Source organism: Scyliorhinus torazame, chromosome 13 (genome assembly GCF_047496885.1).
Source record: "Scyliorhinus torazame isolate Kashiwa2021f chromosome 13, sScyTor2.1, whole genome shotgun sequence".
NCBI lineage: Eukaryota > Metazoa > Chordata > Chondrichthyes > Carcharhiniformes > Scyliorhinidae > Scyliorhinus > Scyliorhinus torazame.
In genome coordinates, this window is record NC_092719.1 from 122,818,783 (window position 1) to 122,962,961 (window position 144,179).

Here is a 144,179-nt window from a genome sequence, read left to right on the forward strand (position 1 = left end):
CAGCATCCGACTTGCCTTTTCCCCATACTCATAAATTGCCCCCTGGGCCTTCCTCCACTGCGCCTCCGCCTTCCTGGTGGTCAACAGGTCGAATTCGGCCTGGAGGCTACACCTCTTCCTCAACAGTCCCTCCTCTGGTACCTCTGCATACCTCCTGTCTACCCTCACTATCTCCCCCACCAGCCTCTCCCTCTCCCTCTGCTCTCTCCTCTGGTTGTGGGTCCTAATGGAGATCAGCTCTCCCCTAATCACTGCCTTCAGCGCCTCCCATACCATCCCCACTCGGACCTCCCCGTTATCGTTGGCCTCCAGGTATCTCTCTATGCTTCCTCGGACCCACTCATTCACTTCCTCGTCCGCCAACAGCCGCACCTCCAAGCGCCACAGCGGGCGCTGGTCCCTCGCCTCCCCCAGCTCTAGCTCTACCCAATGCGGGGCGTGATCCGAAATGGCTATCGCCGAGTACTCGGTATCCTCTACTCTCGCTATCAGCGCCCTGCTCATAATAAAGAAGTCAATCCAGGAGTAAGCCTTATGAACATGCGAGAAGTCTGAAAATTCCCTAGCCCCCGGCCTTGCAAATCTCCAAGGGTCCACCCCTCCCATCTGGTCCATAAACCCCCTCAACACCTTAGCTGCCGCCGGCTTCCTACCCGTCCTAGACCTGGAGCGTTCCAGTGCCGGATCCAACACCGTGTTAAAGTCCCCCGCCATTATCAGGCCCCCCATTTCCAAGTCCGGGATCCGACCCAACATGCGCCGCATAAAACCAGCACCACCCTCTCCCCTTGCAGCTTACCACTTACCATTACGTGCCTGACGCCATAGTCTATCACAATGCTCGATGCCTCGAACGACACCCTCTTTCCCACCAAGGTCGCCACCACCCGATTTTTGACATCCAACCCTGAGTGAAACACCTGACCTACCCACCCCTTCCTCAATCTTACCTGGTCTGTCACCTTCAGATGTGTCTCCTGGAGCATGACCACATCTGCCTTCAGCCCCTTCAGGTGCACGAACACCCAGGCCCGCTTGACCGGCCCGTTCAGCCCCCTTACATTCCAGGTTATCAGCCGGATCGGGGTGCTACCCGCCCCCTCCCCCGCCGACTAGCCATAACTCCTCCTTGGCTAGCTACGCGCCCACACCCCACGCCCGGCCCGTTCCCCACGGCGGCAGACCCCCATCCCAACCCCCTTTACTCGCTCCAGCTCCCCCTTGACCATAGCAGCAGCAGCCCGGTTCCACCCCACTCAACCCCCCCACCCCCCACCCCACCCCCAGCTAGGATCCCTCCTAGATGCTTTACTCCCCCCATTGCACTCCCGCAAGTCAGCTGACTCCTGCTGACCCCAGCTGCTCCCGCCTCTCCTTCGACTCCTCCCATTGTGGGACATACCCTCCTCCTCCATTACCCATCCAGAGGCTCTCCGCCTCCCCCTTCCATCCCAAGCGCGGGAAATACCCTCGCTTCCCCGCCCCGGCCCCGCCCCCTGCAGCCTTCAGTGCGGGAAAAAGCCCGCGCTTTCCACCTGCCCGTCCCCGCCACTTCTGTCGCCACTCCTTTTACAGGCCCAGTCCCCTCACCCCCGACTCGGGCCTCACCCTCCCCGCGGGGCCCCATCCCCCCGACCGGCCATCCACTCCTACTCCATTTACTTACCCCCCTCCAAGAGCTCACCCAACAGACCCAACCAAAACAGTGCCCAACCCACCCTAACTACCCTCATCGAACCAAACAGAAATAAGAGCAAAGAACCCCCCCTCAAAGTGTAACACCCCAACAGCAATCCCCGATCCACCCATCCCGACCCTCAGTTTGTGTCCAGTTTCTCGGCCTGAACAAAGGCCCACGCCTCCTCCGGAGACTCCAAATAATGGTGCCGGTCCTTGTAGGTGACCCACAGTTGCGCCGGCTGCAGCATGCCAAACTTCACCTCCTTTCTGTGCAGCACCGCCTTCGCCCGATTGTACCCGGCCCTCTTCTTCGCCACTTCCGCACTCCAGTCCTGGTATATTCGAACTTCCGCGTTCTCCCACCTGCTGCTCCTCTCTCTCTTGAGTCACCTGAGCACGCACTCCTGATCAGCGAACCGATGAAACCACATCAGCACCGCCCGCTCGTTAGCCTTGGGCCTCCTCGCAAGCACTCTATGGGCCCCTTCCAGCTCCAGGGGCCCCTGGAATGACCCCGCTCCCATCAGCGAGTTTAGCATGGTTACCACATATGCCCCCACTTCCGGCCCCTCCAGCCCCTCCGCGAGGCCCAGAATCCGCAAGTTCTTCCGCCTCGACCGACTCTCCATCTCCTCGAACCGGTCCTGCCATTTCATGTGGAGCGCCTCATGCGCCTCCACCTTTACCGCAAGGCCTAAGATCTCGTCCTCTTGTTGGAGACCTTTTGTCAGACCTTGCGGATCGCCACCCCCTGGGCCGCCTGGGTCTCCAGCAGCTTGTCGATAGAAGCCTTCATCGGCTCCAGCAGGTCCGCTTTAATCTCCCTGAAGCAGCACTGGATAACCTCCTGCTGCTCCTGTGCCCACTGCATCCACGTTGCCTGTTCCCCGCCAGCCGCCATTTTGCTCTTCTTCCCTCGCACCTTCTTTGGGTTCACCACCACTTTTTTAGTCGCCCCGATCCTGGTCCAAGCCATACAATGTTGGGGAACTATTGCAATCTCCGTCCCACACCGGGAAACGTCCAAAAAGTGCCGTTGGGGGCCCTGAAAAGAGCCCAAAAGTCCATTTTTAGCGGGAGCTGCCGAATGTGCAACTTAGCTCTGCATAGCCGCAACCGGAAGTCGCCTGGAGAGAGGATTGACAAACTAATAGAAGACAGATAATTGGGATGAGAGGTACATTTTCAGGATGGCAACCTGCAAATAGTGGGGTGCCACAGAAAGCAGTGCTGGGACCACAACTATTTATAACATATATTAATGACTTGGATCAGGGACGTGAATGTACTTTTAGCAAGTTTGCGGATGATACAAAAATAGGTGGGAAGGCAAATGGTGAGGATGACACAAGGGGGGGGATTCTCCGACCCCCCCCGCTGGGTCGGAGATTCCCCGGGGGGAGGCGCGAATCCCGCCCTGCCGCCCCGACGCTGGCTGCCCTATTCTCCGGCGCTGTTTTTCGGGGGCCGGCAGGATTCCCGCCATGCTGGTCGGGGGCCCTGGACAGCACCCCCCCCCCCCCGCTATTCTCCAGGCCCCGAGTGGCCATCCAGTTTTGGCCAGTCCCGCCAGCGTGAATTACTCACTTCATGCACGGCGGGACCTGGCAGGTAAGTGTGCGGGGGCGGTCCTGGGGGGTGCGCGGGGGGATCCGACCCCAAGGTGGTCCCCACGGTGGCCTGGCCCGCAATTGGACCCTACCGATCCTGCGAACGGGCTGTTTCCGTGGGGGCCTTCTTTCCTCCGCGCCGGGCCCCTGTAGGGCTCCGCCATATTACCCGGGGGCCGCCGCGGAGAAGAGAACCCCTGCGCATGCACAGAAATATGCCAGCCGGTCTGCGCATACACGGAAATAAGCCGTCCGGTCCACGCATGCGCGAGATCACGCCAGCCATTCCACGCATGCGCGAACTCGGGCCGACCCTTCGCCGCCAGTTGGAGTGGCACCAACGACTCCAGCACCAACCTAGTTTGCAGAATCCCTAACTTTTGGGGGCTGTTGACGTCGGAGCGGTTGGCACCAGTTTTCCTGCCGGCGTGGGGACTTAGTCCCTAGAAGGGAGAATCCCGCCCAAAGAGTTGATAGAGGGATATAGATAGTTTGGGTGAGTGGGCAAAACATTGGCAGATGGAATATAATGTAGGAAAATGTGAACTTATGCACTTTGTTTGGAAGATTAAAGGAGATGAATATTATTTAATAGCGAAGGACTGTAGAAAGTTGCAGCTCAGAGGGATTTGTGAGTCCTGGTGCCTGTATCACAAAAATTGAAAATGCAAATTCAGCAAAGGAAATGGAGTATAAAAAGAGGGAAGTCTTGCCAAAATTTAACAAGGCAATAGTTAGACCACACCTGAAATACTGTGAATTGTTTTGGTCCCCGTATCTAAGGAAAGACATACTGGCATTGGAGGCAGTCCAGAGAAGGTTCAATAGGTTGATCCTGGGTGTGGAGGGATTTTCTTATGAGCAGAGGTTTAACAGGTTGGGATTGTGCTAATTGGAATTTTGAAGTATGAGAGGTGACCTTACTGAGACATGTAAGATTCTCAGGGGGCTTGATAGCGTAAATGCTGAGAGGTTGCTTCCCCTGGTGGGAGAGTCTAGGATCAGAGGGCATAATCTCAGAGTAAGGGGTCACCCATTGAAAACAGTGATTAGGAGGAACTTCTTCTCTCAGAAGGTCGTGAATCTGTGGAATTCTTTACGGCAGAGGGCTGTAGAGGCTAGGCCATGAAGCATGTTCAAGGCTGAGATGGAGAGATTTTTAATTAGTAAGGGAATCAAGGGTTATGGGGATAAGGTGGGAAAGTGGCGTTGAGGATTATCACATCAGATCAGCCAAATGGCCTACTTTTGCTCCCATGTCCTCTGGTCTTATGGTGCCTTCACTGGTTGATCATATGTCTCAGTCTCTTGGCTGCCACGGTCAGTCAAGATTGCAATGTTGAGATACCAATGTCTCGGGCTGGGACATTATTTGCTGTCCCATTGGATGTGCTGTTGTTCAGATAAGGCATTAAGCCAAGACCCTATCAACTCTCTTAGGTGGATATGAAAGATCCCATGACACTATTTCGACAGGACAGGGGAGGTATCCCCAGTGATCTGCCCAATGTTCATCCCTCAATCAACATCGCTCAATCAGCTGATCTGGGCATGATCGCTTTGCAGTGATATGAGAGCTTGCAGTGCACAGGTTGACTGCCTCAATTCCTACAATAGTGAATGCGCCTCAAAAGTACTTGATTATCTGAGAAGAGCTTTACGGTGTCCTGAGGTGGTAAAAGGCGCTATTGAAATGCAAGCCTTCCTTTCTTTTCATTTGTGTGTGTGCCTGAATGTTAGTATCCCACTGCACAGTGTAATTGCACATTTCAATCTACTTGCCTGATGTATTAAGATGACAGACATCGGCTGGACCTTATATCACCATAATAAGACTGCAGGCTGTCCAAGTAAATTGGCCTAATTTCATCTGTTGTCATGTGAGAGTACCTTTAAGAAATGGGTGTTTATAAATAGGTGTGTATATAAATATCTGTAGTGAGAGTACCTTTAAGAAATGGGTGTTTACTACTGCAGTAATGTCAGACAGTGGGTGGAGCTGGGCTGTCTGTCAGCTTTTTACTTTCATTTTAGGCTGTTTGCTGCAGGGTGTGTTTTAGTTTTGTTTTCAGTGTTGGAGCTGAAGCCAGACAGAGCAGGTGTACAGTTGATCTCTCTGCCATGAAAAGACAATCTCTTGATCATTTGGTGATTTCAGAAATATAAATGTTTTCAGTAGTGACTTTAACCTGATGTGCTTCTGTTAAAGGTTTTGTTTTTACGTCGTATGGATGTTAAAAGGAAAGCTTAAAGGATTACTTAGCATTGTAGTCTTTGGGGGTTGTATTTGAATTGATTGTTGCTAAGATGTTCACTGTATGTTTTAAAAAGGTTAACTTGAGTTCATAGAATAAACATTATTTTGCTTTAAAAAATACTTTTCCATTTCTGCTGTACAACAACAGTAGAATGGGCCGTGCGCTCCCCATACCACAATCTAGTAAAAGTTGTGGGTCAGGTGAACTCCAAGATACACTTTGGGGTTCTCTAAACCCTGGCCCATAACAAATTTGGGGCTCGTCTGGGATAAAAAGTCTATCTATTGGATTGGCTTAGTGAATTTTAAGACAGTGAGGGGTGAGCATATTGTGATTGCTTTTCAGGTGTGGTATTCTAGTTTAAGTAGGGAGTGTGTTGTGGACAATGGCTCTTTCAGGGGCTTTGAAGTTTTTGGGAGTGGAGATGGTCACACGCAGTACCTTATGGGCAGAGGCTAAAAACAGACTGGTAGATTTGGCAAAAACATTGCATGTTAACATTACCTGACAAAATGTGAAAAGATGAGGTAATTATGGTGGTGGCTAAGCATTTAAAGTTGCCTGAGATACAGTTTGACTCATTGGAAATGGCAAAAATTCAGATACAAATTAAACAAATGGAATATGAGAAAGAATTAAAGCAGCTTGAATACGAAAGAGAGAGAGGAAAAAGAAAGAGAAAGAGAGAGAGAGGAAAAAGAGAGAGAAGAAAGGAAAACAGAAAGAATAGCTCTAGCAGAACAAAAAGAAAGAGAAAACGGAGATACAGATCCAAGAAAAAGATAAAAAGAGAGAGTTTGAACTTCAGAAAATGGCCATGAAACATGACAGTCAGTTGAAATTGGTAGACGTAAAGGAAAACGTACAGTTGGTTGATAGTGATGAGGATAGAGAGAAGAGCATCATAGTCGAAGGCTTGGTGGGGATCTATTTAAATATGTTCAAGCATTGCCAAGGTTTGATGAGAAGGAGATAGACGCCTTTTTCATTTCATTTGAGAAGGTGGCTAAACAAATGAAATGGCCACAGGACATGTGGGTATTACTGATTCAAACAAAGCTGGTCGATAGAGTTTGTGAAGTGTTTGCATCACTACCGGAGGAGGTATCTGGGACATATGAGGAGGTGAAAAAAATCCAACTGAGGTGCACATGAACTAATGCTTGAAGCTCCCAGACAAAGGTTTAGAAATTTAAAGAAAGAATTTCATCAAACTTACATGGAGTTTGAAAGGCTCAAACAAAGTAATTTTGATAGGTGGATAAGGGCTTTAAAAATAGACCAAACGTATGAAGCTCTCAGAGAAATTATACTTTTGGAGGAGTTTAAATATTCAATTCTTGACGTAGTGAGAACTCATGTGGAAGAGCAGAGGGTAAAAACTGCGAGATTAGCAGCAGAAATGGCAGATGATTATGAATTAGTTCATAAATCAAAGCTTGGTTTCTGACATCAGTTTCAGCCTGTGAGGGATAGAAACTGGGGACATGAGAAATACTCAAGTGGTAAAGGTAAAGGTGATCTGATGGGAGATAATAAGGAGAGTGTACCTCAGATTAAAAAAGAAATCCAGGAGGGTGGAAGAGACATGAAAAGTTTCAAATGTTTTCACTGTAATAAACTAGGCCATGTAAAGTCACAGTGTTGGTGGTTGAAGAAAAGCACTGGGAAGGCTGATGTGGTAAAACAGGATAAGACAGTGGGGTTTGTTAAAGTGGTAAAGGAAAGCCCAAGTGAAGCGAAGGAGGTACAAAAGATTGTACAGCCTGATCAAGAGGTGATTGATAAGAATATACCAGATCTCTTTAAAGAATTTGCTTGTGTGGGTAAAGTTTACTCATGTGTATCAGGAGGAGCAGGTAAAGAAGTCACAATTTTAAGAGATACGGGAGCTAGTCAATCTTTAATGGTAGGAGATGAGGAGTTATGTAGTTTGGGAAGAATGTTGCCAGAAAAAGTGGTAATATGTGGAATTCAGGGTGAGAGGAGTAGTGTTCCATTATATAAGGGAAGGTTGGAAAGTCCAGTGAAGAGTGGTGAAGTGGTAGTAGGAGTAATAGAGAAACTATCTTGTCCCGGAATACAGTTTATCTTGGGTAATGATATAGCTGGATCGCAGGTGGGAGTGATGCCCACTGTCGTTGATAAGTCAGTGGAAAATCAGACAACTGAAGTGTTGAAAGACAATTTTCCTGGGATTTGTGTCGTAATAAGGTCGCAAAGTCACAGGTTAAGACAAGAGGAGAAATCAAAGAGTGAAGATGAAGTAGAAGTGCAATTATCAGAAACGATTTTTGATCAGATGGTTGAAAAAGAACAAGAACAGGTGGAGGATGAGGTGGATATTTTTAGTTCAGTAATAGTGGCGGAGTTACAACAGACAGATATAGAAATAAAACGGATGTATCAGTAAGCATTTACAGAAGAGGAATCTGAGTGTATACCAGAGTGTTATTACCGTAAAAGTGATGTCTTGATGAGAAAATGGAGACTTCTACATTTGCAGGCGGATGAAAAGTGGGCAGAAGTTCATCAAGTAGTGTTGCCAGTAGGGTATAGAAAGGAGGTGTTGCGAGTTGCACATGAGGTACCAGTGGGAGGTCATTTGGGAATAAGGGAAACTCAAGCTAAAATACAAAAACATTTTTATTGGCCTGGACTACATAAAGATGTAGTTAAATTTTGTCGATCATGTCACACATGTCAAGTTTTAGGGAAAGCTCAAGCCGTGATAAAACCAGCGCCCTTAATACCCATTCCAGCATTTGAGGAACTTTTTACAAGGATCCTAATCGATTGTGTAGGACCGCTTCCTAAAATGAAAAGTGGGAATCAATATCTTTTGACTATAATGGATGTGTCTACTAGGTTTCCAGAGGCCATTCCAGTATGTAATATTGCAGCTAAAAAGATTGTGGAGGAGTTACTTAAATTCTTTACTAGATATGGACTACCCACAGAAATACAATCGGATCAAGGATCGAATTTTATCTCAAGGTTATTCAAAGAAGTTATGGATAGCTTAGGAATAAAACAATTTAAATCAACTGCATACAATCCAGAATCGCAGGGAGCGTAAGAAAGGTGGCATCAGACATTAAAGACAATGTTGAGGGCTTATTGTCAAGATTATCCAGAGGATTGGGATAAAGGAATTCCATTCATACTGTTTGCAATTAGGGATGCACCTAATGAGTCAACCAAATTTAGTCCTTTTGAACTAATTTTTGGTCATGAGGTAAGAGGACCACTTAAATTGATTAAGGAAAAATTGGTGAGTGAGAAATCGGAAATTACTTCATTGGATTACGTGTCAAATTTTAGGGAATGATTAAATAGAGCAGCTGAATGGCTAGACAACATTTGAAAGTTGCACAAAATGTGATGAAACGGGTAGCGGACAAGAAATCCAAAGTTCGTAGTTTTGCCAGTGGAGATAAAGTTTTAGTGCTGTTACCAGTGGTAAATGAACCATTAAAAGCTAGGTTTTGTGGACCTTATCAGATTGAAAGGAAATTAAGTGAGGTGAATTATTTGGTCAAAACGCCGGATAGAAGACTCACCGAGTGTGTCATGTGAATATGCTTAAAAGGCACTTTGAAAGGGATGGAGATAAAAAGGAGGAGATTTTAATGATTCTAACTCAAAGTGACGAGCCAAATCCAGATGATTGTGTTTGACATACCTCAAATTAAATTGGAAAATGAGGATGTTCTTTAAAATTGGGATAAATTGTTGAGTTACCTTCCAGAGGAAAAACGGACTGGCCTGAAATAGTTATTGATATCACATGGGCATATTTGTGGAGATAAATTGGGAAGTACTAAAATGTCTATACATGATGTAGACGTGGAAATGCTGTTCCAATCAAACAACATCCATACAGACTTAACCCTTTAAAATTGGCACAGGTTAGCAAAGAGATTGAGAGCATGCTTAGAAATGGCATAATTGAAGTGATTTGCAGCCAATGGAGCTCACCCATAGTGATGGTACCTAAACCAGATGGTATCCAACGGTTGTGTGTGGACTATAGAAAGGTTAATGCAGTTACAAGAATGGACTCTTATCCTATCCCACGTTTGGAGGATTGCATGGGGAAAGTGGGACAGTCCGCTTTTATTTCCAAACTGGATTTATTTAAAGGTTACTGGCAGGTACCTTTATCCGAAAGGGCAAAGGAGATTTCAGCTTTTGTGACTCCAGATGGTATATGCGAATTCAAAGTTATGCCATTTGGCATGAAAAAGGCCCCAGCCACATTTCAACGGTTAACTAACAAATTTCTTTCAGGATTACCCAATTCTGCGGGATACATCAACGATCTGGTAATTTTCAGCCAGACATGGAAAGAACATGTAAAACATCTGATGGAGTTATTTGATCGATTTCAGGAGGTGGGTTTGGTGATAAACCTAGCCAAAAGTGAAGTTGGAAAAGCCCAAGTCACTTTCCTTGGCCATACAATCGGACAGGGTCGAATGGTCACACGGGATGTGAAATGAACAGTTATTGAGGAGTTTTCAATACCCTCAAGATGAAGGGAAATAATGCGATTTGTTGGCATGAGTGGATTTGATCGAACATTTGTGCAAAATGTTTGTAGCGTGGTGGCTCCACTGATGGACGTGCTCAAGAAGCGTAACAAATTTCAGTGGACAGTGGACTTTCAACAGGCATTTGACTGCCTGAAAGCTGTGATAACTAATGCTCCTATGTTAGAGAATTGCAAAGGATTCTGTGGTCTGATTGAACTAAAGTATCTGACTTTAAAGAGAAATGCCGAGGCGTAGAGAAATGGATGGATCGTGCAAGGACCTTCTTGTTCAAAGAGACTGTCAATCGAGAAGGATTTCAGTTGGAGGAAGAAGAAAAGAAAATGGACTATATTATTGTACCTGTTTGCTTGTGTTGTTTTTTTTTAAACAAAAAATTATATTTACTGTGTGCATTTCTTAAAGAATAGTGAAACGGTGAAAAATGAAACCATCTTGAAGTTGATGGTTTTTTTTTTTTGGGGGGAGGTGTCATGTGAGAGTACCTTTAAGAAATGGGTGTTTATAAATGGGTGTGGATATAAATATATGTAGTGAGAGTACCTTTAAGAAATGGGTGTTTACTACTGCAGTGATGTCAGACAGTGGGTGGAGCTGGGTTTTGTTTTTACATCGTATGGATGTTAAAAGGAAAGCTTAAAGGATTACTTAGTTTTGTAGTCTTTGGGGGTTGTATTTGAATTGATGGTTGCTAAGATGTTCACTGTATGTTTTAAAAAGGATAACTTGAGTTCACAGAATAAACATTGTTTTGCTTTAAAAAATACTTTTCCATTTCTGCTGTACCACACCTGTAGAGTGGGTCGTGTGCTCCCCATACCACAATCTATTAAAAGTTGTGGGTCAGATGAACTTCATGATACACTTTGGGGTTCTCTAAACCCTGGCCCATAACACTGTCCCTCATATTTTGTAATCCATTGTACCACAGAGGGCCATTTTTCTCCCTTGACCGTTGCAATTTTTTCACAAGGTTACAAGGCATCTCTATGTAACTTGCCAAGTTTAGTGCCACCAACACTGCCACTTGACACTGCTGTGGTGATATGCCTGTGAATAATATTGCATACACTAAGCAATGCAACCTCCCGTCAGCAGGTGGCGACAGACATTCATGTGACATCCGGCTATCGTGAGAAGGTTGTAAGGCATACACCAGGACAGTCACACATCGAGTAGTTCCAGAAGAGTTTATGGAACTCAATCAGTAACTTAGTCTGTACAGCATTCTGATTATTACCTTACCACGTGTTAACTAATAAATCAACATTCTAAGTGAACCATCAGCTGTTCTGTATGAATCATTGCAAGGACAAGACAACAGAACACAACAACTGCCATCCAACACTGCCAGCTGACACTGCCACCTAACACTGCCACCTAACACTGCCACCTAACACTGCCACCTAACATTGCCACCTAACACTACCAGCTAACACTGCCAGCTAACACTACCAGCTAACACTGCCAGCTAACATTGCCACCTAACACTGCCACCTAACACTGCCACCTAACACTGCCACCTAACATTGCCACCTAACACTACCAGCTAACACTGCCAGCTAACACTACCAGCTAACACTGCCACCTAACATTGCCACCTAACACTGCCACCTAACACTGCCACCTAACATTGCCACCTAACACTACCAGCTAACACTGCCAGCTAACACTACCAGCTAACACTGCCAGCTAACACTGCCACCTAACACTGCCACCTAACACTGCCAGCTAACACTGCCACCTAACACTGCCACCTAACATTGCCACCTAACACTACCAGCTAACACTGCCAGCTAACACTACCAGCTAACACTGCCAGCTAACATTGCCAGCTAACACTGCCACCTAACACTGCCAGCTAACACTGCCAGCTAACACTGCCAGCTAACACTGCCAGCTAACACTGCCACCTAACACTGCCAGCTAACACTGCCACCTAACACTGCCAGCGAACACTACCAGCTAACACAGCCACCTAACACTGCCACCTAACACTGCCACCTAACATGGCCAGCTAACATGGCCAGCTAACACTGCCACCTAACACTGGCACCTAACACTGCCAGCTAACACTGCCACCTAACACTGCCAGCTAACACTGCCACCTAACACTGCCACCTAACACTGCCACCTAACACTGCCAGCTAACACAGCCACCTAACACTGCCACCTAACATGGCCAGCTAACATGGCCAACTAACACTGCCACCTAACATGGCCAGCTAACACTGCCACCTAACACTGCCAGCGAACACTGCCAGCTAACACTGCCACCTAACATGGCCAGCTAACACTGCCAGCTAACACAACCACCTAACACTGCCACCTAACATGGCCAGCTAACATGGCCAGCTAACACTGCCACCTAACATGGCCAGCTAACACTGCCACCTAACACTGCCAGCGAACACTGCCAGCTAACACTGCCACCTAACACTGCCAGCTAACACAGCCACCTAACACTGCCACCTAACATGGCCAGCTAACATGGCCAGCTAACACTGCCACCTAACACTGCCACCTAACACTGCCACCTAACACTGCCAGCGAACACTACCAGCTAACACAGCCACCTAACACTGCCACCTAACATGGCCAGCTAACATGGCCAGCTAACACTGCCACCTAACACTGCCACCTAACTCTGCCAGCGAACACTACCAGCTAACACTGCCACCTAACACTGCCACCTAACACTGCCACCTAACATGGCCAGCTAACATGGCCAGCTAACACTGCCACCTAACACTGCCACCTAACACTGCCACCTAACATGGCCAGCTAAAATTGCCACCTAACACTGGCACCTAACACTGCCAGCTAACACTGCCACCTAACACTGCCAGCTAACGCTGCCAGTTAACAATGCCACCTAACACTGCCAGCTAACACTGCCAGTTAACAATGCCAGCTAACACTGCCAGTTAACAATGCCAGCTCACATCTTCTGAGCATCTGGGGAAAAAAACATTCTCCGTTGCTGAGTCTAAGTGCTGACACCAACGTCAGAAACATCGGCCCAAATCCGCACCGATTCCGCTACCGGTCAGGGACTAGCACCGGCGCCACGTGGAACACCAGCAGAACACATGAGAAATGGTGCGGGAATCGCCGGGTCCGTGATGGACACTCGCAGGGCTGACAAGCTGCAGCCGTGCTTTAACTATACACCCTCCACAGACACACTGATCACGGCCGAAAATATGGGGCAGGTTGCACTGGTGCGTCCATACAGCTGATGGGTCGGTTGGGTCCAGAGGGTACCCGGGGGGTGCCCCGGAGGGGTCACCTATACGGCCCAGGGCACCAGGTTTAAAGTGGGCTGTCAGCTGTATGCACCGCCGCATGGCTGCCCTGGCGGCTGCGGTAATGGTATTGTGTACCCCTCCACCCCGACTCCACAGCCGAAGTCTTAGCCACCCTCCACTACTCCCCCAGCCCTGGCAGAAGCCCCTCAGCCAGCGGCACAGCTGGCGGTGAAGTATGGTGGTGCTGGGCACTGTCCGTACGCCCTCACTCTTTCTCAGCACCCACCATGCCAGGTTCACGATTGTTGAGAGCACATGTGGATCGCGGCATCGGGCCCATCGAAGACGGCGCATCGCTGGTGGGCCCACTAATGAGATGCGAACGGGGTTTCAACTACACGCGCCGTGCGTCACATTGACTCTATTTTCGAGGAGGCGGAGCATCGTGATTCGGCATCCAACCTGTGGTTGCCGTGATTTTGGCATCGGGAGCTATTCTCCGCCCGATTGCACGCCCCAATTTAGGCGTCGGCCAATGGAGAATCCCGCCCACAGAATGATTATCTAGCAATTTATCTACCTATGGGCCATTGTGTGGCTTCACCCACAGGGGATATGTTGGGGCATGTACGGGCTCCGTCCATGGCTCCACCCCCTTTACAGGAAGTATAAGAGCTGCTGACCTGCGGGGCCGCCTTCAGTGTTGTACCGGTCACGGGCAGGCTCAGTTCCAAGCTGATTAAAACCACGGTTTACTTCTCCACGTGTCTTCGAGTGAATTGATGGCCGCATCAATTTAATCAGCTTAAAATACTACCATGGAATCAGCCCTCAAATCTGACAGACTAGAACTTGATCCACAGGCCGCGGAGGCAAAATAAATGTTTTCACATTGGCTTTGAGGCTTCAAGGTCTATCTCGCCGCGTCGTCTACGCCATCCGTCACTGATGAACAGAAGCTGAGCCTCCTCCACGCACGGGTGAGCCATCGCATTTCTGTCCAGCTCGACGAAGCCGCTTCCTATACAGAGGCCCTCGCACTACTCGAACGCCTCTACGTGCGGCCTGTGAACGAGGTCTACACGCGACACGTCTTCACCACTCGCTGCCAGCTCCCCGGGGAGTCGCTAGATGATTACCTACGCAACCTCAAAGCCCTCGCGCGCAACCGTAACTACCAGGCCGTTCCAGCCACTCAGCACATGGAGGTCGCCATCCGAGACGTTTACGTGGCGGGAGTCCGATTGAACTATGTGAGACAGCACCTGCTCGAGAAAGGGGCCTAGGACCTGGACGACACGGTAAAACTGGCTACCTCTCTGGAGGCCGCTTTTCAGAGCCTTACTGCGTTCCCGGCCGATCACGCGACCCCCTCGTGGGCCCCCGACCCGAGACTACCCCAGGCCTGTGTCGCGCGGCCGCCCGCCCATCATGGGGGGCTACCCTACTACTTTTGCGGTCAGTTCCAACACCCCCGACTGCACTGCCCGGCCCGCAACACGAACTGCAGCAGCTGCGGGCGAAAAGGACATTTCGCCAAGGTCTGCCTGGCCAGGTCTAAGAACTCGAACTCACAGACCCGATCCACAGACTCACAGGCCCGCAGACCCCGCAAGGTGGCAGCGTGTCTGCCGCCTCCGCCTCCGCATAACATGTGCGACTCATGGGGGCCGCCATCTTGGCCATCCTCCCCCACGCGGCCGGCCACGTGCGATCCATGGGGGCCGCCATCTTTGACGCCATCTTCCTCACCGCCCGCCACGCTCGACCAACAGGGGCCGCCATCTGCTACGCCGCTCAACGCGTACGACCTACACGGACAGCCATCGCGGGGCCGCCCCAGTACCTCCGATCACGCCGCCGGCTACCCATACCTCAGCGCGGTCACCCTGGACCAGTCGCGACCTAAGCACCTCCGGAGCTCCATGATGGCCGTCCGGGTTAACGGGTACGAGACACCTTGCCTTTTCGACTCCGGGAGCACAGAGGGCTTCATTCACCCGGACATGGTAAGACGCTGCTCGCCCCCAATATTCCCGACGCAACAAACCATATCCCTTGCCTCTAGGTCGCACTTGGTGCAAATCCAAGGGTGCACTACTGCAACCCTAGCGATACAGGGCGCTGAGTACGCTAATTTTCAACTCTATGTGCTCCCAGGAATCTGCGCTCCTCTCCTTTTGGGACTCGACTTCCAGTGCAACCTCAGGAGCCTAACTCTTAAGTTCGGGGGGCCCCTGCCCCCGCTCACCATATGCAGCCACACGACCCTAAACATCGACCCTAAACATCGGAAACCTCACCGCCGATTGCAAGCCAGTAGCCACCAGAAGTAGGCGGTATAGCATGCAGGACTGGACGTTCATTCGGTCCGAGGTCCAGCGTCTCTTGCGGGAGGCAGTCATCAAGGCCAGAAATAGCCCCTGGAGAGCCCAGGTGGTGGTCGTCAAGACCGGGGAAAAATTCCGGATGGTGGTTGATTAGAGCCAGACCATTAACCGGTTTACGCAACTCGATGCGTACCACCTTCCCCGGATTGCAGACATGGTAAATCAGATCGCGCAATACCGCGTGTTCTCCACGGTGGATCTGAAGTCTGCATACCACCAGCTCCCAATCCGCCCGGAGGACCGCCACTACACGGCGTTTGAGGCAGACGGCCACCTTTTCCATTTCCTCCGGGTCCCCTTTGGCGTCATGAACGGGGTTTCGGTGTTCCAACGAGCGATGGACTGAATGGTGGACCAGTACGGGCTGCGGGCCACGTTTCCGTACTTGGACAATGTCACCATCTGCGGCCATGATCAGCAGGACCACGACGCCAACCTCCACCGATTTCTCCAAACCGCCCAAAAACTCAACCTCACCTACAACAAGGAGAAATGCGTTTTCCGCACAACCAGGCTAGCCATCCTCGGCTACGTCGTGGAAAATGGGGTCCTAGGGCCCGACCCTGACTGTATGCGCCCCCGCCTCCAACTCCCTCTCCCTCACTGTCCCAAGGCCCTGACGAGGTGCCTTGGACTTTTCTCCTATTACGCCCAGTGGGTCCCCCAGTATGCGGACAAAGCCCGCCCACTATTTAAGGCCACCCTCTTTCCACTGGCAGCCGAGGCTCGCCAGGCCTTTAACTGCATCAAGGCGGACATCGCCAAAGCTGCGATGCGCGCGGTGGACGTGTCCGTCCCCTTCCAGGTGGAGAGCGATGCCTGAGGTCGCTTTCGCTGTCACCCTCAACCAAGCAGGCAGACCGGTAGCGTTTTTTTCAGGCACACTCACCACTTCCGAAATTCGACACTCCTCGGTCGAAAAAGAAGCCCAAGCCATCGTGGAAGCCGTGCGGCACTGGAGGCACTACCTCGCTGGTAGGAGGTTTACCATCGTCACCAACCAACGATCGGTTGCTTTCATGTTTGACAATACGCAGCGGGGCAAGATCAAGAATGATAAGATCTTGAGGTGGAGAATCGAACACTCCACCTATAACTACGATATAGTATATCGTCCTGGGAAGCTCAACGAGCCCCCAGATGCCCTGTCCCGCGGCACATGCGCCAGCGTGCAAGATGACCGACTACGGGCTATCCACAATGACCTCTGCCACCCAGGGGTCACCCGGCTCGCCCATTACATCAAGGCCCGCAACCTGCCCTACTCCACCGAGGTCAGAGCTATAACCTGAGACTGCCAAATCTGTGCGGAGTGTAAACCGCACTTCTATCGACTGGATAAGGCCCACCTGGTAAAGGCAACCCGGCCCTTTGAACGCCTCAGTATCGATTTCAAAGGGCCCCTCCCCTCCAATAACCGCAACATGTACTTACTTAACATCATAGATGAGTTCTCCCGCTTCCCGTTTGCCATCCCCTGCCCTGATATGACCACCCCCACTGTCATTAAAGCCCTGCATAGTGTCTTCACCCTGTTTGGCTTCCCCAGTTATGTCCACAGTGACAGGGGCTCGTCGTTCATGAGCGATGAACTGCGTCTGTACCTGCTCAGTAAGGGCATCGCCTCGAGCAGGACTACTAGTTATAACCCCAGGGGAAACGGGCAGGTGGAGAGGGAGAACGCGAAGGTCTGGATGGCCATCCTACTGACCCTGCGGTCCAGGAATCCAGTTTCTCACTGGCAGGAGGTCCTCCCCAATGCGCTCCACTCTATTAGATCCCTCCTTTGCACGGCCACAAACCAGACTCCTCATGACCGTTTGTTTGTTTTCCCTAGGGGAGCTACCTCAGGGGCCTCGCTTCCACCCTGGCTGATGACACCGGGTCCAGTCTTCCTCCGAAAACATGTTCGGAGCCATAAGACCGACCCCCTGGTAGAGAGGGTCCAGCTCTTGCACTCCAACCCACACTATACGTACGTCGAACACCCCGATGGCCAGCAAGATACCGTCTCCCTCCGGGACCTGGCGCCCGCAGGCTCCAACACCACTCCCTCTACTGCATCCCCCACACTATGTCCCGTCCAACCTCCCATGTTCAGCGCCCCCACCCCTATATGGTTCCCGCACTCCCTCCAACCTGCCGCACCGGTCCACAAGAATGAAGCTCCGGAAGAGCCGCTCTCGGAGTCCAAGCCTGTGCCTGCTCCGGACCCACTTCCACAGCCACCCGAAGCGGCTGCAACACCAGTGCTTCGGCGGTCACAACGTACAATCCGGGCACCGGACCGACTGAATCTATGAGCCCGTCACCCCTGCCGGACTTCATTTTTAAACAGGGGATGAATGTGGTGAATGTATAATTACTGATAATTCACCAGTGTACTGTGTTATGTTATTAACCCTGTGGGCTCTACCTATGGGCCATTGTGTGGCTTCACCCACAGGGGATATGTTGGGGCATATACGGGCTCCGCCTATGGCTCCACCCCCTTTACAGGAAGTATAAGAGCTGCTGACCTGCGGGGCCGCCTTCAGTGTTGTACCGGTCACAGGCAGGCTCAGTTCTAAGCTGATTAAAACCACGGTTTACTTCTCCACGTGACTTCGAGTGAATTGATGGGCGCATCAGGGTAGCTGGGGTTACTGGCTGGCGGGGATAGGGTGGGGGAGTGGACCTGGGTAGGATGCTCTTTCAGAGGGTCGGTGCAGACATGATAGACCGAATGACCTCCTTCTGCACTGTCAGGATTCAATGGATTCTATCGCAATTCAGTGCTTCTGGAGAGAGTTTCTCACCTGAGTTCTGCTGCTAGCTCTGTGTGCACCAATGGTCCTTCAGGTCTAACAGAACAATGCATTGAATCAATCAGATTTTGTTCGAATAGGGAATAAGGCTAGTCAAATGCAATTGAGGTAATGTGTACATTTGAATATCACTGAGGAGCCTGCACCATAGGCACATCCCTTAACGTGTGCAAAAGTGGGATTGGAGTAAGCACAGTTCAGAGGTTGAAAATGGTCAGAATGAAACACAAAATTGTTCTGCTTTTAATTTTTACTTGGGTTTTCAGAAGGGTTAAATAACTACAAAAGTCTGCATTTAAACAAGTAATTTGGAGCTGCACCAACACAGACACACATCCATTAATTTACACAAACGTTATATTTTTCACATGTAGAAGAAAAGAAAACTCAAAACATCAGATAACATTTCCCTTCTGTACTTGAACCCTCAATAACAAGCTTCTGGATAGACTCAGCTCACCTCCTGGATCCTACACTTGCAGTTCTTCATGCTAACATGTGCTCCTGGACAGTGTTGCAGGACTCAAAATACTGAAGTCAATGTCATGGGGCAATTTGAACTTAGCCCGTCTGTGGGGAACATGCTGGGCCCCAGTGCAACATCGGTTTTACACGGTCCAGTTTTATTAACCCTTGAAGATAGAGGAGGCGTAATATTGGGAGGGTGTAAAATTGGTGTTCTATTTGATTCCATAGGTTCCTCTCTCTGCTATCTTGATTAAAATTATTCCCCCCACCCCCAGCAACGTCCCCAGCTACAAATCGCCTGTTAACCTGGGAATATTCAAAAATGAGGCATTAATTCATGTACTGTGATGGGTTTGTGCTTTGGTTAAGCTGGATGGTCCATCCATGTTTCCAGAAATACACACTGGTCGTGAACATGTGGCACAAGTTGAACTGTTGAACATTTTACAGTCAACAAAATAATGCAAGGAAATATTTGAAACTGAGACCACCCAACATCTCAATGGGACAAGGTTACTTCAGCAAACATTATCAGGGGTGGAATTTTCCACATTTTTTTCCGAGAGCCAGGCTCTGACTGAAACCCGGCGTTTAGCTCTCCAGCTGCACTGCCGAGTTTTTAGTCCAGGTTATGAGCTTTTCTGAAAAATTAAATTCGGGGCCGTTGTTCATGCCATCACTGTGGCAGGGTGGCGCCACAGGCATGGGGCCACCCTTTGAAAAGGTGGTCCCTTTAATAAGGACGCGGGGGTCCAAATTGAGTTAACATAAAAACAAAGTTTTATTTATAAATCGTATACGTACCCTCCCCGGTAGATTCCTAATGGGTACTTCTCTGGTCGGTTCCTTATCAACCTTATTAACACTGGATATTTGAGATACCCCTCTCCTAGCGGGGAGCTGGTACTCCACAAGGAACACGGGGAAGACAAGCATCCCCACCCCGTAAGCCCCATGCGGGATATTAGAGACCCGATCATAGAATCCCCACAGTACAAAAGGAGGCCATTTGGCCCATTGAGTCTGCACTAACCCTCTGAGTACCCTACCTAGGCCTCCTGCCCTATCCCCGAAACCCCACCTAACCTGCACATCTTCGGACACTAATGGGGAATTTTATCATGGCCTATCCACCTAACCTGCACATCTTTAGACCGTGGGAGGAATCTGGAGCACCCAGAGGAAATCCACGCAGACACAGGGGAACAGAAAGAAAACCTTCCCAGCAACCCCCCCCCCCCCCCCCCCAACATACACTGGGGAACCTCCCCACAAGCATGGAGCCCCCACCACCACCATCGGGGCTCTCTCTCAACCCCCCCACAACCTCAATCACCATGAGCATTGGGGTTCACACCCTCATCCCCCACCACAAGCATCATCAGGGGGCTCCTCTCCTCCAACAAACATAACACTAACTCTGCCCCAATGGGGCTCTCCAGTAGATTCGCCTCTGCACAACCCCATTGCACAGGTTGGCAATGCCAGGTTCCACTACCAACCTGTGCCGGAGCAGTGCCACCCTGTGCCGGAGCAGTGCCAACATGCGCCAAGGGCAGTGCCAGCCTGCAGCCCGGGCATATCTCTCTCCCCTCCTGGGGCTATACGTACGTTTTCGTCCCAATGGCAGGGAGAGGTCCCCTCAACTGATTCACGTTTTTCAGAACCTGTGCCCAGTAAGTATATTGAAATGTATTTAAATGAGGGGCCGCACGGTGGCGCAGTGGGTTAGCCCTGCTGCCTCATGGCGCCAAGGTCCCAGGTTCGATCCCGGCTCTGGGTCACTGTCCGTGGAGTTTGCACATTCTCCCTGTGGGTTTCGCTCCCATGCCATCTCACAAAGATGTGCAGGCTAGGTGGATTGGCCATGCTAAATTGCCCCTTAATTGGAAAAAATGATTTGGGTACTCTAAAATTATTATTTTTAAAATATATTTAAAAATGTATTTAAATGAGGTTGTCGCCCTTTCTGGGTGTGATCCTCATTGCAGCACTGGCAAGGGGTGTGGAAAATGTGGTATCGCTGGAGAGAATCACGTTTTATGATACTTGCAGTATTTTCCGTCCATGTTGCCGATCTGACTGAAGACTAACACAGGTTGAAAATTGGCCCCCTAGAAATCTATTGAGCCTTGTCTTGGACATATCAGTGACTGAATCTCCACTGTCCTCAGGGGATAGAGAACTTCAAAGTTTCACCACCCTCTGAGTGAAAATGTTTCTCCTCATCTCGGTCCTAAATAGCCTCCCTCTTATTCTGTGTTTCCTTGTTCTCGGAGACTGCACCCACCCACCCATCCCCCCCCCCATCCACATGCCCTCCCCCCTGGGGAATTATTCTTCTCGCATCTACTCTGTCGAGTCCCTGTGAGAAGTTTGTATGTTGCAGTGAATCGCCTCTCGTTCTTCTAAACTCTCGAGAATACAGTACGTCTCCTCAATCTCTCCTCATGAGGAGATAATGATTCCTTTATGTGGCATGTTCCATGATTGCTGGGACTCATACCTATATCTTGCCCACATGGCCACAGAGAGTGCCAAGAGGCTATTTAACTCAGCTATGTTGTCCATCTATTTCATCTTCACCTTGACATTCACCCATCGACAGGGGTTACAGGATAGGGAATTTGAAATGTGACTCGTCTAGTCAACTTTGTTCTCTACGGCCTTGGCGCACTGAGGCTAACAGCAGCGTCCTTCCTCCTCCCTAATGCCAAGGCAGGCTAGCTCATCCCTGACCAGATAATCAAACTGTACGGCTGGCCTGCTCATTGCCATCTCAAACTGGGGCAGGAGAAGATCCCTTTGGAAATTCTCAGGCTGTCGTTTGACATAAGAATGCTTGGTTAATTTAAACTGCAAACTACAATGGCCTGAATGTGTTCAATCCAAGTACAGATACTTCATCAGAAATAATGAAAAAGAGTTTCACCTGTACTCAGTAATACACAGCTCCAAAAATTTAATTCCAACAGCAGTTTAGTTTGGGCCACAAAATCTCCCACAGGAATGCCAATACAGAGGACTCCAGGTTAATTTTTCCACCAGCCTATTTCATTTTCTTTTCCTTAATTCACAGGATGTGGGCATTGCTGGCCAGGTCAACATTTATTGTCCATCCCTATTTGCCCTTGAGAAGGTGGTGGCAAGGTGCCTTCTTTAACCGCTGCAGTCCATGAGGGAAAGGTAGACCCACAGTGCTGTTAGGGAGGGAGTTCCAGGATTATGACCCAGTGGCGATATTATTTTATACATACTCTATACCAATATAGAAAGAAATATGGGAGAACCTCTTCTCAATATGGGATCGAGGGCTTGTGCAAAGCATTTTGAGAAATTACTTTCTCTTCACCCAGTAAAGAAAACTCCTGGTCTTAGATTGACAGGTTCCACTGTTTGCAGTTATATTTTACAGCCTGATGTTCTGGGGTCATTTAATTTTAAAAAGGTATCCATGAGTATAATCTGGTGTCCAACACTTTACATTTATATACTGCTTTTCCATTGTAAGTGGTAAAGGAGGAGCTTTCATCCACTGCCCCGAGAGCAATCCGTGTAACAGGATTTCTGGGCATCAGCACACTCACTCACTCACTCACACACACACACTGCATGTTTAAGCCATACAAACATGTCTTCAATGTTTTCTGTCATCTACCCAGCAGTTAACTACTGCTAGGTATCGTCATCTCTGCATGTATAAACCTACATCTACAACTATAAAATATAGAAGTATTTCTTATGGAGCTGTTGCGGTGGGAGGTGTTTTACAAAAAAGGTGATTGAGCACTTTATACAAAACACGGGCCAGTTCTACGGATTACAAAGCGTTTCAGTCAGAGGGGCATTACAATATAATGAACGAATAACACAAGCATCATCGCGGTCTTACAGAACAATCTGGAAGGGTTTTTAAAGAATGCCCACTCTGTGGAACTACTTAGCACATAGAAATTGGTTTTCTGTCATAGTTAGATCGACATCCTATGCTCTAGCTGACTAAACTTCCTTAGCTTTAATGTGTACTGCGTATGAAAAGCACAACATGATCCTTGTTCCAATGAAAGGCCTTCACATTTTCTTGATGCTTTTGCAACAGGATGTGCACAGCAGCTTGGCCTGTTCCAGCTCAAAGGACTTCCCCAGCAGTGGCTGCTCACACTCCACGCAGCAGAAATGTTTCTTGTGCCATGTCAGTCCCTTGCTTTCTATGTAGTCTTCTGAGAAAATTAACTGAAATGAAAATAAATCACGTTCAACACTGGATTTTATTCCCTCAAAGCAGCTCTCATTCATTTTCCCGTCAGCCCCACTCCAGGGACTGGAGTGCGAATCTAAGCTCGGTGCAGTACATTCAATAATAAAAGACTCCATCAGCGCTCTGCTGATGTGCTGGGTTACAAATCCAAGGACTTGAGTTCATGATCTTCTGACTCGGAGTCATATGTAATGCTGACTCAGTGAAACACCTCCCTCCGCGATTACTTCAAAGTACATAAAATCAAAAACTGTCCCCATAAACATAGCTACTACCTCATCCCGTTCCACATAGGTGTGATGCAGGATATCTCTTTAACCTTGGATGCAACCTCTGCTCATATAGGGGAGTATATACCCCTCTACGGTGTATTTTGGAGGTGGGGGGGACTTGCTGTGAGTTAACCCCTGCCCTTGATGCTGACCCTCAACACCCCATCCCCCTCCAACCCCCACCCAGCCATATCCTTCCCTCCATTACTTACCAGTGGCCTTGGTTGCTTAGCAATCCCGGGCCTCCGGTAAGTGTTATTCCAGCAGCAGCCCTTGCCTCCCCAGTGATGCTACCATTCAAAAGAGCTGCCGGCCTATAACTGGCCAACAGATCTCAGTAGGTGGGATTTCTGTCCTCGGAGTCCATTTTCCTGAGGAAAACCCACCGCTGGCCGCTTAAAGTGCCTGAGAGGCATTTAATACTGGCCTTGCCAGAGGAGGCAATAGGGATTTCTCACTGGTCCTCCCGTCAGCTGATGAGACCTCCAAAGCCTCCCTGAAATCTCCCTCACAGTACATGCTCCCCACATTGTATGCTGAACCCTTGGCTTTAAGAAGCCTTTCTACGCTAATGCCACTGCAGTGCTTCAGCGCACATCCTCCGAGAAGATCCCAATTTTCCAGGCAGTCACCATGGGTGGGATTTTCTGGCACTTCCCACCAGTGGGGTCTTCTGGTCCCACAGAAGGCGACCCCCACCACTGCAGGTTTTCTGGCAGCATTGAGTGTGAGCTGTGAAAAACACCACAGACACAGATCTCACTGGCGACTAATGGGGAAAGGTCTAGAGGAGAGGAATGAAGCTCACAAGAGGTTGCACCTACTCTGTTAGGACTGATCCAAAATGGTGTCCCTTGTAGCGCACAAAGAATCACGAGAGACGAATAGAGATGAAGTCGATGAGGCTTTATTAAGCGTGACTTGTTCCCCGCAGTTCAGTAGCAGACTGGCCAGCGGGGGAGAACTCCTGGTTCTTATACTCCGCCTTCAGGGCGGAGCTAGAGGTCAACAGCCAACCAGGACCCGGGATCTGTCAGCCAATGACATCACGGCTTCACAGTCCCACATGACCCCTAATGCATACTACCACATCCCTATAGCAGTGACACAAGTCCACTTGTGCAGTTTAATTTGAAGCTAGACATCCAAATGAGGTAACATGTTATGTGACCCAATCTTTTCTTGGGTTGGGCGAATAGGATAGTGATGCGAATACAGGTTGCAACATGCTATATATAGGCTTACATGGTACTCAATTTTATTTTTGGGTTACTGGGTTATGGGGATAGGGTAGAGGTGTGGGCTTAAGTGGGGTGCTCTTTCCAAGGGCCGGTGCAGACTCGATGGGCGGAATGGCCTCCTTCTGCACTGTAAATTCTATGATAAACACTGACAGGCCCAATAACCCACCTCATCACAGGCAATACAGCGGGACTTTTCACTGTCACAGTAATGGCGACCACATAGGAGTTTCCCACTCTTCCAGAAGTAGATGAGGTCCACCAGGGGCTCACTGCACCTGGTGCACAAAAAGCACGCTGGGTGCCAAAGTCGGTCATAGCCAGCTCGCTCTCCATACACCACAGGGCTCTCAGTGCTGACCGCTTGCTTGCAAAGCTCGCAATGCTGAAACAAGAGAGAGAGAGAAACTCAGATCTTGAATCGTGTGGGCAAAAAAATACCGCAAATAAACATTTCTATCAACTTGACTTTCGCAACCAGGTGAGGAGCTCCCCTCCTCCCAAACCTACTGAAACGACGCCTGGAAATTAATAAGACCTGATATCAATGAGGAAAATGGAATGACGTGCGAGTTCTTTCAGGTGATGCTGGAACATGCATCTGAAGCAGATATGCAGTGGACATCCAAAAGGATGTGCTACAGCTGACAACAGCAGTTCACTTGTCACATACACATTTTAGTTTTCACCCAAAGCACTATTCACCGTAATCATAGCGGGTCCCAGCCCACCTGAACAAGCACAGAATCAGTCCAGAAGTCACAATACCCTATGCACAGAATGGTCATTTGCGAATTAAAAATGAATTTCAGATGCATTGATCTGTATGCATGCCGGTGTTTATGTAGTTACATTGTGTACTATGTATTGCCCAATTTGTATTTTCTTTTCATTTTATTTTATTTTCATGTACTTAATGATCTGTTGAGCTGCTCGCAGAAAAATACTTTTCACTGTACCTCGCTACACATGACAATAAACCAAACCAAACCAGCCATTCAAACCTCAAGAACCTAAAGGGTGGCGCAGCGGCATAGTGGTTAGCACTGCTGCCTCACAGCTCCAGGGCCCGGGTTCAATTCCAGCTTTGGGTGACTGTCTATGTGGAGTTTGCATGTTCTCCTTGTGACTGCGTGAGTTTTCTCCGGGTGCTCCAGTTGCCTGCCGCAGTCCAAAGATGTACAGGGTAGGTGGATTGGCCATGCTAAATTGTCACGAGATGGGGTTACGGGCATAGGGAGGGGAAATTCTGCCGAGGTACGGTGCTCTTTCAGAGGGTTGCTGCAGACGTGATGGCCCCCTTCTGCACTGAAGGGATTGTATGATTCTATGAATTGTGAATACTGGGACAAGGCTCAAAAATTCAAATAATAGGAAATACGTTCCACTGTGATTTTTGTCTAACATAGAGCTACTCCTGCGTGTCCAGGCTGTCCTTGCTGTGGAATCAACTATTTACTTTGCAGAGTGAATTCCATAGCACCCGCAGAAACAACTAGACAACTGCACACTACCAAATGTGAACTTCCCTGTTGGTTGTGAATGCTCTATACATGTCATGATCAATATGTCTACACTACACTGCTGGGCAAACTGAGCCAAGTCCTCAGGGCGGCATGGTAGCACAGTGGTTAGCATTGTTGCTTCACAGTGCCAGAGACCTGGGTTCAATTCCTGGCTTGGGTCACTGTCTTTGCGGAGTCTGCATGTTTTCCCCATATCTGCGTGGATTTCCTCCGGGTGCTCTGATTTCCTCCCACAATCCAAAGATGTACAGGTTAGGTGGATTGGCCATGCTAAATTTCCCTCAGTGTTCATAAAGAAGTCAGATGGGGTTACAGGATTATGGGGATAGGGTGGAGGTGTGGGCTTAAGTAGGCACACAAGGGCCTGTGCAGACCTGATGGGCCGAACGGCCATTTCTGCATTATAAATTCTATGATTCCATGAAATGGCAGTCGTTTGGACATTTCCAGCTACAATGCATCAGGGAAGTTCACTGTAATGATATGTATAATGCCAGTACAGTAAAGGGTTAATATCTGAATCTATGTGTAAATCAAACACGAGAGGGTGTTACTAATTCACTGTGTATAAGACAGCATCTCTAGGAATTCTGGGAGAAGCTGAAGAGAACATGAAGAGAGCAGAATGAAAGTTGAATAGAGAATTATAGCACGAGGTCAAGTCATAGTGTAGTTTAGTAGTTAGAATATTGAATACTGTAGTACAGATTCAGTATCATTAGTTTATTATCTGTAACTCAGTAGAGTATGTGAACTTCATTTTAGTTTAGTAGTGTAAAATAAATGAGTTTTGATTCAATCTTCTTATTTGTATATTCTTTGTCAACACTACATATCTGGCTATCTTGGAGGAAAATTCAAGGAATATATCATGCTACCAGTAGTGGAAATATAACATATGCCACCTTCACAAATAAATGAGTTGAGACTTTATTCCGTTGATTTACAACTGAAGATATGAAACTTGGGCTGATTAGCAGTCACACCCACCAAAGTGAAAATGGTGCCTGGTTCGTCACAATCCAGACAGATAAAACAAAGTCTGCAAACAATGTTTTCTTTTGCTCAACTGCGCAAGACTAGGTAATTACTCAGGAGTTAAAAATGCCTGGACTTCCTTCCACCACTTCTGGTGTAATCATCATCAATTGAAATTGGAAACACTTCTGTGGCTAAAACTGTACTTTGTGAGTTATATTGACTTTCAGGTGCCTTCGAGCTGCCTATTTGTCGGTTTCCATGCTGCTTGCTGCCGGGATTCAAAGGGCCACTGATCCGAGATAGAAAGAGGGAGGAAGAGAGGGGGTGGAGGAGGGGGGCAGGCGAGGAGGAAAAAAGGGGGGAGCTGAATAGTGGAGAGTCGAATGAACAGATTAATTTCTCTTTGTTATTGAGCACAGGGAAAATTCCAGGCTCTTCTACTCATAGTGCGAGGAGACCGTCAACCCTTGCTGCAGGCTCAGACAGGTTTACTGACTCATTGAGAGGAAGGAAAAGACTAAACAAAATGGCCGAAAGAAAATAGAAGCAACTGGGCCTTCGGACTGGTTACTTGGTGCTGTTGTGTTGACAAGCTTTGGAAACAACGGCTCCAACCCAGAAACAAAAATCTTTGGACTGAAAGGTTGTGACAGGGGCAAGAGGGTGGGGTGGGGGGGGGGGGGGGGGGGGGTAGTGGAGAAAAAACAAAATCCCACAATCTCTTCAACTGCCAACATTATGTAAATAACGTGCAGCAAATACAACCCTTTTGTGAGAAAGCTGTTTCTACTCAAATGTAAATATTACTTCCAAGGCGTTATTCCTCATCTACATTCCATATCATTCATCTACATTTCCTTTGCTACCCCTCAGATGCTATCGTTGATGGACGGGTTCAATCCCTCAGTGTCTAATTTGTGCTCAAAGCTGTGTTAATGCTTAAAGTAGCAATAAACCTGTCAGGAAATGGCAAAGATCTTTGACTCAAGTCTTGTAAATGCATTTTCACCACCCCCACCCCACCCCCTTGCCTGCAAAGAAAAATACTTTTGGCATTATCGAGATCATTAATCTATCAAGACAGCTCGTTTCAATTTTCTATCTGCCCTCTCTTGCACAGGTCGTACTGTTTAAAAGAACATTCATGTCAGAAATTGGCACCAGTTGGCACCTACTGAACAAGATCAGAGAGACAGAGACATCAAATGCTCTTATGATGTGACAATAATATTTACTTCTCAACTAATGTACTGGCGCAAGCATCCAAAACCAGACGGTTTTCAGCGAGAAGATCTTCAGATGAAAATCAAGTGTCAGCATTTACTCCACCAGCAGGACATGGGGGCGGCACGGTGGCACAGTGGTTAGCACTGCTACCTCACGGCGCCAGGGAGCCGGGTTCAGTTCCAGCATTCGGTGACTGTCGATATGTAGTTTGCGCATTCTCTGTGTGGTGTTCCCCCTGGTGCTCTGGTTTCCTCCCACAGTCCAAAAATATGCAGGTTAGGTGAATTGGCCATGCTAAAATGGCCCTTAGTGTCCAAAAGGTTGGGTGGGTTTTCTGGGTTACAGGGCTAGGGAGGGTGCTCTTTCAGAGGGTTGGTGCAATGAGACTCAATGGGCTGGAGGGCCTCCTTCTGCACATAGTGATTCTATGATGACCAAAGAGGAGCCAATTTTACCCGCCTTAAAAATGCCTGGGCCTGACGTCTTGCCTAATCAACAGCCTTCTTGGACACTTAATAGAAACCAGCAGCACGCCACGTGATTAAAGTACAGGGATCCCATCGCACCCATGGCCCTGCACTCTACCCTGGAACACCTAGATAACAAAGACACCTATGTCAGACTCCTATTTATCGACTACACCTCAGCCTTCAACACCATCATTCCTACGAAACTCATCTCCAAACTCCGTGGCGTTGGCCTCGGCTCCTCCCTCTGCGACTGGATCCTGAACTTTCTAACCCACAGGCCACAATCAGTAAAGATAGGCAACAGCACCTTCTCCACAATCATCCTCAACACCGGTGCCCCACAAGGCTGTGTCCTCAGCCCACTACTATACTCCTTATACACCTATGACTGTGTGGCCAAATTCCCCTCCAACTCGATTTTCAAATTTGCCGATGACACCACCGTAGTGGGTCAGATTTCAAACAATGGTGAGACAGAGTACAGGAATGAGACAGAGAATCTGGTGAACTGGTGCGACGATAATAATCTCTCCCTCAATGTCAACAAAACAAAGGAGATTGTCATTGGCTTCAGGAAGCATAGTGGAGAACATGCCCCTGTCTACCAAAGATACCAAAGTTTGAGATCACGTACCAACCGACTCAAGAACAGCTTCTTCCTTACTGCCATCAGACTTTTGAATGGACCTACCTCGTATTAAGTTGATCTTTTCTCTACACCTTGCTATAACTGTTACATTATATTCTGCAGTCTATCCTTCCTTCCCTATGTACGGTATGCATTGTTTGTACAGCATGCAAGAAACAATACTTTTCACTGTATACTAATACATGTGACAATAATAAATGAAATCAAATCAAATCACTCTCCATTGCTGTGATGGTGCAGGGAGAACATTGAACAGATTCCCAGTCATGATACTTACAGCATCATGGGCTATCTTAGTGTCCTTCAACAGCAATTGCACAGACAGCATCATGGAGGACCATTGAGCCCATGTCTCTTTACTTGACCAATCCTAAACTAACCCTGCTGTACTACTCCCTCCCTATTGCCAGTGTCTTCCCCTAATTCCAATGTTTACCCATGATAACCAAAATCTGCGATTGTAACTAAGAAGCACAAGAAAACATTATGGTTTGCAGTTCATTAAAATGTTGACCGACAAGATCTTAAAAAGAATTATTGACCATAGGTCTTCCCTACTCTGGGGTCATTAACGCATCGGCTCATATAAAATTAATTACTTTGAAACTCAATAAATTGTTACACTGGCTAATTAATTTTTACAGAGCAGGATCCCATAAACAGCAACATGAAAAATGACCGGTTAATTTTTAAAAATTATCTTTATTAGTCTCATAAGTAGGCTGACATTAACACCTCAATGAAGTTACTGTGAAAATTCCCTAGTCGCCACACTTCGGTGCCTGTTCGGGAGAAATCAGAATATCCAATTCACCTAAAAGCACATCTTTGAGACTTGTGGGAAGAAACCGGAGCACGTGGAGGAAACCCACGCAGACACAGGGAGAACGTGCAGACTCTGCCCAGACAGTGACCCAAGCCAGGAATCGATCCTGGGACCCTGGCGCTGTAAAGCAACAGTGCTAACCACTGTACTACTGTGCGACCGTGCTTTTTTAAAATTAAATTTAGCGTACCCAATTAATTATTTCCAATTAAGGGGCAATTTAGCGTGGCCAATCCTGAGTTTGAGTTGTGGGGCCGAAACCCACGGAGACACGGGGAGAATGTGCAAACTCCACACGGACAGTGACCCAGGGCCGGGATCGAAACTGGGACCTCGGCGCCGTGAGGAAGTTGTGCTGACCACTGCGCCATCGTGCTGCCCCGCTACCGTGCTTTTGATGGTGTTGGATGCAGGACGAATGCTGTCTTGTACACCAAACAAATTACTGTGGTGGCTAGCCCCTTCAAGGTGCGATCTTCTGACCCGCCTCGTCCAATTGGTAACTAGTGCGTGGGATCGCCCAAGCAAAGCACGGGATTTTGGTCAGTTAGATGCCAGAGGCATGACTGGAAGCACTGAATCTGCATCACCATGTAAGTAGTTGCTGTGTTAGTAACGTTTATAGCTCATTCATAGCAGTTAGGAGTCAAGTTACGACAAATACCTTTCGTCAAATAACAGCACGGAGTCTTCAGCATCCACAGGAACCTTGGGAACCACGGGAGCATCGGTTGGATAGCTCAACAATGACGTGCCTCTGACATTGCAATGCTCCTTCAGTTACCGCATTCGTGGTATCAGATTACAGGTCGGATTCCCCGGCCTCCCAGATGCTTGTTTCCTGGCGGCGGGAGGCAGCGCGTCGTTTGCTGGTCACGGGATTCTCTGCTCCCGCCGCTGTATATGGGAGTTTCCATTGAAACCACCCCACTCAACCGGGAAACCTCACCGGGCGGGGGTGCGGGTTGTACCAGTGAATCCTGCCGCCAGCGAACGGCCAGAGAATTCCAGCTTCAAGTGCCAGAGGGAGGCTTGAGCCAGCAGGAATAATAGATTTGAATTTATAGAGTGCACATATGCTCCTTGGGGTGGGGAGTCGCATCACAACTATAAAGGCAACAAACAGCACAATATAAAAAATGGAAACTTCTTAAAAGGAAACAATTGCAGGTTGGCCGTTATAGTCAGCTTTTTATGTCAGATGCGTTCAGCTAGCCAGCGACCAAGGATTGTACATTAAAGTAATTTACACTCTGTTTATTCCACTGACAAATATCCTGGTGTCTGTACGAATCCGACCAGCAAAAGGATGCTGCCTTCTATCCGTTTGCAGCAGTCTTCTGAGACATATCACAAAAAGTCATCTTCTCCTGCTCTGCACTGTGCAACTACTGTCAATCTGTTGAGATCTGGGATATGTCATCCAGCTCGTAATTTGAACCCAGGTTTTAATCAGGATTTCAGCTTCTGTGAACTCTGCTTATTCCGACCCACACTTTCACACATGAGCACAATTTACAACGCAAGGAGGCCACTAACCAGATTAGAATCGAAAAGGAAACTGCCTGTGGAGCAGGGGAACCTCCAAATATTAAAGAAAGTTCAAAGTATCAGTTGCAAATAACAATTGGGCGGGATTCTCTGGTTCAGAGATAAAATGCCCCCGCCAGCGGAGGAGCGGGACATTTTCACGTTGCCGCTAGGAGCGCCGGGGTGGCGCGATTCCATCCATGCAAGTGAGCCCACGTGCATCCAGCCCGGGTCCCGATTCCCCAGGCGTGTGATTCGCTGGGGTCGGGAATCCTATTGTGAGTCTGACAAGCTGGAGCAGCTTTTAAGGGCTCCACTCACCCCAGACTCTCGTTCCAGCCAGGAATGTGGCTGCAAGAAGGTCCTCACCATGCTCACTTGATGCGGACATCCACAGGATGTTGGACGTCGTTGAGTAGAGGAGGGACCCCCCCCCTCTTCCCCAGGGTGGGATGGAAACGACAGCCAGTTGTTATGAATGAATCCTGGGATGAGGTGCCAGATGGGGTGATTGCTGGCAGCCTCGCCCAGAGGATTGGCATGCAGTGAAGGACAAAGATGAACAACCTCCTTCGAGCAGCTCGGGTTAGTATCCACTGTGTGACCCCAGCATAACTCCCATCCCTGACCCTAACATCTGCCGCCAAACCTTTATATGCCAGTATCACTCCGCCTATCAGCATGTCCCTCAGAATCCACCCTCAAGAAACCCCCATTCATGCCCTCTGGCCAGGCACCTTGCTACATATGCAACCAACTAGAACCCCCCCCCGCCCCCCCCCCCTTCATCTCCCACAGCCCTGTCTTTCCCAAGAGCTGACCCCAAGTCCTTGTCTTCCAGGATCACCATCAGATGAGGCCAGGCTGTCGGGGATCACACCCCATTTCCAGACCCCCAGGACACCCCAGAGCAGACCTCCGGGGAAGATACCGACTTAACGGCACTGCTTCCACCAGCACCATCCACCAGCGCAGAGACTATCAGCTCGGTGGGAAATGTTAGCGACCAGGCTCCTGGGTCACCCTCCAGTGAGCACCACACACATGCTGCAGCATATCAGATGGAAGCAGGGACTTCTGAGGGAGCAGAGGTCAGAGGGCTTCCCGATCCCAGGGAACAGCTTCCTCCAAGGCTGATGTAACACCTCTGGAAAAGATGATCCCATCACTGGTGCAGATGCAGATTCAGAGCTGAATTTACAGGAGGGAGTGTCAGCAACATCCCAGCACCTGCAAGTACAACTGGAGGAGTCCAGCCACCTTCAGGCACAGGAGATGGTGCTGATAATGCGTGGCAGCCAGGCCAACACTGAAAGGGTGGCGTCCACAGTGGAAGAGCTAGGGCAAGAAGTCAGAGCCATGTGTCAGGATGCCCAAGTCTTGGGTCACATTGTGTTGTCCATGGCTGAGAAGCAGAACAGGAGGACCCAGCTAGAGGGAGATATGTCCCAAATGAACATTGTTGCTGCACTCCAGAACTTGGCCCACTCACAAAGGCTGAGGACATTGAGAGCATTAGCTGGGCGCTAACTGACCTTAACCAGTAACAGGGGATATGGCACTGTCACAGAGGGACATGACGAGACAATGAGGGACATAGCTGACTCGCTGAAGGACATGTCCCAGTTACAGAGCACCATGGATAAGGGCATCATCATTATGGTTCAGACGAGAGAGAATCTCCAGGACTGGCAGTGCCAGATGCCGTTCAGGCCTCTGGAGTTCACTCCAGCTGCCTCTCAATCCCATGAGGTGGCCAGGGGGCCAGCGATCACCCGGAGGGAGGAGGAAGCAATAGGGCAAGGAAGCATTGAAACACTGCAGCCCTTCTGAATCCCCCATCCTGACACTGACACATCTGCTGATAGGGTTATGTTATTCTCCAAGTCTGAATAAAGATTGTAGACTTCCAGTTAACACAAATACTTTATTCAGTGAGTTCGTTCTGTTTCCAGAGCTTAACTAGATATAATACAGTCAAGAGGTATGACCAGTGAAGCTAAGGTAAACTGCCTATGCTGAGCTGTCTCTGTCTGCTGCTGCTCACTCGCCTCGTGCTTCTGAAAGACGTGGATCCTCCCTTGAGCTGGACCCTTTATACCCGTCTCTGATGCTGCCCTCTAGTGATGCTGTAGCTGTTACATCTGTGCTGTAGTGCCTGGTGTATGTACAGATGTATGTACAGATGTACAGATCACTACAAGGGTTAGCTTATAATGAGGCTGTTACTCTCAGAGGAGTTGTGTTCCAGAAAGGGTTCCAGCAGCCACTGATAAATATGTCCTTTGTGTGGGGTTAGCTCTGTTAAACCTCTGCTTCTGTTGCTGTGGAGCTGTGCATCTGAGAAGTGCAATTAGGAGTCCCAAAATCTGGTTGTCCAGTGATTGAGCATGGCCACGTTCATCCTCCTAATTATAGCACAGATGCATAAAGATTTCCAGATGGGTAGGGTAAATGAATATCTACATGATCAGGAGACCTCAGAGCATTTCCAGGACACTGGCAGCAGTCAACAGTTTGAACAGTCAGGAGCCTGGAAGTATAGACTAAAGGGTGAGTTGCTCGTCTTTTACAACAGCAATGGGAGGTTCAGCCACAGCACCCCGATTCAGAGGAGGATACCCCATAGAATCTATAGAGTTCCTGCAGTGCAAAAGGAAGCCATTCAGGCCATTGACTTTGCATCAACCCTCTGAAGGAGCACCCTACCTTGGCCCATTCCCCCGCCTTATCCCTGTAACCCCACCTAAATCCCTGTACACCCTTGGACACTAAGGGGAATTTTTTTTTAACATGGCCAATCCACCTAACATGCACATCTTTGATCTCTGGGAGGAAACAAAATCATCCGAAGGAAATCCATGTAGACATGGGGAGAAGGTACAAATTCCACACAGTCACACAAGGCTGGAGTTGAATCCCATGTGGGACCCTGGCGCTGTGAGGCAGCAGTGCTAACCACTGCACCACCGTCCCACCCGGTCCCCACTAGTCCCAGAGCTCCAGATATATATCCCCAGCAAGCCCGAAGACAATGAAAAAGGTACTTACCTCCTTGCATCCCCCTCAAAGGCCATGGTGCCACAACCCTCTTTGTAAATACTTGCACCAAATCCCACCTGCGTGACTCCTGGCTGCGTGGGGGAACATCAGAGGGGGTGGAGATTCCAACCTGTTAATCGCATTCAAATCCAATGAGATGTATGCATGATCCTGCCTGCACGGGGTCCGTTATGACCGGTGGGGCGGGACAAGAGATTAGTGATGGGTCTACCGCCCAGCGCCGTTCACAGCAGGATTCTCCGAGCCTCCGCGCTGAAATCACGCTCGGTGCGGGGGCGGAGAATGGCGCGTCAGACCCGCGATCGGGTCTGATGCCGGGACGTGAACCTCCGGCGACCGGAGAATCGGCAGCAGTCATGCACGCGCGGTCGACGCGTGCCAGTCGGGTTGAAAGAAGCCCCTGCGGCGATTCTCCGTGGTCGACCGGCTGAATTTCCTCCGGCGTGGTTCACGTATGGTTCCACCCGGCGGGAGCTGGGCGTCGCGGCTGCGGTGGCCGTCCTGGTGGGGGGCGGGGGGATCAGTCTCCGGGGGGGGGCAGCCTCCACGATGGCCAGGCCCGCGATCGGGGGCCACCGATCGGGGGGGGGCCTACCTTCTTCCGCGCCGGCCCGCTGCGTGGGTCTGCCATGTCGCGCGAGCACTGCGTGGAAGCGGCCACCGTGCGGACCCACGGCCGGCAGTGCAGGGTCACGTATCGGCAGCCGGTGCTGCGTGGAGCATTCCGGCGCCCTGCTGGCCCCCTCTGGGCCCCGGAACCGCTGGGCTAAAAGGCCCATTGATGCCAGCGTGAAACACTCCGGTGTTTATGCCGGCGTCAACACTTAGCTGCCGTTTTGAAGAATCCCGGCCCCCGTTTTGGGGCCAACGTGGGATTCTCCGCCTGATCGGGATTCCCGATCTTAAGGGCGGGAAGCGGAGAATTCCGCCCAATATATTTGAGTTCCAAGTCGAGGATTCAAAATGTTAGTTTGCAACTTCTGCAAATAGCTTGTCTTTCTGGGGCGCTCTGGTGAGTGACTTTCCCCATCCTGCATGGTAAGATAATGCATGAATTGCCGATCTGTTGTAGAGCCACTGCAATGGTAAAACTTAGAAACTGAAAGATGCACACGATTATTTCACTGCTACATGAATGCAAAGGTATTAAATGACCTTATTTCCAGCAACAAGAAAATTAAATGTTCAAAACACTTTTTGGTGAACTTTATATTTGATTTCATGAGCGAAAGTTAGCAATCCAAAAACATGTTGGTATTTCCTTGGGGAGTTATATATTTGCCACTTGATCTTTGAAATTATTGTACATTTTAAAAAATCAGTTCACTTCCAATCCTGCTAATTAATCTTATCATTCGGGAATGCAGTTAAGACCCTGGTAACCATACTTTTGTAATTAGTGCTACAGGGGAGGGCAAGGGTCAGAGTTCACATTCTGTGACTTTACCAGAAAGCGCTTGAGATTAATCAGGCACCCTACTGCAGCTGGACATTCTCAGATTCTAACATATTCCATTCATCATTATGAGTGCTTTCAAGTGGTTGCTTCAAATTACTACTATATTCCCTCTAACTACAATTCCCAGTGAATAATGCACATTTGGCACAGGTTACCTGCCATTTTAGCCATGCTTGCTGTCCCAGGAGGGAAAGAACCCACATAGTAGTGAATTGACTAAAACAGTTACAAAGAACAAGATTGCACTGCATGCTTATTGGTGCTTTTCGCCATTCCCACATCCCCGAATTTTAACACTGCAGCTGAGAGGAATTGTGACTGAGTCAGCAGCTCTCTCATTTCAAGAGGTCACCGCAAAGAAAATTTGGTGAAAGATCTCTGACCCCAGGCGGCTGCTTACCAGACAATACACCGGAAGGCATGTGTGAAACAAGTGACAACCTCTTTCTCTTCGACACCGTTAGGTGTCTAACGTCGCTTTGGTTCCCCATCATCTAATCACATGGGAAAGGCTCTGTAGTCGTCGGGGGTTAAGTTTTACCAGCAGCACGTGCTTTCTCTGAAATAAGAAGCTCATTGTTCCTTGACGTGTACACTCGCTTTAGAGGCCGGTGAGCAGGCTGTCCCCCTGCGCCAGGCCTTTCTACGATGTGAAACTAGGACACATCTGCACACTCAAGGCTGCTTGGTTGAAGTTTAGGAGCTGACGATCCCTCATGCAGGAAACGTTAACAACAAGTATAGCTAAAAGTTTTGATGGGTGGAGATGTCAAGGGTTCGGGAACTGAGGTGGGTGAATGAAGTTGAGATACAGATCTGTCATTGATTGGTGGAAGGGAGCAGGGTGGCTGAATGGCCTGCTGCTGTTTCTTTGTTCAAGAAAGAGGGGGGCCAAAGGTACAGTTGAAACGAGCATTGCTGAATGTCAGACTTTTATTTCAATGTGATATTTCATCTCAAGTTACATAATCATTAAAACATTTGAATCTGGGTCTCAGTGTTCCGTCTTTCACAAGCCTTAGAATTGGGTAGCACTATCTGGGCTGGCAAAGCCAGGCATGGCGGGCACTCCTTGTAAGTTGCAGCTTGTTAGAAAGCATTACACTGGCACAGTTGGAAATCAACAGTGTGAGGATGTTGGAAAAGAGACATTTCTTCTATTTATGTCTTCTGGAAATCGCTCCTTTTCACAATTCCCTCAGAACATACCAAGGGCTGGATTCTCCCTTCCACCAGCCAATGTTTCTCAGCGGCTGTGCCAATCACTGGTGTTGGGACTCTCTACTCCTGCCGCTTGTCAATGGGATTTCCCATTGAAGCCACCCACCCCACGCTGCCGGTAAAACCGTGGGCTGGGGTGCACTGCCGGTAGGAACAGGGAATCCCAATGGCTGGAGAATTCCAGCCCAAATCAAAAAGTTTTCAAACAAATGTGAAAATAAAACCTTAGTTCTCTGCACAAAGGCGCTTCAGAACAGACGTGGTCCAAAGATTTAAATCTTCCTTTGGACTTGAGTCAGATCGACATGTAAAAACCTCAAAGGTCATCTGATTGGTATCAAAAGTGAAAGGGACAGATTGATCAATACCATAGATAAATGAAGTCTGGCTTGTAAAGATCTACAAGATCATACAGATCATGGTCCATTTTCCTTCTCGCTATCTCCTGAAGAACACATTCACTTGTTAGTGTACACTCTGTTGATACTCCATCCCATTTCTATTTGCCCACCCTTTGAGTGTTCGTCTCCCCCAGTGAGCTTTGGCAGGCTATTTTGTCACATTGGGACATTACAGCTGGCTCTATTCCAAAGAAATAATTCCATTAGTGTATAAAGCACGTAATGAAGGTAATTACAATGTTTCTTTGGATGCCCATTTGACACACAGTTTGGCACAGTTTGGCTGTGATTTCCCCCTGTGGTGTAGTGACTGTCCAACATTACTGCCTCAGATGACAAGTGGCCATTTAAGAAAAGTGCAACACCCATGCACCAGTATCCCAGTATCTTCAAGAGACGATGGTGGAGTAACAACAGAACAATTTGCAAAAAGCGGCCAGTTCAGATGCCGTGCGGCAAGCTTCATGCCCGCAGCAAAGTTGAGGGTTGTTGCACCTCAGTATTGTCAAATTCAAGGAATATTTCAATCAATTGACCACCACTTAACTCTTTTAAAATACATTTGTTCGGACGGTGGTGCTTACCAAAAGAAATTCAGACTTTATAATATGTTTTGTCAGCAATAAAGAGTATACATGTACTGTTGCCAAATCAAAAGTGGACAAGAATACTGAAAGAAAATAGAACAAAATCGAATCAGTATGGTAACCCATCCTCAAAACTGCACTATAACTGCAAAGTTCACTGTTCTTGATCTTTAGAACGTTTCTGTTTAAGGAAGAAAGCAATGTTCTGCCTGTAGTATCAATATTCATGATTGTCAATGCATCATGCTGTGCTTGAGTGAAACTTCGTACTTCTTCAATGATTAAATGTGGATCAGCCAAATAACACTGTTTTTTCACTCACTGGGCCCAGACCTCTATCGGGGGTGAAAAAGAGATAAGCTCAAAAAAGATGGCCAACTCAGTTATCCTTTGATGCTCGTAGTAAATTCTCAACATCATGATTTTTACAGATAGTGGTGGGGAGGAGCAAAGAGAGAAAAAAAGAGAAGAGACAGGGAGGGGGAGAGAGAGAGAGAAACACATTTTGAAGGCTTCCAGAGAGTACAAACCTTAAGAGTCAAGTAGTTGCGCTGAACTGTGCAACCATTCAAAAACAGCACCAGGAATACATTTCCTGATGTGCACCTTGGAATAATTGGTTTCACATGGGCCAAAAGAAGCTAATTTTTTTGGGGAAAAAATTAAGATGTGAACGAAAGTCAAATGGATCTACAAGTGCTTGTTTCTTTCATATTTTGCTAAGTGGCCGTACTTTTAAAACCAAACTACACTAATTACTCACATATTCATTTTTTGGCTGGGCTTCTGCCAGTGTTCCATTGGTTGAGGCAGGGTCGTCCTGAGGTTTCCCCTTTGCCACCTTGCCATTGGTAAATTGTGCCGTGGCTTCGGCTTTCTGCTTCTGGTTGGCTTCGTCTTTGGCGCTGCCTACCTGGCCAGGCAGCGCCACCTCTCCGACTCCCAGCGAGTCACTCTTGTATTTCCTGACCAACTCCTCCATGCTCTTCACCTCGCTCTCTGACAAAGCGTGGCATTGAAAGGGATCTTGGTCGTAGACTGGCAGCTGCCTCATGAGTTGTCGGCGGCGATAATAAGCTCCTTCTGTGCCAGAAATGGGCTGCATTTCCTTTGGAATGAATTCCATGTAATGAATAGCCTGATAGGGAGAGGGAGAAAAGTAAGTTTTATGATGTATAATAACAAGCATGCGGATTTAATTCCTGTTACGTTAAATCCAGAATTTAATTACGACATGCGTGGGAATAAAACAGTCACTTCCGATGCATATACAAAGCTCTTTACGTTTTCCAAAACATTTTCTTTAATATTGTAAAGTTTTACTATAAATGGTAATAAAGATTGCATTGCCAATCGTAGTGCCTACATATTACTCATTCTGAAGCATTAATGGAATTCTACAAATATTGTGCTGTGCAGAACATTTTTCTGCTGATTACACTGTCTATTCCTATTAAATGAAAAATCAGTATCTATTAATGTGTTGTTATTTATTTATCAAGCCAGATTTATTTTTCAAAAAGTCACACTGATTACATTTTTACCAGTGTCCTATTGAAGACAGTTCTGGAATACTTTACATGCAATTAAAAGCTCAAATACAAGAAAAAAGATTTTAAAAGATCGTTCATATTATCCCCATTTTAACCAGACGTTTTCTTGGCAGTATGAGCAACACCAGACTTATTACACATGGGCTGCATACGATTTCAAGGAGTTGGAGTAGAGTAACTGGACAGGAATTTACTGGTATAACATCAAGAAATATCTTTCTTGGCTGCTGTCCAGGCAAGTCGAATTACTAAATAAATAATTGGAGCAGAATTCCCAATGCTGCATTGACACTTGAGCTTCCTTGGGGAAAGGGGGAGGAGATTAAGGCAGCAGCTCCTACTTTGAATCCGGCATTCCACAGGTAGCAGATACTTTTCTCAAATTGCTGGAGTGCATCTCATGCTTATCGATGCTCTAGTGCTGGACTGTGAGGGTATAATGACGCGGAGGAGGCTGACGGCAAACATAAGATAGATTTATTTACAAATATTACAATAGTCTGCATAACACAGCATCTCACTCCCAATGCAATCGTAGATGGGAGGACTCATCTCACCGGGCCCTGATCAGGGCCTGCTTTTAACGCTGACTCATAACGAGCCCCAGGTGGTAGGCCTTTATCCCTTACCTGGGGAGCCTATAATCCACAAGTCCCACATGGAGATCAACAATGGTTTCCCCATGGTCCTCGTGGGGGCTATGACAGTTGGTATTGTAACACACTCAGTGATGGATTGCAGGCTGAGCATTAAATCCATAGTGATCCTCGCGACAGGATCCCCATGTTAGCGGGGATGCTCTGAGGTCAGGAATGGTAAGTAACCTTCGCATTGCTTGACTGTGTACTCATCAGCAGAATACTGCTTCCCGTGTGTGGGGGAAGAGCTGAAATCATATCGGTACAGTGGCCCCCAGTCCTGACATCCCACCTCATCAGGTGCCCGTGAGGCAAAAAGCACTGAAAGAGTCTGACTGCATTGAAGCTGACCTGGAACTGTCAATCCATGAAGGCTTTCATTGCCTACATAACAGATGACTTGAATCACGCAAACCTTTTTGGAGCTCTACCAATGCTTTCAGAAGGTTTTGACAAAAAAGACAAATGGCGCAACCTCTGTACTGACACCAATATCAGCAATAAGGATCTGGTGTGTGATCCGACAGTACTTCCTCCAAGGATCATCTTCCCGCGTAAACAAGGCTCTATGGCCTACAGGATCTGCACTCTCCATACAAGAACATCACATCACCTCCAAAATGGAATTTCAAGGATAGCCCAGCATGCGGCTGTGGTCACCTGGATCAGACTGTCCGCCATATGGCGAATGAATATAACCAACAAATATTTGGTGGAGGATTCAAGGATGGTCACCCATCAACATACACTGCTGTGACATGGCTGTGCAACTTGGACTCAGACTCGTAAAACTGCAAGCCATCAAACCGAGGAAGATGAAGACAGAAAAAACACACAAGACCCAATCTTTTCTCCAGCACTGCCAAATGGCTGGCTGAAGGAAAGCAATGATTACACTTTGGAAAGCCTGCAGAATATGTCGGGCGACAGCACAAAGATAAGGAGGGAATTACCTGAGCCAACTTGATGGCTCAGTAAGTGGCTCTGACTGAAACGAGTAAGGAAGCTTGCGACCAATGTACCTGATTGTACAGGAATACCAATCAGCTCCAACCAAACCTTTTCCAGCAAGATCCATTAGATAGCCAACGTCAGCTGAATATCCAGAGGCATTTATTCCTCCCTGCACCAGCAGGAACGGGAATGGACTTCTGAAAACTTCTGAAAATGGTGACATGATAACACAGTGGTTAGCACTGTTGCTTCATAGCGCCAGGGTCCCAGATTCGATTCCCGTTTGGGTCACTGTCTGTGCGGAGTCAGAACGTTCTACACGTGTGTGCGTGGGTTTCCTCCGGGTGCTCCGGTTTTCCCCCACAAGTCCCGAAAGACGTGCATGTTAGGTGAATTGGACATTCTGAATTCTCCCTCTGTGTACCTGAACAGGCGCCGGAGTGTGGCGACTAGGGGCTTTTCACAGTAGCTTCATTGCAGTGTTAATGTAAGCCTCCTTGTGACAATAAAGATTATATATTAAAAAAATTTAAAAACATCATCGCATGAAATAAAGCTAGAATCTCGAGGTCTGAAATCATCTAGTCTTATACGAATACATTCATAAACTATTCCCCAAATAAGGACACTTCCTTGCATCATGCTCGCAAAAGTCAAGAAAGATAGAAACTTGTAAACAAGGGTGTATTTTCTGACCGACCAATTAACAGTCGAGATATAGAGTTGCCGAAACGGGTCAAAAGATTACATCCTCATTACTGCCAAGTAAAGATACGCTAATGACCAGGAATGTCCCAAAGCATGTTTGATTTCTCACCTGCTCTTTTCTGATACCTTTCACTGAAGCAACAGAATAAGTATGGTGTAATGCCAACTTTCTGCATAAAAGTAAGGGAATTTGGACATGAATGACTTGCGCTCAATTTTACACTCATCAGCATACTTTGACTTTTACATTAATTCCTTAAAACTTCTGTCAAAATTCCCATTGCTGCTCATTAAATGAGCTCTGTACTGACCGCACCACCCCCCCACCCCCTCCCCAATGCAAAGAAGTGCAGTTCCATGCACATTTCCTGAATGAATGCATGTTTTGAGCGGGTAGTAAATAGACACACAGGATTATGGGTGCAAAAATGCCAAAGTTGCATTTCTGGGATTTTGTGGCAATCTTATTCAACAATCTTTTTGTAATCTTCTCATTGAGACCCAACGGGCGGGACTTTCCGTTTCTGAGACTAAGTGTTGATGCCGGGGCAGAATTTGTGGAACTTCACGACAGCAACACTGGCTCCGCACCTGGACCGATTCAGCAACTGTGGAGGGGCTAGCACTGGCCCCCCCCGTGGAACGCAATCGATTCTAATGAAAAGTAGTGCAGGATTCACTGGATCCGTGATTGACACTCGGGAGGCTGACAAGCTGCAACCACACATCCACATTACACTCCCGACACACACTCATCCCAGCCAGAAATATGGCACTGGTTGTGCTGGAGCGCGCCCATACAGCTGGTGGGTCAGCTGGTGCCTGTGGGAGTGGGGAGGGGGGGGGGTGGCCTGGCGGGACACCTATACAACCTGTAGCCCTAAGTTCACAATGGGCAGTCAACGACGTGCACAGCTGCATAGCTGCAGTGTCGGCTGCAGCAATGATGTTCTGTACCCACCCACCCCAACCCCACCATCTCCTGATCCGCTACTCCCCCCGGCCGCGGCAGAAGTCCCCCGGCCAGCGGCACAACTGTCAGCAAACTATGGCGATGTTGGACACTTTCCGTACCCCCTCTCTCTCCTTCAGCAGCCACGACACCGGTTTTACGATTTTTGTGGGCAGCACGGTAGCATTGTGGATAGCACAATTGCTTCACAGCTCCAGCGTCCCAGGTTCGATTCCCGGCTTGGGTCACTGTCTGTGCGGAGTCTGAACATCCTCCCCATGTGTGCGTGGGTTTCCTCCAGGTGCTCCGGTTTCCTCCCACAGTCCAAAGATGTGCAGGTTAGGTGGATTGGCCATGATAAATTGCCCTTCGTGTCCAAAATTGCCCTTAGTGTTGGGTGGGGTTACTGGGTTATGGGGATAGGGTGGAGGTGTTGACCTTGGGTGGGGTGCTCGTTCCAAGAGCCGGTACAGACTCGATGGGCCGAATGACCTCCTTCTGCACTGTAAATTCTATGATCTATGATCTAAAGGCACAAGTGAACCACGGCGTCAGGAACTCAACCCATCAGAGGCGGAACATCGCAGAGGCCCCGGAGAATACCGGGTCGGGCTCGCTAATGACATGCAAACGGTGTTTAATGTATGTGCGTTCTGGACCACATTGACGCCACTGTCGGGATGACTGAGAATTGTGATTTGCCGTCAAATCGGCTCCCGCTGCAGTTTTGGCATCAGAATCTATTCTCCGCCCAATCGCTTTTCCCGATTTCGGCGTCAGCCAAAGGAGAATCCTGCCCAACATATGTTGCTCTATCTTTATTGGATGAAATTGATTTGCATTTCAAATTCCACAATTCATATTTCTTCTAGCTGCGACTTTCACTGAAAACGTGTGGTGTGAAGAGCCAAGGTGGTGTCTTAATCTGCAATGCCAGTTCAGCAGGTGTGCAGCTCAAGATATCACCTTGGTAAAAGAGTTGAAACCTGAGCTGGGAGCAGCCGTTCATCGGCGCATTAAATAGCGAAGTGCCACCAGAATGCCAGGCTGCACTCATCAAAGAGGCTGAACATCTTGGTGTTGAACATTTCAATGACTGCCCTGGTGCAACAACAAACAGCTCAAGTTGGAGTAAAGACAATGGTCACAATTCAGCGGCCAAATGTCAAAGTCCCCTTTTGGATATGTTTAGGCGTTGGAGCCGCCGAAAACACCCCGGCGACATTTTGTCTTTTTTTTTACCTGGGGAGGGGGCGCGGGGGGAGTGGGGTTCTCCCTGCTGAGGCTACACTTTAGTTGATTTTCTGCTGGAGAGCTAAATGCGCGAGCAGGAATGGTTGTTCAATGATCGGGGGCACCATTTTGACCTGCTTTTTCACCCCCTCTTTCAGGCCCGCCGACTTTATCGACTGCCTCCCTTCACCCCAACCTTCCTGAGGCCCCTGGAATGCCCCCCCCAACCCCACCTCCCTCTAATGGGCAACCCCCTCCACCCCCCCAGGTCTGTCCCCAGGCAGTGCCAACCTGGCACCTGGGCACCCTGGCACTGCCAGCCTGGCACCCAGGCAGTGCCCATGGCACCCTCCCAGGTGGCACTTTCACGACCATGACCATTAGGCTCATTTAAATATTCAGATCTGGATCTCACCCCAATTGGACAAGTTCCATATCTGCACATTTAAATGAGCCTTATGGCCATGGTTCTTGATCTTGCCTATTGGGGGTGAGATCCAGATCTCACCAGGTGGAATGAGTCGGGTAGCTCACAATCGGCCCACCGCGTAGTCCGATTTAGGACTCTCGCGCGATTCACTCATTGCACCGGAAGCCGGTGGCAACAGGGTCACTGAACCATGCCCAAGATTCAAGTCAATTTCTTTAAGAGGTGCTAGTCATTTCATGTTCACTTGTTCCTGGAGCTGTGAAGAAGATCAGTTGACTTTCTGAACTACACCAACACATGAGCAATGTTTATCCTGGGAGTTCTCCGAGGACTCCAGATAAAAATACGTAAATGCTGTGCTGCACCACGCTGTAGGAGGCATTGAGAGAATGGACATCTTGACAGGAATCTCCCTGGATGATCAATGGGAGAAGGACAGGAATCAGGCAGAGCAACATCATGTGCCCTTGGAGGGTGACAGAGGGAAGGTGGTAAGGACTGTGCTTCTTACTGACAAAACAGAATCTCCTTGTCCTGAACTTTCCGGATGGTCGGGCTCACTCTCCCCCCCCCTGCGCCCCCCCCCCCCCCCCCCCCCCCGCCATTTGGAGTTCACTGCTGAATCCAACAAGCCCGATGCCAAATTACGCTCTAATGGGCGTTGGATTGGCAGCTGGGGGGATAACCGTCCTCACTTGGAAGGAAGTCTCGCCTTGGAGAGTTGTCAGCCAATATGGCCGGAAGAGCCACTGCAGCCTGTACCTGAGATGAAGTAAAGGTAAAGTCGCCATAGTCCCGGATGACCACAGGCTGCTTTCCCCTTTGAGGAGGAGAGCTGACTGGTGGTGATTTAACCTGAGGAGCAGCACAGCTCTGGCGAGGGGCAAGGTTGAGAAGACAGGGCCTTCTGAATAAGGGAGCCAGTGTCAGGTAAGTGGCAGGGGCTCTGGGGAAGGAGGGTGGGGGTGGCTCTGGAGGTTTGGTGGGGGGGGGGCACTAGTGGGAAATGAGAGGATAGGCCAGGTGGGTGGTGAAATTGGGTTGTGGATTAGGTGCAGTGGTGTCCGGACCATGAGGGAAAGGCAGATGGGGGCTTCTTATAGAGACACCCTCCCTTCCTGCCCAAGATTGATGCCAGTGAATTTTTCTTTTGATTACCTTGAGATTCCCGTACCAGCCTCCCTGAACAGGCGCCGGAATGACAATAACTTCATTTGAAGCCTACTTGTGACAATAAGCGATTTCATTTCATATCCAGCGCCCACTAGCTGAAAATTGAGGCTGGCTGGGAAAAAGCCCGTCAGTGGACATTAAGTGTGTCCACTTAAGTGTCTTTTTTGTTTTAAATATTTTTTATTCTCCTTTTTCACATTTTCACCCAAATTTACACCCAAACAATAAGCAATAATCAGTAACGAATGTAATGTCAATTCCCATATCAATAACAACGATCTCATCCTCCCATCAAACCCCAGACATTAGCCCGCATGTTAACATAAACAAATGACAAAAAGGAATCAGGGATCACCCATAATCACCATGAACACATACAGTCCCTCTCCCCCCCAACCTTCCCAGCCCCCAATCCCCCTAATGTTCAATGTGATCCAATTCTCGAAAGTGCATAATGAATAACGCCCATGAATTGTAGAACCCTTCCATCCTTCCCCAGTTCAAATTTGACCTTTTCAAGCGTTAAGAATTCCAGCAGGTTTCCCCACCAGACAAGGGCACAGGGCGAAGAGATTGATCTCCACCCTAACAGGATCAGCCTTCGGGCGATCAACAAGGCGAAGGATAAAACATCTGCCTCCGCGCCCGTTTCCAACCCCGGCTGGTCCGACACCCCGAATATGGCCTCCCGAGGACCCGGGTCCAGTTTCACGTGCACCACTTTAGAGATTACCCTAAACACCTCCTTCCAGTAATCCTCCAGCTTTGGACAGGACCAAAACATATGAACGTGGTTTGCGGGGCCTTCTCCGCAATGTTCACACACACCTTCTACCCCCTCAAAGAGCCGGCTACTGCTCGCCCTTGTAAGGTGCACTCTATACACCATCTTCAGCTGCATCAGCCCCAACCTCGCACACGAGGTGGAGGCGTTCACCCTCCGGAGCACCATTTAAGGGTCTTAACAGGGGCGAGGATGGGCTGCACTTCTGAGGCCCTGCCCACACCACTGTAAAATTGGGTCCGGGCTGGGGCGGGTGGGATCCCGGAGAGAATCCCCTCCATGCAATTTCACGCTCTCCCTCACCTCAAGACCCACCCGGAGAAGGGGGTGGGGAGGGGTGTGGGGGTGGAGTGTAAAATTCACAGCCATATATGTCGATTTTTCAATAGTTTAGCTTGGACATGGCGATGTGGCATGTTGCAGGCAGCTGGATAAACAAAAAAATGTATGTTGTGTTGATTGCTTTCAATCTGCTATGGTTGTCAACCAATGTCAAGAGCATAATAGATACTATCAAGTACTAGACACACACATTGCAAAGCAATGTCAACAAACGCTACCCTTGTGGGCCAGCCTTTGCAGCACTCTGCACAGTCCAAGGCCCACATTCGTGCAGCCTTGTCAGTTTTTTTCTGAACTGAGGTAATTTGTTTTTAATTTATACTGTACACAGGGAACCACTGCAGCGAAAAGATGTCCGGTCAGTCAAGATTTGCTGTAGGGTCCCACTTGAGCTTTTTAACTTTCTCTTTTATTCCAGGGATTTGAAAATAATTAGCCGCCAGTTCAGAAGGAAGATCAATGCTCCACATCGGACCTTTCTTCCTGCACGCACACACGAAGCCAGGGACATGACAGTCACAGCAGACGGGATGATGATCTTACGAGAAGTCTTGCGGATTGCAGATTATAGCGCCAGCAAGAGATGATTTATAGCTCGGAGTGGCTTGAACTAATAACTAAAACATGTGCAAGTATTCTTCACAGGCCAAGAGCAAGAATGAAAAACTCTTCATGCTGTCCCCAGACAGTATTTGGTTTAATTTGTTCTCCTGAAGAGATGTCAAGCTTCTTGTTTGTTTATTTCATCCCCCCCCCCAAAAGAAAGTGCCATCACCTCTCCTCCTGAAGATGGTTGAGGTCCAGATGTGCAGATTTAAATGATCCATTAGGCTCAGGATTCAACTAGGCCCAGGATTCACTGGTCCTGCCTGGGCCACTTCGCCAGGGTGCCATTTATGTGGACCAATCGTAACGGCACCGGGAGGGGGGGGGGGTTCTCCCAGGTCATTGGAGACCCCTGGATGGTCAGACTTTGGGCAGGGAGGCACCCTGGCACTCATGCTGCCATCTGGACACCTTGGCACTGCCAACCTGGCATCTTGGCACTGTCACCCGGGCCAGGTAGCACTGCCAGGTTGGCAGGGGCAATGCCAGGGTGCCAGGCTTGCAGTGCCAAAGTGCCTAGGTGCCAGGTTGCTCCTGCCAGGGGTTGGGCCTGGGGCTGCCTTGCCCATAAGAGGTGGGATGAGTGGGGGCACGAGGGCCCTGGAAGAGGCCATTTGGGTGGAGTGGGTGGGGGTTCCAGAGGCTGAAGTGGTGTCGCTGAGGGGGGTGGAGAGATTGGGGCTGCCTTTAAAAATGGCACCCCAATCAGTGAGTGGTCTTCCTGCATTGGCGAGTTGAGCAGGTGCCAAGAAATACCCCGCTAAACCTATCCAAAACCAGATATAGAAATTCTTTCGATTGAATCGAGTCCTGTTTTCTTTGACACCCATTTCATGGGGATTACCCAGGTTTAACTCGAGTATAAGGGCCTGTGCATGATATCTTTTACAGTGGGGGGCCTGTAGCACAGCACATACCGTGCTACCTTTCCAGGGCACTATCTCATTACGATGATCAGACAAGCATGTATAATCAAAGACAAAGACCTGCTGCAACCGTTCATCTGTTTTCAGTTATTAGTCAATCCACTGTCCACTGGGAAAGGTTTTGTTGTGGTAAGATTTAATGAATGAGGGCCCTTGCTCGCCTTGTCACAGGGTTCTGTCAAGTAGGCATAGGGGGGATTTGAAAGTCCCAGTCTAAACACCCTCCCACCACAATCTGCAATTGCTTATTCTTCAGTAGAGGTCCTGCTTACTTTGCAGCTGGTCTCCATACCACGGGGCTGTTCCAGCATCCGCCATTCACCAACGGGGGGATGGGTCGCTGCAGCCCGCCCTTAACTTGAGTGATTGGAGTTCAGAAGGACTTCTTGAACCTCAGACCAGATCATTTGACTTTGCACTCCAAGCAGCAACAACAATAACTTGCCCTAGAGAACCAGTAACTCGTACTCATTTTAAAAATCTTGCAGCAATGTTTCGCTGAGATTTCATTTTAGAAAAAAGTGTTTCCTATGATCTGAAACAAGACAGATTGTCAAGTCGGCTACACAAGATTCCTGCTGATAATGACAGAAGACTTAATTTACTGCTCACTGTGATCATTTGAACCATTGATGCCGTAGAGCCTTTTCAGAAGGCCATTAATCAGAGAAGTTTTAATGCGAACACTGCCGCAGTGGTCCTGGTAATCCTTGTAACAAGCAGAGCTACACTACTGGGACTTGTAAAAGGCAAACAGTCACTGAGAGACTCATTGCAGCTGCTTAGCTTGAAAGAACCAAGAAAAGCTGCAGGCAATCTTCCACCACCCAGATTATAAATCTCCCACAGAGAGAAAAAGGGAAAACAGGCCAACCTCGCAGTTACACACACTTCACACCCTATACCTTCACTTATGGACAGGAGGGGGTTAATTTAAACAGCCCTGCTTTCTCCTCTCACCACCCCTCCATTAACAGAAAGGTGGTTTTGATTTTCTTCCCTCATTTCCCAACCACTCAGTTTTGGTGTGATCCAAGTTCCATTAATAACCCCACAACAGACTTGTGGCATGATTAACTCAGAGGGTTAGTTTATTTGCACACACTCAAATGCAGGAGGAGGGTAGCAACGCTGCCACAATAAAAGGTGGACAGAGAAGGAAAGATTTACAAGGCAAAGTCCGGAGAAAAAAGAATTATTTACATCTGTCCAGAATAAAAGTCAAGTGGTGTACTGCTTCACCGAGGTCAGTTGGTTGAAACCTGATGCTAGATAATTCACTTTTCCAGTAGAGATGATTTCCATGATGAAATAAGCACATAGAGCTGAATTGGTCTTGTAAGTGATGGTATAGAAGCTCCAGTAGAACCAATGTAGATGCTATGCTGCTGCTTTGTAGATGAAAATACAGCAGACTGAGCTTGACAGTTCCACAAGGCAATACTACAGGTTACATCAGCTAAGGGGTTCACATCACATGACTCCTACCTCTCCATTTTAGCTCTGACAAGGGTGCATATTGCTTTGTCTGGGTTCTTGAGATTGTTAATGCTCTAAACGTCAAGCCTTAATGGGAGGATGCAGGGTCCTTTGCCCTAGCAGATGACTCAGCTCCAGTTGACCCCTATGAAATGGTTTGTGTAATTCCCTTTGAATTTCTCTTGGCATCCCACAGGGGTCATTATTATCTCTTCGGAGATGATGAGGCGCAAATTTCTGCGATGCTGCCATATTGTTCGAGTCCTCATTCACCTGAGGAAGGAGCAGCGCTCCGAAAGCTAGTGATTTGAAACAAACCCATTGGACTTTAACCTGGTGTTGTAAGACTTCTTACTGTGCTCACCGGCACCTCCACATCATATTGTTTGAGGTTCACAGCCATCTTAAAAGATTGTTGCCCAGTTTTTAAATTTTAGAAATTAGCCAGGAGGATATATTCTAAAAATGTAGATTGTGAGGTCTTAGCCCCGTTACAATTCAGAAGGTAGGTTGTGAAGCAGACCTAATGCCTGAGAGGGCAAGATTAGTAAAGTTAGCAAGGAAAACAATGAAGCTTCTGAACACTTTGAAATGCTTTCCAGTTAGGTCAGTTTTAAAAAAAAATGTGGATCACATGTTTTAAGTTCAGTTGCAGCTTGTAGTGACATTTTTGTGAAGACAATGGAATGTGGTGTATTGAAAATTGCATTGTGCATTTTGTCCACTAGGGGCTTTTCACAGTAACTTCATTGCAGTGTTAATGTAAGCTTACTTGTGACAAAAAAGATTATTATTATAAAGTGGCCATTTATGGCTTGCGACATTACTGAATGATTTATATTGGACAAATAACAAATAAACTAGCAGCAGAGATCAAAAAGCCCCACATTTTGTTAATCTCATCAAGAAAAGTGGCTGACATGATTGGTGACAGCCTCGCCATCCCTGGACTAAGAAAGAAAATAAAATGAGGGGTTCCGCTCCTAATTGCTATTCATTAAGTTCTGCAGGAAAATTAATTTGCAGACCTTAAGAGAGGATGTTGAATAGAAACGAGAGTATGCAATTCGGCTGGCGAGTCTGTTCCGTGATTCAATGAGGTCATGTTTCCTCAATATTTCAATTATCTGACTTGGTTTCATAATCCCTTATTTCCTTCTGGAATAAAAATTGAGTAATCTCAGTTTTGAGCTTTTCAACTGATTTTACTTCAAGTTTTTTGGGGTGCGGGTTGGGGGGAGCGTCCCAGAACTCAATCGTCATTTGTATGAAGAACAACTTCCTGACTATAAAAGCTCAGGAGTCTTGAGGAGGTAAATCAAAAAGAGGTTTAATTCGACAACAAAATTAAAGGCCACAACACGCCTTACAACTGCAAGATCCCAAACGGGACTACTGTTTTAGCCAGTACAAGTCCGGGCCGGCTTTTACAGGGCAATTTCCACGAACCCAAGCCGATGAACCTCCCCCACTATAAGGGGAGCTCGTATTCCATGAGTCCCGTGGAGAGATCTATTGGGGTGTCCCCATTCATCTCATGAGGATTATTACACTGACATCACCTCACAACAGCTCACCACTCATTGTACGGTATTGACCCCTTGCTCTGGTCTCTCCTACCTGATTTGCGAAGAGCTGCTTTCACACTGTGCCATGCTCTGTGCCAGTGAGGCTGGCTCCCAAACCACAGGCCTCGTGCCCATGTTCCAAAAGGAAGGTTACTGGGATTCTCCTTCGAGCTGCGCGTTTCAACAAATCCTATTAATCTTCAGATTGCAGATAATTCTATCCGATCCAGCAATAGCAACACACAGCAGGTGTACGGTTTTGGGCATAGTTTAAACTGCTTCCCTAGTGCTGGTGAAGATACATATAGAGAACCCTCAAAGTGCATTCATTTTGACAGCACATGAGCTCAATGAATTGCCATTTGAATTCAGCAGTCCTTAATCCTGTCGAGCCCATCACCTGGTTGGACCTATGGTATGGCATAATGGAGGGGATTCAGCCACTGCTGCAGTGACCATCTGCTGTCCAAAAATAGCAGCCAAAAGTCCCCAACCCCAATCTCTCATCTGATGGTGCTGAAAACACTGCTGGTCCTTTGCCCAGCTCCCAAAATGAGCACCCAGGTCATGCTCACATCAGTTAATTACAGTAGGATTAGGAGCAAGGCCCAAGGCCTGGTTCTCCTGATCGTATCCCTTGTTGAACATCTGCCCAGAGTAGAGACTGGGAAATGACTCGGGAGACACACTTGCCATCAAACCTAATCTAGGTACAAGCCTTCCACAAGGGAGGCAAGGAAACTCTCGGGTGACACAAAGGCGTGAGGTTGGTCTCTTCTGCTTTGTAACTGCTAATTGCATTTTCCCTTGGCGTGAAACAGAGAAAATCAGCCATAGGATCTGTTAGGAGACAGAAAGATTGTCTAATCTATAAATATCACAGACAGCATGCAGCACTGAAATCAAAGATTAATGTCCAAAGTACATAACCGGAAAATAAAGTCAGGCAAAAGAGATGATGATGCATCTGGGTAATATAACTAGCCTGGATTACACAACAGCGTGAGCATTATTTGATTCATCTCATGGTTGTGCAATCATTGAATACTTTGCCTGACATTTATCATTGGGCTGAAGAATCAGGAGAGCCTGAAGTGAGCTGCACCATCGAGGCAGACAGTTCACGTATCTGGGGCGGGATTCCCCGCCCTGCCACGCCACATTTCTGCCCCGACACACCGGCGGGATTCTCTGTTACGCCGGCCGGTCAATGGGATTTCCCATTGTGGGGCAGCCCCATGCCACAGGAAACCCCCGGGTGCCGGCAAAACGGAGAATCCCACCGGCGGAGAATCCTGCCCCTAATGTGCCAAAGGAAAGCATTGTATTATTAGATAACACGGTTCAATAGTACCCTTTGCCAATTATTGAAAGTTGACTAACAAGCACTTATAGCAGACAATGATTCCTTGCACATGTACATGGTGTTCAATAGGAAGTTGGTCTGAGCTGCAAGAGTCCAAAAGTCAGGAACAATTAAGGTGTCATGAACAGTGGGCTGACTTTACCTGTCAATGTTTAACGACTGTTGTATTTACTCGCTATTCCCAGTAGCTTCAAGCATTTCCTAATGCTCTATTGTTGCAGTTTGCCTGCAGGAAGCCAGCAGAGAATTAGCATAGTCCAGAAAGATGCCATTCAGCCCATTGAGTTAGCTCTGTCTCTTTCGAAGAGTATTTGAGTTAGTCCAATATTCTTTCTTTCCCACAGATATCTGCAATTTTCTTCTCCTTTAAGTATTTATCTAATTCAGCTTCAAAGGTTACTATTGAATTATCATCTGACAACCCTGCCAGGCAGCACATAAAATGCACAATTGCAGAAAACAGCTTTTCCTCCTGGTACTTCTGGTCCTTTTACCAATCAGCTGAAATCTGTCACCTCTGGTTATCAACCCTTCAGCCACTGAAAACTGTTTTTCTGTTTTTAAAACCCCCCTCTGTGTGATTTTCAACATCTTTATTGAATCTCATTTTAGCCTTCTCTACTCAAAGGAGAACAACCCTAACTATTCCAGTCCATCCATTTAACTGTAATCCCTGGAAACATCATAATATATCTCATCCAATCCTTTTCCAAAGTCTTCACGTCCTTCCAAAAGTGTTGTGCCCAGAATTCCACATAATATTCCAGCTGGAATATTTGACAGTTTTAGAGTTGCGTTCGATACTTTCAACAACATGGGTATGTAGCCAGTTAAAACGGGTAACTCCCGATTTAGAATGGCTAACTCCTGATTTAAAATGGCGAATGGCAATGGCTGATGGGAAAGTTAGCCAACAGGACACAAACGAGCAGCTGCAGGTTGCGTGTGTATTTGCCTCTGGAAAGGCCAGAAAAGATCGATACCAGCAACCATCAGCATAACAAAACACCAGCCATCTGCATATTAATGAGCAATCCCCGGGAACAATGAGCAACATTTAGACACATAAAGCCAAACCAGACTCTTTGGCGCCAGCAGAAGCCTACACAATGGGAGGTGAACGACCACCACAGGACCGCCCATCGATCAGGGAACCGCTCCAGCATTGGAGAAAATCGAACCAAGTGATTGGGACAAAGTCCAATCACTTGGAACCAGGTACAGGGTCGGCCCCAAAAGGCGGGAAGCCCCTGGGGACTATAAGAATCAAGCCCAAGTTCAAATCGTTCTTCTTGACCGGGTCACTCAGTAACGCGAACCAACCCTTGACAGTGACCGGTCCAGCCACCGCTGATATCCGGTAAGTCTTACTTCAACGCTCGCTTCGAGATAGGCACTCCTAGCTACCAATCTGTACCAACTTCGAATCCCGCAGGCTCAGAACCCGAACAAAAGGCCATTTGTTTCCCTGACCTGGTGGATCAGTTCCAAGTTAAGTATTGGCCTGTTAGTCGTAGAAGTAGCTTAGACGTAGAATTTGTACATGAGTAGTGATTGCTGTGTATAATAAATGTGCTTTGATTTAAATCTTACTAAGCGATGTATTGGATTATTGATCATTACTCGGACTTGAACCACGTGGCGGTATCAGAAAGATACCTGGCGACTCAAGAGCAAAGGTGATAAAACAGAGCAATTAAACTAAGGCAAAAGTTAGCAACAGGTAGAATCTTCTGTTCTGGCGACTATGTCTGCTAGTGGGAGCGGACGTCTGAGTAAATTTGCGCTGGAGAGCGGGGTAACTGAACATGCGTGCTGTTTGATTCATTCATCATGCATCCGCGCGGAGCATATCCATGAGCGAATCTCATGGTGTCGTAGGGTGGACCACTTTCCACCATCACCTCATAGACTCCAACGTCCCAGGTGCCAGATTTAAATGGCACCTGGAGAGCCCATTCACTCTCCCACTCTACTCCTTGACTACATTGCTAACACCAGCTATTGACAATTGTATGGCATGTGTAGTGACTCAGCAGATAATTCCAGATTTTCACGATGCAGTCAGAATCTGAAACAGCTTTACAGTGCCACAAAATATCTGGAAAGAAAATCTGCAAATCCCATCGCACATCAGAAAAGGGGGAATTCTATCCTGCAGATCAATCTCACAACGCTGTTGTTGTAGGACTGCAATTATTTACTTGAAAGGAGATTGACAGAAAGATTGACGTACATTAAAAGGGCTGTTATATTTTCAACATTGTTCCCCACGATTCATGGGATCGATGGGAAGATGGCAGAGGCTCTTGTGCCATTCTGATTTTTGAATTTTTTTCACATTATTCCTCTGGCAACATACCAATAAAAAATATTTCCAATGGTCAGCTGACAGTGAGCAGAATCTTACTGCCTTTGAGAGTAGTGAACCATTGGGGAATAATCCAGTTTGCGACTCCAATCTTCTATGAGTCAGGCCCATCTGCCAAATCCTCACAGGAGGTTCTGAATTAAGGGGCAGCCTCCAGGAACCCCTTCCAATAAGGGAAGGTGAGCAGGTTCCTGAGGCCTCAAGTGCATTCGGCAACAAGGAGAGCGCAAAGGCATCCCAAAGGTGCAGACACCTTTTTTGACGTCAAATTCACAAATGCTGAATGTCAATGCCAATAGGCTCCTTGGTGTGTGTGGTGGTGGTGGTGGTGGGGGGGGGGGGGGGGGGGGTTATTCCCTCCATCGGGATTACAGGACTGCAGCTGTGCTTTTTCCTGGCGGTAGTCCTGACTTTGAGGTATGGAGCCTTCAGCTCCGTTGCCATCAACAACTTCCATGGAGCTGCCAGGCTCAGCATTCAGCAGAGGCTAATCTAGTTACAGGGGGACAGATGGATGGCTATCAGCCTCCCAGTGTAACAGTTACTTACATCCATTCTTTCACTGCTGTCCAGTTAAAGGTATTTTTCCTGTGAAATCAACTTCAAATGTGGAAGTTAATTGCTGACTTAACATTCACCAATAATTGCCCTAATATTTATGTGGAGGTCGGATGGGGTGTGTGGGTGGAGAGGAAACTTTTAAGAACCTGGAAACCTAGAAATGTGGGGAACGTGGAGATCATGCTTAATTTAATGACTAGACCTCATGTTTCTTTTCTCCTCCATTTCCCGCCAGGTTGAGAGACTGTTTGGCCAACGGATGGGAAGACATGTGGCTGGTGGTCGAAGTTAGGGACGCTGGGGTTTAGAGAGGAAGTGTTTGTGGATCAGTCTCAGATTATGTAGAACATAGAACAGTACAGCACAGAACAGGCCCTTCGGCCCTCGATGTTGTACCGAGCCTTGTTCGAAACCAAGATCAACCAAGATCAAGCAGCAGGCAGTCCATTCCACACCCTAACCACTCTCTGAATAAAGAACCTACCTCAGACATCCCTCCTATATCTCCCACCCTGAACCTTATAGTTATGCCGCCTTGTAACAGCTACATCCACCCGAGGAAATAGTCTCTGAACGTCCACTCTATTTATCCCCCACATCATCTTATAAATCTCTATTAAGTCGCCTCTCATCCTCCTCCGCTCCAAAGAGAAAAGCCCTAGCTCCCTCAACCTTTCCTCATAGGACCTATCCTCCAAGCCAGGCAGCATCCTGGTAAATCTCCTTTGCACCCTGAAGGTACATCAGTAAAGGACGGCAGGAAAGCGATGAGAGGGGAGCACTCCTGCTCTTCCAGACCCACAGGTCATGCTAGAAAAGCATTTAACTGTTTGATCCAGTAGCTCTCACCTCCCTTTTAGCTGCTGGGTTTCACGAGCCCCAGGAGACTCACAGTATTTGTCTCCTAGAGACTTCCAAATTCCGAGGCATGTAGCCTCGTGAACATATTATAATTATGGACCCCACCTCTTGACAGCTGCTTACTCAGCCTCCGCCCTCCCCCCCCCCCCCCAAACACCCATCTGTCCATGTTAAACCAGCGGCAGGTGTATTCGTGGCATTTAAAATTTAATCCCCATCTCCCGCTTTTCTTAGTGAGTTAGAAATCCCCCTAATGGCACCCATTATCAGAGCTTCAGCAGTGAAAACTGGAAGCACAGTTTCTTGTAAATGGAGGCATTTTAGTTGATAATTAAGCAGTAAAGTTTGCTTCTTCATAATCTTCCCTCTAATTATTTTGTGCAGCCTCTCCTTACCTTTAAAATGATAAGGTGTGGACGCATGGCTATTTTACAATGGGAGTACTTTTGATCAGCTTGTGTGGCATTTTCTGGGCTGCTGTAGTTAGAGGGAACATTGCTTCTGCCAAAGCTTTCTAAATGAGTTCATAACCTCCTTTTGTTCTCCTGTTAAACTGATTTTTCAGTAATTATATTCTCCTCCCTCTCGCCTCAACTGTTGCATCGTGCTGGGGTACAATATCCGGAATGGGGCCGCTGGTGAATTTTCCACCCTCTAACCTGTGGAAGCTGGAACAGTTCAGCTCTGTTCCCACCAGCCCAATGGAAACTAGTTAATTGATAAACTACTGATCAAATGTAGGACGATCCACAGCTATCCTATTCTTCACGTGTAAGTTAGAGAAGGATTGTAGGTCGTCCGGTCATGATAAACAGCATCACCCAGTCCGATCCGTACCCAACTGCCATTAGTAGTGATGAAGGGAGGAAACCCTGACTGATTTCCCCTTCTCCAGGGCAAGGGCTCTTCAGTCAGATAAAACAAACCAGCTGCACCAAAAGGAGCTGAGATTAGGAATGAAGCGTGGAGCCATTTGGTGTGGACATCTCTGTTATACTCTTCGCTATGCAGATATATTGGGTGGCACGGTGGCACAGTGTTTAGCACTGCTGCCTCACAGCACCAGGGACTGGGGTTCAGTTTCGACCTCGGGTGACTGTGTGGAGTTTGCACTTTCTCCCGCATCTGCGTGGGTTTCCTCCGGGTGCTCCGGATGCAAAGATGATCAGGTTAGGTGGATTGGCTGTGGGCCAATGCACAAGGATAGGTCGGGGAAGTGAGCCTAGGTAGAGTGCTCTTTCAGACGGTCGGTGCAGACACGATGGGCCAAATGGCCTCCTTCTGCACCATCGGGATTCTATTATAGCCAAACCTCGTTCTGGGGACATTTGCTCAACCACAGTGAATGAATGCAAAAGGTTAAATATCTGCAATTTAATATTTGCAATAGTACACCCAACCCCTTTTGAAAACTTCACTCAGTCAGCAGCACTCTTCATGCTGAATCACAAGGTTCCAGGTTCAGGTCCTACTCCAGGACCAAGCACAGAATTCTAGGTTGACACTCTGGTGCAGTACTGAAGGACCGCCGCAGTGTCAAAGACACCTCCTTTCAGATGAGACATGAGACTGAGGCTGAGTCTGTCCTCTCAGGTGGATGTGAAAGATCCAATGGCATGATTTTGAAGAACAGGGGAGTTATTCCTGTGTTGTCATGTGAGAGTACCCTTTAAGAAATGGGTGTTTAAGAAATGCACCTTTAAGAAATGGAGCTGCTCATGTTACTGGAGTGATGTCAGAGTGTGGGTGGAGCTGAGCTCCACTTCTGCTTTTTTAGTTTTAGTTTGAGAAAGCTTGGGGGGGGGGGGGGTGAGCTGCGCTGCTGTTGATCTCTGCCATCCAAAAACTATCTCTGGATCATTTGGTGAATTCAGAAGAAGTATAAATGTTTTCAGTCCTGAATGTAAACCCTGATGTGCTCCTGTTTAGAGGTTTGTTAAGTCTTTTGGATGTTAACAGAACAGCATACAGATTACTTAGTGTTGTATTCTTTGGGGGCGTGTATTTGATTTATTGGTTGCGAAGATGTTCACTGTTTTCTTTTAGAAAGGTTAACTTGAGTTCATAGAATAAACATTGTTTTGTTTTGAAAACCACTGGTCCGTTTTCTGCTGTACCATACCTGGAGAGTGAGCCGTGTGCTCCCCTTACCACACTCTATTAAAAGTTGTGGGTCAGGTGAACTCCATGATACACTTTGGGGTTCTCTAAACCCTGGCCCATAACAATTGGGGGCTTGAGGAGGCTAAAGTATATCTGTTGGATTGGCTTAGTGAACTTAAAGACAGTGAGAGGTGAGCATATTGTGGTTGCTTTTCAGGTGTGATATTTTAGTTTAAGTGGGGAGTGTGTTGTGGATAATGGCTCTTTCAGAGGTTTTGAAGTTTTTCAGGGTGGAGACTGTCACACGCAGTACATTATGGACTAAAAGCAGTGACTAAAAGCAGACTATTAGATTTGGCAAAAACATTGCAGATATCACTACCTGACAAAATGTGAAAAGATGAGCTAATTATGGCGGTGGTTAAGCATTTAAAGTTGCCTGAGATACAGTTTGACTCATTGGAAATGGCAAAAATTCAGTTGCAAATTAAAGAAAAGGAACATGAGAAAGAATTAAAGCAGCTTGAATACGAAAGAGAAAGAGAGAGAGGAAAAAGAAAAGGAGAGAGAAGAAAGGAGAAAAGAAAGAATAGCCCTAGCAGAACAAAAAGAAAGAGTAAGGAAGATACAAATCAGGGAAAATGATAAAGAGAGAGAGTTTGAAGTTCAGAAAATGGCCATGAACATGACAGTAAGTTAAAATTGGCAGACGTAAAGGGAAACGTACAGTTGGATGATAGTGATGAGGATAGTGAGAAAGAGCATCAAAGTCAAAGTCTTGGTGGGAATATATTTAAATATGTCCAAGCATTGCCAAGGTTTGACGAGAAGGAAGTGGAAGCCTTTTTCATTTCATTTGGGAAGCTAGCTAAACAAATGAAATGGCCACAGGACATGTGGATATTACTGATTCAAACAAAGCTGGTAGGTAGAGCTAGTGAAGTGTTTGCATCACTACCGGAGGAGGTATCTGGGACGTATGAGGAGGTGAAAAATCCATCTTAGGTGCAGATGAACAGGTGCCTGAAGCCTACAGACAAAGGTTTAGAAATTTAAGGAAATAATTTAGTCAAACATACATGAAGTTTGAAAGGCTCAAACAGAGTAATTTTGAGGGCTTTAAAAATAGACCAAACGTATGAAACTCTCAGAGAAATTATAATTTTGGAGGAGTTTAAAAATTCAATTCCTGATGTAGTGAGAACTCATGTGGAAGAGCAGAGGGTTAAAACTGCGAGATTAGCAGCAGAAATGGCAGATGATTACGAATTAGTTTGTAAATCAAAGCTTGCTTTCAGACATCAGTTTCAGCCTGTGAGGGATAGAAACTGGGGACATGAAAAATACTCAAGTGGTAAAGGTAAAGGTGATCTGATGGGAGATAATAAGGAGAGTGTACCTCAGATTAAAAAAGAAATCCAGGAGGGTGGAAGAGACATGAAAAGTTTCAAATGTTTTCACTGTAATAAACTAGGCCATGTAAAGTCACAGTGTTGGTGGTTGAAGAAAAGCACTGGGAAGGCTGATGTGGTAAAACAGGATAAGACAGTGGGGTTCGTTAAATTGGTAAAGGAAAGCCCAAGTGAAGCGAAGGAAGTGCAAAAGATTGTACAGCCTGATCAAGAAGTGATTGATAAGAAGGTGCCAGATTTCTTTAAAGAATTTACTTGTGTGGGTAAAGTTTGCTCATGTGTATCAGGAGGAGCAGGTAAAGAAGTCACAATTTTAAGAGATACGGGAGCTAGTCAATCTTTAATGGTAAGAGATGAGGAGTTATGTAGTTTGGGAAGAATGTTGTCAGAAAAGGTGGTAATATGTGGAATTCAGGGTGAGAGGAGTAGCATTCCATTATACAAGGTAAGATTGGAAAGTCCAGTGAAGAGTGGTGAAGTGGTAGTAGGAGTAATAGAGAAATTATCTTGTCCAGGAATACAGTTTATCTTGGGTAATGATATAGCTGGATCGCAAGTGGGAGTGATGCCTACTGTGGTTGATGAGCCAGTGGAAAATCAGACAACTGAAGTGTTGAAGGACATATATCCTGGGATTTTTCCGGATTGTGTAGTAACAAGGTCGCAAAGTCACAGGTTAAGACAAGAGGATAAATCAAAGAGTAAAGATGAAGTTGAAGTGCAATTATCAGAAACGATTTTTGATCAGATGGTTGGTAAAGAACAAGAACAGGTGGAGGAAAATTGGCGGAGTTACAACAAAAAGATATAGAAATTAAACGGATATATCAGAAAGCATACACAAAAGAGGAACCTGAATGTATACCAGAGTGTTATTACCGTAAAAGTAATGTCTTGATGAGAAAATGGAGACCGTTACATATGCAGGCGGATGAAAAGTGGGCAGAAGTTCATCAAGTAGTATTGCCGGTAGGGTATAGAAAGGAGGTGTTGTGAGTTGCACATGAGGCACCAGTGGGAGGTCATTTGGGAATAAGGAAAACTCAAGCTAAAATTCAGAAACATTTTTATTGGACTGGACTACATAAAGATGTAGTTAAATTTTGTCAATCATATCACACATGTCAAGTGATAGGGAAACCTCAAGCAGTGATAAAACCAGCGCCCTTAATACCCATTCCAGCATTTGAGGAACCTTTTACAAGGGTCCTAATTGATTGTGTAGGACTGCTTCCGAAAATGAAAAGTGGGAATCAATATCTTTTGACTATAATGGATGTGTCTACCAGGTTTCCAGCTAAAAGGATCGTGGAGGAATTACTTAAATTCTTTACTAGATATGGACTACCCACAGAAATACAATCGGATCAAGGATCAAATTTTACTTCGAGGTTATTAAAAGAAGTAATGGATAGCTTAGGAATAAAACAATTTAAACCAACTGCGTACCATCCAGAATCGCAGGGAGCATTGGAAATGTGGGGCGAAATTCTCCCCCAACGGCGCGATGTCCGCCGACTGGCGCCCAAAACGGCGCCAATCAGATGGGCATCGCGCCGCCCCAAAGGTGCGGAATGCTCCGCATCTTTGGGTGCCGAGCCCCGACATTGAGGGGCTAGGCCAACGCCGGAGGGATTTCCGCCCCGCCAGCTGGCGGAAACGGCGTTTGTTGCCCCGCCAGCTGGTGCGGAAATGACATTCGGGGCAGCGCATGCGCGGGAGCGTCAGCGGCCGCTGACAGTTTCCCGTGCATGCGCAGTGGGGAGAGTCTCTTCCGCCTCCGCCATGGTGGAGACCGTTGCGGAGGCGGAAGGGAAAGAGTGCCCCCACGGCACAGGCCCGCCCGCGGATCGGTGGGCTCCGATCGCAGGCCAGGCCACCGTGGGGGCACCCCCCGGGGCCAGGTCGCCCCGTGCCCCCCCCCCACGACCCCGGAGCCCGCCCACGCCGCCTTGTCCCGCCGGTAAATAGCTACTTTAATTTACGCCGGCGGGACTTCTCGGCAGGCAATTTCTCGGCGGGACTTCGGCCCATCCGGGCCGGAGAATCGAGCGGGGGGGGCCGCCAACCGGCGCGGCCCGATTCCTGCCCCCGCCCAATCTCTGGTACCGGAGGCTTCGGCAACCGGCGGGGGCGGGATTCACGGCGGCCAACGGCCATTCTCCGACCCGCTGGGGGGTCGGAGAATGACGCCCGTGGCATCAGACATTAAAGACAATGTTGAGGGCTTATTGTCAAGATAGTCCAGAGGATTGCGATAAAGGAATACCATTCATACTGTTTGCAATTAGGGATGCTCCTAATGAGTCAACCAAATTTAGTCCACTTGAACTAATTTTTGGTCATGAGGTAAGAGGACCACTTAAATTGATTAAGGAAAAATTGGTGGATGAGAAATTGGAAATTACATTATTGGATTACGTGTCAAAATTTAGGGAACGATTAAATAGAGCAGGTGAATTGGCTGGATGACATTTGAAAGTTGCAGAAAAGGTGATGAAACGGGTAGCGGACAAGAAATCCAAAGTTCGTAGTTTTGCCAGTGGAGATAAAGTGTTAATGTTGTTACCAGTGGTAGGTGGACCTTTAAAAGCAAGGTTTTCTGGACCTTATCAGATTGAAAGGAAATTAAGTGAGGTGAATTGTGTGGTAAAAACACCAGATAGAAGGAAGAATCACCGAGTGTGTCATGTGAATATGCTTAAAAGGTACTTTGAAAGGGAAGGAGAAAAAAAAGAGGAGGTTTTAATGATTTTAACTCAAAGTGACGAACCAAATCCAGATGACAGTGAATTTGACATACCTGAAATTAAATTGGAAAATGAGGATGTTCTTAAAAATTGGGATAAATTGTTGAGTTATCTTCCAGAGGAAAACCAAACTGACCTGAAAGAGTTATTGATATCACATGGGCAAGTTTGTAGAGATAAATTGGAAAGTATTAAAATGGCTATCCATGATGTAGATGTGGGAAATACTGTTCCGACCAAACAACATCCATATAGACTTAACCATTTAAACTTGGCACAGGTGAACAAAGAGATTGAGAGTATGCTTAAAAATGGCATAATTGAAGTGGATTGCAGCAAATGGAGCTCACCCATAGTGATGGTACCAAACCAGACAGTACCCAAAGGTTGTGTGTAGACTATAGAAAGGTTAATGCAGTTACAAGAACAAACTCTTATCCTATCCCACATTTGGAGGATTGCATTGAGAAAGTGGGACAAACAGTTTTTATTTCCAAATTGGATTTACTTAAAGGTCACTGGCAGGTACCTTTATCCGAAAGGGCGAAAGAGATTTTGTGACTCCAGATGGTATATACCAATTCAAAGTTATGCCATTTGGCATGAAAAACACCCAGCCACATTCCAACGGTTAACTAATAAAGTTGTTTCAGGATTACCCAATTGTGCGGTATATATCGACGATCCGGCAATTTTCAGCCAGACATGGAAAGAACATTTAAAACATCTGATGGAGTTATTCGATTGACTTCAGGAAGCAGGTTTGGTGATAAACCTAGCCAAAAGGTGAATTTGGAAAAGCCCAAATCACTTTCCTTCAGGAGTTTTCTATACCCTCGAGACAAAGGGAAATAATGTGATTTCTTGGCATGAGTGGATTTGATCGAACATTTGCGCAAAGGTTTTGCAGCATGATTGCTCCACTGATGGACTTGCTTAAGAAACGTCGAAAATTTCAATGGACAGCGGACTTTCAACAAACATTTGACTGCCTGAAAACTATGATAACCAATGCTCCTGTGTTGGAGTATTGCAAGGGATTCTATGAGCAGATTGAACTAAATTATCTGACTTTAAACAGAAATGCCAAGGCGTAGAGAAATGGACAGATCGTGCAGAGAGCTTCTTGTTCAAAGAGACTGTCAATCGAGAAGGATTTCAGTTGGAGGAAGAACGGAAAAAATGGACCATATTGTTATACCTGTTTGCGTGTGTTGTTTTTTTAAACTAACAATTATATTTACTGTGGTGCATTTCTTAAAGGATAGTGCAAAGGTGAAAAATGAAACCATCTTGAAGTTGATGGTTTATTTTTTTGGAGGGTGCGGAGGTGTCATGTGAGAGTACCCTTTAAGAAATGGGTGTTTAATAAATGCACCTTTAAGAAATGGAGCTGCTCATGTTACTGGAGTGATGTCAGAGTGTGGGTGGAGCTGAGCTCCACTTCTGCTTTTTCAGTTTCAGTTTGAAAAAGCTTGGGGGTGTCTGTGAGCTGCACTGCTGTTGATCTCTGCCATCCAAAAACTGTCTATGGATCATTTGGTGAATTCAGAAGAAGTATAAATGTTTTCAGTCGTGAATGTAAACCCTGATGTGCTCCTGTTTGGAGGTTTGTTAAGTCTTTTGGATGTTAACAGAACAGCATACAGATTATTTAGTGTTGTATTCTTTGGGGGGTGTATTTGATTTACTGATTGCTAAGATGTTCACTGTTTGTTTTAGAAAGGTTAACTTGAGTTCATAGAATAAACATTGTTTTGTTTTAAAAACCACTGGTCCATTTTCTGCTGTACCATACCTGGAGAGTGAGCCGTGTGCTCCCCATACCACAATCTATTAAAAGTTGTGGGTCAGGTGAACTCCATGATACACTGTGGGATTCTCTAAACCCTGACCCGTAATAGTGTTCTGGCCAATATTTATCCCTCAATCAACATCACAGTGATAGATAACCTGGGCATTCTCACCTTGCTGTTTGGGCAGTGCTGGCTGTGTGTGGATTAGCTGGTTTTTCCCATGTTATGACAGTGACTACACTTCATTGGCTGCAAAATTCTTTGGGATACACTGAGGTCGTGAAAGGTGCTATATTAATGCAAATATTGTTTTATTTCTCGTTTATCCCTTTCTCTGAAATAAGACCATAAGACATAGGAGCAGAATTAGGCCACTTGGCCCATCGAGTCTGCTCCGCCATTCAATCATGGCTGATATTTTCTCATCCCCATTCTCCTGCCTTCTCCCCATAACCCCTGATCCCTCCAGCCTCACAACCCTCTGAGATAACTGCACACCTTTATTCTAGCCTCTGTTCTCCCCCAATTTTAATGTTCCACATGTATCGGTGGCTCTGTCTTCTGCTGCCTAAGCCCCAACCTTTGGAATTCACTACCCACACCTCCTGTCCTCTTTTTGATCTAGTTATTTAACGGAGATTTGCGTCACCTGACCTAAGATATCCTTGTGTGGTTCAGTGTCGCGATTTCTTCTACGATGCACCTGGAACATTTCATTGCATTATTGGCCTTTTATAAAGAAGTTTTGCTTCAGAAATTTCTGGTTTGTGAAGAATATTGTTTTGTTTTAATCCACGGCAAACAAATCTCATATAGAATAAGAAACTGATTTTTTATGCTGATTTTCAGAACAGATTTAGTTTTATAAAATAATTCCGTTTTCTCATATTTTATTTACCCAATTTCCCCAACTGAATCAAGAAACTGCATTACTATAGTCCTCTGATTCTTACAGTAAGACAACGTGTGAAACATGTCAGCGTTTCTGAGTGGATCAACTTACCAGTTTCTGGGTCAGGCCTGGTGGGGCCCACTCATATGTTACTGTGTCAAAAGTTGGATCTTTCTTTGTCACAATTGGATTGGTAATAATCATTCGGTTTCTTTTATAGATGCGGACTCCATCTCCTCCCTTCACCCGGGCAGTCAGGTTGGAATATTTTGAGTCAGCCAAGAGGCGGCCGATTTTCCGATCATCCTCTGCATCGGAGTTCAGGCTGTGATCCTCTTGGTTGCACTTACATGACTTGCATATCTTCCTGAGTCAAAAAATAAACAGAAAAAAAACCATTATATAGCTTGCATCTCTCTATACAGGGACACCTATCATCTGACAGATCATTGGAATTAGTCAAGTGACAAAATTAGATCTAAATACCTTTGTTTGCTTGAGCATGGGCACATTTGACGGAAAACCTGCACTTAGTATAAGTCGCCGTCTGCATTTTGGAAGATGCGCTGTACTAGGAGTACTTTAGTATCTGTGCAACAAGTCATTATCTAATGGGACTGGGTGGTACAGTTTCCAGGAACGTCGCTTTATTAACATCTGGGAATTGAGTCAGAATTCAGACCAGATTGAAATGAGCAATAAGATGGTTTCCTCCCTCTTGATGTCAAGAGTCAACAAGAATTGGCACAAAAGAGCCTACAGCACAAATTTTTTTATTTTGATTTGACAGAAATTGCATTATTAATCTTTTCACACCTCACACCTCTTGGGGAATAAAAACTCTGAGAACTGCAATGTCTTCCGAAGTTATAACAGACAACGATAATTATATCGACACATGGACTGAGCTGTATCCCCTTCCTGACTCATAAAGTGACAAAATGCTCAGCGTGGGCTATGTCCACATATGTGACAGATTGAGAAAGCTGCAGAATAAAAGCTAGCAACATGGGAGGATATCTCATTCAATAAGATATCCTCCCACGTTGCTAGCTTTTATTCTGCAGCTTTCTCAATCTGTTGTTCCTATTTTTTTTTATACTCATTCATGGCTGAGCCAGCATTTATTGCCCATCTCTAATTGCCCCCTTGAACTAAGTGGCTTGCTGGGCCATTTCAAAGTCAACCATATTGATGTGGTTGGGTCTGGAGTCACATGTAAACCAGACCAGGTAAGATTCGCTCCCCTTTCGTAGCCCGGCCCTGGGTCACTGTCCGTGTGGAGTTTGCACATTCTCCCCATGTCTCATGGGTTTCACCCCCACAACCCAAAGATGTGCAGGTTAGGTGGATTGGCCATGCTAAATTGCCCCTTAATTGCAGAAAAAAATAATTAGGTGCTCAAAATTTATTTTAAAAAAGATTCGCTCCCCCAACGGACATTAGTGAACCAGATGGGCTTCAGGGTCATCATTAGAGTTTTAATTCCAGATTCTTTTTACTGATTTAAAATTTCACCATTTGGTGGGGTTCAAACCAGGGTCTGGAGCATGACCCTGGTTTTCTAGATAACTAGTCAGCGAGAATATCATTACGTCACACCTCCCACCTATTTCTTTTGATCTTAGGTGTCTCACCTGGATTTCGACAGAGTCCAGTCCATCCCAACTGAATGGTATACTTGCATCCACATGAAGGGGTAAAAAAGAGATCTTGGCAGGGAATCTCCGATCTTGTTTGCCCCGCCACCTCTACCAGTGAGAATTTGGCGCTCAGCCAAAATTTCATTCGCTGAAGCGCGACTGGAGCATCCCAACCGCGGGCGAGATCGGAAATTCCGACCCTTCATTTTAATCCCTGTGGCAAATCTAAACTGCTAAGCCTTATAGGTCATGTTCTCCCCAATCAACAACTAACCAAACAGATTTGGTTTCCCACATTAAAGTTAAAACTGAAATCTGGATTTGTTTGGATCTTTGTTCAGCTAAAATGGCATTGGCAGCGGATTGTTCCGACAATTTCAGTTTAAAATTAAATCTGGCAGGAACACAACAAGAAGAAAGCTCGTTTTAACTCAGCACCCAAATTTTCACTGCATTTAGAGGCAGATCACAGGGTTGTTTGAAGTGGGAAATTGAAAAGTATCAGACTGATGCAGTATGGGCTTACGTTATCCTCCATGTGTACCTCATGTTAACTCAGACTGTGCCAGTGTTGTAACGACTGTTTATTTTCAGGCATTTCTGCATTTTACCGGGTCAATAAACGTTTGATGTGTAATCCTGATTAACTATCTCACAGCTAAAGAGAAATTGGATAAGGACAAGGTGGGCAGATGTTCAGCTCATATATTGAACTCACATCTTCGACATCTACATTAGCTACATTAAATTTGTTATTTTTTAGGCGTGATGCACCTAAAAAATAACTGAGGGCACGATTCAGCCACCCCCTTGCGCCCAGCACAGAGCTGGATGCAATGGGTGAATCACGCAAGAACCCCAGATCGGGCTCTGCGCTGGGCGCGGGCTGATCGTGAGTCACCCAACTCACTCCGCCCAGCGCACTCTGGTTCACGGCCGATACATGGGAATAGCACCAAATAGCAGTTCCCTTCCAAGCCACTCACTACCTAGACTTAGCAATGTATCGCTGTTCCTTCACAGTTGTTGCTGGGTCAAAATCATGGAATTCCCTTCCTAACGGCAGAGCCATGTGTAGAAGCAAGCATGGAGACAGTTTCCTGCTTGGACCTTTACTTTACCCTTTATCCATGTATATAGTTTCTAGTAGTGAATAAATATTGTTGAACTACCTGAGACTACTTAATAAGGGCTTAGAGAGAGGGAGGAACTGAAGGAGATCAATATTAGTAGAGAAACGGTGCTGGGAAATTGATAGGATTGAAGACTGATAAATCCCCAGGGCCTGATAATCTACATCCCAGAGTACTTAAGAAAGTGGCTCTAGAAATAGTGGATGCATTGGTGTCATCTTCCAGGATTCTATCGACTCTGGAACAGATCCTGCAGATTGGAAGGTGGCTAATGTAACTCCACTATTTAAAGAGAGAGGTAGAGAGAAAACAGGGAATTATAGACCAGTAAGCCTGACGTCAGTAGTGGGGAAACTTCTAGAATCCATTCTCAAAGATTTTAAAGCAGAACACTTATATAGTGGCAGGATCAGACAGAGTCAGCATGGATTTATGAAGGGAAATCATGCTTGACAAATCTCCTGGAATTCTTCGAGGTTGTAAAGAGTAGAGTTGACAAGGGGGAGCCAGTGAATGTGGTATATTTGGACATTCAGAAGGCTTTTGACAAAGTCCCACAGAGATTAGTGTGTAAAATCAAACCACATGGTATTGGGGTAGTGTATTGAGATGGATAGAAAACTAGCTAGCAGGCAAGAAACAAAGAGTAGGATTAATGAGTCTTTTTTAAATTGGCAGGCAGTGACTAGTTCGGTACGCAGGGATCGTGCTGGGACCCCAGCTATTCACAATATATATTAATGATTTGAACGAGGGAACAAAATGTTGAATTCATTTGCAGACCTCGGTGTATCCATGCCATCATGGAGGCCCTATATGTCCGGTCGGCACAATATATCAAATTCAATATGGACCAGGATGCCTGGCAATGGGGTTCGCCGCCATCGCCTGGATGCCCCAGGTCCAGGGTGTGATCGACGGGATACATGTCCCCTCCGAGCATGAGGGGCCGGTCTCCACAAACCAAAAGAGGTTTCACTCAATGAACGTGCAGCTGGTGTGCGACCACGAGATGCACGTCTGTGCCTGATACCCAGGCATCGCATATAACGGCTTCCTTCTTGCGCATTCAACGGTTCCTGACACCTTCGAGGCGCACCCCTGGATGATGGGTTGTCTCCTGGGCAACAGGGGTTATCCTCTGCGGTCATGGTTAATGATGCTATCTAGAGACCACAGACCAAAGCAGGGATCGTGACAAGGGGTGTGATCAAGCAGTGTTTTCAAGTGATTAGGATTGCTGTGGGTTCAATTTTTGAAAAAAAGGTATTTGGATGAATGGCAAAAATTTGCTGCAGTTAAACATGTTTAGAAGCTTAAAAAAAGGGCTGGCACTAGGAAGCTGTGCTGTAGCTTTAAGAGTGAAAAAAAGAAACAGCCCAAGACACTCTGTACCTCCATTGATACATTTGTTGTAAAATACACCTGCAAAGGGAAGCTGACTGTATCCTTGCAACTACAGTCTGTGTGGGGACAAAATAGTTGCTGTACAATCTTAAAGCGGCAATGCATTTAAAGAGATAATGCATTTAAACTGGCAGTACATTTAATGCAACAACCACGAGAAGAAACAAGTGGCAATGGACAGGACTATTGGAGAAGACTCCAGATAGAGGGCAACTCTCAAAAAAGGTCCTTAACCAACAAAGACCTCAGAGGAGACAATGAAGACCTCAGGGAAGAAGAAACGGAAGATCCCAGAAGAAGGGCACCAAAAGACCCCAGGAGAGCAATGAAGCCAAAAAGGGTTAAGCTGAAGTTGAGACAAGTAGAAATGAAGGTTCCATTTGTGAAATGTATATGTCCAGTAAGAATGTGATCGCAGATATGAAAGACTTCACAAGAATCTCAGAACATGATGAGGAATCAGCAAAAGCTCTGGAGAAGACATCAAAACAAGATGAAATGTCTCACAGCAAACTTAAAAAACAGTTGCAAGAATTTACAAAATGAAGTTAAGAAGGAAAATTCAATGAGAGAATTGAGAATAAGCTGAACTCTGTGGAAAATGTAACGAGGAAATAAGAGCAAGTCCAGTGAAGAATTGAATCGGGAGAGTAAGAGCTTGAAGAAGGGAAACTCAGCAATGAGAAATTAACTGAAGTGGTAAATGTCATGATATCCACGCATGTATATAATGAGATGCAGACAGGCAGTGATTGACACACAGGATAACCAGTGAGCACACAACACAGCACAGCCAATCACCAGACAGGACACTACCACTATAAAGCCAGAGGGCACTAGGTTTCCCGCTCTCTCTGGACCCAGCCACTGAGACAGTCAGAGTCCACGAGCTAGCACAGTGCAAACACCATGCAGTAGCTAGTAAGTCTGGTCAGGCTAGTACAAGGTCTCCAGTCAGTTCAGTATAGTGTCGACCCACAGATAAATATGTATGTTCTATTGTTCAATAAAACCGTGTTGGATCTTCTACAGTGTTAGAGGTCTGTTTCTCGCATCGCTGCATCAAGTGCAGTCCACACCGAACCGACCTGCCTAACACATCAGTAAAGACATTGAAATTGACGCAGAATCAGCAATTCAGACAGAGAAAGAAACTGAGATTGCGTGCCAGAACAAGATTGCTGAAATGGTCACTCAAATAGAAAATCACAAGAACCAATATGACCAAGTGGCCGATGAAAAAGGTGCTCAATTAAAATGATGGAACGAAAAGAAACTTTATCACACCACCTAAGTATCAGAAACAAAGTACCATGACCACTCCTTCACACGTGACAGACCGGGGGCGAAATTCTCCGGTATCGGCGCAATGTCCGCCGACCGGCGCCAAAAACGGTGCAAATCAGTCGGGCATCGCGTCGCCCCAAAGGTGCGTAATCCTCCGCATCTTGGCGGGCCAAGCCCTAACGTTGAGGGGCTAGCCCCGTGCCGGACTGATTTCCATCCCGCCAGCTGGCGGAAATGCCCCGCCAGCTGGCGCGGAAATGACATTGCCGGGCGGCGCATGCGCAGGAGCATTTCCGCCAGCTGGCGGGATGGAAATCAGTCCAGCGCGGGGGTCGGAGAATCTCACCCCGGGATTGTGAAAGAACTGTCAGGGCATAAGACTTTGTTGTATTGTGATGATATGTGTCTGCATGCATTATAATGTAAGGTAATCAGCAGAGCAAGGGTTAACATGGGACTGGAGAGTGGCACCATCCACAGAGTGATGTGTGGAGTCACATGGTCAGAGAACACTCTAGAACCGAACTCGGTAAGCAACAAGCTTGTATGGAAGCGCTCCGTGCAAGACCAGGGGCGGGATTCTCCGACCCCCCCCGCCAGGTCGGAGAATCGCTGGGGGCGGCGGAAATCCCGCCCCGCCGCCCGCCAAATTCTCCGAAGGGTGAAAAGTCGGCGGGGCGTCAATCGAGCCGCCCGCCTCGGAGAATGGCAGGGGCGGGCGCGAGACAATAGACTCCCGGCCGGATGGGCCGGGTACGGGGGGGTGAGTGCCGGGTACGGGGGGGTGAGTGCCGGGTACGGGGGGGTGAGTGCCGGGTCGGGGGGTGCGAGGGCAAGGGAGTTTGACCGTGGGACACGTCGGCGTAAATCAAAACACCTTTTTAACCGCGTCAACCAGTGCTGATGGTTGACGCCGTCCAGCGTGGAGGTAGGTAACAGCCTGGGGGGTGGCCGCAGGAGAGGTGATGGCGTGGCCGCAGTCTGTGTGTGTGGGTGTGTGTGCGGCGGGGGGTTGGTGTGGGGTGGGCTTCGGGGGAGTGCCGGGGAAGGGGGGAGTGAGTGCCGGCGAAGGGGACGGGGACGGGGGATGAGTGCCGGGGAGGGGGGGGTTGTGCCGGGTACGGGAGGATGAGTGCCGGGGACGGGGGGTGTGAGTGCCGGGTACGGGGGGGTTGAGTGCCGGGGACAGGGGGGTGAGTGCCGGGGATGGGGGGGGTAAGTTCCGGGTACGGGGGGGGTGAGTGCCGGGCACGGGGGGTGAGTGCCGGGGACGGGGGGGGTGAGTGCCGGGGGGGGGTGAGTGCCGGGGACGGGGGTGTGAGTGCCGGGGACGGGGGAGGGGTGAGTGCCGGGTACGGGGGGGATGAGTGCCGGGGACGGGGGGGTTGAGTGCCGGGTACGGGGGGGTGAGTGCCGGGTACGGGGGGGTGAGTGCCGGGTACGGGGGGTGAGTGCCGGGTACAGGGGGGTGAGTGCCGGGTACGGGGGGATGAGTGACGGGTACGGGGGGGTTGAGTGCCGGGTACGGGGGGGTGAGTGCCGGGTCGGGGGGTGCGAGGGCAAGGGAGTTTGTCCGCCTGGCCAGCTGCCATCCTCCAACAGCCGCGCCCATGCAGCCCATGCCACCTGGCTGGGGGAGGGGGGGTACGGGCAATGATGACATGTCGTCATTCCCGCCTCCCACCCCCCCCAGCAGGCCGTCATGTATTCTGATCAGCCAGCGATGTTGGCCGCCATGGCGGCAGCCGCTATTCTCCATGTTGCCCTGGAGGAGGAGGAGCGTGCCAGAGAGGCAGCGCAGGTTGCCGCAGAGGGGCAGGCGGTAGCCGCCCAGGCTGGGGGGATACCCGCCCGACAGGACGCGGAGGAGGAGGAGCAGGGGGAGCACGTAGTGGAGGAGGAACACGAGGAGGGGGAGGAGGACGTCACGGCGCCACGGCAATGGAGGTACCCGAGGAGGCCCCATGTGTACCGCCCCGGCTGTCATACTGGCACCGCGTGGCACTGGGGGGGGGGGGGAATGACGACATGTCATCATTGCCCGTATCCCCCCTCCCCCAGCCAGGTGGCATGGGCTGCATGGGTGCGACTGTTGGAGGATGGCACCTGGCCAGGTGTCCGTCAAGGTTACGGTGGCCCTGAACATTTATGCCACGGGGTCATTCCAGACCGCCAGGTGGGGACCTGTCCGATATCTCGCAGACATCGGTGCACCGGTGCATCCGGGCAGTGACAGACGCCCTATATGCCATTGCGGACCGCTACATCCGCTTCCCTGTGGACCGGGCCAGCCAGGATGCCCGGGCCGTGGGCTTCTTTGCCGTGGCCGGGTTCCCCATGGTCCAGGGCGCGATTGATGGGATGCACGTCGCCGTGCGGCCAGCTGCAAATAACAGGGCCGTGTTCACCAATAGGAAGGGGATCTTTTCCATGAACATCCAGATGGTCTGCGATCACCGCATGATTATCCTGCACGTTTGCGCCCGGTCCCCGGGAAGTTTACATGACTCATACGTGTTGTTGCAGTCTTACATCCTCGGCATGTACGAGGGACGCCACCCCCGGCTGAGGGGCTGGTTGCTGGGCGACAAGGGCTACCCATTGCGATCGTGGCTGATGACGCCGATACGGAGGCCACAGAATGACGCGGAGAACCGCAACAATGATGCCCATGCAGCGACAAGGGGTGTGATAGAGAGGTGCTTTGGCATGCTCAAAATGCGTTTCAGGTGTCTGGACCTCTCTGGGGGCACCCTTCAGTATCCGTCAGATAGGGTCGGCCGCATCATTGTGGTGTGCTGCGTCCTGCACAACATAGCCCAGCAGAGGGGGCATGTTCCGCAGGCAGAGGAGGGCGGAGTGGAGGAGCAGCAGGGAGAGGCGCAGTCCTCCCCAGATGAGGGGGATGGGGGCAATGGTCAGGGCAGACGGGCTAGACATGGACGGGTGGCTGTCCACTGTTACCGGCTGGGCCAGCGGGCACGGGACAGGCTGATAGCCGCCCGCTTCACTGACTAGGGGGTGTGGGAATCGGCGAGTATGGCCACAGACCGCACGCCATGGCAACAGCCGACCACCCACACCCCCCACCCACCCAGCACCCTCACCCCCCTCCCCAACCCCACCCACCCCACCCGCATGCACACCACCCCTCCATTGCAGATCCACCTGCGGCATGACGGCCGGGCTCTCACCATCGCCGGTGGAAGCGTGTCTATTGCAGGCCATGGAGGATGATGACAACCCGCTCTGCAATGAGCTCCTGGCTCCACATCGTTGGACTATGTCTGACCCATGGCCACAGTACCACCATCCACCCGGACCATCCCTGCATGCGGCTGTGGCACTGCAGCGCACGGTCCCGTCCTCTGCCCGGGGGGATGGTGAGGGCGGCCCAGGGGGGAAGGGGGCAGACTCACCTGAGGCCAACGTAAGACCACCCCTCACACACACACTGGCGCTCAACGTACATGACACCCCCGCACGCTTCGGACAGAGCACAAAGGCAGCTTCTGAAGGTGTTGAAGTGATTTTAATAACAAATAGTGCATATACGTGCCCTAGCTCCTAAAACTCGTCTGTGCCCTGCACCCGTGCCAACTTGCTCAGTGTCTAATTGTTTGGCCTTACGGGCCCTTTGACTATGCCTAGGTGGTTCCCCAGACGGTACAGCAGAACTGGAGGTGGACTCCTGCGATTCCTGCCCTCTGACTCGGGATCCCTTTGGCGGCCGTGTCCTGGGGCATCCTGGCCTAGATGGGCCAGGCTGCGGCCCGGTCGACTGGGATGGCGAGCTGCCAGCCTGTCCTGCCCGTTGCCCACCCAATGCACCTGGGACGGAAGGGGGAGAGTCCGAGGTGCTGCAGTGTTCCTGGACCTCCCCGACAGGGGGACCAGGGACGGACGCCAGCAACTCCTCCTCCCTCGGGGTGCCCAATGGCCCCTAGGCCTCTACATGGGTCGGTGGTGCGAACGGACCGGCCATCCGACTCCATTCCGACACCTGGCGCTGTCAGTCCTGGAGGCCCGTGCTGGTACCGACAAGGGTCTGCAGGTTTGCAGCCATGGAGCTCAGGGAGTTGACCATCCCTGTCTGTGACTGTGCGACGCAAGCTAGCACATGGGCAATGGCACTGATGCCCTCAGCGGTGGCCTGCTGAGACTGGGCCATGGCCTGCAGGGATGAGGCCATTGCCTGCTGAGACTGGGCCATGGCCTGCAGGGATTGGGCCATGGCCTGCTGAGACAGGGTCACGGCGTTGAGCGCCTCTGCCATCTGCTGCTGGCGCTGGCTCATGGCCTCCTGTGAGAGGGCCGCCATGTCCTGGGCCACAGATGCCGCCTGCACGGAAAGCCCCAGGCCTCGCATACTGCTCCCCATGTTTGACACCGTCGCACCCATTGCCTCCACCGCGGACGCCACCCGTGCAGTGTCGGCCTAGGTGGCACGTATGACCAGCACCACTCCTAGCTCCTGGACGCGGGTGGACTCCTCCACCTGCGACTGCAGCCGCTGCAAGCCGGCCGTCACCCTCTTCGCTCGTCCCAGGTTCGGTGGTTGCATCGGGGCTATGGGTGGGTGTGGTAACTCCAGGAACCCGGGATCCATCTGGGCGGCAGATGTTCGCTTGTGCCAGGAGCCAGGATGCCCTCCGACCGCCCGGCCCCTCTGCTGCTCCTACCTCCACCTGCTGTACCGGGACGGCTGTGTTGTGCGCACCAGTGAGTGCACCAGATGCCTCATCACTAAAGTGCCCAACCGAGGTGAGCGTCTCTGCGATGGTAGAGGGTGTTGGAGACAGCAGTAGCGTTGTGTCGTGCGCATCATCCGACTCTGAGTCCATGGTACTTTGGGGTGGCGGTTCGTCTCCACCCATCCACACTGTCCTGTATTTCGGTTTCCTGGATAGGGGTCTCCTGGGTAGTGGTGTCCTGGGTAGGGGTGTCCTGGGTAGGGGTCTCCTGGGTAGGGGTGTCCTGGGTAGGGGTGTCCTGGGTAGGGGTGTCCTGGGTAGGTGTCTCCTGGGTAGGGGTGTCCTGGGTAGGGGTGTCTTGGGTAGGGGTGTCGTGGGTAGGGCTGTCCAGGGTATGGCTGTCCTGTGTAGGGCTGTCCTGGGTAGTGGTTTCGTGGCTCGGCTGCGACGGGAGCCTGTGGCTGCCCCCTCGTCGCTGGGTGGCACACGCCTGCGTCGCCGCACCCGCACGAGACGGGGGCGTCGTCTCCCTATTGCTCCAGGTCTCTCCGTCTCCCGTGGTCGCCCTGGGGCATCCTGCGGGCGTCGCGTGCCAGAGGGTCCGGGTCTCTCCGTATCCCGTGGTCGCCCTGGGGCACCCTGCGGATGGTCGGCATCTGCGGGGATGGATGCCTCGTAGTTTGCTCCTGCGATACACAATGAAGCATTGTGGGGGGATATGGGGGATATGGGGAAGGGGGGATATGGGGGAGGGGGACATGGGGGATATGGGGGAGGGGGGATATGGGGGATATGGGGGAGGGGGGATATGGGGGAGGAAGGATATGGAGGAGGGGGGATATGGGGGAGAGGGGATATGGGGACGGGCTGTCGGTGGCTCACTTGCTGGTGGGCCCCCGACCTCTGCATCGGCAACCTCCCGGTCCTCAGGTCCGCCAGCCAGTTCCAGGGCCCTTTCCTCGTGTTCGGTCAGTGGCCTCTCATCAGATGGGCCCCCTCCAGTCCTCTCATGCTCCCTATTGTTGTGTGCGCGCTTCTCCTGTGGGGGGGGTGGGTGGGCGGCAGGGGTAAAAGGCAACAGTGTTAGACAGGTATATGAATGCACGTCATCGGTTGCGCGTATAGTGCAGAGGTTAGGGTTAGGGTTGGTTTCACCTGGGGGTGTGCCGCACATCGGGCAGAGAGGGGGGGGATTCATCCTGGCTGCTCTGACGAGGTCGTTCACCTTCTTGTGGCACTGGGTGCCTGTCCGTGGTGTCAGAGCCACAGCGCTGACGGCCTCTGCCACCTCCCTCCACAGACGCCGGCTGAGGCGTGGGGCGACCCTGCGGCCGTGTCCGGGTGCAGGGACTCCCTCTTCTCCTCCACTGCGTCCAGGAGCGCCTCGATGTCACGGTCCTGGAACCTCGGGGCTGCGCGGCGGGCCATCTTGTCGGGTCTTCCGGGGTGGGGGGAGTTTTGAGCCGTCACACCATGTGCCGTCAATGACGCCGCACGGCGTCACCGTCCACGTTGGGTGACGCCATCGCGAATGGCGTCACGCCGCTCGTAGCCCATTCAGGGCCGGAGAATTTGCATTGTTTGGGGGGACCTGACGCCGGAGTGATGTGGGTATCACTGGCGAAGCTGGCATTTATCATTTATTGCCAACCTTTAATTGTGCTTGAGAAGGTAATACTCCCAGAAGGCCACCTCCCAGAATTTCTGCAATCCGTGATAACCAGACCATAATGGGTGCCATTAGGGGAATTTTTCACTATCCAGGAAACCTGGGAGAGGAGTTTAAAATTATAAAAATCAGAACTGAACGCACAACCTGCCAGGAATGCACACACTTTTGGTTTAACCTGGACAGGTGGGGTGGTCTGAGTAGGCAGTTATCAAAATGTGGGGTCGGTAATTATAATACTTTCGTGAGGTAACATACCTCCAAATTTGGAAGTCTCTTGGCGGTAAATACTGTGAGCCTCCTGGGTCTCGTGAAACCCAGCAGCTAAAGGGAGGAGAGAACTGCCGGATCAAACGGTGAAGTACTTTTCCAGCACCACTTGTGGGCCTGGAGGAGCAGGAGTGCTTCCCTCTCATCTCCTCACTATCAAACCCCCTTTCCCCCCCATGCCCTTCATCCCCACCATCCAATATTGACCCACTATCACTGCCTCTGTAAAGCCCCAGCGGTTCCTAGCTGTGGGCACCTACCACTGATTGTCCTACCCACCAGCCAGCCAGTCTCTCATCCACAGTTCTGTTAGGTATGAGGGGCGAAATTCTCCCCCAACGGCGGGATGCCCGCCGACTGGCGCCAAAGCCGGCGCCAATCAGACGGGCATCGCGCCGGCAAAAAGGTGCGGAAGTCTCCACATCTTTGGCGGCCTAGCCCCAACATTGAGGGGCTAGGCCGACGCCGGAGGGATTTCCGCCCCGCCAGCTGGCGGAAATGGCGTTTGTTGCCCCGCCAGCTGGCGCGGAAATGCGGCGCATGCGCGGGAGCGTCAGCGGCCGCTGTCAGTTTCCCAGCGCATGCGCGGGAGCGTCAGCGGCCGCTGTCAGTTTCCCGCGCATGCGCAGTGGGGAAAGTCTCTTCCGCCTCCGCCATGGTGGAGGCCGGAGCGGAGGCGGAAGGGAAAGAGTGCCCCCACGGCACAGGCCCGCCCACAGATCGGTGGGCCCCGATCGCGGGCCAGGCCACCGTGGGGGCACCCCCCGGGGTCAGATCGCCCCGCGCCCCCCCCCAGGACCCCGGAGCCCGCCCACGCCGCCTGGTCCCGCCGGTAAATACCAGGTTTGATTTACGCCGGCGGGACAGGCAATTCCTGGGCGGGACTTCGGCCCATCCGGGCCGGAGAATCCAGCGGGGGGTTCCGCCAACCGGTGCGGCCGGATTCCCGCCCCCGCCCAATCTCCGGGAGCGGAGACTTCGGCGGGGGCGGGATTCACGGCGGCCAACGGCCATTCTCCGACCCGGCAGGGGGTCGGAGAATGACGCCCGAGGTTCCAAGATCTTTACCCAGCAGCAACGAAGGAACACTGATATCTAAGTCCGAATGATTTGTGGCTTGGAAGTGAACTTGCAGCTAGTGCTGTTCCCAATTGAGTGACTGCTGGGCCATGTCAGAGGACAGTTGACTGTTCCATTACCCAGCTAGCACGACTCCACCAGAAAAAGAGAAATTATATTAAGTCTGAATAAAGAATTTGTAACTAAATAGATTCCTGGTTAACCTTTCACTTGTCTCTCCTTGCATCCCTCTCTACCAGCCTCCATATAAACAAGCAATCCTTCATCCACAGGGTTTTTTAATATCCTCAGAGACCAATATTTTAAATGTTCAAGATCTCTTATATCAGAAAAAAAATAATCAGCATAGATGAGGAGAGTTTACAGACTTTTGAAAAAGTCCCAATGCAATTAGACCAACATTTTTGAGATGTGACTCTTGTCTCTCCAGTAATTTAGCCTTCAACCCACTGAACTAACTGCTTCCCCAAGAGAGAAGAAGAGGCAACATTGCAAAGCCTCGATGTAATTGCGTAGTTTTATGCATGATCCAAAATTCTGAAGTGTGTGTGTGCGTAAGTTAACATCTGCACGCCTGTGTGGATCTCACACCAGCCACTGTGCAATTGGAACAAAAGATGAACCTTTCTCAATAACATAGGGATAGGGGCAGGCAATTCAGCTTGTTTTGTCATTCAACTAGATTGTGGCTGATCTTTATCTCAATTCCACATACTTGGTTTTGCTCCATATCCTTCAAAACCATTACCTAATAAACAGTTGCTAATCTTAAATCTTAATAATTTCAATTCACCCAGCAGCCATAGCTTTTTGGCAGCAACAGTCCCACTATGCTTTGTGATAAAGCCCTTCCTGATTTCACCCCTAAATGGCTTAGCTCTGATTTTAAGATTGTGACACCTTGGCCAGGATTCTCCCTTCTGGGGAGTCCCCACGCCGGTGGGAAAACCGGCGCCAACCACCCCAGCGCCAACAGTCCCTGAAAGTGAGGAATTCTCCGCACTTTCGGGGGCTAGGTGGACGGCGGAGGGGATGGCGCCGCTCCAGCTGGCGGCAAAGGACCGGCGCGAGTTCGTGCATGCGCAGAACGGCCGGTGTGATCTCGCACATGCGTAGACCGGCCGGCGAATTTTCACGCATGCACGGGGGGGTTCCCTTCTCCGCGTCGGCCCCGGGAGATATTGCCGAGCCCGGCATTGGGCCCGGCGCAGAAGAAAGAAGTGCCCCCACGGAACAAGCCCACCCGCAGATCGGTGGGCCCCGATCGCGTGCCAGGCCACCGTGGGCCCCCCCCCCCCGGGAACCCCCCCCGCTCCCCCCCCCCCCCCGAAGACTGCCCATGCATACTCACCTGCCAGGTCCTGCCAGTGCGTGAGTTGAGTGATTTACGCCGGCGGGACTGGCCAAAAATGGACGGCCACTCGGCCCATCGGGTCCGGAGAATCGCTGGGGGGGGCGCTGCCAACGCCCCCTGACCAGCGTTGCGGGAATCCCGCCCCCGCCCAAAAAACGGCGCCAGAGAATACGGCAGCCGGCGTCAGGTGGGATTCGCATCTCCCCCCCGGGAATTCTCCGACCCAGTGGGGGTCGGTGAATCCCGCCCCTTTTATTCTGGACTTCCTTAATTGGAGGGAGATATTCCTCGATATCTATTCAGTCGAATCCTTTTGTAATTTTATAGATGTCAATTCGATCACCCTCAATCTTCTAAACTCAAGGGAATACAAGCCATGGGAATGCAGCCTGGGCTGATAATGTAACCCTTCAAGTGCTGATACAAGTCTGGCGAATCTGCACTTTTATCCTTTGCAAAGTTAAAATTTGCCTCCAGACATCCAGGACGGGATTCTCCCGCAATTAGCGCGATGGCCCGACACTGGCGCCAAGAACGGCGCGAACCACTCCAGCGTCGGGCCAACCGGAAGTTGTAGAATCCTCCGCACTTACAGGGGGCGGAGGGGTTGGCGCCACGAAAACCGGCGTCGAAGGGCCAGCATGAGTTAGGGCAAGCGCAGAACCGCCGGCGTCGTTCTACGCATGCGCAGACCGGCTGGCGTATTCTTGCACATGCGCAGGGGGTGTCTTCACCATGCCAGCCATGGCGGAGCCCTACAGAGGGCGGTGTGGAAGGGTGAAGTGCCCCCATGGCACAGGCCTGCCCGCCGATCGGTGGGCCCCGATCACGGGCCAGGCCACCGTGGGGGCCCCCTGGGGCCGGATGCCCCCGCGCCCACCCAAGGACCGCACCAGCCGGCCTACCAGCCGTGTGGGACCATGTCCATTTCACGCCAGCGGGCCTGGCCAAAATCCGATGGCCGCTCGGCCCATCGGGGCTCGTAGAATTGCCTGGGGGGCCGCTACCAACTGCCCCAGACCAGCACGGCGTGATTCCCGCCCCTGCCCGAAAACCGGCGCTGGAGAATACGGCAGCTGGCGTCGGAGTGGCGGGGCGGGATTCACGCCACCCCCTGGGGATTCTACGACCCGGCGGGAGGTCGGAGAATCCCGCCCCCAGTGTCCAAAACTGAGGACGTGAGGTCTGCTCAAGGTGATGAAGCACAACTTCAACAGAAAACTTTGAACGGGATTCCCCAATCTGCCAGTCGCGTTTATATGGGTGGCGTGCCCCTGCTGGCAGCGGGATTCTCTGTTCCCAGAGCCAGCCAATGGGGTTTCCCATTGTGGACACCCCACGCCGTCGGGAAACCCGTGGGCATGGGTGTGCTGCCGGCATTCTGGAGAATCCTGCTGATGGAGAATGCTGCAGCTTGTTTTCACATAGTACAATTTGCATAAAAACACCCCAAGGCGCTTCACTGGAGCATTATAAAGCAAAATATGACCCAGAGCCACATAGGAAGATATTAGGGCAGATGACCAAAAACATGGTCAAGATGTAGTTTCTAAGCAGGGACTTAAAGGAGGAAATGTTCAATCTGTACACTTGTTTTTGGCTCCATTCTTACTCAGAAACATTTCAAACTATTCTGGTGTAAATCTGACACCTCTGGAACTCATAAATTGCAAACAACTTCTCAAAAACCTCAGTCATTTTATACCTGGTCTATTTGATATGGACTCAATATTATCCACTTTGGCTATGGGTATTGACCAAAGGAAGATACTCTTTTCCTTCCACTTCGAAGAAATCGATATGTATTCATTCCCACAGTTTTCCTGTGTTTGAACCTGGAATGAAAGAAACCTTGGTGGCTGGATCATTTCTCATTCTGAAACACACTTTACAGCATTTCCACCTCAGTGGGTAGGAATTAATCAGACTTCACAGGAAATCTTAGGAGGGTATCTGCATTTGTTTGGCCTCCTGACTTACGATATTTAATCTCGTACTTGTGGCTCGTTAGATCATTTCATCCTCCTTACTCAAAGACCAAATTGTGCTCTCTTAAGCACTTTCTCAATGCCAGATGTGCTCTAACTGATCCCTCTTGTATGTAACTCGGCCCAGCTTAACTGTATCTTCTTCAGCAAATTCCTTCCTGACCAGGGGACTTTGATCCCTGCTACTGCCACCAATGCCAAGAGATAGGACGTAGCATCGTATTCCACCCTATCATTAACTGCGGCTAACACTGGAATACTATTATTGGAATAACACATCATTTTCGCACCAGGGATTCTGTTTTTGTTTCAGATTCCAGAATCCCCAGTATTTTGCTTTGCTTTTATTATAATAATCTATTTCCTTTTTCCTCAATTGCTTGTCATTTTCCTATTCTAATCTACTCACTTCAACAGCAGCACCTCCAGGTAGAAAATTCCACATTCTCACTACTCATTGGGGTAAAGAAGGTTCTTCTGAATTCCCCATTGCATTTCTTGCTGACTTGAAGTGCAAAAACACTGCAGGGCCATGGGGAAAAAATGGAGCAATGGTACTAACTGGATACGAGCATACGATAAAAGGAGAACAGGTAGGCCATTCGGCCCCTCAGCCTACTTCACCATTCGATAAAATCATGGCTGATCTGTTGGTGTTTCAAGTTCCACATTCCCACCTACCGCCAATAACCTTTGGTTTCCTTGTCTAACAAGCACCTTACCTTAAAAATATTGAATGACTCCGCCTCCACCGCCTTCTGAGGCAGAGAGTTCCAAAGTTGGACAACGTCTGAGAGAAAACAATTCTCCTCAGCTCTGTCCTAAAAGGGCAATGCCTAAATTTAAAACAGTGCTCCCTTGTTCCTGACTCACCAAATGAGGGAATGTCATATCCAATTCTATTTTGTCAAGACCGTTCAGGATCTTATATACTTCAATCAATTCAGTATCTCTTCGGAATTCCACTGGAAACAAGCCCAGTCTGTCCAACCTTTCCTCACAAAAGTCAACCGACTTAGTCCAGGTATCAATCTAGTGAAGCTCCACTGAACCGCCTCCAGCACATTTACATTCCAGCTCTTTGAAAAAGCCAGCACAGACACTCGGAGCTGAATGGTCTCCATCTCTAGCTGTAATGTTCCATTATCATAGAATTTACAGTGCAGAAGGATATTCGGCCCATCGAGTCTGCACCGGCTCTTGGAAAGAGCACCCTACCCAAGGTCAACACCTCCACCCTATCCCCATAACCCAGTAACCCCACCCAACATTAAGGGCAATTTTGGGCACTAAGGGCAATTTATCACGGCCAATCCACCTTACCTGCACATCTTTGGACTGTGGGAGGAAACCGGAGCACCCGGAGGAAACCCACGCAAACACGGGGAGGATGTGCAGACTCCGCACAGACAGTGACCCAATCCGGAATCAAACCTGGGACCCTGGAGCTGTGAAGCAATTGTGCTGTCCACAATGCTACCGTGCTGCCGTGAAGATATACAGATCACTTACCTCCAAGCGTGCGGCTCAAACGTTTTGCACATTCCTCTGCATGCCGAACATGGGGATTCTTTTCTTGTTTGATGGAGAATGGACATCTGGAAAGAGAACGTAAAGAAATACAAGAATGAGAAGGCTAACCCACCAAGCTCAATTAGCCCACTTACGATCTGTTCATTTATAGAGCCTGTCCACCCCTTCTCTTGAGGAAAGCGTCTGCAAGATTTCTTCCTGTCCGGCAGCAGGCCAGTCGTCAAACTCCAGAATATCAATCCGGCATTATCGAAGCTCCAGTAGATTCAGCTGCACAGAAACAATGCTACTGTAACCTCGGAATGATATTGCAGAGGAGTCATTTGGCCCACCATACCCAGAAAGAACTATGCAATAAGTCTCACCTCCCTGCACTTTCCCCATAATATTTCCCATCTGTGACAAAGCAGTGGGGTACTGAGCACCATAAGTGACAGTAGGATCAGACTATATGAATCTTTCATTGAACCTCAGCTGTAGTCAATATATACCGTCAACTGGTCGCATTTTGAAGATCCTGAAAAGTTCTGGATATTACTATGAAATGAAAAATGTTAGGTGAATTGTGCTGAGGTATAGCTACAGTTATTTTCTCCCTCTGTCTATTGATTCTATCATGTTTTCGCAAATCAGGAGCAGTCTTCATATTTCTCTTAGTCTGTCAATCTAATGGCAAATCCTGACATGTTCACATGAAATTCCTAATTGGTATATTACCATATTTTAATCATAGAATTTACAGTGCAGAAGGAGGCCATTCAGCCCATCGGGTCTGCACTGGCCCTTGGAAAGAGCATCCTACTTAAGTCCATGCGCCCACCCTATCCCCGTAACCCAGTAACTCCACCTAACCTTTTTGGACACTAAGGGGCAATTTAGCCATGCCAATCTACCTAACCTGCACATCTTTGGACTGTGGGAGGAAACCGGAGCACCCGGAGGAAACCCGTGCAGACACAGGGAGAATGTGCAAACTCCACACAGGCAGTCTCCCGAGGCCAGAATTGAACCTGGGTCTCTGGAGCTGTGAGGCAGAAGTGCTAACCACTGTGCGCCCATATACTGCCCACAAAGGCTGTTTAGCAAAATTCAGCCATATTCCTGGTGTTGTGATGTGGAGAGTTTTACAGTAGATGCTGCCTCAATTCCTGGCAGCAAATGCTGGTGAGTTCAATGAGGCATAAACAGACCAGTGCTTTAACTGACCACCTTCAGTTTTTTAAATGATGTCAAAGCAAAGTTTCACTTAAGCCACATATCTGTGCCGTGTACCAGTCATGGATTGCAGCATTTTCACTACTGTAGGTGGCAACCCTTCCAAATTCAACAATGACAGCTGGCCCCGCATGATACCGTCAAGACAGTTCACTCAGATCTCCTGTTGAAAGGTGTACCTGGAAATGATTTATGCTGACACTGGACTGATATTTATTCTACTCAGGCCCAGGTTCAGAGAAGAACAAAGCCTGAATATTTGCTTTGAGTTGCAAATATATTGGATCGTGATGAGCAGAGAACCACTTTGATAACAGAAGGCAATTCAATTTGGAACATTAGAATCATGGAATCCCTACAGTGCGGAAGGAGGCCATTCGGCCCATCGAGTCTCCACTGACCCTCTGAAAGAGCACCCCACCCAGGCCCACTCCTCCATCCTACCTAACCTTTTGGACACTAGGGGACAATTTAGAATATCCAATCCACCTGAGCTGCACATCTTTGGACTGTGAGAAGAAACCAGAGCACCCAGAAGAAACCCACACAGACACAGGGAGAAAGTGCAAAGTCCATTTAGTCATTCAAGGTGGGAATTAAACCCAGGTCCCTGGCGCTGTGAGGCAACCACTGTGCCACCATGCCACTCCATTTTGGGCCAAGTCATGAATACTCAAACATGGTTCAGGCTCCATGACGTTTGCTGTGCTGTGAAGTTTCTAACTTCCCTCCATGTATTTCCTACGCTGTAACAACTGGTTACTCGTTACTATCTATGATTTTTGACACTATACTTAGAATGCCTATTGCTGGGCAGCATGGTGGTGCAGTGGTTAGCACTGTTGCCTACAGCGCTGAGGACTCGGGTTCAATCCCGGCCCGGGGTCACTGTCCGTGTGGAGTTTGCACATTCTCCACGTGTCTGTGTGGATTTCACCCCCGCAACCCAAAGATGTGCTGGTTAGGTGGATTGGCCACACTAAGTTGCCCCTTAATTGGGAAAAAAATAATTGGGTACTCTAAATTTTTTTTAAGATAATGTCTTTTCTGGGAAAAATCTCTTCAAGTGTTCTTTTGTTTCCAGTGTCATAAGCTAAATAACGTAATTAACTTGCTGTTTTAATTTAATTTCACTGCAGTAAGTGCTTTGGCAGCAGAGTGCAACGTGTTATATTTGGCCGGAATTTTCCGGCCGTTGGGATTCTCTTTTCCTGCTGGCAGTGCACCCCCACTCGCGAGTTTCCCAATGGTGTGGGGTGGCTTCAATGGGAAATCCCATTGACAAGCGGCGCAAAGTGAGAATCGCACCACCAGTGAACGGCACGCCGTCGAGAAACACCCGGATGGGGGACCGGAGAATCCCACACTTTTTATGGTATGGATATGTTATATATGCACAAATGTATGATTGTAGGTATACATGAAGAATTTACTGTTCTTAACTAATGACTGTATGATATGATTTACAGGAGGTGAAACCAAAGACAAAGGGCGGGATTCTCCTCTTCCTTAGCCACGTGTTTCTCGGTGGCGTGCCATTCGCTGGCGGCAGGATTCTATTTTCCCGCCACTTCTCAGCGTGATTTCCCATTGAAACCATCCCATACCTCCGGGAAACCTACGGGGGGTGGGGGTGGGGGAATAGAGAATCCCAGCGACAAAAATTCCGGCCAAATTTCCACTTTTGTCTATATAGCTCTATTCCATATATTTTTGAAAGGTTGTGCACACAGAAAGAGAATCGGAAAACTTTCTCAATATCAGTGCAGAACACCATGGCACATCGCTTCCTGCTTACCTGGGGAATTACTGAGCCCGACAATCTGAGACAGGAGGTCTTGTGGTGCAGTGGACAACATCCCTGCCTCTGAGCTAGAAGCTCTGGGATTGAGTCCCACCCCAGGACCAAGGAATGTGCGTTCAGAATGTGGCCAAAAAGGTTGAGTATCAACCTGCAAAATCCTCCCAACACACCAATGGCTGACGGCAAGAGCAAGGGAGTCTCCTGGTCAGCCACACTTGATGCGGAGTAGAGCCCCGCAAGCTGGCAACCTGTTCCAGGAAAAAAAACTTCCTTATGGGAACAGATGTGAGTCTGCCTTGTGCACCACTCGGTGTGGGAAGAGAAATAACAACAACAACAATCCCAGGTTTGACCCCCAATTTGTACCAACTTAAATTACTTTGGTCAAGTTGTCAGGAGGGCACTCGGAGGGCACTCATTGAATTAAGGAAATGACCCCCACCGCTGACCAATGTTGGCAGGGATATATCTGCTGATGATAATATTGGCTAGAGTGTGAATGCCCCCATTGTTGGATAGTTCCAATATTCACCAAGAAGGCTACGAATTACAACTTGGATAGAAGTACCAGAGATTGAAAGGTTGATGTAAAACTGTTCCTCAACACTGAGCCAACACATTTAGGACAGGTGTGGAGGAATAGAAACAAAACTGGCAAGTTTTTAAAAAAATAGATTAGATACAAGGTGGATTAAACCCTCTCCTACATTGCCTCACCAGTGGGCCTAACATTTATATTCTCAAGAGACCATTCTTCAATTGCAGTGAATATTATTCTGCACACCAGCCATGGAGCCTTTTGAGCTTACCAATTTAGCAGCTTTGCGATTTGCCCTTTTAACCAGAGTGAAATCACTGAAATCAGCAGAGAAAGGGAATTTGCAGCCTGTAAAATTGGGACTGAATTTGTTATCACCCACAAGTATCTGACGAGGTGGGAACAATTAACTTGCCTGTGAACCTTTCATAATACGAGCTCCCATGGGCGGGTTATGTCTAAACAATGTCCAGTTGTATGATACATGAAGCTGGCCAGTTAGTCAAAGGCAAGGCAGATCCAGTTGGGATCTACTGTGTGATGCACATAATAGTGATTGTAAATAAACTAAAATTCTTTGAACTACTCAGTGTGGACTCCTTTGTGGTCTTATACAACTGCCGACAAGAGTTAAACTGAACGGCTATCGATGTTGCTACATCATCGGATAACTGGACCCTCGGTCCCTGTTGGATAAAGTTTGGAATTTGATCTTCCTTATGCCTCTGTTCAGATGGCGAGATATCTTTGACGCCAGCTTGAAAGACTGGGATCAGTATATGGAGCAAATGCGCCTTTTTCAGAGCAAAGAATATCATGGAGAATGATCGCCAGACAGTCATCCTGCTGACTGCCTGTGGCGCACATACATTCAGCATGATACGAAGCCTTGCCTACCTGGCGGTGCCTGACGCCCTAACCTTTGAATAACTAGTGCAGCACCTCAACCCAACTCCACCCATTATCACACAGCGGTATCGTTTTAATACCGCAGAGAGGACCCTGGGTGAGTCTGTCACCGAGTATTTGTCCAGGTTGCACAAGATTGCCAAATTTTGCGAATGCAGCACTACCCTGCACAAAATGCTGTGAGAGTGTCGAGTGAGCGCCATTAACAATGCAGTCACCCAAAATAAACTATTGGCCAAACCTTCCCTGAATCTACAACAAGCCATACAAGTTTCGCTGCCATGGGAAAGTGCAGAGCGAGGGATGCAGGAGATACAAGGCATGGAAGTGAATACATTGGGGTGCGCACTCTTCTGGTGTGGAACCCCTCCCCAGATTGTTGCCCTGCCCTGGACCAAGCGCCGTAAAGGCCCCACCCATAAGATCATAAGACATAGGAGCAGAATTAGGCCACTCGACCCATCGAGTCTGCTTACCATTAAATCATGGCTGAAATTTTTCTCATCCCCATTCTCCCGCCTTTTCCCCATAATCCTTGATGCCTTTATTAATCAAGAACCTATCAATCTCTGTCTTAAAGACACTCAGTGATTTGGCCTCCATAGTCTTCTGCGGCAAAGTGTTCCACAGATTCACCATCCTCTGGCTGAAGAAATTCCTCCTCATCTCTGTTTTAAAGGATTGTACCTTTAGTCTGAGATTGTGTCCTCTGCTTCTAGTTTTTCCTACAAGTGGAAACATCCTCTCAACATCCACTCTACCCAGGCCTCTCAGTATCCTGTAAATTTCAATAAGAACCCCCCCTCATCCTTCTGAACTCCAAGTACAGACCCAGAGTCCTCAACCGTTCCTCATACGACAAGCTCTTCATTCCAGGGATCATTCTTGTGAACCTCCTCTGGACCCTTTCCAAGGCCAGCACACCTTTCCTTAGATACAGGGCCCAAAACTGCTCACAATACTCCAAATGGGGTCTGACCAGAGCCTTATATAGCCTCAGAAGTGCATCCTTGGTCTTGTATTCTAGCCCTTGCGACATGAATGCTAACATTGCATTTGCCGTCCTAACTGCCGACTGAACCTGCATGTTAAGAGAATTGTGAACAAGACCTCCCAAGTCCCTTTGTGCTTCCGATTTCCTAAGCATTTCCCCATTTAGAAAATAGTCTATGCCTCCATTTCGTCTTCCAAAGTACATAACTGCGCACTTTTCCACATTGTATTCCATCTGCCACTTCTTTACCCACTCTTCTATCTTGTCCAATACCTACTGCAGCTTACCTGCTTTCTCAATACGACCTGTCCCTCTACAGATCTGCAAACTTAGCAACAGTGCCTTCAGTTCCTTCTTCCAGATCATTAATGTACATTGTGAAAAGTTGTGGCACCAGCACCGATCCCTGAGGCACACCACTAGTTACTGGCTCCATCCTGAAAAATACCCCTTTTTCCCCAGTCTCTGCCTTCTGCCAGTCAGCCAATCCTCTATCCATGCCAGGATCTTACCCTTAACACCATGGGCTCTTAAGTTATTTAACAGTCTCCTATCCAACACCTTGTCAAAGGCCTTCTGGAAATCTAAATAAATTCTCCTTTGTCTAACTTCCTTGTTACTTCCTCAAAGAACTCGAACAGATTTTTCAGACATGACCTCCCCTTGATGAAGCCGTGCTGACTCATCGTATTTTATCATGCACTCCCAGGTACTCCGCAATTTCATCTTTAATAATGGACTCTAAAATCTTACCAATGACCAAAGTCAGGCTAACCGGCCTATAATTTCCCATCTTCTGCCTCCCTCCCTTCTTGAACAGCGGTGTTACATTAGCCACTTTCCAGTCCTCTGGGACCCTTCCTACCTCCAGTGATTCTTGAAAGATCACCGCCAATGCCTTCACAATCTCCTCAGCTATCTCTTTTAGATCTCTGGGGTGTAATCCCATTGGGTGAAGGTTGAGTCGTCCTAAAGGGAAACGTATCTGGAATCCATGGAGGGTGAGCCGGGCCATTGAGGGGTGTGTGGTCACCATCCCAGGTGAAAGAGTAGACCACAGTCCAACTGGAGATCCAGGTGCCCTGGTAGGGCCCGGTATTCTCCTGGATGAACCTGAAGAAGGTGACTGCATGCAGTTAAATTGGGTGGTGCTGCCTCGGATGGCCCCCATAAGGATTGCGGTGCAGGTGAATGGGCATTTGCTGGACATGGGACCTGACACTGGCTGTGGTTTCCATTGTGGGGCAGAGTACGTTTGACCACATTAAACAAGGAATACAAAATTTGGACGTAACCAAAACCGAAGATAAGTTGGCCACCGACACTAGTGACCCATTGGACATTGCAGGTACCACCATGCACCTGGTGGATTATGATCATCAATCAGTGTGCCTCCTGCTTATTGTGGTCAGGGGACAAGGCCCCGATTTGTTGGACTCTGATTGGTTGCGCCAGTTACAGCTAAATTTGCAGTGTATCCTCCAGATGAGGCCGGGGTGAATTGTTAGGTAAGTACCCCAAAGTATTTCAATCCAGACTGGGGAAGATAAAATACGCTGTAGTTCGCATTCATGTTGACTTGGGAACCCAACCTTGGTATTTCGGGGCACGCACAGTCCCCTTTGCGTTGTTGTAAAAAGTAGAAACTGAATTCAGTCGGTTGGAGAATCTGGGTATTACCAGGCCCGTTCATTTTGTGGATTGGGGAGCGCCGGTGGTGCCAGTGTTAAAACCAGACAACACAGTCCGGTTAAACGGGGACTATAAGCTCACCATGAATACGGCTTCAAGGCTGGATCATTACCCCATGCCCCGCATTGAAGTTCTTTACACGAAGCTGGCAGCTAGACGACATGAGCCACATGTGTGCACAGCTTGAGTTGGGCGCGGCCTCCCAGAAATATGTTACTATAAATACGCACAGTGGACTGTACGAAGACGACGGCTGCCTCTTGGGGTTGTGGTGTTGCTTATTTAGGATGGTTGGCATAGTGTTCCACAACATCCACAGTCTAGCTTTTACTTAAACAAAGCTATGATTTTATTTACACTACTGAACTGGGTTTCGACACTGAATCCTTTAGAATATAGAATTGATCAATAACATCTAACTACACTCATCTACTGCTAATCTCACTTCTGGTATAATCTATAATCTAACCTTCTCACACTATGACCTTCACGAGCTGTCTCCTGCTTACACGCCTCCCCTAAGGTCTAGCATCACTGCTTTATATACTAGTATCTGCAGCTACCTCTAGTGGCTATTCTTGGTACTACATTAACCCTTGTACATAAAAACATAAGAACTAGGAGCAGAAGTAGGCCATCTGGCCCCTCGAGCCTGCTCCGCCATTCAATGAGATCATGGCTGATCTTTTGTGGACTCAGCTCCACTTTCTGGCCCGAACACCATAACCCTTAATCCCTTTATACTTCAAAAAACTATCTATCTTTATCTTAAAAACATTTAATGAAGGAGCCTCAACTGCTTCACTGGGCAAGGAATTCCATAGATTCACAACCCTTTGAGTGAAGAAGTTCCTTTGAGTGAAGAAGAACTCAGTCCTAAATCTACTTCCCCTAATTTTGAGGCTATGCCCCCTAGTTCTGCTTTCACCCGCCAGTGGAAACAACTTGCCCGCATGTATCTTATCTATTCCCTTCATAATTTTATAGGTGTGAAACTGCACCACAGCAAGGAGCTGCAAGGGCAGTGCCGCGTTCGATATTGACCATCCAGCTGCTTTGCACCAGGCGATTCAGTGTATATTCGAAACTTTAGAGACGGCGCCCAGTGAGTCTCTGGGACTATCCTCCATCAGACAGGCCCGGTTTCCTATCACGTACAAGTCCAAGCGTCGAATCATGAAAAAATACCTTAATCATAATCTGTCCAGGTGACCAATTCTTCAAAGGTTTCCTCATGAGCATACAGTTCTCATCCAGCCACCTCTGTTGCCACAGGAGCCCATAACGGGACTCCAAGGGAATCTAGACGCCGAGATGACTGAATCAGGACACAGATTCGGAGATGGAAACTCAAGCACCGGAAATCTCCAATGGTGATTCAGCACTACAGCAGCCACCTGCGGAGCAGCCATTGCGACCATCCACTCTGAAGCAGCGTTCACCTTCCAGGTTCACGCCGACCGGTTCAGGGCCTTGGGTACGTGACGTCCATTCAGATGCAAAGAGAGTCCAGCGCCCTCCTTCCCCATGGACGTCGGACTTTGTGGGGGGGAAAGGATGTTATAATCCACAGGTATCTTACGGAACAATTAACTTCCCCATGGACCTTGCAGAATACGAGCTGCCCAATGAATGGGCCGGCGGGGCACACTAAACAATGTATAGTTGTATAATATATAAATCTGGCCAGTTCGGCACCGGCAAGGCAGACCCAGTGTGATGTACATAATAGCAATTGTAAATAAATTGGTGTGGACTCCTTCATGGCCTTATCAAAGGATCCTAACACAAATTCATTTTTGCAATTGAAACTTTGCATTTGTTGTCTCACCAAGTGGTGAGGAAATGGGATGTGACCACTGATGACAAAATAAATGCCGCGACTCTGCATCATTTGACAGAGTGATGCAGCCATCACTGTGTCATAAGTATGTATGGGCAGTCCACAAGGTCCCTAATAGCAGTAGCAGACACATATGCCAACTTGTGGTCAGTGCCACGCATGCAGGCAGACAAACCACAATACAAAGTGAACATTTCCACACACTGCATCATAGTCCAACTACATATAATCCACCCCTCCTCCAAATAGCATTACTTTAATGTCTGAAAATATATTTGACATTGGATAGTACTAAACCACGGCTTAACATGATAAACTACACCCTCAATCACTAATTACTAATCTTTGCTTTAAAAAGAAAGCACTTAACACAATCCCGGAAGTCTCCAACATTCCACAGTACTTTCATCACAACATAATGTGCAACAAGCTCTGCTAATCAATCACAGAACATATTTAAAACATAACACTAATTTTATCTAGTTACAGGAGTATTAACATCTCAGGAAGGGGTGACTGTGCTGCAGTTTCCTTTATTGCCCAAGTGCCCCCCGACCGCAAATAAAAAGGGACTTAGTCTCTTAAACAGTGTGTACTCAGATTGGCTTACTCAGATCCTGGCGTCGGACTCGAAGCAGAACTCACACGAGGGAATGGAAACTAGATATCCCTACCACAGTCTTCTCTTCGCAGACCTCCACCCCACTCTCACATTAACCCTTTCAGCCTCACAGGTCGTCTGAACCTATTTAAAGAAATCTCAAACTGTTGAGCATTTTCACCCTCATCTCGTATAATGGAGAATCTAGGAACATAGGAACATACGAGCAGGAGTAGGCCATTCGGCCCTTCGAGCCTTCTCCACCATTTGATAAGATCACAGATGATCTGGTTGTGGTTTCAGCTTCCCCCTTCCTGTTTCTCCCCCAAACCCTTCACTCTCTTTCCATTCAAACATCTATCTAACTCATCCTTAAATAAATTAAATGATCCAGCTTCCATTGCTTTCTGGGGAAGAGAATTCCATAGAATAATGATCCTCTGAGAGAAAAACATTCCCCCTCATCCCTCCACTGCTGGGATTCAATCGGTGACGGTTCAAGACTTGCCTTGCAGGGAGCCCAGCAATCAAAACCCTGTTGGATTTGCTTGCAGGCTCCCTCATCAGTGTTTGGTTGAGGGATCTGGCATTGAGAAGTGGGCAGTGAGGCCCTGATGGCTACTTCCTTGCCCTTGCTGCTAACCCCCCTCCTCTGACCCCCTTCCCATGACCCCCATCCCATGAATGTGAACCTGCCCGCAAAGGCCTGGGTCCGTCGTTGATCCTGAGCCTTTGGCAGGCACATTACCAGCAGCTCCCACTGCTTCTGTTCGCACTATCTGTAATGGACAACTGTCAGACACTGATTGATCAACAGCTCTTGGAGGCCTTGATCCCAGGGAAGGCCCACCATGTGGACAATTATGTGTCTGATTGGCAGACCTTCCCCAAAGAAGGTAACGTGCGGCTCTTGCCAGTTCTCCCCATGGAAGGTGAGATGCCCATCACCTGGATTAAATTCCAACCAACAATGATCTTTCAGCAAAACTTGCATTTATATAGTACAACATCCCAAGGTGTTTCGCAGGTGAGTCATCAAGAAATGTTTGTTGCCAAAGGCGCATTATCAAAAGCATGGTCAAATATATAATTTTAAGGGGCATCTTAAATGGGAGGAGATTCCAGAATTTAGGGCCTAGCTAAATGAAGGCACAATTGCCAATGATGGAGTGAATGGAATAAGTGGTGCACAAGAGGCCAGAATTGGAGGAATGCGGAGATCTTCGAGGAGTGTGGGGCAGAATGAGTTGACAGAGATCGGGGCGGGTTTCTCCATCCCGCGCACCAGATTTCAGGTGTGGCACGTTGTCAGAATTCTCCGTTTCGCCGGCTGATCAATGGGGGTTTCCCATTGTGGGGCAGCCCCATGGCGTCGGGAAATCCCCGGGCTGCCGACAAAATGGAGAACCTGATGGCAGAGAATTCAGCCCAAATTGTGGCAAGACTATTGAGGGATTTCAATAGCATGGCATTGCCAAGATGCTAATGTAATGTCAGGGAGCACAGAGCTGATGAAGGGTGAGTGGAATTTGTTGCGAGTTGGTAGGTGCACAGCAGAATTTTGACTGAGCTCACATTTACAGTGGGAGGTAGGGTTTGTACACCATACATCCCACATATACCTTTACCAAATTGCCACGTGGAATGACAATACGCCTCCCTTGCACCACATATAACAAAAAAGGCCTTGATATCAATACCACTGTTATTCAAATTTTAAACCCAGCGCTCCAATGCAAGTTGACATTGGGCATGAATGCCCTGTGAACTTCATGACTCATCAAGCTGTCACCAGTTCAACCTTTCACATAAATAGAAAATGCTGGCTGTTGGCTGGAGTGTGGGATGGGAGTCAGAAAGTCTGTCAGCATCTGCAGAAAGGGCAAATAAATTAATCCATAAAATCTCTACAGCCCAAAAGGAGGCCATTCAACCCATCGAGCCTGCACCGGCCCTAGGTGGACATACCTCGGCCCACTTACCCACCTATCCCTGTAACCCCACCTAATCCGCACATCATTGGACTGTGGGAGGAAACCGGAGCACCCGTAGGAAATCCACGCAGACACGGGGAGAAATTGAAAACTCCACACAAGCAGTCACCCAAGGCTGGAATTGAACCCGGGTCCCTGGCGCTGTGAGGCAGCAGTGCTAACCGTGCCACCATTACTGCTTTAATGTCATAAAATCAGTAACTAGTGGGGACAGATAGAGAGGTGACCATTCTCCTTTCAGTTTCTAACGTATTTATTTTTCCCTCTCCCCTTTATCTGATTCAATGTTTCTGCTTTCTCATTCTGCATTTTGAAAGGCCCACACCCTGTTCTCGCCAGAGAAGTTGATTGATTTGCGTGTTCCAGCATTTTTCCATTGCCGTTTCAGATTTCCAGCAAATGCAGTATTTCTTCTACTCCTATAAACCTTTTTGTTGGCTTGCCAACAGGTAAACCTTAGCAAGTAGAAAAATATTTAACAGTGCCATTTTAAGAAGCTTCTTCCCACAACACCAAACAAATGTCTTCTCTTTCAGTAAGAAGTCTTACAACACCAGGTTAAAGTCCAAACTTCTCTTTCAGTGTTAGAGCACCTTCAATAAAATGCCAAAGTTACAGTTTATAAAACTGTACTCTGGACAGATCAGCTGTATAGTGACTCCAAGAGTAACTTAACACTAATAACCTGAAGCTCCAACAGGAAGGTACTCAGGCCAAAACAAGCTTTCTTAATTGAATTATAATTTGTGTTTTTTCTAATGCAAACCCAAACGTCTTGTACTGGCAGCATTCTCTTATGGTGCTAGCTTACAGTTTTATATGTCACACGATAGCTGCACAGAAGCAGTAGTTTTACTTTGCAGGAAACTGCGGTGAAGAGGGAGAGGGGAACTGGATCAGCATTTCTGATAGTTTCTTTATGAAATGGAAAACTTTGATCAAGTTACACAAAGTCCGATCTCCTCCACTTTTCCACATAATTGAAATGCTTGGTAACAGCAACTTGTTGTCTGTGTCGATACCATCTCAAACACAAGAACATTCCCTCTCAATTAGATTATCAAAACTGCACAATGTACTTCAGTTGAGATCTGACAAATACCTAACTGGAACAATATCACCACTTTTAATGTAACTCTATCCTTCAGCCAGTACCTTATGACCTTTTGTCCAAATAAATTGTATCTCAGCACAAAGTTCTTTTGTTTCATAGATTCATCCACTATAACTCAAACTCTTTCCTAATCAGCATATTATAATTGACAGATGTTCCCACCTTTCTATTTTTACCCTGGTCCACATTTTTGCATCATATGCCACAATTCTGTTTCTAAGTTAGTTGTTATTTATTTAAAATGGCAAAAGTTAAAGACTGACCACGAATAAGAATGGGATGCATGGTAAAGAGTGACAAAGTTTGATATAAATTGGCAATGTCACGCAGAGACCAATATGTGCAAATCATGTCCGGTGGGAGATGGAATTTGTAGACTGGGTTAATGCTTACTGTTGGACAGAGTGTCTGATCCATGCTTCAATTGACTTTAATCCTTCCATGAAGAGCATAAAACTAAGTGCTTCGATAAAGTTCTAACCATACTTCAGAGAATGATCTTGGTGATGAGCCCATTCTCCTGGAGTTCTGCTATCCCTTCCACATTCTCTATTTTGTCATTCCAATGATCACCTCCAGTTATTTTGTGACTGTATCTAACCTTTTGCTGATTATTCAAATGCACTCTCATCAACCTCTGTTCGATGTGTCCCAAGTCCCATTCCTTTTGGGGGTGCTACTGTTCCGCCATTGTGCCTAGATCCTCTTCATAATGGTCTGATTAAAACCCTGCTTCTTCCCATTCTTCAAAGGTAGAGGTTCTTCATACCCCTGCAGGTCCAACCAGCAGGTACAACTGAAAATTAAGAGACTACCACCTTAGTCCTCCTTTATTCATTGTATTCCTGTCATGACAAATTATTTTGATATGAAATGGAACTCCTAAATCCCCTCCACCTGTAGTGCTGTCACCAACACACTGTTTCCCTCTCTCCTCCAAAAACAAATCAGTTCCCTTTAAAGTCCAAACCTATTCAATATTTGAAAATTGCTCCTATGTCAAATTGTCCTCTCACTCCCCCAGACAGGATATAGCATCATCTCATAAGCAACCAGTGAGTCACCTCCAGCCTGTCATAGAATCATAGAATTTACAGTCAAAAGGAGGCCATTTGGACCTTCGAGTCTGCACCGACCCTTGGAAAGTGCACCCTACTTAAGCCCATGCCTCCACCTTAACCCAGTATCACTACCTAACCTTTTGGACACTAAGAGGCAATTTAGCATGGCCAATCCATCTAACCTCACATCTTTGGACTGTCGGAGGAAACTGGAGCACCTGGAGGAAACAAATGCAGAAATGGGGACAAAGTGCAAACTCCACACAGACAGCCGCCCGAGGCCGGAATTGGACGTGGGTCCCTGGCACTGTGAGGCAGCAGCACTAACCACTGTGGCACCGTGCCATCTGTCTCTATTGATTAAATTACATAGGTTTCATCGATACTATCATTGCCATCCCTTTTCCTAACCTTCAAATCTGCTCATCTTTCTCCCAACACCTTCACTGCATTGAAATCATGACTTCATTTTCCCTCAATAGCGTAAAGCTATGGAGCTTTTTACCCATCTCTGCTCTTCCCACTACAGTTTTCTGAACTTGAGATTGGCTGCAACCAATGATAACTTCTTGATAAACCTCATTGTTTCCCTTTTCTTCAATCTATCCCGCGAAATATGGACCTAGAACATTCACCTGTGCTTCCCAATTGAACATTTTTTAAAGCGCTGATATCCCGCACTGAGAGTAAATGTACCCCTGGCCCCAATAATATAAACTTTGAGAAGGAACCATCTGTGGTCAACTGATCGGCAAGATGATTTACTGTTTGTTTAGTTCTGGACATTAGAAAATAAGGTAAATGGTTACACATAGATAGTTGATCTGCTCTCCTTCCTCTGTCCTGTTACACGACTAACTCTCTAACTGCTCCAGCAGCTAAACCTTGCTGGGTGACTGTCACAGTTGGTGGGGCACAACACCAGTTCCGTCCCCTCCCCGAGCACCATTCTTTTACTCCCATCTTCAGCCTGAAATACAGTTCTGTCGCAGGGTCAGATGGACTAGAAACGTTAACTCTGTTTCTCTCTCCACAGATGCCGCCAGTCTTGCTGGGTTTATCCAGTATTTAGTAAAGGCGAGTAAACAAATGAAGACGGCTATTTATAATACGTACTATTTACAAGGGGCCTGGTTGAACCTCACCCGGTCCTCTCTCGGTCGGCTCCTATCTGGCAAACCTTTGATACAATATGGTTATCAGCCCCATAGTTAGCGGGGGAGGTCATACTCCCTGAGCCACACGGGGAAAACAATCAAGCCCACCCTATGTGTTCCGTGCAGGTTATAACACCCCTCCCTAACAAAGTCCGACGAACCCCAAAGGGAATTATGAGGATGTTGAAGACGAGGAATAGACGAAGAAGAAGAAATTAAAAACACCGATGCCGAGGAAGGAACAGAAGAAAATGGCGCCCCCAAACCCAGGGCTGGGGATTCTGCAGGAGAAAGTGAAGGGGGGCCAGGATTGTCACCAAATTTGGAATAAAATGGCTGGAAATAATTGATTAGGCCTAAGAAGGAGCGAAGCTCTGTAGCATCACATGGCGCGGAGGCCATCTTGATTGCCTTACTTAGTTGGCCATCGGGTGCAGGCCATCCTGGTCGATCCAGTAGCCCAAAGATATCACCTCTTTAGCATTGAAAATGCACTTTGCCTTATGCAGGCAGAAGGCATATTCTGAAAATCTCTGAACACCGCTTCAAGGGTTTGCAGGTGCTCAGTCTCCATTACTCCCGTGATCAACACGTCATTGAGATAGGCAGTAATGTGCAGAAGACCACATAATACCCCATCCTTGTCGGCAGTTTAATAAAGGTGAGGGGAGTCAGACGAGTAAACAAAAGACATTTATTTATAAGAACGTGCTATTTACAAAGTTTGAACCTCATTGGATCCCCTCTCTGTGTTGGTCGGTTCCTATCTGGCTGACCTTTTATACAACATGGTTATCAGCACTGCAGATAGCGGGGGAGCTCATATTCCTCAAGCGACATGGGGAAAAAGATCAAACTCGCCCCATGTGTCCCATGCAGGTTATTGCGCAACATTTGCTGTTTTTATTTGAAATACAATGCTACCAAATAAAATGGGAATCCCTGTGTGATCTGCTGTCACAACGAGCAGAGAAAGGATGATATTTAGCACACTCATGACAGTTACCTCAGCTCCTAATAGACAGCCTCGGAGGGCTATTACTTTCTCTGGGTGGAAACTTTATTTCTTGTGCTTATACTGATTAAAACAATATAGACAAAACAGCCACAAAATTGCTGTAAAATGCACAATTTGACTACTGCAAACAGACAAAAGCATTGTTTTAGTCAAGGGCTATTAATGCTGATAAAACAGGAAGAGACCAGTACAGTTCTGGCTATTTTCTAATTTTGTAAGGGCTTTGTTAAGAGATGAGTGATATGAGGTCAGCAACATTCACCCAGAGACATACATCACTCATCCAACACTATAATATGACAAAAGGGTGCTTTGATAAACATAGGCAGAACAATGCAACCAAATAGTGGTCGCTGAATAATCACTTCTCCTGGGTCCTAAAATCCAACTAATACTGTTAAATCAAATGGAGAATTTCCACCAACAGGCACAAGGAAAGGATACTGGTATGGGTGAGGTATAACTGTGTTCTTGATTTCAGTTACACTGTGAGCCATTACACTTGAATAATGTGCAGAATGAACACTATGTCGCTCCATCACTCACTACCGACATGCATTTTTGGTACATCCACTTTCGCTAACATGTGCATTGACAACCAGGGGCCTGCAATAAGCACAAGGCATGGGGGAGGTACTTGTGTTGAGATCTCTTCACCGTCCTTCTTCATAATTTGAATATAGCTGCCTTGTCTGTGATAGCCCGTCTATTCGTCCCTATGTCTGAAACAGAGCATAAGGGAAAGTTTCACATCATCCAATTACCTTCTTTAATCTCCGAGCTCTAACGTCTGTTGCTTCACTGTTGCAACCTTTGACTCAATTTTATTAATATTAATAATAGTCAATGTTTCTCTGAATCTTCCAGTCTTGTGCTCTTCTTAAGCAAGAAATATTTATCTTTGCCTGAAATGGAAAGTAGGTCTTATGAGGAAAGATTGAGGGTGCTAGGTCTTTTCTCATTAGAACGGAGAAGGATGAGGGGTGACTTGATAGAGGTTTATAAGATGATCGGGGAATAGATAGAGTAGACAGTCAGAGACTTTTTCCCCGGTGGAACAAACCATTACAAGGGGACATAAATTTAAGGTGAATGGTGGAAGATATAGGGGGGATATCAGAGGTAGGTTCTTTACCCAGAGAGTAGTGGGGGCATGGAATGCATTGCCTGTGGAAGTAGTTGAGTCGGAAACATTAGGGACATTCAAGCGGTTATTGGATAGGTACATGGATTACGGTAGAATGATGGGGTGTAGATTAATTTGTTCTTAATCTAGGACAAAAGTTCGGCACAACATCGTGGGCCGAAGGGCCTGTTCTGTGCTGTATTTTTCTATGTTCTATGTTCTATGTTCACATACTCTGCCCTCCACACAGTATTGACATCAAGTCTTACTGCATGGCCATTTCAATTATTCGTACAATCCTTTGGTCTTTAAAACTCAAACTGATTGTTAACCACCTATCACTACTCTTTTTTCACTCTTCAAAATTAGACAGAGTTGGCGGCATGCTGGCACAGTGGTTTGCACTGCTGTCTCACAGTGCTAGGGACCCGGGTTCTATTCCAGCCTTGGGTGACTGTGTAGAGTTTCTGCATGGGTTTCCTCCAGGTGCTCCGGTTTCCTCCCACAGTATAAAGACATGCAGGTTAGGTGGACTGGCCATGATCAATGCACGGGGTTATGGGGATAGGGGGGGGGGGGGGAGGGCAGCGGGCCTAGGTAGGGTGCTCTTTCAGAGGATTGGTGCAAACTCAATGGGCCAAATAGCCTCCTTCTGCTTTGTAGGGATTCTAAGGATTCTATGCATTATCAGCCTTGACCCAGGATCTTGATTTCCTACTGCCTTTCAAAAAGTAAATTTCTGCCTTAAGTGGGAGTAAAGGCTTATAACTGAGACAGTTGAAGTTTCAAGATGTTGAACGGATCGGGACAATCTAACATTCTTTTATCATTCAGAATCTTCTCAAAGACTGTAATATTCTGTAATGCCCACATTTCAAAATTGCAGTAAAAAGGGTGTTACATGATTGAGGCAAAGCGAATGGGAAAAACTGTGGGAAATGGATTTCAGTGTAGTCAAATGTGACGAGGGAGGTGGTGGGAAGAGCATGGTTGCATATCTGTTTTCCTGACACTGATACGTTCAGAAAATTCAAAAAAGTAATGTCTTCACACAATAGGACACAGAATTCATGTGGTGAAAAAATAAACCATTGCAAAAAATGACTTTAGTTGTCTGAATTATATATTTTAGACGCCTGCCAGAAACTAGGTTAATAAACAGAATCTTCTGAGCAGTTGGTTAGTCAAACATCCTTTCCTGATGTCCAGGAATGCCTACCCTGAAGAAGTATTGCTTTTCTCTCCGACAGGATTTAAATATTTCCCACTTTCTCTGTCTTTGGCTTTGACAAAAGGTCTTCTGGATTCGAAATTTTAGCTCTTTTCTCTCCCTACAGATGCTACCAGACCTGCTGAGATTTTCCAGCATTTTCTTTTTGGTTTCAGATTCCAGCATCCGCAGTAATTTGCTTTTATCCTTTCCTGAATAGAGGAATGCTAAATCTTGTAATTTCAAGATGAAGTACATTATTGATGATGTTAATTTATGACAGTCCAAAGACTTGCAGGTTAGGTGGATTGGCCATGCTAAATTGCCCTTAGTGTCCAAAACGTTTAGGAGGGGTTATAGGGTTACGGGGATAGGATGGAAGTGAGGGTTTAAGTGGGTCGGTGCAGACTTGATGGGCCAAATGGCCTCCTTTTGCACTGTATGTTCTATGACAGTCAACCTCTTTGGCACTGAAAATTAACCACTACAAGTGTGGAGTCTCATTCCTTCAGGCATTAATTGAATCAAAGGATCATAGAAATCTACAGCACAGAAGGAGGCCCATTGTTACTGGGATTGCTGACAAGTAGATATCCAGCCTAATCCCACTTTCCAGCTTGTGGTCCATTACTTTGTAAGTTGTGGCATATCAAGTACTGTAATTTTTTGAAATTGCAGTTCGAGATTTGCACAATGTCAAATTTAACATTTTTAGATTTCTTATTACTTTCCCTTCCTGCCCTTTTCCACTCTATTAATCCAATCTCTTTCCATGCCTGATTTCATATCAAATTCACCCACTCTAACTGATACTTCCCTCTCATTCCTTGCTTCATTCACTTCACAAGTGCTGAATGACTGGTTAAAGGAGACACGCAGATTGTTTGCCCCGTTCACCTCGATCCCAGATATCCTGTCTCCCTCACTGCACTGTGTTTAGCTTGAACTTTCAGCAAATTGCCACACGATTCTTTTTTGAACTTAAAATATGAAAGGGCAAGTCTAAGTGGCAGCAGATGTCACTCGATGGCTTTGCCCCTCGGCAAAATCAGCCTTACAACTTAGTGAAAACAAATCAATCCCATCTGCTTGCTGCAGGGCATCGGGGTAGAGTAATAACTACAGCACTTGCACTTATTTGATGCCTGCTGCGTGTCAAATTACTTTCACCACACAAGTTTTAGCTTCAGATACATGAACAGGCGTGTCTAACAGTCTGAGCTGAGAAGTAAGGAAAGCAAAGTCGCCACAGTCCCGGATGACCACAGGCTGCTTTCCCCTCTGAGGGGGGAGAGCTGAGCGGTGGTGATTTAACCTGAGGATCCGCACACCTCAGACGAGGGTTAAGGCTGAGAAGTAGTCAATGGGCAGTGAGCATTCCTGCCAACACAAAGCCTCTCAGTTTGGTATCAGCAGCATTTTAGCTGCTTTTAAACCCCCAGTGCACAGGACTGTGTGCAAACTTAGCTCTTGGAATCAATGGAAGCTTAATTCAAACAAAATTCTAGTACCTGTGGTGAGTTATTTTAGCATTGTGTGAATTGAAAAAGGCTTTCGAGAAACATTTATTCCATCAGTTGTCGCTTCTCGTTTATTGAAGTATTGATTGTTTGCGACTCTCCAATGTTAGGGATGAAGGGCAGGACTTTTTCATCTGTTGTTTTTTCCCAGGATAGTTCAGAATGCACCTCGTGCTGTGGTGTCGGTGGACACAGTAACCATTTTACACACACGGTCCAGCAAATAGTAAATGATTTTTTAGATAAACGATTAATCCATATTTTGGCAGCGTTGGGGGCAATATTGTTGTACAGGGGAGTGGGAGAGCTGGCTGCTTCTCTGTAACCTGGGATCTTGAAGTACAGGAACGGTACTTTAAAGTCTGACCTCCATGAATGATCCTGGGACACTGCCCCACTCCCTCAGCACTGGGGAAGTGTCAATCCCGGTCCAAGGACCGGAGCAGTGGGGCGGGGAGGGGAGGTCTAAACGCAAAATCTCTCGAGTGAAAGTGGAGATGGTTGTCAGAAGAGACAAAGGGACCATTCGGACACTTAGGAAACTATATATGTGTGTGTGCAAAGAATCCTTTCCGAGGTGTGAAGAGGTGATACCCCCAGGCAGCACCGACTAAAGGTTTAGGGAATGTCTCGCCCAGAGGAGCTGGTCTGGGAGCTGAGAGAGCCTGGGGGGGGGGGGGGGGGGGGCACTAAGCATCTGGAATGAACACGGGCAATTTCAGTCTCGCCAGTAATCCACCCAGAGGAGGGGTTGGGGGGGGGGGGGGGGGGGGTACAGTGTGTACCGTCCCTGCGCTTCCAGGGTGCTTTCTTTTGAACATATCAGCGACACAATACAGCAAAATAAACTTTCCAGCGAAGTGCAAAGGAGCACCGACCAGCGCCCACACTGATAGGATTCGTCCCAGGTAGAGGGATGACAGGCAGGCAGAGCCCGAGGGAGATCTCTTTAGGGAGAGACAGAGAGTGGGGGAGGGGGGGGGGGTCGTCAGAGACTGAGACCAGTGGCACCGGGACAGACCCTTCTGCCCTGTTCAGCTGTTTGGGACACAGGAGGGATTTTGTGACATTACCCTTTCCTCCTTTGATGCCAGCCTGCTGACCCCGTGCTCGCAATCTCTGCATTGACTTGGTCCACAATAAACACAGGGAGTTCCTCTTCTCATTTAGGACCACAGCTTGGGGCAGGGACTGGCTGTTCCCTCAATTTCCCAGCACCTTGGCAGGCTGTGAGATCCCTTCCCAGATATCCCTCCCCTATCCTTCCCAGATATCCGTTCCCTCTTTTTCCCTATCCTTCCCAGATATCCCTTCCCTATCCTTCCCAGCTGTCCCTCTCCAATCTTCCCCTATCCTTCCCAGATATCCCTTCCCTATCTTCCCCTATCCTTCCTCGATATCCCTTCCCTATCTTCCCCAATCCTTCCCAGATACCCCTCCCCTATCTTCCACTATCCTTCCTAGATATCCCTTCCCTATCTTCCCCAATCCTTCCCAGATATCCTTCCTAGATATCCCTCCCCTATCCTTACCTACCCTTCCTAGATATCTGTTCCCTATCTTCCCCTATCCTTCCTAGAACTCCCTTCCCTATCTTTCCCTATCATTCCTAGATACCCCTTCCCTTTCCTTCCCTATCCTTCCTAGATACCCCTTCCCTATCTTCCCTATCATTCCTCGATATCCCTTCCCTATCCTTCCCTGTCCTTCCTAGATATCCCTCCCCTATCTTCCTCTATCCTACCTAGATATCCCTCCCCTATCCTTCCCTATCCTTCCTAGATATCCTTCCCTATCAAATAACACGGGGAGGATAAGGAGCCTCCGGTGTTTACCTGGACGAGCTGCCAGTAGCGAGGGGCATTCGGAGGTGTCCCAGGCTCACTCTCTGTGAGCCCCAGCCTGGTCCCAGCCATTCAGCAAAAAACAAAAAGGGGATCGAACCCCCAGCAGCTTGAACAGGAAAGTTTCAACTTTTGCGCCCAAGTCCATTCATGGCAAAAAAATCTCCATTTGGAAGCGGGGACTGATACTCGACACACAGTCATTGGGGGTGGGTCGGGGGGTTGACCAGTTTGCCCCTAACTGTAAATATTAACCAGGGAAATGCCCCCCTTATAGAGCCACCCAGCCGCGGGGTGTTTTAGAGTCACTGGCAGCCCAGTCAGGGTGGATAAAATAACGACACCTACCTTCTGCATCCCCGAATTCAGCTCCATGTGGACAGACTGCACCTTCGTTTTTGTTAAACGGTGGATCAATTACTTGAATGGGTTTCCCCCACAACCCTCTGTAGCTCCGAAGTCCACTTGGGTGACGGGCTTGCAAAGCTGTAGGAGTCCTGGTGGTTTAGCTGAGTGTGTGTGTGTGTGTGTGTCTGCCACTTGCTGACTGACTGCAGCTCCAGCCAGAGGTAGTTTTGATTTTGAGTGGGAGGGCAGAGCTCCGCAACTTGCAGAAGCGAATCAGGACGTGTTGCAAGCGAAGGGCATTCTGCTGACCCCTCCAGGGTCTGCCTGCTTGCACCCCGCCCGGGGGAACGCCCTTTCCTCGCTAGCCTGATGTCAGGCTGGCCCCTGAGCTCATCTGCTGGGTGAATGGTGGAGAAATGCTCGATTCATTCTTTTCAAAGCCCAGCCACCAGTACTTCCTGCTTTCTGCTCACCATCTATTCTTCCCTTTCAAGGGAACGATAGACAGTAATCCTGGCCAGATAGAAACAGTAAACCACAGGCCCCAAAGAATGGGTGTTTATTTTTAAACCAGCCAGTGCTAACATTTGTGAGTTGAATTTGAATGACTGTTCCCTGAGCCAAAAACTTCACAATTAATTATTCATGTCTGTACAACTAACTCACTCCAGAACTGGTGTAGTTACACACGTTGAGAATGTGGATTAGTTTAGGGACGATCACGGGCGGGATTCTCCGTCCAGCGATGCCGGAATCGGGAAACGCGATTGAGCGGAGATTTGCACGTGAGCCGAAAATCGTGGCTGGTGCTGGGGGCGCCCGGCAGAATGCCACGCTCGGCGGCGGCGTCAGTGCGTTCCACTCCGCTTGTACAGTAAACCCTGTTGGCAGATCATTAACGGGCCCGACCTTGTATTCCCCGGGGATATCGCGATGTCCACCTCCGCCAGGAGGAATTACCGATGGCAAGGTTCATTTGTGGTTTTAAAAATTGGGAAACAGGCGGCGTGGCTGCTGAGGGAGAGAAAGGAGGTAGGTCACGTTCTCAGAGGCGCGACTGTGGCCTACTGGTCCTGCCACTGGCAGGGCTGGCCTCAAGGCAGCCATCTTACTGCGCACTCCACTGACTGCCCACTGAGGCCCGTGGTTGCGCAGAGTGACACCGACCATATGGGTACCCTCACCACACCATCCCCGCGCTACACCCCCCTACAACTGGGCACCACCCGCCAACAGTTCAGAAGAATGAGGGGGGATCTCATAGAGACTTATAAAATTCTAACAGAACAAGACAGGGTAGATGCAGGGAAGATGTTACCAATGATGGGTGTGTCCAGAACCAGGGGTCACAGCCTGAGGGTTCAGGGTGAACCATTTTGGACAGAGATGAGGAGAAATTTCTTCACACAAAGAGCGGTGAGCCTGTGGAATTCATTACCACAGGAAGTAGTTGATGCTAAAATTTTGAATATATTCAAGAGGCGGCTGGATATAGCACTTGGGGAGAATGGGATCAAAGGCTATGGGGAGAAAGCAGGATTAGGCTATTGAGTTGGATGATCAGCCATGATCGTGATAAATAGAGGAGCAGGCTCGAAGGGCCAAAAGGCCTCCTCCTGCTCCTATCTTCCATGTATCTATGTAACAGGGCATCACGTGGCCCACCCAAGAGGAATGCCCACAGTAATCCCTACAGGCGGGTGCCAGACAGTGCTGGGGCCAGAGGCCCCGTGGTGCCGGGCACCGGCAGGGCCAAGGGTACGGTGTGGAGGAGAGAGTGCCAGGGCGAATGGGTGTGGGGGCATGCATGTGCAAGGTCTGCAGTGTAGGCCAGGGCCACTGTAGCCCATTGGACCTAGTTGGTTGGGCATGGGGATACGCACCATGCAAAGATATCTGCATTTCACCCCCTGCAGACAATGGACTTCAGAATCCAACCAGGAACGGTGGCCTTCATCCTGGCCACTGCAGCCCTCGCAGATGCACTGAGGCTGTATGAGCATGAGCTGCTCAGGGAGGACCCTGCAGCGGTGGAGCCTGCCCCAGAGGAACAGGAGACAGTGAGCGAGGATGGAGAGCTGGCCGCCCAACAGGCTGAGGCGGAAGAGGTGTCAAGGGGGCACCGTATGAGGGTCCGTGTGTACTGACAGTGCCCGTTATTCGAGGATCTGCCGGACCGGGCATGAAGACTCCGGCTGAGCGGGGAGAGAGTGCAACATATCTGCCGGATCATGGCGCACTTGGAACTGTGGGGGAATGAGGGAGGACACCTGCCCAGGGCCGTCAAGGTGATGGTTGCCCTGAACTTCGATACCATGGGGTCCTTACTGGTGCCGAGTGGAGACCTGTCCGGGATCTCACAGACCTCGGTGCAGGAGTCACCAGCAGAGTCCCCATCACGTCCTCCTCCCTTGGGGCTGTGACAGGAGCAAACTCCTGGGGCTCCCCCACCACCTGGCGCTACCAGTCCTGGAGGCCCGTTCTTGTCTCGACCAGAGACTCAATGTTCGCGGCCATGGAGCACAGGGACTGCATCAGCTCCCTCTGGGACTGGCTCAGGTCAGTCAGTGCCCTGGCAGATGGCAGGGCAGCTCTGTCCTGCTCCCATATAGACTTTGGACATCCTGACCTATGGCTGAAACCTTCGGCCCCCCAAGGCCTCCACTGTAGCCCCTCACATAACCCCTCATGTAGTCCATTGCTCTTTGTCTGCATCACCATTTTAGATGGGATGGCCCTTTCCAGAAGCATCCATCTGGATGGCAGCTAGATCCTGCGGTCGGGTCGTCCTCCGACTGTTTGCCTCCTCAGTGATTCCTACCTCCACCTAATGTAACGCTGCACCTGTGTGGTGAGCAACAGATAGTGCCCCAGGAGCCTCTTCCTAACATGCCCAACTGAGGTGAGTGTCTCTGGGATGGTGGAGTGGTGGAGACAGTTATGATGGGAAGTCAGTGTCATCCCCGGACTAGTGCTCCGGGGTGTCTCAGGCTGGGGTGTGGATGCTTCCTTCGCTATCCATTGCTGCCTCATCGCTGGTAGCCGCTTGGGGTTGAGGTCGGTGGCAGGGGGCACCAGAAAGGCCCGCCTCATAATCAGGTGATCCCGCAAGACACAAGACATGACGCAATATTTGATTGCGGATTGGGGTGGTGTGGGGAGGTGGGGTGGTGGGGTAGTGAGGGGGTGGTGTGATGGTGGAGTGGGGGTGGTTAGCGGGTGGTGAAGGGGAGGTGTGGGCACGGTGGGGTGGTGAGCGGGTGGTGTATGGGCGGAGTGGGGTTGGTGAGTGGGTGGTGTGCGTTGGTGAGGGGGTAATGTGGGGCTGGTGTGGGTGGAGATGGGTGGGGGGACGTGTGCCACATGTGCCATAGGGACACCACAACTCTACAGGGGCTCACTTGGTTGCCTGCTGCTGACCTCCACCTTGACGACTGCCCTCTCTCCGGCCCAGCGACCTGATCCAGTGCCCGCTGCTCTTCGACTGGGGGGGGGGGGGGGGCACAGGTTTGGCAGTCCCCCTCCGGTCTTCTCTCTCTCTTTGTGGTTTTGCGCCACCTTCTCCTGGGGTGGGCTGGGGGAGGGGGGGGGTGGCGGTGGGGGTGCAGAGACAGAAAGCATACAGTATTAGGCAGTCGGACGCGTTCAACACAAGGGGTGGGGAGCTGGTGGCCTTTGTGACCAGGGTAGCCAGCCATGGCAGGCGGTATGGGTGCTGGCATGTTGTGCAGGTTGGGGTGTAAGCAGACTGCTGGTGGGTGGGGTTCAGTCGCCCTCAGGGTGGGGGGGGGGGTTATGGGTGTTTGGGACGAGGGTTGGTGCCAGGGGCAAGGTGCTGCCTACTCACCCTGGCCTCTCTGAGGAGGTCGTACAATTTCTTCCAGCACTGTTGTCCGGACCTAGCGGTGGGGCCCACAGCGCTCATGGCCTCTGCCACCTGCGTCCAGGCTCAATGTACGGTGGCGGGTAGCAGCCTTTTTAGCTCTGCGTCTGCAAACCGGGGTGCCGCTCTTCGTGCTGCCACCCTGTTGGCTGGGATGAGTGTGTGTGGGGATTGGAGTGCTGATACCCGGCTGCAGCTTGTCAGCCTCTCGAGTGGCAATCGGACACCATTTTTCAATGGAATCACTCGAGTTCCACGTGGTGCTGGTGCTACCCCCTTAATGGATCATGAATTGCTCCAGGACTGGAGGGTGTAGCCATCTGGGATGGCCACTTTCAGCATATAAAATGGACACTCGCAGAGCGTACAGGGAGAAATGGACAATGCAAAGTAACAGCAGGCACAGAGCCTGAATGTGTATTTAGAAGACAGACTGCAGGCAGAACAGAAACTCTTGGCCAATTTGCACATTGATGGCCCATCTCCGATAAACAAAGACTAGAGCTCAGGTAGCCGATACCGTCCCAGACATTCCGGCGCCACTACCTCAGCAAGAAGACACAAACAAAGCAAGGCCAACGGCCACAGTGCCATCAGGGCACCCGCCCCTTTATTGGCTCAGATCGATGGCGGTGATCGAAAAGCTGCCCAATTGATTGGGACCAAGTTTAAGGCCCGCCTAAAAGAGCGCAAAACCCCCCCCCCCCCGAGTATAAGAAGGAACCCCGCCATGTGTTCGCTCTCTTGGAATCGGCTCTCAACTGGAGAGACCCCTCCACCTGCACCACCAGAAGCAAGTAAGTTCAAGTTCAATGCTCGCTACCAGACGGACGACCTTAGCTATATTCCTGCTACCTCTTCGAACCCAACAGCCTCAGATCCGAACAACGGCCACTGTTCCTCTAACCTAAGTGGGCACCCGAAGTTAAGTATAGGTGCTAGTGATAGACATAGTTTAGCCTGTAGTGTTATTGTGCATGAGTAAATCATACTGTGTGTAAATAAAGTACCATTGACTTTGAACTAACTAACTGGTGTATTGGCTCTTTGATCGGTATTCGGTTGAACCTTGTGTCGGTATCAAGAGATACCTGTCGACTCTGAAAGCATAGTCATAATTAAGATTAAGAAAGGCGACCTTATTAATCGCCATATTTATAGCCATTAAAAGATAGCAACAAGGGGAACTGCCGAACCGGTGGCACCTCACTATTGTGGAGCAGCGGGCATTGGATCAGGTCACTGGGCTGGAGAGAGGGCAGTCGCCAAGGTGGAGGTCGGCATTAGGCAACCAAGTGAGCCCCTGCTGAGTTGTGGTGTCCTTATGGCACGTGGGGCATGACCCCCCCACCCATCTCCACCCTCACATCACCCCCTCACCATCCACACACCACCTCCCTCTGCCCATACACCACCCGCTTACCTAGAAGTCCATCGATTCACCCCCGGCAACAACAGTTAGTTTCTGTAATGGAGAATCCCACATGCCTCAGTGATTCTTTTCTTTAATAAATGTAATTGTACCCAATTCATTTTTTTCAATTAAGGGACAATTTAGCGTGGCCAATCCACCTACCCTGCACATCTTTGGGTTGTGGGAGCGAAAGCCACGCAAACACGGGGAGAATGTGCAAACTCCACACGGACAGTGACCCAGAGCTGTGATTAATCCTGTGACCTCGGTGCCGTGAGGCAGCAGTGCTAACCACTGCACCACCTTGCTGCCCTCTCAGTGATTCTTTTTGAGGAAATAACAAAGAATGCTTTTTCAATTCACTGGATGTGGGCATCGCTGGCTGGACATTTATTTGCCCATCCCCTTACTTGGCCATTTTAGAAGGTGTCTGGAATTACATGTAGATTTCCTTCCTGAAAGGGCAATGGGGAACTAAATGGGTTTTACCAACAATGGTTTCATGGTTATCATTAGACTTTTAATTCCTAATTTTTAATGGGCTCAAGAATGGAGCTGGGAAACATTCGTCTGGAAGGCTGGAGAATCCCATCCCAAATTGCGGCATCTGCTTTGGTGGGATTTGAACCTGGGTCCCTGCAGCATTCACCCTGGGTCGCTGAATTGCTAGTCCAGCGATCATACCACGGTGCCAACAACTGGTTGATGAGGTTCGTGAGTTCGATCTACTCTGCATGGATTTTAGCAAGGCTTTTGAGAGGGTCCCACCACAGTAATTAAAAGCACCTGGGATCCAGGCTGAATTGGCCAGTTGCGTCCAAAATTGGCTCAGAGAAAAAGAGCAAAGTATAATGGTCAACGGGGTGTTTTGTGACCGGAAGGCTGTCTCTAAAAGGGATTCAGCGTGGTGCGGTACCATCCCTTGCCCTTTATGGCGAATACCAATGGGTGGAATTCTTCAGCCCTTCACGCTGGCGGGATCTTCTGGTCCCGTAATGTGAACAGAGATTTCAATGGCACGCCAGCCATGCTGCGGGTTTCCTTGTGGCAGGGGGTGCTGGAAAATTCCAGCCAACAACTGAGACAAAAAATAAGGGGCATGATTAAGAAATCTGCAGATGATAAAAAAAGCTGGTTATGCAGTTAGCAGTGAGGAAGAAAGCTGTAGATTGTAGGAAGATATCAATGGACTGGTCAGGTGGACAAACAGTGACAAATCAATCAATCTTGTGAAGTATGAGGTAATGCATTTGGGAAAGCCAAGCAAGGCATGGGAATACACAATAAACAGATGCATTCTATAAAACTGTAGAGAACTTTGGAGTGAATGTCTTGAGATACCTAAGGATCACAGGACAGGTGGGTAAGGTGGACAAGAAGGCATGCAAGATACTTCCCTTTATTGGTCAAAACTGAATGAGAGCAGTGAGGTTACTGGTGCAATCAGTAGTTAGACCACAGCTATTGCCTTTAGTTCTCGTCACTGCATTACAAGAAGGGTGTGATCACACTGCAGAGGGGACAGATTAAATTTATGAGGATGTTGCTAGGAATGGAGAATGTTAGTTATGAGGAAAGATTGGATAGTCTGGGATTGCTTCCTTTGGAACAGAGAATGGCTGAGAGAAATTATTATATTGCACATAATTTGTAATGTATAAAATTATGAGGGGCTGAGTTAGAGTGGATAGGAACATTATAATTCTGTTAGCAGAGGAGTAAATAACCAGGGGGTGATTTTTAAATTTATTTCATTTTGCTTTGGGCCAGGGTTTAGAAAACTCCAAAGTATATCATGGAGTTCACCTGACCTACAACTGTTTATTGAATTAGGCTAGGATGAGCACAAGAGCCTGCCTTTCGAGTGTTATTCAACAGACTTCTTAGGCGCTTTTAATCAAAACAAGCTTCAGTCTATGAATCTAGTTAACATTTGTATAAACACACACAGTAAGAATTTTTATCAACTGCAAACATAAAGACCCCACATAGCGACAGTAATCTATGCATAAACCTTAATGAATTCCCCCTTAACTGTTCCAATTCAATAACAAAATCCAAATAAAACTAGAAACCCCTTCAAAGATGTGGCCCAGCGCACGGCCTTCTTACAGGTATAAGACTTGTTAGTGATACTCTTGTTCCCCTTTTCAAACAGCAGGTTTGAATTCCTTCCAGAAAGCAATGATCTCTTTTAAGTTACCAAGCAGTCTGGAACAACTTTTAAAATGAAGATAGAGAAACACTTCTTTCAATCTGTGCAGTTCAAAACCAGTCCAAACTCAAAGCGAAAGTAAAACCCACAGAGCCACAGCCCAGCTCCACCCACACAATGACATCACTGAAGCCATGTGATAAGCCAAAAACATTTCTTAAAGGGACACTCCCATGACAACGGGGTGTGAGCATCGCTGGCTAGGCCAGCATTTATTGACAATCCCTAACTGCTCTCGAGAAGGTGGTGGTGAGCCGCCCTCTTGAGCTGTTGCAGTACCTGAGGTGTAGGTACACCCACAGTGCTGTTAGGCAGGGAATTCCAGGATTTTGACCTAGCAGCAGTGAAGGAAGAGCGATATGTTTAGAAGTCAAGCTGGTGAGTGACTTGGAGGGGAAGGAGATTCAAAGCAATTGGTGGAAGGACTAGAGAGGCGCTGAGCAACTATTTTTTAACCCAGAGGGTGCTGGGATTTGGAACTCATTGTCTAAAAGGATGATCGAGACAGAAACTTCATTGCACTTAATTAACGCTTGGACATGGATTTGAAATGTTGTAGCCTACAAAGCTATGGACCAAGAGTTGGAAGGTAGCGTTAGACTAGAAAGATCTTCCATGGCCAGCACAGACATGATGGGTGAAATGGCCTCCTTCTGTGTCATAAATCTTTCTATGTTTCTATATCACCGTTAATGCACCACCAAAATGTGGTAGGAATGCACTGTACGTTTTTCTTTGTAGTTACCTCATCACTGACTCTATCCCTCTTTCATCCCATTGCCTGCGACTGAACCAGACCATTCACAACTTTAGTCCTCTTTGAGCACTTGTTGCCATCTCTGTGATCAGTCTCTGCCTGTTCCTCTGCTTGTTTGCTGTGGAAGTCTTTGATAGAATATGAAGTTTATGGACAAACACGAGTGTATTTGCCGCTGATCAGCCCAAACTGAGTTTACAGTTTACTGTCACTTGTAAACTTATGTGAAGACTGTAATTCCAGAACCATTATGTAGACTGGGGACAGGAGCTTCCTGAAGCAGATTCATGGAATATCCTAATTAATAGTCTCACCCCTGCATCGAGCTTCCATTTTGACCCTCCACCACTTCTTTCACTTTGGCCAGTTAGTATTCCACTCCACATCCTATTCATGATCCTAACCTGTTTGAGAATATCTTGTGCAACACTTCATCAAAGGCCTTTTGGAAGTTCAAGAAATACTGGCCAGAATTCTATGGCCGTTGCGTTTCACTGTTCTTGCTGCCAGCGCACCCTGCCCATCGGTTTCCCAGCGGCGTGGGGTGGCTTCAGTGGGAAATCCCATTGACAAGAGGCGGGAGTATAGAATCCCACCGGCATGGAATGGCGTGCCACTGAGATACACACGGCTGGGGGACCCGAGAATCCAGCCCACTATGTCATATTACACAGACTACACTGAATCGCGCAAGGTATGTCAATGAACTAAGTGACAAAGGCGTTTCAGAGGTGTATGGGGGATATGTATGGCGTTACTGTTTTCATGTGACAGTGAGGAAAAATGTGTTGCCAGACATTCACGCTTAAAGACACTGTCATGCTTTAAAGGAGGGTGAGAAGACCATTTTGATGAAATTCGTATGCAGAAGGTGGTGAATTTATTGAATGTACAGCTAAGAGAGTCAGTGGGGGTTAACATAGAACATAGAACATAGAAAAATACAGCACAGAACAGGCCCTTCGGCCCACGATGTTGTGCCGAACCTTTGTCCGAGATTAATCATAGATTATCATAGAATATACAGTGCAGAAGGAGGCCATTTGGCCCATTGAGTCTGCACTGGCTCTTGGAAAGAGCACTCCACCCAAGGTCAACACCTCCACCCAACACTAAGGGCAATTTTGGACACTAAGGGCAATTTATCATGGCCAATCCACCTAACCTGCACATATTTGGACTGTGGGAGGAAACCGGAGCACCCGGAGGAAACCCATGCACACACGGGGAGGATGTGCAGACTCCGCACACACAGTGACCCAAGCCGGAATCAAACCTGGGACCCTGGAGCTGTGAAGCAAGTGTGCTATCCACAATGCTACCGTGCTGCCCTTAAGAACAAATTAATCTACACTATATCATTCTACCGTAATCCATGTATCTATCCAATAGCGGCTTGAAGGTCCCTAATGTTTCCAACTCAACTACTTCCACAGGCAGTGCATTCCATGCCCCCACTACTCTCTGGGTAAAGAACCAACCTCTGACATCACCCCTAAAGAACCTACCTCTGACATCCCCTGCATTAGTGTAAACTCAAGATCGAGTTGGTAAATAACTGCAGAAGAAAATGAATAGAAGGGTATGATGGGCAATAATATATATGAGACTTGCCAGAAAAATCTCAGTGCTCTATTTGCATAACTCTGTTTTACATTGGTGAGTGATAATTTAAATGTATCTGATTGATAAAGATCTTGATATTGTGCAAGAGGCTTATGCTCTGTGGCATTGTACCATGAAGTTGTCGGATTCTGGATCTTGCTGAGGATAACTCCAGTAATAAGTTTTGACAGCAAGATACACATGAATTAGAACTTTTTACAAATTAATTTTGGTAACATTTATACTATCTTGTTTGTCTCCAACTCAACAATTTCCCCAATTCAATTCTCCTGCAGATTGCTCACATCTGACCTTGGTGTCCTCTTTGACCTGGAGCTGTTGTACTCTATTTATTTTCTGCCCTGTCTCTATCTGTCTCTATATCTCTCAATATACCGGCGGCATGGTAGCACAGTGTTTAGCACTGTTGCTTCACAGCCCTAGGGTCCCTGGTTCGATTTCTGGCTTGGGTCACTGTCTGTGTGGAGTCTGTACATTCTCCCTGTGTCCGCGTGGGTTTCCTTCGGGTGCTCCGGTTTCCTCCCACAAGTCCCGAAAGACGTGCTGTGAGATAATTTGGACATTCTGAATTCTCCTCCGTGTACCCGAACAGGCGCCAAAATGTGGCGACGAGGGACTTTTCACAGTGGCTTCATTGCAGTGTTAATGTAAGCCTACATGTGACAATAAAGATTATTATTGTATATAGCTCGATATCGGATGTACTCTATACCCTAGCCACCATTAATACTAATTTCATTCCAATTCTACACTGTTGCGCGCTTTCACAATTGTCTCATTCCCATTACCATCAAAAACTCATTAACAATGGTCCATAAGTTCCTGGTTCCCAAGTGTCACATTTAGGGTGTAGCCCAATGATGAGCTGGAGAATCCCTCTAGGAAGTTCACATATAAACGTTTATCCTGCAATTGTCCAGAAGGGCTAATTTCCCCTGGACAATCGGCTGCGCTGGGAACCATCCGACAGAAGCAATTTAAATTGTTAACTTGGATGCTTCTGCCTGTCTAACCCTGATAGCTACTCTGAAAGAGTTACGAGTTAGCAGGAAGAAAATCACTTCCAACACCCGGGTAACTACTTTAAAAACCCAGATCCAAACTCGCACGGGACACCCCCCACATACAGGACTCCCCACAGGTGACCAACCACAACCCCCACCCACTCTCCCCTGCCCTCGGTCTGATCCTCCTACCCCCCCATTCACCAGTCCGACCCGACCCCCCCCCCCCCCCCCCCCCCCCCGGCTGCGGTCTGATCCAACATGAAACCCCCTCTCCCTCCGGCCAGACCAGAACCCCCTTCTGGGCCAAACTCTACCCCCCCCCCACCCCGCCCCCCCCGCCCCCTGCCCCCAGTCCAACAACCTTGTCCCCCTCTCCTTGGTCTGACTTTGCCCCCACCTGCCTCCAGTCCAACTCCTCCCCTTCCGTCCAATCCCCATTCGCCTGTCCAACAACCTCTGCCCATCCCTCACCGCACCCCCCCACCCCAGTTGCCTGAACTATTTACATTTGAAACTTACCTTCTCTCATTAACTGCGTAAGTGTGTCAAAAGTCACAATCCGCTGGAGATTGCTACTCTGAGGAAGTTAAGGGACAGTATGTTTGTCACCTCCAAGCTTGGATTTGGCATTCTGCTCTGTGCTATTCAAAGCTTCAACCTGGATTAACTCCAACTCAACCATGTCATCTATATCTTATCCCACACCTGAACCTTAATTCGGATTTGGATTTGTTTATTGTCACATGTACCGAGGTACAGTGAAAAGTATTTTTCCGCGAGCAGCTCAAACAGATCATTCAGTACATGAAAAGAAAAGAAAATACATAACAGGGAAACACAAGGTACGCAATGTAAATACATAGACACCAGCATCAGGTGAAGCATACAGGATGCAGTATTAATCAGGTCAGTCCATAAAAGGGTAATTTAGGAGTTTGGTAACAACAGGGAAGAAGCTGTTTATGAATCTGTTTGTGCGTGTTCTCAGACTTTTGTATCTCCTGTCTGATGGAAGAAGTTGGAAGAGTGAATAATCCGACTGGGAGGGGTCTTTGATTATGCTGCCCGCTTTCCCAAGGCAGTGGGAGATGTAGATAGAGTCAATGGATGGGAGGTGGGTTTGTGTGAGACTCCATATTGTTCATGTGTAGGTGGAATTAACTGACATGTGTGATGCAAGTAAGTCTTCTGCTTCTGATCAAATAAACTCAGGCTAGAAGTTGGACTGTTGTTTTTCAAGGCTGTTTCCCTGAAAGACACACGTCGCATGACTCTACCCTCCTGAATTTCCTTTCAGTTTTTTACTTGTTTCAGGAAGGGGAAAGGTAATGGAGGGAGGGAAGACCAGCTGCCATTTCCCTCCAATATTATCTGAGGTGTCTAAGTCTTTTGTTGCTCTGAGTTTCAAGGGTTTGTCCAATGTACAATAGAGCCTTGAGGGGTGGGGTGGCCCCATTTAATCAATCAGTATTTCACACTAATTTGCATACATCTTCAGTTGTTGATATTAACAGGCCTTGGTTTAGTTTTCTCCTTTACAATTCAATCCCTTGGACTCCAACTGACGTGATGTTTGTCTGTTCTGTTTTTTGGCTGCTGGTGTCAAAGGGTTTGGGCAGTCTCAATCTAGCTCCTGTCGGAACTATCTCACAGCAGAAAACTCTATAATTGGTAGATTGATTCAGAAACCACAGGAAGGTCACTGGGGGCAATTCCGGGGGAAAGTATCACACTGGGTTACCACAGATTGCAGTTCTGAGGCTAGAAACCATCAACATTTCCGGTACAGAGTGACAACAAAAGCTTGAATTTATATAGCACCTTTAAGATGGAAAAGGAATTTCACTTCAGCTAGGTGGGCCATTCATTACCTGGTGCTGATATCAGTCACCCTGTTACTCACCTTGGAAGAATGTAAGCTAATGCAAACATTTAAAAACAAAAGTTAACTCATCTTTATTGCAGTGGAATTAAGGAGCTCCACCTCCTGGATGAGCAGAGACATGGAACAACATACTGCTCAGGCTGTAATGTGTTGATGGAGTGGAGTTTGGAATTTTCTATGGAACAGTTAGTTTCAAGGCCTTGTACATCACTGCTACTTCCCTCAGTGGAGTAGGGAAGGGACGTGATTCCGGATGAAATAAATCCACGCTTTCTAAAAGATTGCACAACATCCACATGTTAACACATTGTCACTGTGATAGGCAGCAATTTGGCCAAACAGTGTGTTTGTGTCTTGGGCAGATAGAGTCAAGATTTTCAGTGTTTCTCTTTTCTCTTTCTTCCTAATTATTTAGACAGATCTGCACTGGAATCCTCTTGTGGGAGCATTTCTTCCACAGAGCTGTCAGCAGTGGAGTTCCCTAACAAAGTGATTTATTAAAGGAAGGGTGTCACATTGGATCCAATCCATGGATTTGGATCCAGCTGCCTTTCCCCCCCCAAAAAAAATGTTTTTGTTATTAACTCCTGTTGCTTGGAACTGCGAGGGAATACTGCCCTTCGACGCAATCAGACTTTCTTCAATTTTGGGTGGATTTGGATTCAGAAACCCCATTTGGCAAACAATCGCCACTTCCCCGCATTAATGATCAGAAGTAATTTTTAATATGGTTGCCTTTTCGATAAAAGGTGTGCTAAAAGGTGCAGAGTGCTTCTGCTTTACCAGATGTACTGGCTTGCATCTGTGTGGCTGTGGGTCAGGGTTACAGCTGTGCGATCTTCACCCTGCTTCTCTGACGTTGCTAAGCAATGCCTCTAATATGGCGTCTGATGCTATTTAACCTCAAAAATCTGTGGCACCAAGGGGAACTGAGGGTGGATCAATGTTCTGATTTAATTCTGAATGGTGTCCAATAAAATTCTGAAAAGATTTTTTAAAATATATAAATGAAGGAAAGCGCTGTTCCTGTTAAATTAATCTCTGGACTGCCATCTAGATCAGTGTTCCAGCCTTGAGGAAGGAGCCTGGAACATTCAGGGCCCCTGGACCTTCGCAGGCTCCTTTGTGAATGTGCCATTTATGTCTGATTCAAATCCTTTCAGGTTTGATTTGTTTGAACTGTTACTTTTAAATGAAGTGAAAGAGTTCGCCCGATGACCTTCTGCGGTTTCTTCACTGGGAGCCAGGAGCCAACTGTGGTTAAAGAGGTGACAACCTACCCATATGTTCTTAGTTTTATTCCGTATCGATGGCAAAACAGAAATAAATGGAAAGATCACAGTGTACATTGGAGATTGGGCAGCGCTTTCTGGTTGAGAATATGCCTGAGTCGCTTGACTCAGGGTTACCATTACCTTGGTTAATGTTAATTGTTTCAGGAGGATTCTGATAGTTTCAAATTAATGGTGGATGAAGGCAGCAAGCACAAGCTGAATTTGGATGTTAGAACCATTGAACTTCCTCAGTGCAGTAGGAGGCCATTCGGTCCATCGAGTCTTCACCGACCTCTGACAACTGAACCTGGGACCATCAATCCGGGTACAATCATAGAAACATTGTTGAAGGAGGCCATTTGGCCCATTGAGTCTGCACCGACCATCTGAAAGAGACTTTACCTCGACTCACTCCCCGCCCGATCCCCTTAACCTCACCTAACCTGCATACCTTTGGATACTAAGGGGCAATTTGTTAGCATGGCTATTCCACCTAACTTGCACATCTTTGGAATGTGGGAGGAAACCGGAGTACACGGAGGAAACTCCGCAGACACGGGGAGAGTGTGCAGGTTAGGTGGATTGGCCATGCTAAATTGCCCCTTAGTGTCCAAAGATGTGCACAGGATTAGGAGAGGGGAGTGGGGCTAGGTAGAGTGCTCTTTCAGAGGGTCACAGACTCAATGGGTTTAATGGCCTCTTTCTGCACTGTAGGGATTCTATGATTCGATCAACAACTAATATCACAACACTTATTACTGACATCAGCAATGGATTTAAGTCAGAAGATGCATAATAATAACACTCTATAACAGCAATAAATGCTGGCCTAGCCAATGACGTCCATGTTTCATGAAAGAATTTAGCAAAAATTAACAGAATTTTCTCTTGTGTTAATAAATTGTGGAATCAAGCCCCATTTTAAGACTTCAATTTAAACTGGCATTTTAATCCAGAACAGTACTGAGGAAGTGCTACATTGTTGTAGGTGGAATCATTCAGATGAGATGTGAAGCTGAAGCTGAAGCCCCATCGGCCTGTTTAAGCAGACATGGAAAATCTCATGGGTGTGATGAACGGTTACTGCCTTATCATCATGTAAGTGATGTCCCCTTTAAGACCGGGCTTGGAACCCTAGGGACTCCGCCTCTGGCTCCGCCCATCTGTGAGCCATATATAAAGGGCTGCCTCATGGGCTGTGTAGCAGTCAGCACTTGTCTCAGCTCTAACATAGTTCTTAGTCTAATAAAGCCTTCTTTACAGTTTAATCTCTAAGCCTCGTTATTGAGGGTACCTCAATTTATTAGACTAAACTAGATTCAGGATGGACGCAGGCCTAAAACCAGAGAAGCTCAATCTGGAAGCACGAACACCGGAGGCGAAGGAAATGTTAAACTACTGGCTGCGGCGCTTCGAGGCCAACCTGGACTCCGCAGAGACTCCATCCTGGTCCCCAAGCTGCGTCTACTCCACGCCCGGGTGAGTCACAGAATCTCCGCCACGCTCGAAAAGGCGACGACTTATGATGAGGCGGTCGAGTTACTCCGCAAGCGGTTTGTCAAACCCATCAATGAGGTGCACGCCCGGCATCTGCTCTCTACCTGCCGGCAGCTCTCGGGGGAATCGCTAGACGGGTTTGTTGAGAAATTCACCGCGCTTGCCAGGGACTGTGACCATCAGGATGTGACAGGGGAAGTCCATATGAACCTGCACATCAGAGAAGCTTTCGTGTCCGGCATCCGCTCGACCTATATCCTGCAGCGGCTGCTCGAAAACATGGCAAATGACCTCCAGGACACGCTAACGCTCGCCTCCTCGCTGGAGGTGGCCCGACATAACTTGGGTACGAACCCCGCGGACTCTGCGAGCCCCCCCCCGGACTTCCTCTGACTCAGCCGTATTACAGGCCTGCGCCACTCGGCGACCCGCTCACCATGGGGGCACACCGTGCTACTTCTGCGGACAGGGCCAGCACCCACGCCCACACTGCCCAGCCCGCACCCCGATCTGCAGTGACTGCAGGAAGAAAGGGCAATTTGCGAAGGTCTGCCTTGCCAGACTCAAGGGCCAGAAAAACAAAGGACAGCCGGCCTGAAAATCAGGCTCTCAGGCCTGCAGGCCTCGCAATGCTGCTGCGCACCGACCCGGCACGCCCCCTTCTGACACATCATCAGCCTCGTGCGAATCATGGGAGCGGCCATCTTGTCGGCGGCCATCTTCTCGACCCGACACGTGCGACTGACGTCGGCGGCTATTTTACGAGTCCGACTCGGCTGAGGACTCCGACTACCCGTGAGTGAGTGCGATCACCCTCGACCAAACTCAGCCAAAACACCTGCAGAACTCTATGATGCAGATCCAGGTCAACGGGCGCGACACTGCATGCCTCTTCGACTCCGGGAGCACGGAGAGCTTTATCCACCCTGAAACGATAAGGCGCTGCTCCCTACGCACCCATCCCGCATTCCAAACCATAGCTCTCGCATCTGGGTCCCACTCGGTGCAAATCAAGGGGTACTGTATTGTGGATCTCTCGATCCAGGGTGCCAAATACACCTGTTTCAAATTTTATATACTCCCTCACCTCTGTGCCCCCCTGCTGCTCGGACTGGATTTCCAGTGCAGCCACCGAAGTCTGACACTGAAGTTCGGCGGACCCTTGCCCCCCCTCACGGTATGCTGCCTTGCGACACTGAAAGTCGCACCCCCCTCGCTATTCGCGAACCTCACTCCCGACTGTAAGCCCGTCGCCACCAGGAGCCGGCGCTGCAGTGCCCAAGATATGGCTTTTATCAAATCAGAGGTCCAGCGCTTACTGGGAGAGGGGGTCATCGAGGCTAGCAACAGCCCTTGGATAGCGCAAGTGGTGGTAGTCCGGTCCGGGGAGAAGAAACGGATGGTCGTGGATTATAGCCAGACCATAAACCGATTCACGCAGCTTGATGCGTACCCCCTTCCTCGCAACGCGAAAATGGTAAATCGGATCGCCCAATACCGAGTCTTTTCCACGGTCGACCTCAAATCTGCCTACCACCAGCTCTCCATCCGACCAAAATACTGCCCCTATACTGCCTTCGAAGCAGCCGGCCGGCTCTCCCATTTCCTCAGGGTCCCCTTCGGTGTCACAAATGGGGTCTCCATCTTTCAAAGGGCGATGGACCAAATGGTGGACCAGTACGGTTTGCGGGCTACATACCCGTACTTGGACAATGTCACCATCTGCGGCCATGACCAGCAGGACCATGACCTCAACAAGTTCCTCCAGACCGCCCGAGCCCTTAACCTGACCTATAACGAGGGCAAATGCGTTTTCCACACCACCCGTCTGGCCATCCTCGGTTATGTCGTGGAAGACGGGGTCCTAGGTTCCAACCCCGACCGCATGCGCCCCCTTAAGGAGCTCCCTCTCCCCCGCAGCCTCAAGGCCCTCAAACGGTGCTTGGGGCTTTTCTCCTATTACGCCCATTGGGTCCCCCAGTATGCGGACAAAGCCCGCCCACTCCTAAAGACCACCATATTTCCCCTCTCGACTGAGACTCAATTGGCCTTCAACCGCATCAAGGCCGACATCATCAAGGCCGCTATGCACGCGGTGGACGAAACCATCCCTTTCCAGGTAGAGAGCGATGCATCAGACATCGCCCTGGCTGCTACCCTCAATCAGGCAGGCAGACCAGTAGCGTTCTTCTCCCGAACCCTCACCGCCTCTGAGGTTCGACACTCTGCAGACGAAAAGGAGGCACAAGCCATTGTGGAGGCTGTGCGGCGCTGGAGACACTACCTCGCCGTTAGGAGGTTTACCCTTGTCACCGACCAACGGTCAGTCGCCTATATGTTCGATAACACGCAACGGGGCAAAATAAAAAACGATAAAATTTTGAGGTGGAGGATCGAACTCACCACCTACTCATACGATATCAAGTATCGTCCAGGGGAGCTCAACAAGCCCTCAGATGCCCTGTCCCGCGGCACATGCACCAACGCGCAGGAGGACCGCCTGCAGTAAATCCACAATGACCTCTGCCATCCGGGGGTTACCCGGCTCGTACATTTTATCATGTCCCGCAACCTACCTTACTCAACCAAGGAGGTCAAGGCCATGGTCAGGGCCTGCCAAGTCTGTGCGGAGTGCAAACCGCACTTCTATCGGCCAGACAAGGTTCGGCTCGTGAAGGCCTCGGGTCCCTTTGAGCGACTGAGCGTGGACTTCAAGAGACCCCTCCCGTCCACCAATCATTATGCCTATTTCCTCACCGTGATCGATGAGCTCTCCCGTTTCCCATTTGCCATTCCCTGCCCCGACATGACCTCAGCCACTGTGATTAAGGCACTGCACGGCATCTTCACCCTGTTCGGTTTCCCTGCTTATATCCACAGCGACTGGGATACATCGTTCATGAGCGAGGAACTGCGTCAGTATCTGCTCAGCAAAGGCATCGCCTTGAGCAGAACGACCAGTTATAACCCACGGGGAAACGGGCAGGTGGAGAGGGAGAACGCGACAGTGTGGATGGCTGTCCTTCTGGCCCTGCGGTCGAGAAGTCTCCCAACCACCCTCTGGCAGGAGGTCCTACCCGATGCCCTACACTCCATTAGGTCACTCCTCTGCACGGACACGAATGAGACCCCTCACGACCGATTGTTTCTCTTCCCCAGGAAGTCTACCTCCGGGGTCTCGCTTCCACCTTGGCTGATGGCTCCAGGACCTGTTCTTCTCTGGAGGCACGCGAGGAGCCATAAAATGGACCCCCTGGTCGAAAGGATCCGGCTGCTCCACGCCAACCCCAGTTACGCCTACGTTGAGTACCCCGATGGCAGGCAAGATACAGTTTCCCTCCGGGATCTGGCACCTGCTGGATCCTCCACCACAGACTCCCCTTCCCGCACCGCTCCCCTGCAGGACCCGGCGCCCCCTACAACACCCCCCCCCCTTCCGGCCTTACCCCCCGTTGGTGAGCACCTACCACGCACCCCCCCTTTACACACATCGCCGGCACCGGCACCGCTACCCCCGGCCCTGCCTAGTCCCCCTGCCCCGACCCGGACCAAAGCTCCGACCGCTGTGCTCCCGGATGTGCCCTCAACCGGGACGTCCGTGCCCGCTGCACCACCGCCCGAACTGAGCAGGTCGATGAGGACGATCCAGCCACCGAGACGGATGGACCTATGATGGCACTTCACCCCCGCCGGACTCTTTTTAAACAGGGGGTGAATGTGATGAACGGTTACTGCCTTATCATCATGTAAGGTGATGCCCCCTTTAAGACCGGGCTTGGAACCCTGGGGACTCTGCCTCTGTTGATTTTAGGGCCAGGGAGATAGCATCTGCTGTGGACCAGTTGCGGCAATAAGCGAACTGCAATGGATTGAGACCACCTGGGCGGCTGGCCTGGATCCGTCTCATGATTAGCTGTTCGAAGCATTTCATGATAACAGACGGGTGGTAGTCATTGAGGCACACTACCTTTCCCTCTTTTGTACAGGTATTATGCCGGTCTTCTTGAAGGACATGGGAGCCTCGGAGCGAAGAAGTGAGGTGTTGAAGATATCTGCAAATACAATCACCAGCCAGTCTGCGCAGGATCTGAATGCTAGCCCAGGGACTCCGTCGAGTCCAGTTGCTTTCCGTGGGTTCACTTTCAAGAAGGCAGCTCTTACCTCTGAGGCTGTAATAGTGGGTATGGGTGTGTCCAGGGCTGTTGGGGCGGATGGCACAGATGTATTGGCTGGCTGTTCAAAGTGAGCATAGAACTTGTTCAGATCATCGGGGAGGGATGCTCCAGCACCAGAGAGTCTGCCTGGCCTTGCTTTGTAGTCTGTAATCTCGTGTAAGCCCTGCCATTGACATTGTGGGTTTGTGTCGTTGGCCTGGGACTCTAGTTTGGTCCAGTCTTGTCCTTTGGCGTCCCTGATGGCTTTTTGTACGTCTTACCTGGACTTCTTATATAGGTCAGGGTCATCAGACTTGAACGCCTACATCCGGGACTTCAGCGGGGAGTGAACCCTTCGGTTAAGCCAAGGTTTTCGATTGGGGAACACCCGTATTGTCTTCTTTGGTACACAGCCAACGACACACTTACTGAAGTCTGTGATGGTGGTTGCGTACTCATCCAGGTTAGCTACCGTGGCCTTGAATATGGACCAGCCCACAGACTCCAAGCAGTGGAGGAGGATATCCTCCGATGCCTTGAACCAGCACTGCACGGTTTTCTTGACTGGCTGTTTGTAACTCAGAAGTAGGAGTACCGACCTGTGGTCGGATTTGACAAAGTGTGATTGGTAGGCAGTGGTCCAGAGTGTTTGCACCTCTGGTGGAGCAGGAGGTCTGTTAATGGAGTTTGGGTAGAACCTTCCTGAGGCTGGTCTGGTTGAAGTCTCCAGTCACGATTGTCAGGGCTTCGGGATGATTTGTTTCTTGGTTGTTGATGATGACGTGTAGTTCGCAAGTGCTTTCTTCACTTCCGCTTGGGGTGGGATGTATACTGCTGTGATGAGTGCAGAGGTGAATTCACGTGGGAGGAAGAAAAGGCGACACTTCGCGGTTAGGTATTCGAGGTCTGGGGACCTGTGGCATGCTAGGGACACCACATCCGAGCAACAGAAGGTGTTGATGAGGAGGCAAACACCCCCGCCCTTCGATTTGCCTGAGGCCATCATGCGGTCCATCCAGTGGATCAAGAAACCTTCGGGTTGGATGGCGCAGTCTGGTCTGGCTGGAGTAAGCCATGTCTCGGTGAAGTAGAACACACTTCTCTCTGGTACTTCAGGATGCTGAACAGGCTGAACACCATCTCTGTCTGGGACTGCACCACATCACGCTGCGACTGTGCCACCACCTTCCGAGTCTGTGCCACATCTGCCAGTGACTGCGCCATTCCCGTCTGGGTCTGGGCCACTTTCCTCTGTGTCTGTGCGACTTCGGCCATGCCTGGGCAATGCCGCTGCCATTCTCAGCCATGGCCTGCTGTGACTGGGCCACGCTCAGATGCGCCGCTGCAATATCCAGGTGGCTCTGGCACATGGCTGCCTGTGAGAGGGCAATGCTGTCCTGGGCCCCGTGGGGCCAATGCCTGCTCAGATTACCCCAGGCCTTGGACATGCTGATTCTTAGCCAAAACTCTCATCCCCAAGGCTTCATTGTGGACGCCACCCGTGCGGTGTTGGCCTGGGTGGCACATGTAATGATGTGTTTCATGTCAGTATAGTAAAGGGTTAATATCTGAATCTATGAGCAAACCAAACACTAGAGGGCGTCACTATTTCACTGTATATAAGACAGCATCTCGAGGAATTCTGAGAGAAGCTGAAGAGAACATGAAGAGAGCAGAATGAAAGTTGAATCGAGAAATATACACAAGGTCAAGTCATAGAGTAGTTTAGTAGTTAGATAGAATTTGAATGCTGTACTACAGATTCAGTATCATTAGTTTATTTGTAACTCAGCAGTGTGCAAACTTCATTTAGTTTAGTAGTGTTACATAAATTAGTTTTGATTCAAACTTCTTATTTGTATATTCTTTGTCAACACAACATATCTGGCAATCTTGGAGGAAAAGGCAAGGAATATAACAGCATGCATGTTCGGCACCACCTCCTGCTCCTGCTCCTGCATGCAGGTTGGACTCCTCCAACTGCACCTGCAGGTGCTAGATGCTCGCCGACACACGTGTCACTCGGAACCACAACTAAGCGGGGTCCCATTTTCCTCGCCCGCAGCCGACCTCCACCCCGGCGACTTCCCTTTTCTCAGGGCCGGCAACCACGTCTAGGTCCTGCTGCTCTGCCACAGAGGTGAGGGACACAGGTCTGGCAGTCAGACCCCTGCAGTTTTCTCCCACTCCCGGTGGATATGGGTAGCCTTCTCCTGTGGTGGGGGGTAACAAAAATTGATAATGTTAGACAGTCTGACGGGTGCAGCCCAACTGGTAACCTCAGTAGCCAGGGCACCCGGCCATGACAGCCGGTATAGGTGCCGGCATGTGGTGCAGGGTGGGCGTTCAGCTGCCCTCTGGGTGACGGAGGGGTTAAGGGTGAGTGAGACGGCATTTGGTGCCGGGGCACAGTATTGCTACTCACCGTGCCGCCCTGGGGAGGTTGTGCAGTTTTTTACGGTACTGCTGACCGGTCCGAACAGTGTTACTGGTGGCGCTGACTGCCTCTGCCACCTGTGCCCAGGCACGCTGAACGCCTCTCCTCCACCATGTCCAGGAGGGTCTCCAACTCGGCGTCGGTGTAGCGTGGTACCACGTATCTTGCTGCCATGTTTTTGGCTGGGATGGTGTGTGTGCGGAGTGAAGTGTATATATGCGGCTGCAGCTTGTCCGCATTCGCATATCCGGCGAATCCCGCACCGTTTCGTATTGGATTCGATTGTTGGTCTATGCTAGCCCCTTAACAGTCACTGAATTGGTCCAAGTGCAGCGCTGGCTTTGCAGTCGTGAAAGTCCACAAATCCTACCCCAGCGTCAACACTTAGTCTCAGGAACGGAGAATTCAGCTCCGTATCTTTTGACCGTCATCCTTATTATTTCCCCCCAGTTTTCCCCCCTTTGTGTTTGTCTGTCTTGGGTATATGGGTAGAGGGTGCGACATTTAAAGAGGGTAGTGGGATAGCTTGCTGCTCTCCAGTTGAATTTACTGCATATTTAATCTCTATTCTTGTTATGAATAAACAGTAATTTTGTTGCAATTTACAAACCTTGTGACTGTAATTATTGTGCAGCCAAGGACCAAAGACTTTGGGACTTTTTATAATAATTATTGGTTAATTCATTTGTGTTGTGACTCTGGGACAAATGGGACTGGAACTGACCACGTACTCACCCAGGGTGTCGTACCTGTATTCACATTGCTACTATCCCCTTTATTCCATGAGCAGTACTTTTTCTCACTAGTCTGTTGTGTTGCACTGTATTGAATGCCTTCTGGAAATCGATGTACACTACATCAACAGTATTACCCTCATCCACTCTCTCTGTTACTTCCTCAAAAAACTCCAGCAAGTTAATTAAACATGATTTCCCCTTTAGAAACCCATGTGGCCTTTCCTAATCAACCCACATTTTCCCATGTAATTACTAATCCTATCCCGAATAATTGTTTCAGGAAGCTTGCCCACCATTGATGTTAAACTGACTGGTCTGTAATTGTTGGGGCTCTCCATGCAACCCTTTAGAACAAGGGTGTAACATTTACAATTCTCCAGAGTTTTCTCGGCTGCTTCCATAGTTTGGGTAGCATCTACGTCCTTGATAAAACAAATGTAAAGTATCAATTTAATACCTCAGCCATACCCACTGCCACTATGTGTAAATTCCCATTTTGGTTCCTAAACATCCATACTCCTCTACCACACTTATACTATTTATATGCTTTTTTAATTTAGAGTACTCAATTCATTTTTCCAATTAAGGGGCAATTTACTGTGGCCAATCCACCTACCCAGCACATCTTCGGGTTGTGGGGGCTAAACCCACGCAGACACAGGGAGAATGTGCAAACTCCACACGGACAGTGACCCAGAGCCGGGATCGAACCTGGGACCTCGGCGCCGTGAGGCAGCAGGGCTAACCCACTGCGCCACCGTGCTATAGAAGACTTTAGGGTTCCCCTTTGTGTTGGCTGCCAGTCTTTTCTCATAAACTTGTTTGCTTCTCCAATGAGCTTTTTCACCTCCCCTCTGAACCTGCTGCATTCTTTTGTTTCACAAACGTTTTATTGAGGTATTTCTTTGGTATTTCAACAGCAACAAAATCGACAATATACATAACAAGAAAAATATAAACATAGCGCAAATTCCACCTCCCTCTCCCACAGGTCTTGCCATTACTTACCCCCCAACCTACGCTAACCTAACCCCCTCCCTCCCACCCACCCCACCTTTCTGCTGACGATTAGTTCTCTGTGAGGAAGTTGACGAATGGTTGCCACCTCCGGGCGAACCCCAGCAGAGACCCTCTCATGGCGAACTTAATTTTTTCCAGGCAGAGGGATCCTGCCATGTCTGAAAGCCAGGTCTCTGATTTTGGGGGCCTTGAATCCCTCCATGCCAGCAATATACGCCTCGGGGCTACCAGGGAAGCAAAGGCCAGAACATCCGCCTCTCACTCCTCCTGGATTCCCGAGTCCTGCGATACGCCAAAAATCACCACCTCCGGACTCATTGCCACCCTCATATTTAATACTGTGGACATGGCGTCAGCAAACCCCTGCCAAAATCCCCTCAGTTTTGGGCATGCCCAGAACATATGGACATGATTCGCTGGCGCCCCCCCCGCACTTCGCACACCTGTCCTCCACCCCAAAGAATCTGCTCATCCGGGCCACTGTCATGTGAGCCCGGTGACCAACCTTAAATTGGATCAGGCTGAGCCTGGCACATGTTGCAGTAGTATTGACCCTTCCTAACGCGTCCTCCCAGAGGCCCTCCTCTATCTCTCCCCCCAGCTCCTCCTCCCACTTTCGCTTCAGCTCCTTGGTTTGCGACTCCTCCGAACCCATAAGCTCTCTATATATGTCCGAGATGCTCCCCTCCCCTATCCATCCTCTAGAAACCACCCTATCCTGAATCCCCCTTAGCGGGAGGAGCAGGAATGTTGGTACCTGCTTCCGCAAAAAGTCCCATACCTGTAAATATCGGAATTCATTTCCCCCCGCCAATGCAAAGTTCTCCTCCAGCGCCCTCATACTCGGGAAGCTTCCTTCCAAGAACAAGTCCCCCATCCTCTCAATCCCCGCTCTCCGCCAAATTCGGAACCCACGTCCATCCTCCCCGGGCAAACCGATGGCGATGGTTATCGCAGATTGGGGACCACACCGATGCCCCCTCTGCTCCCACATGTCTCCTCCACTGCCCCCAGATTTTCAGGGTCGCCACCACCACTGGACTGGCGGAGTACCGTGCCTCCATGCGCACCCACGCCGGCTCACCCCCCACCAGCCACCTCCTAACCATGGCTATATTAGCCGCCCAGTAGTAATTGCTGAAATTCGACAGGGCCAGCCCTCCATCCCCCCGACTCCGCTCGAGCATTGCCTTCTTCACCCACGGGAGCTTGCCCCCCCCCACACAAAGCCCACGATAATCTTATTGATCCGCCTAAAAAAGGACCGCGGGATGAAGATGGGGAGGCACTGGAAAACGAATAGGAACCTCGGGAGGACTGTCATTTTTACCGACTGCACCCTACCCGCCAGAGACAACGGGAGCGCATGCCATCCCCGGAAATCCTCCTTCATCTGGTCCATCAGCCGGGCCAAGTTCAATTTATGTAGCCTTTCCCAATCCCTCGCCACCTGGATACCCAAGTACCTAAAACTGTCCCCTACCACTCTAAACAGCAGTTCCCCCAGTCGCCTCTCTTGACCTCTTGCCTGAACCACAAACAACTCGCTCTTCCCCATATTAAGATTGTACCTCAAAAACCGACCGAATTCCCCTAAGATTCCCATAATTTCCCCCATCCCCTCCATGGGGTCTGAGACATACAACAGTAAGTCATCCGCATACAGCGAGTCTCTGTGCTCCACCCCCCCAGACCAACCCCTTCCAACACCTTGAAACCCTCAGAGCAATTGCCAGCGGCTCTATCGCCAGCGCAAACAGCAGTGGGGAGAGGGGACATCACTGTCTCATCCCCCGGTGTAGCCTGAAATAGTCCGAAGTTGTCCTGTTTGTCCATACACTAGCCACCGGAGCCTGGTACAGCAACCTAACCCAGTCAACAAAGCCCCTTCCAAACCCGAACCGCTCCAGCACCTCCCATAAGTAATCCCACTCAACCCGGTCAAAGGCTTTCTCCGCGTCCATCGAAACCACCACTTCAACTTCTCTACCTTCTCGGGGCATCATGATCACGTTTAGCAGCCTTCTTACATTGGCCACCAGCTGCCTACCCTTAACGAACCCTGTCTGGTCCTCCCCTATAACGTCCGGTACACAGTCCTCAATCCGAGAGGCCAGAATTTTGGCCAGACATTTGGCATCCACGTTCAGCAAGGATATAGGCCTATAAGAACCACACAGCTCCGGGTCCTTGTCCCTTTTCAGAATGAGCGAGATCATGGCCTGTGACAACATCTGGGGTAAAACCCCTCTTTCCTTGGCCTCGTTAAAGACCTTCAACAGCATCGGCCCCAGTATTCCGGAGAACCTTTTATAGAACTCGACTGGGTACCCGTCCGGTCCGGGGCCTTACCTGACTGCATGGCCTTCCTCCACTATCTCCTCCAGCCCGCTCGGGGCCCCCAGCCCTTCTACCAGCTCCCGATCCACCTTCGGGAAAGTCAGCCCATCCAAAAAGTACCTCATCCCCTCCGGCCCCGCAGGGGGTTCTGACCTGTACACCCTACTATAAAAGTCCCGAAAGGTCTTGCTCACCCCCGCCGAGTCCCCGACTAAGTTCCCATCCCCGTCAATAACTTTCCCTATTTCTCTAGCTGCCTCCCTCTTTCTGAGCTGCTGTGCAAGCATCCTGCTGGCCTTCTCCCCGTGCTCGTAAATCACCCCCTTCACCTTTCTGAGCTGTTCCACTGCCCTCCAGGTGGTTAATAAACCAAATTCCGCCTGCAGCCTCCGGCGTTCCATTAAAAGCCCTGCCTCTGGAGCCTCAGCATACCTCCTATCCACCCGTAGAATCTCTTTTACCAGTCGGCCCGTTTCTGCCCTGTCCGTCCTGTCCCTGTGAGCCCGGATCGAGATCAGCTCTCCTCTCACCACTGTCTTCAGTGCTTCCCAGACCACTGCTGCTTAGACCTCCCCCGTTTCATTTACCTGCAGGTAGTTCAGCATGCACTTCCTCAACCTCTCGCACACCACTTTGTCCGCCAACAGCCCCACATCCAACCTCCATTGCGGATGCTGCTTGCTATCCATACTGACCTGCAGGTCCACCCAGTGCGGAGCATGGTCCGAGATCGTAATCGCCGAATACCCCGTGTCCACCACCCCCGCCAACAGGGCCCTACCCAAAACAAAGAAATCTATCCGGGAATACACCTTGTGTACGCGGGAGAAAATCTATCCGGGAATACACCTTGTGTACGCGGGAGAAAAAATAAAATTCCTTGGCCCTCGGCTGTCTAAATCTCCATGGATCCCCCCCCCTCCCCCCACACCTGCTCCATGAACCCTTTCAGCTCCTTTGCCATTGCTGGCACCTTGCCCGTTCTTGAGCATGACCGGTCCAGGCCTGGATCAATAACCGTGTTGAAGTACCCACCCATAATCAGCCTGTGCGAATCCAGGTCCGGAATCTTGCCCAGCACCCTTTTTATAAAATCCCCATCGTCCCAATTTGGCACATATACATTGACCAGCACTACCTTCATCCCCTGCAACCTGCCACTAACCATGATATATCGACCTTCCACATCCGAGACTATCCTCCCCACCCGCCACCCGCCTGTTAATCAGAATCACAGCCCCTCTTGTCTTTGAATCCAGCCCTGAGTGGAAAACCTGACCAACCCAACCTTTCCTCAACCTGACCTGATCCACTACTTTAAGATATGTCTCCTGCAGCATCACCACGTCCGCCTTCAGTCTCCTCACGCGCAAACACACATGCCCTCTTTACCTGCCCATTTAGCCCCCGTACATTCCAGGTGACCAACCTAGTTGGGGGGCAAAGTGCCCCCCCACCCCCCGGCCGGTCAGCCATCCCCTTTCTTGGGCCCGCCTCTCGCCCATGCGCCGCACCTCCTCCAGCCCGCCCCCACCACCGACCCCCTCAGTGACCTTCCACCGAAGTCCCTCCCACATCAGCAGAACCCATCCACCCCCCTCCACCCCCCACCCCCCCCAACAACACTACTTAAATCCCAACCCAGCAAATAAACTAAGCATATAAACATCCCCCACTGTGCTTCCATGAGCTAACTCACCCAGCTAGCTTGTTGACCCCTGCCTCTGGTGCCAAGAAGTCGCCCACCCATTGTTCCCTCGCTCCCCTCCCCCAGCTCCTGTAAACAAATTCCCTCATCCAACAATCCCCAAACAAACACCCCGCAGCAAGAAAACACAAAAAACAAAAGCACCACCCACCGAAACCCAGACAGGCATGTCTTCATCCCACCAAAGAGCACATCAGTAAAAACACACAAGATAAAACACAAAAGGAACATTGCCAACATCTACCCAAAGGAGAACCAAAAATGAAACGGAAAATCGACTTTCCCTCCCCCCTTTCCTTTTCCCCTAAACAGAGCTCCAAAAAAGACTGACACAAAACAATACGAGAAGGCATAGTCAATTTAACAACAGAGAAAAAAACCCACAAACCCCACTAAAACACTAAGGGGGAGAAAAGGAAAACAAACAAAATCACCCAGAGAAAAGCAGAAAAGGAAAAAGGGCCCAATATAGGCCAACATATTGTCACTGAGTCCAAAAGTTCTCAAACTCCCTCCAGTCCTTTTCTTTTTGCAAAGTCCAGTGCCTCATCGGCCGACTCAAAATAATGATTTTGGTCTTCATGCGCAACCCACAGGCGCGCCGGGTACAGTAGACCAAACTTCACCTGCTTTTTTAAAAAAATCGCCTTGATTTGGTTGAAGCCTGCCCTCTTCCTCGCCACCTCCACGCTCAGGTCCTGGTACACCCGCAGGATGCTGTTATCCCACTTGCAACTCCACGTGCGCTTGGCCCACCGAAGAATACATTCCTTTTCCAGGAACCTGTGGAATCTCACCAACATCGCCCTCAGAGGGTCCCCCGCCCGCGGCTTCCTAGCAAGCGCCCGGTACGCCCTGTCCTCCTTCAGCGATCGGGGGAATGCCCCCTCCCTCAGCAGCTTTTCGAACATACCCGCCACGTATGCTCCAGCATCTGCTCCCTCAGCTCCCTCCGGGAGCCCGTCAATTCTTAGGTTCTGCCAGCGGGACCGGTTCTCAAGGTCCTCCACCTTCTCAAGGAGCCTTTTCTGCTGTTCCCGAACCATCCCCACCTCCAGCTCCACTGCTGTTTGGTGCTCCTCTGGTTCCAGCAGCGCCTTTCTGGTCCGCTTCATCTCAGGTCTAGCTGCATATTTCCTCCTCGCCTCAAGTACCATTCCATAGCTTTGGGTCCATAATGTGTGCCTCCTGATGCTTTGCAGTTTGTGGTTGAAGAAGGCAGGCTGTGACCTGCTTTCAAACCAGTTAGCATTGTGAGGTTTATTGAAGAGATTCAGCAGAAGGTTTGGCGCTGCTGCCTCGCAGCACCGGCAACCCGGTTTCATTCTGACCTTGGTTAACTGTCTGTGTGGAGTTTGCACGTTCTCCCCATGTCTGCGTGGATTTCCTCCCACATCCAAAGATGTGCAGGTTAGGTGGATTGGCCATGATCAATGTGTTGGGTTACGGGGATAGGGCGGGGGAATGGGCCCACGTAGAGCGCTCCTTCGGGGGGGGGGGGGTGTCAGTGCAGACTCGATGGGCTGAATGGCCTCCTTCTGCACTGTAGGAATTCTGTGGATTTTAAGAACTAGTGGGGGTATAAGGCTGGCAGTCAGATGGGCCTTTGAAACAAATCTACCCAATGAACAATTTTGTTTCCCATACAAACATCCAAGTTACAACATGGAAGGATAGCATTCAGTGTCGATTTTGTCATCCGGTGAGCAAGCAATCCAAATGACATTGACATTTACTGTTTCCAAAGCTATTGACCCCCTTTCTGCATTACTTCAGCTAGATGATATGGAAAATGATCACGATGGTGATGGAAGTGACTTGAATGTTTCTGCATTCGACTCTTTCAGAGTTAGAATCATGTTACGGTTGAAGGGAACAGAGCAATGACCTTGTCTCCAGGGTAATTTATGTAACTATTCAAAGATTGGAATCGGGATAGGCATTGGGATAGACATTGTTTGGGCAGCGAACTGGTGGAGTGGTTCTTCTTCCCTGTATAGAAGGAAGGAATTTCAAGCAGGTGATTGCTTTTGCCGGAATCCCGCCTAGCTGATGAGGACTCAATCCTATCCCATTAAGATTTTCTGCAGGTATCAATGGGAAATGAGGAAGGAAAGAAGAGAATGAATAAAAGGCAAAGCGACATACCCATGCTGGGAGAAAAATGTGTGAGAGGCATGTAGGGAGAAAAACAAAACAGAAGAGCGACACACACACATCCACGGCAAAAGAAACAGTGTGAGAGGACGGCATAGGCAAAAGGAGATGGGATGACGGGTGAAAAAAGGAGATTTAGCGGGAGAAAATGAGGCAGGAAACCTTGAGAGAAACATTTGAGGAACAGCGAAGGATGAATTGAAAAATCCTAGTGGAGGATTTCAGCTCGCGACATCTCAATATTTTGTGACAGCGATATAGTGCAGATCATTGATATAATTTGCACAATCATGACTGTCTTTCAGAAAGATTGTGGCAGAACATTCAGGTCATATTGATGTTTGTGTTCTTCTGCCATCTGTGCAAATTCAGATGACTAATGAGCTGACAGCTGTGCACAAAACTCACTGTGTCTGGAGCTTTGGTAGTCATTAGCAGTAGGCAGAATTTTCATATAAACCATCCTCTTCACCCGCCTCTGCTGCCAGCCACTGTTTTTTTAAGTGCACCAGTAATTTTGTGGAAGGCGCCGTGGAGGCCAGGCTGGTTCACAGCAGTGCATTCCCGATCCTCCAACATTCTGATACAACCAAACCACTTATAACAGCCTATCTTCGCCTAACAAGGCAACATGTATTTGACCTCAGTTTGCCAGAGTACTGACTGCTGAAGTCATTTTTGTCTTCAGACTGTGAGTTGCTCATGAGATTGGTGAGCTGAAGCAGAAAGATTAGTGAGACTGCTCCCTTGTGTTTTGTAAGATTATTTCAGAAGGGTTTTGAGCATTGTTTCCATGGATTGTTTTCTGTGATATGAGCTGTGAATGGAGATTCTGTAGCAACAGCCTGAAAACTACTATGAAGTGTAATGGCGATCCATGTTAAACCTGCATTTCTTTTCTCCTCCCTCCCACCTACCCACATGCACACACACACAAGACATATCTTTACAGGAGCAATCTTTTTGTTGCTGAATATTCAACATGCAACACATTGGGAAGCAAAATATTGCCATTTCCGTGTAACTTCATCAAGTTTATAATGAGACATGTCTTCTTCCCACAATAAAGACTGCTGAAAAGGTATGGGCATGAAGAAAATCATGCTGTACTGTGATGAATGTAGGAAATTTCTATATATAAAGCACATCAGGCTAAATAGCTGGCTTGCAATGCAGAACAATGCCAGCAGCGCGGGTTCAATTCCTGTACCGGCCTCTCCGAACAGGCGCCGGAATGTGGCGACTAGGGACTTTTCACAGTAACTTCATTAAAGCCCACTTGTGACAATAAGCAATTATTATTATAATGTGTTTGTTGCAGTCGTGTTATTACAAGAACTTAGGTTAATGTATCCAGAATATATGTCTGCTAAAGCTGTGGGTAATGGGTTAACAACTAGGCAGGCTGTGATTTCACTCATGGGAGGGGCTGGGCCTGTGTTTAGTTTCCGTTTTCAGCCCCGCCCTGTGTCTATTTATAGTTTGATTTTTAGAGTTTTGCTCTGGGTTCTGAGAAAAAGAGTCGTGTTTCTCAGACTGACCTCTAAAAAACTTCTCTCCCAAGGACTTTGTGAATAAATCTATAAACCACTGAGTAAGAACTTTATTAATAAGTGGCATTTGATCTGGCGTGTGGATTTTGCTTAATTAAAATTTCAGAAGTAGATGGGAAAGTAAGCTCAAAGACATTTCTTTAATTTTTTTTCAATGTTTTCCTCTTTATTGAAAAGCTGTTAGGTCCTTTGATATCACTGGGGTAAATCCTGTGCAATAATAAAGTTTGTTTTGATATAAAAGATCCCTAGTTGCCAGTGGAGTCATTCCGGGAGCAAAGTATCCTTTCCTCACAGTTTACAAATTCAAAAATTGTTGGGGTCATGTCCGGTTTCCTAATATACATTGGGGCTTGTTCCAGGTACCATAATTGTACATAGTTGATCAATTAGATACACTGCTTTGGTGTTAAAAATGCTTGCTCCCTGTTTGTATCAGTTCTGTGAGGCAGACTGACTGTCAATCATGACAAAGATGTGAGGATAATTGTCATTGGTCTTCTTACAATATCATAATCTGACTGACCAAACAGCAAGTGCCTGTTCACATGACCATCGAAGCCAAACTATTCAACTGAACAGATTAGAATTAGATTAGGATAGCTTCCTTTTAAATTGGGAATGAGCATAACTTTGAAAGCCTTTTTTTTGCAACTTTTGAGTGAGGCTGAGACGAGAGAGATGGTCATCCTTAGATTTCTATCATCCACTTCCCAGAGGCTGCTAACGATCAACAACATTTGAGTGAAAGGATCCAACGCACGTGTTTGAGGCCAACTCTGTCATTAATCAACAGCAACTAGCATTGATTTTTGAAGGGATACGCAATTTACTACTACTAATAATAATCTTTATTAGTGTCACAAGTAGGCTTACAATAACACTGCAATGAAGTTACTGTGAAAATCCCCGAGTCGCCACATTCCAGCGCCTGTTCGGGTACACATAGGGAGAATTCAGAATGTCCAAATTGCCTAACAGCACATCTTTCGGGACTTGTGGGAGGAAACCGGAGCGCCCGGAGGAACCCCATGCAGACACGGAGAGAATGTGCAGACTCCGCACAGACAGTGACCCAAGCCGGGAATCAAACCCGGACCCCTGATACTGTGAAGCCACAGTGCTAACCACTGTGCTCCCGTGCCCCCATATTTTGCATGTAATTGTATAAATGAAGGGCCTGTGACAACCCAAAGCCCTTGGGAGTCTGAGACCTCAGCAAATGTGACGGCAGCTTGCATCTTTCCCTTTTTGACATTTGAAGATCCGGGGCTGTGGAACCTGATTGCCGCACTTCCGAGTTGCAACTTGATTTTGATCATGAGCAGTGGCAAGAAAATTGAAAAATATTGTCTGAGAATTTAAAACTGCTCTTTTGCAAAAGTGCAATTCATATAAGAGCTAAGTTTCTTGACATTGTATTTGTGTTCGTCGTTACCATTAATATAAGTTAAATCCGAGAGATGTCACCAGAATGCTTAGGTTTGTAATTTTACAATAATGGTCTCGACTTAAATCAGACTGATTCTTTTTTTCTGTAGGCCAATAACGAGTCTGAACCGAGTTGGTAAAAAGGAAACTTGCTTCATTGCAAAGCAATTAAACTTACAATATGCAACAGATCCCAGCCAGGTCTGCTCTGTCAGTCCCATCTAGCCAACTTTATGTAGAACTCAATCAGGAATGTTTACGGCTTCCCCACCCCCTTAGAGGGGGAGCTTGTATTCGGCGAGACTCATGGGGAGACGGATTGTTCCAATCCCATAGGTCTCGCCCGGGTTATAACAAATTTTGTGATGAAAAATATTAGTTGCGAGAGCTAGAACAGGAAAACTGTTACGAACCCCAGGTGAGCAAGGAGGCCTGAGAATGGGGACTTCTGCAATGTTGGAAACAAAATCACATTCCTCTTGAAATAAAAAATAAACAGATGGTTTAGGGCGGACATGTGTGTGGAATGAGTAGAATGGCAAGTGATTTTTAGTATGATGTGTGCTCCTTAACCCTAGTCAATCCGGAGAGTTAACTAGTTAATGAGAGGGTAATAAGCCCAGCAAGCTAATATTGGTTGGAGGTTTACACTAGTAAGATCATCAGCACTAAAATTAGATTGAGCCAGCATAAAGTCTATTGAACATGAATATATTAACAAATGAAGAATGACCAAAAATGGAACAATACGTTAGGTTAAATTGCAAGGCAAGGGCAAACCATTGACTTTGTAAAAAGTGAAAGGTTGGAGAGCCCTTTGACTAGTTGGCTGCATTTGAATAGCTTGTTGCCTGCGTGTGGTGCTGAAATCAATGGATGTAACCAGAAACGAGGTCTGCTTTGTTCTATGAATCACCAGTAAAGTATGTTCCTCTGCTGCACAAAACCTGGGACCTGGTACAGAGTGTTTCATTAAATCCTTTGCAGTTATATTCAGCACCCCAGTGGGATATTACAAATGTATTGTCTAATAAGGTCATCAGACAGCTTTATTTTTGTCATGCTACATAACAGCTACAATAGGTCACCGGTTCAGGCACCAGAACTGCTGCATATTAGCTTACAAAGGAAGAATAAATACTTTTCAGCTCATCAACGGTGAGTGGCAGTTTCCGCAATAAATCATTATCAAGGTGCACAAAAAATCCTGGCTTCGATGCCAGCAATTTTTGAATGACAAAAACAGTAGATTTGAAAGAGCCAAAAATGGACAGGCAGGAGAATGGGAGCCTGCCCTAAATTTTGCAGTAAATGCTTTTGAGAAAGGTTTGAGCGCTATATGTTCAAACTTTGCACCTTTCCAAAAGATATGCACATGGTAGGTGGGATTTAATGAGGATGGATTTGCAAAATGGTCAGTAAAATAGACAATCTGAACATTGATTTGGATTTAGTACAAAAAATAAGTGCTGCAGCATTCACAGCAATGGAATGAGAAACAGACGTGTTGTATAACATTGCACAACAGGGAAAATGACACATGAACAGATCAGGCAGGTTGAGTTGGTCGCTATCCTGTGTCATTTACACAGCATGAGGAAGCTAAAATGAGTTGTCCACATGTTCAGATTGTTGTTCTGATGGATATCATGTGCAACCAACAGCTTCTCATGGGCAATTAAGGATGGGCAACAAATGCTGGCCTTGCTTGCGACCCTCAAGTCCGGTGAAAGAATGAAAACAACCTCCTGTTTAATGCCTGGAAGAGCAGGTGGCAGGTATTCCAAATTATCTGTGGATGATTTCACAAGGAGAAGTGGGGAGATTTTGGGACTATAAAAAGGAAGTGATGGAGGTTCCCTAAATATATTGGGATGCTGGCCAAGATGAGTTACAGCATTGCCAACCATCAGAGGAGTTAAAGAAAGACTTCCATTTATGTGTAGCCTTCTGCAACCTCAAGATGTCCCGGAGGGCTTTACAACCAATAATCCATAGGCCAGAATCCATAGAATCCATACAGCGCAGAAGGAGGCTAATCAGCCCATTAAGTCTACATTGTCTGAAAGAGCACCCTACCTATCCCCATTCCCCTGCCCTATCCCTGTACCTTACCTATCCTACACATCTTTGGACATTAAGGGTAAATTCTAGCAAGGCCAAACCACTTAACCTGTACATCTTTGGACAGTGAGAGGAAACCGGAGCACCCGAAGGAAACCCATGCAGACACGGGGAGAAAGTGCAAACTCTACACAGCCAGTCACCCAAGGCTGGATTTGAACCCGGGTCGCTGGCCTTATGAGGCAGCCGTGCTAACCACTGTGCCACCATGCCGCAATTATTGAAGTGCAATTTCAGTTGTAAATGTTAGCATGGAAATACATTTTGCTAGTTCCGAGGGATATTTTACATTGATGTTTCAATACTTGTTATTTTACTTTCTCCACATTGCTCCCTCTCCTCAGGCACAGGGGTCAACTGAGGGTAGTTAAAAATAACTAGCTAGCAAAATTAACTGAACTGCAAACGTTGGATGGCGATTCTTCGAAAATGGGGATTTTCGCAGCAAACCAAACACTCGGATATTAAATATATCTCATAGTTCTTAAATTTTTTCCCTTGTTTTCCTTTAGAGAGTCATAGAGTCATAGATGTTTACAGCATGGAAACAGACCCTTCAGCCCAGCTTGTTTATGCTGCCCAGTTCTATCACAAAGCTAGTCCCACTTGCCCACATTTGGTCCATATCCCTCTATACCCACCATGCCCATGAACTGTCTAACTGTATTTTATCACTGCCTCTGGCAGACCGTTCCAGATGTGCACCACCCTCTGTATGAAAACATTTCTCCTCTGGCCTCTTTTGTATCTCTCCCCTCTCACCTTAAACCTATGCCCTCTAGTTCTAGACTCCTCTACCTTTGGGAAAAGATGTTGACTATCTACCTTATCTATGCTCCTCATTATTTTAGAGACCTCTATAAAATCATCCCTAACTACACTCCAGGGAAAAAAGTCCCAGCCTATCCAGCCTCTCCTTATAACTCAGACCATCAAGTCCTGGAAGCATCCTCCTAAATCTCTTCTGCACTCTTTCTGTTTAACAATATCCTGAACAGTCAAGCTCTGCCCGTAAACTTTAAAGAGACAGGTTGACCCACCAGGTTATTCGATGTGTTCCTGAGCAGAAATTCAATCCCCCAAAAGTAACAATACTATTAAACTCAACAGCAGCCTTCCTCCCAAAATATTTCTGCAACATGACATATTGGTACTTTGAGTACCTATTTATGTACCCTTGTAAATCCGGATTTTAACAGAGAACCCCTTTCCTGATTGAATGATGCTGTTGTCATTCCAGAATTCGCTCCTTTAAATGAATCCATTCGCTCCTGTTTTTTGTGTTCTCCCTCAGATACACAGAAATGAAATAGTTTATCCACCCATGCACTGGAATGAATTGACTTTTGAAGGTAAACAATGCAAAAATCCGAATGTAAAAAAAGACTTGCATTTACGTAGTGCTTTTCATGGCCACCAGATGCCTCAAAGCACTTTTCAGACAATGAAATAGATTTGAAATAAAAACAGAAAATGCTGGATAAACTCGGCAGGCCAGGTGGAATCTGTGGAGAGAGAAACAGAGTTAACGTTTTGAGTCCAAAGGACTCTTCTTCAGAACTGAAGAGGGGTAGGAATGTGATGGATAATATGGTTGGACAGGGGGTGAGGTGGAGAGGATGGAGCAGAATTGAAGGCCGGGATAGGTCGGAGCTAAGGAGAGATTGACAAAGATGCCATGCACACGCGACAAAGGGAGTGTCAATGGTAGTATTAAGGACTAATGAAGGCAAGATAGCAGAATGTGTTAATAGGTGAACAAAGGTTGCTCCGTGAAAGCAAAACAAAAGAATAAGTGACAGATGGTCCTGCCGGGGGAGGGTTTGCATTGGAGAAAACAAAAAGTGGTCAAGGCGGAGCAAAAAGTTTACACTCTGAAGTTGTTGAACTCAGTGTTGCGTTGTTTTGAATTGATATTATGTCGGAAATATTTTATATGTCACTTCATATAAAGACATTTGACTGTGTTTGTTAATATAAGATGTTTGCACAGTGATGCAGTGATGCTACTGGCCATTGGGAAATTGCTTTTCTATGTTTCATCATGACTAGCTGACAAAGTATCAAATCTATACCGCAGGAGAGCTCACTGCAGTGCGCAGCACAATGATGCATTAGGGTCACAAGGTTCTGGATTCAAATGCTGCTCCAGAGCTTGAGTGCAAAAGCTAAGGCTGACACTTCAGTGCAACATTGACAGAGTGCTGCACTTTCGGAGGTGCCATCCTTCAGATGAGGTATTAAACCGAGGCTCAACCTGCCTGTTTGGTTCAGGTGGATGTGAAAGATCACATGGCACTATTTTGAGCATGGAAAGGAAGTTATCCCTGGTGTCCTGGCCGACATTGATCCTTAAATCAACACCGCAAAAAACAGATTATCTGGTCATTAACACATTGCTATTTGTGGGAGTGTGTTGTGCGGATATTAGCTGCAACATATCCTACATTACAACAGTGACCACACTTTAAAACTATCTTATGGGCAGTAAAGTGCTTTGCGATGTCTGGTGGTTGTGAAAAGCTCTATGCAAATGCAAGTCTTTCCTTTTTTTAGATCCTTCGATACACTTGTGGTTGTAAGGTATTTAAAACAATGAACTCGAAGCAATGCTTTGCTATATTAGTATTTTTAACTAATTAATTTGTTAAAAATGGTCAGTTGGTAGTACAGAACTTGAATATTGCTGAAAAGAGAGGCTGTTTTTTCTCTATTCTACGATATG

General features: G+C 48.3%; 1 protein-coding gene across 3 annotated transcripts; it reads right to left on the reverse strand.

Moving 5' to 3' along the window:
* Window positions 1-21,957: 21,957 nt before the first annotated feature.
* Window positions 21,958-106,580, reverse strand: lmcd1 (LIM and cysteine-rich domains 1). 3 transcript variants are annotated; one of them, XM_072472126.1, is made up of 7 exons: window positions 106,236-106,580; window positions 100,825-100,909; window positions 84,227-84,312; window positions 66,301-66,556; window positions 39,495-39,869; window positions 24,961-25,176; window positions 21,958-23,253 (listed from the first exon to the last, which is right to left on the reverse strand). In XM_072472126.1, the coding sequence occupies exons 2-7, from the start codon at window positions 100,855-100,857 to the stop codon at window positions 23,092-23,094; spliced, it is 1,128 nt and encodes a 375-aa protein (XP_072328227.1). In that variant the 5' UTR covers window positions 100,858-100,909; window positions 106,236-106,580; the 3' UTR covers window positions 21,958-23,091. The 3 variants fall into 3 exon arrangements, with proteins under 3 accessions (XP_072328227.1, XP_072328228.1, XP_072328229.1); XM_072472127.1 differs by lacking the exon at window positions 100,825-100,909 and having other exon boundaries at window positions 106,236-106,577; XM_072472128.1 differs by lacking the exons at window positions 100,825-100,909; window positions 106,236-106,580 and having other exon boundaries at window positions 66,301-66,552.
* Between the last annotated feature and the right edge of the window lie 37,599 nt (window positions 106,581-144,179).

Coding starts and splice junctions, on each gene's coding strand:
- lmcd1 (XM_072472126.1), bottom strand. CDS start 100,857: ATGAAGAAGGACGGTGAAGAGATCTCAACACAA. Junction 66,557..84,226: donor TTTGAGCCGCACGCTTGGAG/GTAAGTGATCTG, acceptor TTTTTGACTCAG/GAAGATATGCAAGTCATGTA. Junction 25,177..39,494: donor CCCAGCCAAAAAATGAATAT/GTGAGTAATTAG, acceptor CTCTTGTTTCAG/CATTGCGAGCTTTGCAAGCA.